Consider the following 142,265-nt stretch of genomic DNA (forward strand, 5'->3'; position numbering starts at 1 on the left):
GGCCTGTGTGTTTAAAGGTACACCACCAGTCTTTTTTAATGGCAATAAAATACTTGAATTAAAACAGATGGTGGGAGAATAAAGATGGGAATAAAGCAAACAAAGAAAAAAATATGGTAAGTTATTACACCGGGCCAGCTTCCAAAAGGAAAGCACGGGGCCCTTAAACTAGCTGTCAAAAACCTTTCTAATAAGTCCAACCAGAGGGAAAAAAAAGAACGTGCACAAGATTCTGACTAGATGCATGTAAATGTATGCACACAGATATGGATGCCTTGCAAAGACTCACAAAGAAACAACAAAGGCACACAGGAGAGAAAGGCCAGGGCAATCAAAAAAGGAGCAATGAAAAAGAAAACTAAAGGAGCGGGGGTAAAAAATGAACACTGTGTAATATGGATTTTGCCACCACGCTGTTGCTGGGGGAAGCATTGTACTGTCTCTCGACTGCAGGCACAGACAACAAGTTTGTTTCAAGCAGCACGAGCTGCGAGAATCCTTAAGAGAAAAAAAAAGGGGGGGGGGGGGGGGGGTGAACAAAAAATAAAGAGGCAGCGGGAAGGGTTGTATAATAAGCAGCAAAAGGCAATATTCCTCAATAGTTAAAAAAAAATAGTATGCCTAAAACTGGCTGCCATGGAATGTTGTTGTTGAAGTGCGCTTCGCTGCTACCTTCCCTCACAATAATATTGCTGGCAAAACACACACACACACGTGTGGCTTTACCGATGGCGCTCGAAGCAACCACACAGCAGCGAACAAAAGCGCCACATATGAAAAAATGTGGCAGCGAACTCTTGTTGCTGTTAATAATAACAAAGTATGGTAAGTATAACTGTGCACACATGCATATTGTGTGTGTGAGGACATCATTTTAGGCATGACCCAACAGAAGATGCAAACCCAGCACAGCAGAGAGAGACAGGTGTAAAGAGTACCCCCCACACACACAAAAAATAACTAAAAGAGAGAAAGCTTTGTATATGAAAAAAAAAAACTTCACCCTTTCAGTCTGTCACTATGTACATTCTGAACAAACAGATTAACGGAAAAATAAAAGTAAAGGGTATAGAAAATACCACACAAGTTTGATAAACATGCAATCACAAGCTAAGCTCACTCAAATGTAAAATCAGACAAGCAAACAAAAATCAAAAGAAACCTAGGCATTGCAACAACTTGTAAATGTGACGAAAATAATGGCAGGCTGCATGGGCATAAAAAGAAAAAAAAATGCTATTTCCGGCTGCTTTCAGATGCAGCTCTTCATGGCAGCAACTGCTGCAAAGCTGAGGTGTTGCAAAGTGAGGTACGTATGAAAGAACACTCACACACCTGATGATCCACTGTATACGTGTATAAGTTAGCACGCTGAACAACAAGCGTAGCTTGAATTATGAAGCTAACCGGAGGGAGGGGGAATAAACCTTCCAAAACTAAATTGGAGAAAAAGACTATGCCGAATGTACATATAGCTGTGAGGAATCAAGGCAGCAAAGCCCAGCCAGTCCAACCAAGGCTATGCATTAAAGCTTTCTAAGCATCCAAATGTGTACAAACGAAGAAAAAAACAAAAACACGAGAAGGTATTTGTGCCAACAATCCCGACAGCATCAGTTGTGCCCACGCTCCATACAGATTGTGCAAGTTGGTGCCCCCAAGAAAAAAAAAAGAAGAAATGCCTCTAAGATGGCGATAGGAACTGCCAAAGACCTTAAACCATCGCCAGCAGATGGGAGGCAAAATATCCAGACAGCAACTTATTCCACAAAGGAATAAGTCACTGCAGGGATGCTACAAAACCAGAACTTCTTTCTTGGCTAGAGGCATGGTTTTCCTCTCTACCTCCCAAAAGCCCAAGAGCCCCACCTCCGAAACAGAACGTGTGTACTTACTCCTCAACAAGTTCCAAAGCAGCAGCCACCACGGTCCCAGAGCAAGGCTCCTTCAGTGGAATCAATGTAAAACGCTGCCAATCTGAACAAATGCCTTGCATATACAGTACCAGCATGCACTTGCGAGGGACCTCTCTCAAAGCAAACACTAACAACAGGGGAAGAATGAATGACGTTAACGAAGGCTGAACAGAAAAAAAAAAGAAAATCATGACAGCTGCTCACTGTCAGTGTTCTGGGAATGCCCGACAGATGCAAATTATCATAGCAGTGGGGGGAGGTAAACAAGCCTGGACTGGGCGTGAGAAGACACAAGAGCCGCTTGAGCATCTGCATTCTTTCCATTTTTCTTGGCTCTCCACGTTTAAGAAGACAGGGATTAGGAAGTAGTCAGTGATAGTGAAGGGCCAGAGCAACGCTCATGCACGGTGAAAGATAGTTTGAGAACGGGAAGTCAGTGTGACAAATCTCCTGTGTTATGACGACGATGATGATGTATCTGCTGCTGCTGCTTGTGTGCAAGTGCACTGTCTGCCTTCTCACACACACTTTGTGATAACCTGTGAGTACTGGTACACTGCATAACACAGTCTTTTTTTTTTCCTTTTCCCTTTTTCTTTCACTTCAGAAGAGAGAACTGGGAGTGAACCCACATGGCACATTTTGTCTATGTATATATACTATATATATGTATAAAAAAAACACTAAAGCACAGTAAAAAGGACTAGGCACAAGGGTATATATATATATGTGTGTATACATATATATTATATATATATATATATTTATATGATCCTCCTAGTAGACGGTGTCTCTGCGCGGTTGATGCAAACCTGAGAACAACGTAGCAGGAATGGAAAAAAAAAGTCCAATCTAAAAATACCACAACTCAAGAGCTTTCTGCTGCAAACTTCAGGTAAAAAAAAAAGTCAGTAAACATGACACAAATGAAAGAAAATTAACCATAAAACTTCCCGACAAAGGCTTCTCGCTCTCTTCTTTTTCTTTTTAAAAGACTAAGCTCTGAAAATGACAATGCAGGACAAAGAAAAAAAAAAACCTTAAAGCCAGCAAGCAGCAAGAAATCTAGATGCTCAAATGGTGGTGCATGTGCGACCACCACTGCTACAGTATTGCAAAAAATGCGAGAATGCAAATGCAGAGCGCGCTTTTCTCTCTTCAATTCTTGCCTGTGCCGACAGACGAGACGTAGCTGCTACCTCCAAAACCAGACGTGACTGAGGCATCTTTCAATTTCTCAAGCTAAGTAGAGACTGCTATTCAGAAATACTAGCAGGAGCACAAAACGAGCTCCTATATAGCTAAGGCAGGGAATGTCGCGCCTAAACTTGGCGACATGCAATAAAAAATTAAACAAAAAGAAAACAATCTTTGTACTGGAATAGCTTACAAGACTGTACGCGTGCGAACTCTTGCAAGAACAACTGGCCAGAAATACTTCAAGTGAAATGATGTAAAAGACTCAATTTAAGGCTGAGATTACAGGCCAGACAGCAAGAAGACAGTTTGAGAGTATATATATATATATATGTGTGTCTGTGTGTAAAAAAAGAAAAACATGAAAAGTTAACAACACTAACTACACAGCAAAAAAACATTTCAAGAATATCACAGTTAGCAATTTGTGTGTCTTCTCAAGCTCGTGTGCAAACAGTGGTAGTAGTAGTAGTAGTAGATGGCCAGAAAGAAAGTTTAGGGTAAAAAGAAGTGAGCGAAAAACATGGCTGCTGCTGCGATGTAGAGCTAACAATCTAAGCCTGTGCAACGTCACATGCTTCGGGGACGTGAAGGAACGTTAAATTATCAGATGAGATGCAAAATGGCGTGTCAACACTAAGGCATTATTACTTTGTGTCTTTGGGGGGCCTAGCTATAACAAGTGGTGCCGAGAGGGGCAGAAAGAAAGAAGAGGAACCAAATGAGATAGTGAGGGGAAAATGAGGGCAATGCATTTAACTAGAGAACTGCACTCAAAGAGGATTTGCGGGGTGGGCAAGCTGCAGCTGACAGTGGCAGCCAAAATGTGCCTGAAGTAGCACGCAGTTGTGTTAAAAGGTCCTTTCACGCTATCGGCACTGCTTAAATGTTAAAGGAAATGGGTAAAAGCCCATACCTGCTTCACGCGCTGCAAGCACATGCAGGCCGTCCAGAGAGGAAAGAGCCGACTCTCTGGAACTCGACAATTATTTCTATGTAAATTGTGGGCAGCTGGCTGCTGTGAACAGCACTTGCACGTCTTCAAAACTTCTGCGCTTCCACATAACAAGAGTAACAATGCCCAGGAAAAGCTACAAGAAGAGTGCTGCTTCAACATTCTCCGTGAAAACTTAAAACCAGAGAACAAAGAACAAGGACCGACCACGAAACAGCTTAAAAAAAAATATACAGGCACAGAGGGGGCCACAAACAGGCAAAAAAGCAGCAAGCAAAGAATAACAAAACGACCGAAGTAACAAACTAGAGGCAAAAGAAAAGAGGAGGAGGAAGTCTTCGATTTGTCAAAGCAAGCTGGGCTTGGAATTGTTTCTGCTTGTCCTTCACACCACAAAACAGCAGACATGCGTGCATCAAAAGGATGCGGGACAGTGAAAGGGTCGAGGAAGAAATGATACTTAACGGCATGGCACAACGTGACGAAAAGCAAAAAGCCCACCACTGCTGCACGGTGTGCTAACAAGGAATAAAAAGTCGGAAGGAAAAGGCGTCGAGCCAAGAGGACATACTGCTTCGGAGGTGGGGCCCTCAAACGTGAAAAAAAAAAGACGAAAAAAAAAAAGGCAGTGGTAAGCACTGGTGATACCAGCTGCTGCCACTTCAAACAATGTACAGGGTGTTGAGCACAAGCACGTGGTGGTTGTTCTTTGCCAGTGTGACCACGTAGCCCTCGGAGGTAATCTTGAGGCCGCAGCAGCGGCTCACCTTCACATATGGGCACTCAAACTCAGACAGAAGCCCGCCATCACGAGAAAAGACCACCACGTGGAAACGGTTCCCATGGCTGTCTCCCACGAGCACATCGCCTGCGTCGCTGATGTCGATGCCATTGGGGAAGTTGGTCATGCCGTCATACCCAATCTTGCGGAGATACTGGCCCTCCTCACTGAACACTATGACGCAGTGGCCCTGGATGAGTGAAAGAGAGGTACGAGAGTTACATTCTTTCCGAGGCACACAGTAAGAATATGCACGAGGAGACACTCTGCTCTCAGGTGTCACACTCAAGACAGCATTACGGATGCAGTAAGCCAGTAAGTGGCCACAGCATTCTGCAGGCTAAACGACCATTGTCACCCGGCACCCTATCAAATTCTTTTGTTAGCAAAATCTGATAGTTCGGCATTTCATGGCTTTGTTGCCGCTTGTCCGGGAGCGAAAGATGCATTTATTTCAAAGAAATTTGGATTCCAAGTTGAAAAAGTTTTCTCTGCCGCTCCGATTCAAACTCGGGACACTCTTATGACGTCACGGCGTCCTCTTATGACGTCATAGGACGAAGTGACGTGAAACGTGATGTAAACGCAGACTCCATGATTTCTGGCGACTAGCGGCGCAGTCTAGCAGCAGCCGAAATGAAAGCTACCGCTGCCGCATGTTGAAGGCATCTATCGGGGGTCACGACCGTCGCTTTGTTTACGTTTGCACCGGCATCTTACCAGCGTTACGATGGATCCTGTTCCCGAACCCGACGATGAAGTTCTTGCAAAAACTCCTGCCTGCATTTCAGCGACCTCAGCCCCACAGAGCGTGCGATGCTTTTGAGGAAGCACGGTTAGGTTAGGCGCGCCGGCGGGTGGTTTCTCTTTTCCGCTGCGAGCAGCCGTTGCTAAATAAAAATCGTAAACCCAGTGCGGGGAGTCGCGAGGGGCGAGGGCAAGGTCAACGCATCGCGCCCATCGGAGGCTGGCCGGGGCTTTGGGGAGAATGGATTGCGATTCCTTGAACGGCGCTGTTGCACGGTGCAGCAGGCGGCATCGAGGAGGTTTCCCACGATTGCAAGGGCCAGGTTACTTATTTATTTTTTTTGCCACAAAAAACGGATGGGTGCTCAAGGGCGCTCGCGTTTAAGGTTGGCTGCTTGAAAGTAAAGCCGACGCGCGATGCTTCAACGGGTTCCACACATTTACGGAGGTACGGGGACCACTGGATCGGGCTCTCTCGCCCACTTGCATGTACCTTCAGATGTGTACTGCCTTGTACCTTGTCTCCCGTCTCTAATAAACGATTTCCGTTGAATAGTTTGAGGTTGACTGGCACAGCTAGGAATGTTTCGCCGGGCTAGCGTACGAAGACACAAGTGCTCTTTATACTGCTAACTGCCTTGTACGATCACCTACCATCGTGCCATCATTGTTTTTCATCGACCATGGCGATCATCTGACCAGCCTTAACAGGCTCCTTCAAATGTTAACACTTGAAGTGGCATTTGGAGTTCCTTTGCTGTTCGGCGCTTGTAAATCGAGGCGCGTAAAAAACAAAACCACGGGACACGCAAAGCTCATAGATGCGAAGCGCCGTAACAAATCGAAACTTTCCTGGCTGCCTACGGCACCACCAAGCATCGGTTTTCTTTGCTTCCAACATTCAGGTTGTCTTTTGTCTTCCTTGTGTGATGCAAGCGCACTATCGGTTTCAAAACAAAAGTTACTTCAATATTGAATTGCACAACCTTCTTTTGTCAGCCTCAGAGATTAGTGGCTTCCAAGTAGGAAGGAAAATTCCAAGGCGGCGTCTCTTGTCCTATGACGTCATCACGCTTGTACTTGCGAGATTGGCCTGTGGTGGCTATACCTGTATTTTGGTTCTTGCTATTTTCTACCTTACAAGAGCTTTGTTTTCAGTAAGAGTGGAAATTTTTGTGATCAAGAGCTGGTATTCTATCGATACAAGCCAACATCAATTTCTCCTGAGTGTCCCTTTAAAGGGGCTCTGAGAGGGGCTGTCATACAGTTGTTGTATTCCTGGGATGTTAAAAGCATGCTGCTTCACGAATATTGTCCAGCAAGAATTGTTTTAATGCGCTTTGTAGAAGCTGAGTTAGCTGTAGTCAAAATTTCAATTTCAGTGTCTCCACGCCTTTCCCTCTCCTCTTGTCACTTTTTGCACGCTGGAAGGTCAGTGCTTCTCCGCCGGCCCCACCTTTGGGAACGGAGCTTCCTCACCCGCCGGAGCTAAGCGGCTTAGTGGCCGCAGCCATGGTAGCTGCCTGACATCTGAAAGCATCGAGCCAATAGCCACCTCTCAATTTGTATACGCAGGTGCGAGTGACGGAGGAGGGTGCCATGAGAATGTCGCCGGGAAGGGCTCGCTAACTTTCGCGCGTGATTGTGGGTCCTCTGCTGCGTGTAGAAGTGTATTATTTGGCTCAGGTTTTCATGACAACCCAATGCAGTGATTGAGCGAGTTGATGTGCTTTTCTCAGAAGGTGTTTCAGGGCCCCTTTAAGGGGGGGACAAAGCTCTCTGCGGCGGAAAATCGGTAAAAAAAAATAGGGTTTCTATCTTTTCATTTCCGTGATCTTGAGGTCTTTCTGCAGCTATCTACGAAGTTTCACAGCAAACCAGCCTAATTCGTGCATTATAGCGGTTCAAAGATGTGAATCCGCAAGCGTGGCCCTTTAAATTGAGGTCACATTGTACTCTGATTGCTCGCAGCTCAAGAAAACCGCGCTCTGCCGGCATCACTTGGGCTTCGTTTCAAAGGAGCGATTCAGGCTATTAAGGCCTTTATAGGCTCATGACTCGCCAGCGGGGATGTTCACAGAAAAGTGTCACACTGTAGCTGTCAAACTGATGACGTCACCAGTGGTGTTGAAAGATAGTTACTTATCAATCAAACATGGTAAGTGAAGCCCTAGCACGGAACGCTTTGCAAACTTGCTCGCATATAAAAATGACATCATTCGAGAGTAGCGCTCCCCAGGCAATCTTGCCAGACTCCTGAACGCAGATCTGGAAGGATGCCACCTAAACACTCTCCTGTGTCTCCAGCAACCAAGCGTGCGTGTGCTAATGAACGACAGCAACAGAAGCAGCAACACCACGCTAAAGGCTTTCGCCTCACCGCACTATAGGCCAACAAAGTGCCCCCCTGAATTTTCGCCCACATTTTGGCTGGCAACCAAGAGCAAGCCCATGAAGCGGTAAACAAAGGAACAAAATTGTGCAAAATGTGCACTGCTATTGGCCTCCCAAATTACGTGACTAAAATGGCGATTTCTGGTTGGCTGACAACATTGACAGCTTGCACCCCGGCGCCATTTTGAGTTGGTCGCGCCATTCCACTGTCGCGGCCAAGAGAGGCTTGTTGGGCGCAAAGTACCGCATATTCCGATTTGCTCAGTCTTAGGCCTAAAAGGGAGCAAAAGGTAGAGATTCGAAGTGCGCAGGGTATGCTGCATCGTCACATGCTGTTATCTGCTATTGGCGACGAAGTGCCGACACTCCGTCATGGCCACATAACGGCGTAACCGGCGGTGCTTAGTGTGATAGGAGCGGCACGGATCTTCTCAGGGTGATTCCTGCCTCGTACAGGCAGCATAATTGTGAGGAAGCGATACCTAAGCAGCTTTCGTTCCTAGCCAGCAATGGGGCGACAGACCAAGCTTTTCGAAAAAGTTTGCGGCGCAGCGGTCGCACAACACGCAGAATCACAAACCTTGACGAGATAAACTTTCTTCTCTAAGTTTGCTAGTACTGTGACTTGCCTTGAAATCGCAGATGTAGTACTCCCGGCCACTGATGGCAATGTCAGATGGCTCTCGCATGTACTCGCTGCAGTCAAACCACAGCAGGAGTTCACCCGCCTCCGAAATGACAAAGACGGTAGGCGAGACACTGTCCACGGCGACAATCTTATTTTCAGCAGTGATGGCCAAGCCTGCCACAATGTCTATGTAGCGAATAGCTATCTTCTTGATGAAGTGGCCACCTTTTGTGAAGATCTGCATGCGTGACCGCTCGTTGCCCCGATCGCAGATGACGTACTTGCCACTGCTCTTGATTACTGCCACCTGTGATGGGAGGAAGGCCATTGGGAGCTCAGTACACATATAGTAGAGTGGGCCATAAAGAGAATTAAAAAATAATCGTGCCCAGCCAGCTCAGTACACAGCAAGAAAAACTGCGTTAAGAAAAGAGTCACGAGACCTTAGAATTTAAAAAAGGCTCGCCTCAAGTGTGACGAGTTCAAATGCCACCTAGTTGGCAATGCACACTGTGAATACAGTTCAAGTAAAAAGAAGAAACAAAAAGAGGACAGCACCTTTCGGGGATACCACAGTTGACCTTCGTCCTTTCCAGCCACACCAAAAGTATACTTAAACTCCCCAGACTTGTCAAACACCTGGATGCGATGATTGTTAGTGTCAGCCACTATGATCTCTTCTTCCAGGCCCAAGCAGAAGCCGTGGGGTGAGCTGAACTGGCCCTTGCTTGGGCCCAACTGGCCAAACTTGCACCTGTGCCAGTGACAAATAGTTTAACACTTTTTACCTGCAGTCAACCTAATACCCCTGTCACACGGGGACCGCAGAGGACTTTGAGAATCGGAGCCAGATTCTCACAGGCCGCACTTTTGGAGCCTAAAGGCTTAGGAACCTTCGAGAACTTGTGATCGCAGTACCGTCCAACGTCAAAAAGTAAAAGCAAAGATATATGCAGCTAACAAGGTTTGAAAACATAAATACACAAAAGGTTTGTCTGGTTTTACTTTTTGGACGGGTATTTATATTTTACGCTTAAATTTCAAGACAGCAAAATTGCTGCAGCAACATCGAGTGCCCCTCGTGGCCAAGGCAATACACAAAATGTGCCGCTGCTGATGAGAGTGGCAGTTGGTCGTTTTAAGGAAGCAATAATAATAATAAAAAATTTTTCTGAGCACAATGAATGAATAGCATACTGCACTTCAATTTTAAAACTCTCATTTCAGCTGCCTAATGCACAGCAGCAGGTTCTAAGCCTTAGCGGCTGTTTCACCTTTAGGCTGCACCATGTAGCTGCCTGTTCCCTTGAGCTTTCGCTCCTTTGGTGAAAAGAGGTGCCTTTGCTGGAAAGGCCTTTAAGGATTGCTGTATGACAGGGGTACAAGTCCTTTGTGTTGCAAGCAGCATGCACACTAAAACGTGACAAGTACAGGTACATGCAGAGAGTTGGGCTCAGCCGTTCAAACATAGAAGTTGGTAATTCTTAAGCTTACAGAAGTATTGCAATGAATACTAAAAACAAAGACCACTTCCCGCAGGACACACTAGGAATTCTACTTGGCTAAGCCTATTGATAATGAAAAGGCAAGACTAAGTAATGTTCTGCAGTGCCAATTTCTCACACTAGAGCTGCTATCGACAAAGCAAAGGGAAACAAGAAGTTTAAAACAGCGCTATTGGGGAAAAAAATCTCAGCAATGTTGTCCAAATGTAAAATAAATTACTTTGCAGAAAATGCCACTGTACTTGGTTGACAAGTCAAAAAAGTAGCTATAAACTTGCTTGTCAGACACGAACCGAGAGTATCTGTCAGAAGTGCTGGTGAAAATGGCTCTATTTACGTCGAAAATGCAGAACTGCCTCATCTGACAGAAAGTTATGAATGAACCATTTGCTACCTAATAAGAAGGTATTCCTAACAAAGTTTATGCTTTCTGCACGTGAAATGGGGATGCGAGTATGCATTGCTCGGGCGAATGAGTTGTGGTGAACTCGGTAGTTACTGTCTTGAATGGCATTAAGGCTTAGGCAATTAAATCTGAGTGCGTGGCACTGCAGCAATGGCATCAAACTAAGCACTTAATGGCATGAAATTTGTCTGTGGCAAGGGAATTACTGCCCTTGCGCTGCGTTCTCAAACAGGAGAGAGAGTCAAACAGCACAAAAGCTGTATTTACCTTATCTGCATTGTGTTCAACTTGTTGCTCGAGCCCCGTGGCGGTGGCACATACCCAGATTGCACAGAGAGCGATGGAGACACTGTAAACAAGAGCACCCATAAGTAATGGGGAGACGTAGCCCACAGCAGCCACTGCCAGCCAGAAAGCCATAACTAAACTGCAACAAACATCCACTGAAAAAGGAGCAAAGCAGCAGCGATTTAGTATGAATTTTCAAGCACAGTTGAGCCAACTTTAATGTCTAACTGCAACCATTTGCTGAGCCCAAATATTATCGCAAGCAGGTCACACATAAATAAGTCCATGTCAAAAAAAGGTAAAGTTTATTATATAAAAAAAGAAAATAAAACTGAAGCCCTTTGCCATATCTTGCAAACAAAGTGGATGGTGGCGGCTGGCGTGCAAGACAAACTCAAACCAGGTATTGCCCCAAATGTTCTCCTGCTAGGAAATCACTGCAGTAAAGGCATATCACAGACACAGGAAACCTGCCAGTCCTACAAGATTGTGGAGTGCAGAGGACTGGTGAGATTGCTGTTGCTTTTGAGGGGCTGCCAACGACACACTTTGCTAGAAAGTGTACCTAACAGATCTACTACTGGAAAAATATGAATGACGACGCTGGTAATCCACGTTCTAGTTCCCAGGATTTCCTAATCGGGAAAAAAATTGCTAGTATGTACGTTGTGACTATATCAGGCACTGGTAGGTGTAATCAGCTGACTGAATACCATGACACTTTTCGCAAAACTTTCTCTGCTGCAAACAAACGATGGGGCACGCAGTTGTTGAAGAATGAGTTTGCCACTGGAGATGAATGCAGTACAAATGGTGTGCTTTTATAGCAAAATTATACAGCACATCAATAACTGCAGTGTATGAGGGTAGCTTGGGAGTAATGGTGGAAAAAAAAAAAAAACGAAGTGATACGGGCATGAGAACCACAAAATGAAAATCGCAGCCTTACGATCAATGACTCTGGCCCTGCAACATAGAATGAAATGACAAACTGAACAATTAAGCTGCATGGGAGGAAATGAGTGAGCTTCTTTCAAAGTATTAACTGCATCATTTGGTTCATTAATAACATGATGTTTTTATTATGAGATATTGTAATAAAATTAGGAGTGTACACATATTTCTTCTTGTTTTGAGAAATATAATTAGTGTCAGTGTATCTCAATTAGGTCCCATATTATAAAAAAAAATAAGCCTAACTAGTTAATTTCTTATCAGTCACTAAGACATTTTTCCTCAACATTTTCCAATTCAGACTGAAATGGAGCTGCAGCCAAAGAGCTTGCCATGTGGAGCTATGCTATTTATACTGTAATTCAGGTATATGATCATATAAAAATGTTCAGTTTTGTCGAAGTACTGCAATTATCAAACAATAAGGTGACATTATTGTTCACAAAATTTGATAAGCTTGACTCAGCCACGAAAAAAAATAGCATAGTTCCATAGCTTACTTTCCGAGTTCAATGGTATAAGATTAATTAAAATTTCACCATATAAACACAGTCAGAACTTCTGTAAGGCTAGTCAGCTATAAGGCTTTTCAATTTTTGTGTGGAATAAATAAATAAAATGTTCAAATGTTGTCAAAAACAGAGTTGAGAAAAGCACATTCCAAGTGTGCGTGCCAGACATTCGGAGGTTGTTGTAGAGGCCTCAGAAAACGGCGAAATGCGGACGTTCCAAGAGAATTTCACTGCAGTGAGTGATGCTGCTTGGATATTAAGAAGAGCACCAGGTTTCGAACAAGACAAGATTGCGACCATGGGACGCAGTGGCGGAAGCAACAGGCACGGAGTATAGCCGCATTTTGCTATGAAATTGCCAATTCGACACTTTGGGGGAGTCAAATTATCGCTGTTTAGTAGCTGGAGGTCGATTAGACTTTGAAACTTTATAACAGAAAGGTACTTCAGAGTATCCTGAGCCTGAATATGCGGTTTTTGAAAAATCTAATTTTTTCCGTATTTTTTAACCATTTCAAGGCCCATCTTTATTTCTGAGCACTTCAAGCATGACAGCTTTAATTTGATTCAAATCTGCCTTTGCTGCCAACATTTGACAGTATTCAATGAGAGCTGAAGGTTCACTACTCACATCTGAAAATGATGTGGTTGCTTCAGTGCTTGTAGGCAAGAACTTTCAACAATAGCAATGTTCTTCGAGAAACTGTTTCTAACACTGTCATCAATACCGCTTTAACCGACTCAGACAAGCTCCTCTAACGAAGCAGGAGGCAATGGGGCCAACTGTTTTACAGGCTAAACCCTGCAAAGTTGAGGAAAATAGCAAAGCCCTTGCCTTTAAACATAAGCAACCCACATCTAGGAATGCTTTGCGCGCTGCACTGACAAACCAGAATGATGCGTCTGTGAAAGTCCTACATTCATGCCTCACTAAATGGACACACTGGTTCCTGAGCAAAAGTGCCCGTAAAGCGAGTCGCCTGTAATAACAGGGGGTTTTCAGTAAACATTTTCAAGGCGATTTCAGCTGCACTTATTTCTTATTTTGGTCTCTGTTCTGCATTGTCCTTTGGAGTCTTCTCGCGAAAACTGCGTTAAAGAAAACCTGCATGTAACGAAAAATCCCAGTCTTTTTTCAAATTCGTTATAACCAGGTTTAACTATAGTTAAAACCATGCTTATATGTATTTCAGCTTTCCATGTTTACGTGCCCTGGTCTTGATGACTGGTCGTGGTGCCGTTGCACTACCTGGCAATACTCTGCATCCCGAAACAGGATGATAGGCACTCTACACCTATAGCATGACATTTAAAGCAGTCAAATATGCGTTGCAAAGTGGCGTCTGTGGTAGTGAAATGCACTGGCACTCACAAGCTAGTGAGAGTGGTGGCACAAAATGCTGAAGCCTGCAAACAAAACGCTTGAGCCTTCCACATGCTGAAAAACCTGACCTGTAAGTTGAGGAGCCATTTCTTGAATAAACGACAACTCTAAGAAGAGAGCTGTGCTTTACCACCAACAATGACACAGAGTTAGGCTCACTTATGGGGGCTCTCAATAAAGCTGAGGTATGCCTGGGAAATTAAAGGACGCCGCTTCACGAATATCCTCCAGCAAGGATTTTTCAAATGCGCTTTGTAGAAGCCGAGTTATCTGTAGTCAAAATGTGATTTTCAGCATCTGCACGCCTTTCCCTGTCCTCTTGTCACTTTTTGCGAGCTTATGAGTCAATGGCAAGTGCTTGACGTCTGAAAGAATGTGACCAACAGCCATCTCTTGACCGCCATACACAGGAGCATGCGACGGAGGAGGGTGCAACATGAAGAAGCCGCCGAAAAGAGATCGCCAACTTTCACACGATTTTGGGCTCTCTGGTGCAGCACGCAAAGTGTATTATTTGGCTCAGGTGTTCATAACACAATGTAGTGATTAAACAAGTTGATGTGCTATCCTAAGAAGGCGCTTGAGAGCCCATTTATTTGTGAAAAACCGAGCATCCTGACAAAACGATTACCAAAGTAAGACTACGACTACAAGCTCATGTTAAGCAGATTAAAACCTGGTTAATTTGAAGTCATTGCACATAACACATTTCAACTAACCAGGTTTCAGAATTAAAAGAAGATGGTACTCGAAAAATTTTTTTTTAATAATTGACCCAGAACAACGAAACTTTGTGTGCTTATGCAATTTTTTCAGCTCTCTTCAGAAAAATAATGTCTTTTTGTAGCACACATACTTTTTGCTCAGTGTTGCTAACAAGCATAAAACAAAGGCCTTTTTACGCACATGCTTTTGCATAAAAATTTTTCACTGAGAACGAAGAGCAATAGCTCACTTTGCAGCTTGCTAACCATAGAATGCAGATAACTAACCAAAATTTGGTCATAGAATTTTGTAGTATGAAAAAAAAAAATCATGATCATTTGTACCGCTATTTTCCTGGGGCTCATTACTGTTGCGTCAAATCATTGTAAACTTGGATCAAAGATATTGAAATTCTGAATAGATACCTGCAAGCTACAGATTCTAAACAATATACGTGCCAAGTTTCATTGCAATATGAAAAGTGGAAAAAACCCTGTGCACAAACTTGAAAATTTGATCAAGATTGCAAAAGGAGAAAAACGCATTTCAAAGTTTGAAAACTCTGTATTCGACCAAAAAATGCTGAAACTGCAAGAAATTTGGCAGGGGGAGGCATGGGCTATACAGCAATCACATCCCATTACTAGAACTCCCCCCCACCATAGGTCACTCCCTCATGGGCCTTGTGAGTCCTCAACCCGAGCCTTCTTCGCCATGCTGCGGCGATGAGCTCATGCTTCAGCAGTCTGCCGTTCAGACATCTTTTGGATGCGCACCTTGTCTTTACACTCACTGAGCACAAGAAGCTCCTTAGGTGGAACTCCAAGCTCTTCCAATACTTGTTCGAAGCTTGTGTGTCCCCTATTGAACCACAAGACCGCAAAGGCTGCAGCTGTCTTGACAGCAGTCCGAGATGCAAACCTTGTCTTAGGGCCCAGCAACCAAATTTTGCTGTTCAGACTCTCTGCTGCATTTTGAGTTTTCCCTCGAAAGCAACAAGCCAGCAGCTTGTCCTCTGTAAGCCGCTTGTATATAGGGAGCAGCGCCTTCCCCTGAGCTTCCCAGACGTAGTGCACCAGTCCGTGATGATCGCATCTGATTCGCCATACATTCCTCAAAGGCGAAAGACTACACTGAGCACCGAGCATGTTTTTTCTTCTTTTTTTAAGAGCAGAATCGATGGGGAACGGTCAGATTTCAGTTCCGATAGTAGGACTTCAGCGCAGAGGACCAGGACATCGATGCGTGCTTGCACAAGTTTCGTTTTACCATTCAATTTGTATTTTATATAACGTACTCTATTTGTAAACTGTGAGAATCTTGGTGGTCTTCACAACATGCTGCTAAGATATTTTACCAAATGTGCAACCAGATTTTTGACTACAATTATAAGGCCACGCCCCCCTCTTCACCCACACAACCGATTTGGTACTAATTGAAAAGAAGGGGGGAACTGTAAGCTCTACTACAGAAAAAAAAAGGGACGGAATGCAGAGCAAATGTAATGTGCAGCACACTCCGGACCTACCTCCATTTTATGTCCTCACGCGATTGCTTTCTCTAGTGCAACAGCAGTCATAATGGCTAACTTTAATTGCTGCAGAAAGAAGTGCAGTGTGTTATGTGCACAGCTGAAGATGACAAAAATGGTAGCCAAGAACGTATGCAATGTTTTGTATATTTCAATTTTTTTGTAACATCTGGCTCAGAGCAGGAGCTCATTTTTAGTTTGCTTGTATTCTTTCTTTGTGTGTTACCAGCATATTTAACCAATGAACTATCGAAAAGTTTTGCACACACAACTCTGGCGTTCTTTTTGTTTGGAAATATAACCAATAAGCTACAGTTTGATATATTACAATGCGCAATTCTTCTAGCACTTCTTGAAGAAATAATCTGTATTTTAAAACAGTCAAAACCAATCAGTTTAGCAGGGAAGTTAATGTTGAGATAACAGTTGAGATAACAAAGGAAGCGAGAAGGAAGGCTTGAACATTTCGCACACATGGCAAATGTCGACTCCAGATGTGCATTTCATCTTCAGATTGGCTACTACAGTCAGGTCTAAAGGCAGCTAGCGATTCGTTAGCTTGAAAGTTTTACTATGCAGAATGATTGTGCTCGCAAAATGTGACACCAATTTTTAAAGAAAAAATTAAATCAAGTAAATATGCTAAGAAACTATACAAAGAGTTTCAAGTGGTGGATAATCTGATCAAGTTCCTTTTTCCGTTCCGTTATTCTATCTAGCATACATACCCTGTCTATTTCCGGAGTCATTTAAATATTAAGCAATGCATTTACTCGGATGCGGCACAACCATGGATGCAATGAGAGGGCAAAAAAAAAAAAAGCACACAGATGGTAACCCAAGTGACGAAACCGTAGCATAACGAATGTTGGCTAGAGGTCAGTCAACAAAAGTACCTCAAAACCAAACGTTCCCATGTCGTTTCATTATCATCACCGCCACCACCATAACGATGCGAAAGCCTTGTGGCAGTTTTTGCCAAGTATGGGGGCTTTTCACTGTTGCCACTACAGCGTGAAAGTTTTAGATGACCCTCCTTTTTCAAGACGGCAGGATAACATACAAACATAAGCAGTCCTGCTGCACTGTTACGACATTGACTGGAGGCCCTGTCTTAAGAACTTAACTTCTTCCAGCCACTCTACTATGTGGCAAGCCGCGCCTCCTGCATGGTGGCAACGATTCTCGGCAGCATTTAGAGATGAGCAGTCGTCTCACCTGCGGAGGACTGAAATTTCTTGGCAGCACGCCCAAGTTTAATAGTCAAAAAGCGCACCAGATAAAGAAGAAAAGCAGTGAGAGCGCCTTTTCGAGTGCAATAGCAATACCAAGCTTTCTCTGCGTACATGAAATATTACATCGGCACACTGAAAACGTTGAGGGTGTTTAATAAACGAAATGAAGGCCTTTACATCGTGTGTTTTCTATCATACCTTCTTCAGGAAGAGAGTTGGATCTGCGCTCAATGCAGAACTGCACTGTCTCTGGTGGCAAGACCTTCACTACGCAGGTTGCCTTAGTAGAATGTTAGTCGCTCGCAGCTTCCGCTGGCCAACCCGTGATGTTCCAACTCTCTCTTTTTCCTGTTCTGAAAGTAGGAGCTTTGAGCTATGTGATGTAGTATACAGGTGTCACAAAATTCGGCGCATCTGCGAAAAAACCCGGCGCTGCGCGTAAGCAATCGCGCCTGCGCGGTAAAATAAAATAACAAAAAAAAAACAGCGGGGAAAGAACCCCGGGGGTTGCGTAACACTCCACTCAGCTTGCCGGCGCGGCGCCGCGGGGGGCATGGCCGCGCACGGCGTCGATTTTTCTCGAATCTTAGAGAAGTTTTTGCTTGTTGTCGACGGAAAGGGGGTAACCTCGTGTGCACCAAAATGATACCCTCCGCCCCTTCGCTCCGGCGCCGATGACTCAGCGTGCCATGAATGACCTAGATTGTTCTAGAAGGTGGTTTCCGCGCTCGGACCAATGGGGTCGCGCGCCCGGCGCAAGGAGGAGGAGTTTGTGCAGTTGAAGCTGCGTGTATGTGCGCGCCTGCCCTGGCGCGAAGAACAAACAGACGCGGACTGCACCTATAAATGAGGGGCTTCAACCGCTGTCTGTTAGCCCGAGCTGCCGTTTAAGCTTCCGAGAAGCGCGCCCGCTCGACTCCCGGGAGAACACCACTCGACCAGCCAAGGACGGACCAGCGAGGCAACATGCGCCAGTCTGCGGATCGGCCCGTCGTTCCCGATGACTGTCGCAGTGCCCCGTGATTGTGTTTTCATTATTTGTCTCTCTCTATTGTGACTTTGCATGAGTTGCATTGTATTTGTGAATCACTTTGTATGTGCTCGTACGAGTGATTGCAACTTCCAATGTATCGTCTCTTAGCTGTATAACCTTTGTTTTGTTTTGTGAACCTTTGGCTCCGACCCATTCTCTGGCTTGCGACCGGAGAAAGCCGGGCACCAAACGACCAACCCCCAACCCCCTTGTCACTTGGTAGCTGGTCTCCGGCTGAGCTTGCCAGGCTGAGTCGAGGGCATCTCCTTTGTGATCGAGACCGCTACCCCCACACGCTCTAAGGGTGTCCCAGCTAAGGTGGACCAAAATTTAAAAAAACAAAAAACAAAGCTTTCTTACAAATTGAAATCAAGTGAATATTATTAGGAGTTATGTAAAGTACATTCCGGCTAGTTTAATAATTAGTAAATAATACATTATATAGTTCCTAATTATAGATTTAAATACCAAGGCTTGAATAAGTTGTTGAGCACCATATGAGTGGCCCGACTCAGATTCTCCCGAAGTAGTAGATTTAGCATAGCCTCTTTTATTCGGCAAGAACGAACGCCCACAAAATTTAACAAATACCATTTGACAGCGTGTTCCATGCGCCCGAAAGCGCCACATTTACAGCGTTCCCATCTGCAACTAGGTGAAGCACCCCGCTCTGTACCTTCCGAGCTGACCATGAAAGAGCTTTGCATTGCGCTTGGTTCCAAGATAAATGCCAGCGACAGCAGACAGTAGCGGAAAGAAAAGGCAACGCCCGTTTCTGTAGCAATGATTGCTTGCCCACACTGGCAGAACGCATGTGGAAGAACAAAGAAATATTCTGTTTGGTTTATAAGAGTGAGACAGTAAAGAGCAGTGATGCATATTAGCACGTGTGGGGACTCTCCCTGCTCTATACCCTTTGGTTTGCTTCTTTGTGATGCATCCTTCCTAGTTACAAGGGTACCACAGACTGCATGATTAGTGTGGGGGAGACAGCTCTCTCTTTTCGGCCCCAGGAACTTGTCAGGCGCAGATGTTTCCGCACGGTGCTCCTCTCTGCCAGCACGGCGAGGCCTCGTAGGTACATTTTCCCGAGACTTCCTCCCGTGCAGCCTCAGAGCTACTCCCCGGCCCCGCCGTAAGCAAACATTCCCTCATAACCTTGCTGGTGAGTCGGACAACCTCGATTCCCTAGCATATTTTGCTGCTAGCTGGTGTCATTGTCGTTGTAGTAATAAATGCCTTTCTGCGCCGGCCAAGGTTGTTCCTTTGTTCCCCAAGAGCTAGGCCCGCCATGGCCGGCGTGCGCTTGGTAGTGCTCATGATCACAGGGTGGGGTCGGCGGTTTTGAACTGTCAGCCGCAGAGAAACGGGGAGAATGCATTTATCCCCTATTTTAATCCCACATCTGGCACCCAACGTGCGGCCTGCTCTTGGAACAGTCGACGACTGTTCGGTTCGAGGAACGCTCTGTCTAGACTTGGCAAGTGCTAGGCCTAGCTAGGATCTGTGGCATGCTTTCTTGAGTGCGAAGTGGATTTCGCTGCAGCATGTACGACCTTTTTGACACGCACAGCACATTTTCTTCAGTTTTCCCTATTTTCTTCAGCGAAGAGAACCACGTGGTTCGCATCAAGGGAGCGCGAGACCTACCGTCCGCGGAGTTGCCAAAAAAACCAAGTGAGTACGGAAACCGCATGAGTGGTCAGAGCTTTTCTGTATTTTCTCTACCGCCTCTGTGAGCTGTGCCTCCGGGAACTGGGTCGCAGGGGGCCATGGATGCTGCTACCAGCTTGCTAGTATTGCAGCTCGGCACCGGACACTCCGACACCGTATGATATGATGGCCGCCAACTGCTCAGAAGCTGCTTCACGCAGAGAGTGGAATACGACAACTTCCAGAGTTGATGTCTCCTCGTGGCCGCACGCACGCAACCATTTTCAGGTCTTTTTTTTGTTGTTACTGTTGGCAGTCATCGTCAAAAGTCAAAGTGGTAGTCAGGCTTAAATCGTCCGAAACAGCCTCCGCCACGTCAGAAGAGACATGACCGAGAGGACCGTGGTGTTCAGAGGGGGCACTGATTGCTGGCCGCCAGTTTTGCAACCTCGCGCAAACTGAGAAGTCTCGTTCAAATCAAGAAAGGGCTTTTTTTACGTGAACTTTGCCAGCCGCCTGACATGTGCTAGCGCCCCATTTTTCCACCTGGTTTGTGAGAAAGCCCACTTAAGGAATTCTGCACGAGGCAGAAGCCTATGAATGTCTGACTAAATGTGACCGGTCTACGCACTTAATGCGAGAAGAAAGCCAAGAGGATGCTTTTGTACTGTTTTCTAGACATTTTAAACTATATCTTTAGATAATTTTCCCAGATAATGTGGTTTTGTTACAGGCATGTTTATGAACGTTGGTACAGTACTCAGTCGCTGTGGAATAATCAGGAATTGTCAAAACCTATTTCTCGAATACAGCAAGAACCAAATATCAAACATATTCGGGTCGTATTCCGAATTTCGAATGTCAAACACCCCGAATTATCAGCAAAAACTAGCCGTGTGTGAATATTCAATAATTTCAAATATTCGACCGAATAATAAAGCAATCGATATTCGATTAGATCCGAGTGCCTGGTATTCAAAACCTCAAAGTATTCATCTAGAGCAAATAGCGTTTTGCAACACTTGCTGTGTGTGGTACCGGTTCAGCGTACCTCCTCTGGGATGGCACTGTGACGCGTGTGCAACCAACACCCCGACTCCGCACTGCGTGCCTGCGCGTACACTGGGGCTCGTCTGCCAGGTGTCTGCGGCCATGCCACCTGCAGTGTGCATATGCCATAACCGGCATGTCAGCGTGCATCAATAGATTAGCATAGCGTGATCTGCTTCCCCACACCGCCAGTGTGCACACGCTGATTGGTCCCAACGGGGCAGGCATGCATGGCGCCTTGTGGTGTCCTCAGTGTGGTCGGCACATGCGCAGTATTCTCCCCGTGGAAGCGGATCGCATTATGCTAAATCTCTAATTCGAGGACGCGTGTCTCCTCCTACTTCCGTGGTACGAGTCTGAGCTGACTACAACTGTTGCAGCTGCTTTTCTCCACACGAAATTCGTTAAACAAGTGCGATGGCGCAACCGCGAAGGGGAGCTAGCACAAGACACATTAAGATTGGCGCCCCTTTCTGATGCATGACGTGGGGTGATGCCAGGCGCAGGGCGTTGTCTAGCATTGTCAAGGAGTCAGCACTTAAAAAAAAAAAAAAAACCCAGCAGCGCGACGCAGTCGCAATAAAGAGCAGCAGTTGGAGGCCCCACCCCCTACAGATACATCAGCATCGCATGTAGGTCGGCTCCCCAAATTTCCGATGGCCATTCTTGCAGAAAGCCAACCCAGCTTCAACGAGCGGCATTCCCTTTTTCTCATGCCTTCTGTGTTGTATTTTTGAAAATGCCTATTGTGCCATTCAACCTTATTTGTGAGCCAGAAGTATTGGAAATATTCGATTTTAAATTATTCAAAGAAAATTGCTATTTGCTTTCAAGAAAAAAACCACTATTCACATATGCCTAGTAAAAACAAAAATTGCTGGCAGTTTAGCAGTGCTAAGCACGAAATATAGTGCGAAAGCACAGTTTTTTGCACCACATACCTGAAAGTGATTGAGGTGTCCACTGACCCACAGAGCTCGATATGCACCTTCTATTTCCTCAAAATCAATGGAGTCTACAACACTGTCAGCGCGAACGCCAACTTATCCAATGAAACGCTGGTGACATATTTCACTATTGCTCTAGGCTTTCCGACGGGCTAGTTTAGTTGGTACATGTTCATTTTTGAAAGGCTGTGCGCTAAATAGATGTTCACAGGAAAAAAGCTGGACATCGTTGTCATGGCGATGCAACAGTCCAGTTGGCATTCACCCGACTGCTACGGGAGGAATTGGCGCTGAAGTCTGGATTTGCTGGACAATGATATATATATAGAAATTTCCTACCTCTAGCCAAATGCCCCAGCCACTGAGCCACATTCACATTACATTTGAGTAAATATAGTAGCTCAGCTGCTTCATGAAGAGCAAAACCGCAGAACAGGACGGGACTGAGGCAGGCGACAACACAGGGCGGCCTCATTCCCGTCCTGTTCTGCGGTTTTGCTCTTCATGATGTCATACCAACTGGCCTACACCAAAGTCCTTCTCAGCTGCTTCACTTCATCTGATCTTTGTTTTGTTTCAGTGTTTGTTCTTTGCCCCTCGCAGCTCACCCCATGACACGTTCAAAGCTTTACACAGTGCAAGGTCGCCAATTGTAACTTGCACTACTCCTGAATCGGATCATGCGAACATTCCCTGCAACTGAAACGACGCCTCACGGGTGCTCTTTGTGCATGTGACACAGCACTATTAAATGTACACAGCGGGTGTCATGTTGCGTGTGCTTGTAACAACCCCAAGAGTGTCCGTCATAAAATGGTCATAACTGGGCAGTCAAAACACCACACCTATGCCCCTGCTCCCCAATAATGCTAATAATGCTGTACAGCCTAAGACTTCCTCCATTAAAGGGGCTCTGAAACACCTTGCACTAAAGCTGCTGTTCCTTTCCTGCCTTTTTCACTGCTACTGTAGAGCATGCAGCACTCTTTTCACTCAGCTTTCTCTCATCATCATGCCAAATCTTTTTTAAGCTGCCACCTTTTCTCACTACATGCCGAAGAAAAAGAAAATGCCCTTCGCTACTCTAGTGCAAGGAAAATAACCAACGATGACATTTTGTATTCAGGGATGCAATGAAAGCCACCCGACACCACGAAGGATGACAAGCGATTGAAACAAACACAGGCGAGGGACGGTGAGAGTGTTTCAGGGCCCCTTTAATAGTGGCAGAAGTCAGCCCCGCAAACGTGCCACTCTAGATAGGATAGGGTACAGGGGGCGAAAGAGCGGTTAGGCCGAGGGCAACACTGACCGAGGCCGCTTCCAGCTGCCAGAATGGGCACCCTCTGTCCGAGGATGCCACTGCCATTCACCAGGCTGTCGAGCATGGGCGAGCCCCGAGAGGAGGAGCGGGGGGAGAGGGTGGAGCCGTTGAGCAGTGTGTCCAACAGCTGGTGGTGTGAGCCCAGGCTGCCGCTGCTGCCGCTGCTGGGACGCCCAGAGGGCAGCAGTGGAGGGGGCGAGGTCTGAGCATTAGGCTCCAACGTCAGTCCCGGCACCACCTGGCCGTTCAACATAATCTGGCCTGCATGCGGAAAGGAGGTGCAAACAATGTGGCTCAGCACACTGGCTACAGAATCCCTTACGACACCAGTTCCATGATTCATCCATGTGGGAAACCACGGCTGCCCAACAACATGGCAGTCAAACGCAAAGGCCTCACCTCACGGCCACAGGAGTTCCCCGGCATTATCCACGGTAAGGTCCTCCTACAGTACTGAGCAGATAGTCATCCTCTGCTACTGCCCACCTCATGCCTACACTCTCCCGCGCTTTCTCTACCTTCCATATCAGTGCTTGGTCAAGTGTGGCTGCACGGTGCATTACTCAGCTAGTGGTAATTCTTTTTACTTTGCTTCAGAAAGAGAGTAAAAACTTCAGCCCATGACCAAGTCACAGCTATGCCGACTGAATAGTTGCCCAATATGCAGGCCATAATTATATACGTGTATTAAATGTAAAGAAACTATTTAACTGAGGCACAAAAAAAATGGCAAAACTTTGTATTTATATATACAGTGTCGCCATTGTTGTTGTCATCCCTTGCAAATAGAAGCAACTCAATCTCTGCCTTGGAGAGAGGCTTGCCTCGCCGCCATATTCGAGTCGGGAAAAAAAAACGGGCTTGAAAACTATTTTTCTCCTTGTAAATATTTGAGAATCTAGTGGACAACCATTGCCATCTGGTGTAAAAACTACTAACCAAAAACAAGAAAAAAAATTGTATGTGGCGCTGGCGCTATCTCTTATTTATTGCCGAAAGCAAGCGATGTTTCACCGTTCGGCGATTCGTCGTCTTTTCCCACTTCAGCCCTTTTACCACTGGACGGTGAATCGCAGTCTTTTGACGCGAATGAGTTAAGGGGAAGGTTCCCTCATTGGCGCCCAAAGTGATTTTTACGAGCCTTGATTCGCTCCCGAGCTACCACCGCCACCTACGGCCGAGACATGCCTGGAACCTTCTTGCGCCTAGTCAGGCAGTCATGTGCAGGCCCGAGTAACCTCCTTCCCCAATACCTCGGGCTGTAGACCGAACAGCGTATGGTCCTCGGAGGGTCACGAAAACGCATATACCCCACACACCAACATCAACGCAGACAATGCACCAGGGAAGCAGTCCAAGTCCAGTCGACCTGCGCCAGGGTGCACCAAAGCAGCAGGCACACCAGCTCAACATGCCCACTCCCACTCAAGCTGTGGCGCAACTGGTGGGCGGCTGTCAGCATGAGAGACTGGATGTGGGGACATGGCCCCTCTGCTTCAACTGTGGAGGCAGAGTTCATTACAAAAACTATTGCCCAAGTCCTCAAGTACAGCAAATCCCCCAAGGCAATGCTTTGGGCCCCGTACGAGACGAGAGGGCATGTCCAAACACATGGGTACCACTTCTTCGAGGTGCAGCCTCTCCGCCCACCGTCGCAGAAGGTCCGTTCGATTTACCTGCACTCGCTGCATCAGTTCTGTATACAAGTTCTGGTGTAGTGCCACTTAGGTGCCGCGAGCATGCAGTGCCAGTTCCGGCAGTTCAAGCACAGCTTGGCACTGACTCCTTTCAAAACGAATGGTCGAGCACAGGCCTAGCCATCTACTAGTCTTGGCGTCGCCGACCTCTATGGCTGCCAACATCCTGAACCGCATGAAAAATTTCCGAACCCAACATCGCAGCAAAGCTATGAACCAGCCTCGATCGATGCATGTGCACCTCACAGCAGCTAGTGCGAAATGCACGTGTGTTCTTTTACTCAGCACAAAAGAGGTGTGCGCATGCCTAGTGACAGTGAAAAGCAGTGCGTCCGCTGCGATTGCGACAGCCGGCGGGCGGGTACTTTCGCACTGTGTGCGCACACCTGTCCACGAGTAATAGTTCGGAGTACGCGGGCACACCAAAGTATTCACTTCTCGAATAAAAAAACAAAAGTGTTTGTAATTCGCGCATGGGATGGCTGGACACGCATGCAGTTCACTGCGTACACACTGCACAGAAATTTCCGCAAGTAGTTACAGGCCTGATCTACAAGTCCCCTGTGACGCTCCGTACGAGTCGACGAGCGGATAAACCTAAATCCCTTCGCCGCGTTTTCCTGTCTTCTAGTACACCCAGGCACTAACCTAGTACAGGCACTGCTTGCGACGGTGGTTCTAGGTGCAGACTCGACACTGCCAGTTTGTTTGCACTGCGTGTCGCAAAATGTCTTCGAAGAATAGGAGCAATCCCCTTTCTGGCCCGCCGTCTAAAGCATCGATTTCAAGGTGCGTGTGACTGCTACTGAACTCGCAGTGCTGAGGGGTGCACGCATGCCTAGTCAACGCCAAAATGCCTCCAGGTAGTGCAGTCTCAGTACGGATTCTCGCAGAATGAAAGCAGGAATGCTTTTAATATGCGCGCGCAAAAAATTAGTTTTGACAGCAAATGTAGTGGGTGCATATCGAATGCGAACATATCCATTGTCCGAGATTTCCGGAGTACTAAGAAAATCAAACCGCGGTGCCGTTTCGAAAGACTGAAGCCGGCAGATTTTTGAAAAATAAATGTTGTTCGTGATCTATCTAGTCCAATCTGTATGTTCTGGCCCAATTTCCCGACAATGAAACTTAAGCTTCAACAAATTTTTTTCACAGGTCCCATGAATTTCATTGAAGCCGGATTCTACTTAGCTTAGTTTTCAGCACACAATGTGATGTTATTACGACCAGTTAGGGTTTCAATCTCAAAGTGGCAATTTTATGCCCACTATTCATGCCCACAGTGCAGAGTGTCCTTACCTCCAACACACTCCCTTCCTGGCAGAACACATACACACAAAATACTACAAAAAGAGAGAGTAAAGACAAAGCGGTGCCCCACCAGCATTGTTGAGTGACACTGATCCAAGCTTGGCCAGGGCTGTCAGGTTGTTTAGCACATTTTGCTCTGCAGTGGAGACGCCCAGCGTCGGGTCCAGCAGCAGGTCGGCCATTGTTACTGGAACGTCGGTGCCTTGCTCGGAGTCTTCAGGGCCTGTATCAGCCATGTTGGCCAGGCGTGCCAGGTTATACTGTGCAGCAGCGCTTGTCAACAGGCCAACGTCCAGGGGTGGTGCCGCTAGTGCTGCAAAGGGGTCTCCCGCACCACCCACTGCCGCGTCCTCCAATGAAGACGCAGCGGAGTGCAATGGTGGCGACAGGCTGCCACTGCCAGCAACAGCAACCGCAAGAGACGGGGCACTGGCGTGGATCGGAGACATGCTTGCACACGCAACAGACATGGACGTGCCATTCCCAGCACCGCCTCCGAGTGACGATGATGTGGAGTGCAGCGGGGACATGTTGCCCCCGCCCAGAGAGGAGGAGATGGAGTGGATGGGTGAAGTGTTGCCCACCAGGCCCCCACCGCCGCCTCCATTCACAGGAGAGGACGAAGGAGGGGTTGGCGATGCCGAGAGTGGGGCTGGCGGTGGGGGCGGTGATGGAGCGGCCCGGGGTCTTCGCAGTCGGCCACATACCGAACCCAGTGCCTTCTCGAAGCGTTCGAGATCAAACTCAAAGCCCATCTCACTAAGTGCTTCCAGCTTTGGTGTGCCCGCAATGAGGTTCCTCAGGCGTGTGGTCACCAACTGCAAGAAAGTGGATCACAAATGTCGGCCATCCAATTCATACCTTCGCTCACTATGCAGATATGCTGCCACAACTTAACTTACACTGCGATTTGTATATCAGCAACGAAACGCTTTCATATACAGCATTCTTACAGAACTCCCAAACAGGTAATGCGGACAAATGAAGAAATTTCAAGAGTCCGCTTTACCATTCCAGCAGCCAACTGCCAAGCCAACACCCCCACCACTAGGGTTCACATTAGAACAAAAAGCACTACTTTAATTCTATGTGGTATTTAAAGCAAGCCACCCCTTCAGTTCTTGTATGTCCACGGTTTAAAATGGCACTTCACTGATTCATACAGGCAACTTTTTGCAGAGAGCTTTGAAGAAATTTTGCTGTAGGGAACTTGCTGAAATGCACGCCATTGGTTGCTCTTGACATCAAGGAATACAATAAGGGTGAAATTATACTGCCTATCATACAGAAGTTCAGTAGTAGGGATTTGAATTTTCCACTTCAGAAACGAGAAGAAAAATTTGTATTTCTGTTTCTGAAGTGACTTCAGAACTCTACAACTCAACTTCCATGATAAGCAGAGTAATAATTATACCCTTATAGCATTCCTCGATGTCAAGAGAAACCAATGGCGTGCGTTTTATTTATCAAGTTCTAGGTGTCCATGCATACTGTATTTGTGTAATTTGCACACACCAAACTTTTTACCCGGGTTTTTTTTTAAAACTTTCATTCGCATATTTTGCGCTCTCTGCGGTGCCAGACCATCAACACGTACGGGGATGCGCACAAGGCAGGCATGGGAACATCTGCGCAGCCACGAAAGATGAGCCAGACCACCAACACGCACGCGGATGCACACAAGGTAGGCTTGGGAACATCTGTGCAGCCACGAAAGACGAGTGGTGAGGGGAAGAACTACATGACGTTTACCCGGTTCACCCGCGCTGGCGGTTGCTCTTCTGGACAAACCGTTGCGAAAGCGAACTTCCGGTAACCTCCATCACGCGCCGGAATCCGAAACTATTGAACTGTTTGCTGTTCAGAGTGTCACTAGTCTGCCTGGCCGCATGCGAGGGTGCCAGCTTATTGCCTCTTTATATTCATTTGCCTGTGACTGCAGCTTTATGATCGAATTGTTGAACGTTTATTGCCTTGAGCCGCGCACGCACCCCCATGCTGTCCCACAGGGAACTACCGTATTTACACGATTGTAAGTCAACCTTTTTTTTTTTTAATTTGAAAATCCGAACTGGGGGGTCGACTTACAATTGAAACGAAAACATCGCACAATAAGTGAAGGCGAGACAAATGAGATATCAGGCATGCTACAGCATGGTTGCATTTTTGCTGCATGGCTCCGTTGCAACGCTCTTGGTGCTGGCCTTGTGCAGCTGCTATGTCAACACGCAAAACTGGCATCGCCTCCCCGTGCGCGCGGGCGTTGGCCGATGACGGCTATCGATAAACAGCAAACTGGCACCCCACATGTGGCTGCTGACTGTGGTTGCTGATAAGCGGGCGCGGACCAATAACGCAATCGCGTTCTAAAAGAAGCTCATGCGTCCAACAAGTTTTCTTTTTACTTTCAAATGTGTGCTCGGCGCTCGAGGGAGTGTTGATAGTCGATGGAAGGGCCGCTGTTCCAATCGAGGCGGCACCCCCCCTCGGAACGGCAGCGGTGTTGGAGAGTGTCGGTAGCCGACGGAACAGCCGCGCCATTTACGCGTAGTTTCTCTTTGGCTCTGACACACTTCACTACTGCCGGCCACGTTTCACAAGTTTTTAATGTAGTGCTTCGTGTGTCATCATTTGTGCTCCAAGTCCGGCAAGCGACCAGCGCTCGTTCATGGTTACATTCAAGATGGCTGCCATTCTTTACGCCGAAGAAACGAACAGCTGCCCGCCGGGACGAAAGTTCGACGTTCGCAACGGGTGTGGCAGCTGCAGCGAGGAAAATTTTCAGTTGTTCCACGCAATGTCGTGATGCGGCTGTTTGCGAAGTGCGGGATTTCGCTAGACGACATCAGAATGACGTGCTGTGGCACCGCAGCAGCGATTACAACGGCAGCGCTAGTGAGGACAATGGCACAAGTGTGGACAGGTAGTCCAGTGACTAATACATTTTTGTTCTGAAATGTGCTCACGGGCACGCCCACGTGTGGCAGCCGATAGCGGCTGGCAATAAACGACGGCCGCTGGATAATGCTATCGTGTGAATTTTAGAAAATGTGATGTGTGGGGGGAGGGGGGGGGTCGACTTACAAATATGGTATATAATAAAATATGGTGCATATGGTACAAATATGTAAAAAATATGGTACATAATGTGGGGCAGGGTAGGAGGGGGTATGCGTTCTATATTTTGGGTCAACTTTTTTCTGGCCAGCGATGGTTACATGTTGGGGGGGGGGGGGTCGACTTACAAATATGGTACATAATAAAATATGGTACATATGGTACAAATATGTAAAAAATATGGTACATAATGTGGGGCAGGGTACGAGGGGGTATACGTTCTATATTTTGAGTCAACTTTTTTCTGGCCAGCAATGGTTACATGTTGGGGGGGGGGGGGGGGGGGGGGGGGGGGGGGGGGGGGGTCGACAAATGGGTGGTAACACACAGTGTATACATTGTGTGTTACGACCTTGCAAGTTCGTTTAGGACATGTTTGTGAAATCTCCGCATAATTTGCGCACGCCCTTTTTGAAGCCCTAATTTAAAAAAGTGCACAAATTATGCGAGTAAATATGGTAGTTAAGAGGCAAACGAGCAAGCGTGTACTGCTGCTAACATTAACTCGACAGACATGCTACAAAACCTAAACTGGCATCGATGAGTCTGAAGGTAACAAGTCAAAGGCTGTTTCCAGCATAAAGCCTTTTGAAGCCTCCAGAAACGATGCTTACCTGCTTGAGGGAGAGAAGTTCGACAGCATTCGCATGTTCCAACAGGCGATTCACAAAGCGACATGCTTCCTCGATGTGCTCTGTAGTCTTCTCTGCTATGTGCAGAGAGTCCATTATGTGCAGCTCTTCCTCAGAGTGCAGTTTTTCCAGCTCTTCTAAAAGTTCTTCTTGGCGCTTTTCAAGGAGCGACTTGTACTTCTCAAATGTTTCCTGCAGGGCAACGCAAGAAAAATCCTAAGACATGAAGAACACACACCAGTGCTGACTACTAGTCGCCACTCGCGTGTCTGTTCTCTTCTGTCCCGTTCTTTTTGCTCTGTGCTCCTTCATAATGTGACAAGCATTTACAGGTGATTGATGTGGCCTGGTTTCCTAGTGATGAAAACTTTACTAATTGTGAACAACTCTGGGATACCAAGCTGCCAATATGGACTGCCTGCTTTCTCTCACACATGAGGCCACAGTTTTGAGCCAATGACCTCTTTTCTGTGGACCCACATGCACCCCTTCACAAGGATAGGCTGATAGCATTAACAAGAAAAGAATTACTCAATCTTTTGTTTTGCCAGCAAAGTGACTGGTAAAAAACGTCTGATGTTTACCTAACTGTAGCCAAATAATTTTCTCAGTAAGAAGTGATCCTCTCGCTTTTGCCGAGTAAGCTGATGTTTGTCCAGCAGCAAGACTGAGAAAATGGAATTTAGAAATTTTATCACAATTCGATTCGAACTCGTGCCGTCCATACTGAGAAGGACTGGCTGTCATTGTTTTCAAGTGAATAGTGGTGTCACCTAGCCTCTGCGATCCACGCCCAGAAATTGGTGCCGACACACGTTTTGATTACGAAATTGGCTGGTGATGGAGACACCTGTATTTCAGGTTTTGACCTTTTTTAACATATAAATGCTCCGTTTTCAGTGTGAGTGATCTCTCTGTGATTAGAATGTGGTATTTTATCGATATAGGCCAACTTTAATTTATCCTCAGCTTCCCTTTAATACCCCTTTGGATTCCATGCAATCACTATAACAATGACAAACGTTCCAAACGTTCATGCGGCGCCTAAGCTGGTTTTGTGTTCAATAGGCAAGCACTGAACAATCTTCTGTTCCGTAATGGGGATCAACTATTCAATGGCAGAAATTGCTAACATAGCATTTAACTCAAAACAAGCAAAAAATTAAGAGGTAAACTATCACATCACAACTAAACTCATGTCATATGTCTAAGGAAATTTCAGAATGAGCTGACAAAGGTGTGTGAATACCAAATTTCTTCAGTACAAGGTGAATGAACCACAGGAGCCAAGTATGATATGCAGTAGTTTTTTGTTAAAATTTCACCAGTTCCAAAACATGAGGCCGATAAAGTTGACTGAAGAGCAGATAGTGTCCTTAAACAAAAATGTCTGCAAGAATGCAGCACAGCTGATATGCGCATTTTTCAGTCCGATCAGAATACAAGGCCTCCAAAGCTGATTTTTATGAGCATCATTACATGTTTCAGCTCACTCAACGCGCATAGCAAATATGCGAGAAAGGGCTGCAAGTGTCCCAATACACCATCTAATGCAGAGAGAATGTCCTGCATTGCCAGAAACACTCAATGCCGTTAGTGTTTGCAAAGAAAAAAGAGCAGTAGATAAGCAGACTAACATAAAGCACGGGGCTACTCCACAAGAGAACGAGCAATAAAAAAATGAAAAAGAAAAAAAGGAAAAGCGTTGGAACACTGCTTCCACACCTGAATGGAGGTCTTGGCCGTGTCTCGCTGCTGCTGCAGGTCCGTCAGGCCATTCTGCAGCTGCTCAACAGATTCTTCAAAAGACTGTACATGATTCCGGCTTTCTGTGAGCAGTGCTTGCAGCTCCTCTCGTTGCTTGGCACCAGCCTCAGTGGCCCGTTCACACTCGTGTTCAGGGGGCTTGTGCTCTCCTAACGTGCATTCATTGCAGATGGGCACCTGCAGCACACACACAGCAACATGCAATGGCTCAGCATTGTCAACAGCACGGAGCAGGCCCATTCAGGAAGAAAAAAGTTCAAGGCACACTCATGAAACCCGACAAAGTTTCAGCATCAGCTGTTATGCAGGCCTTGGCCATGGGTAAGAAGTTCAATGGGTAGCCATGGAACATCCATGCAATCCTTACTTCATATACCGAACACGGTAGACCATAAAACAGATACAGTAAGTAATCAACTGATTTTTTGGACTTCAAAAATTCGGACTTTGGTGAGCAACCATCACGCACCTCATAGGAACGTGTACCCTGTGGTGTACAAAAGTTCAATTTTTCAGACTAAAATAGACACCAGCAATGCTGTAGAGGTCCCTTCTTCAACTGCAAGTTTGGTATTTGACCCAACATAGATGCAAGCGGACGTCGCTGTCCCAAACAACTAGCCCTTCACTGCCATGAAAGGCGCACTTGAATATAACAGAATGGCTTGGAAAGGCTGGGCAATTTGTACCTCACTAGATCAGGTCAGGCTAGATTAGGTCACGGGTGGTATCTGCAGATATGTAGATGATTTTCTGGTGTTGGCTGAAAAAGACAACTTCAGTAGGAGAATAGCAGACATCTGGAAACTTTTCTGTGAATGCACAAAGGGACTGCCCTCCGATCATGCTCTCAAGTCTAAAGCTGTTTTTCAAAAAATGACCAATTACACAGGGTGTATTCCCCATGGTCACAGAAACCAATGTTTAACTATTCATTTGGGCACTCTAAAATTGTTAAAAATAAAAAAATGGAATTGCAGTGCCTTATATTCACTCAAGCCTACAAAACTTTTGTAACCACTGTATTCCTGATAGTGTGCTGTTACAGGCTCGCAGGCTCAAAAATGCGGAATTTCCTGATTGAGAAGCGGTTCTTCTGTTCGGTGGGAAAAATTTGTGTGCAAAGAGTGCAACTGTTTCTTTGGGAGAACACCTCCACTGCACTGCACGGGGATGGGGAAGGGGGGTTGCTTGCAAGAAGATTTTGCAATTGTAAGAGCGAGGCTTGTAAATCCTAAAGTAGATCAGGTGGATAAGGAAGTGGCTGTTATTCCATATATATACACAGAATAACACAATCTGAAAAATATGGCAGGCCTTTTGGGGTTGGCTCTGTTGCCCCATTAGGAACAGTCATGAGAAGGTTGTAAACTTCAGTCCATTCAAAGCGCCAATTTAACACAGGTGAAAGCTTATGGAGAGTATATATAGGCTGAACCGGCCAATACATTAAAAGTAGTCTGCTTGAGCACAACTGACTCTCGGACTCTAGCTATTCTCATTTGATAGATCACTGCCACAATAGCAGAAAAGAGAAAAGAAAAAGTGCCACCCTTTGGTTACTAACACAAAGATTTTGTTTCGCCACCAGGATAAAAGAACAAGAGAATTAATGGAGGCATATTTCATCCGAAAGAAGCAGCTACGATGTGCAACTTCATCACTTGTTCATAAAGATGTTGCGTTTCTTGACCATTCATGATGATGATGACTAGGGGTAAAATAAAGAAGGGGTGGTTTGCGAGGGGGGGAAGGGCTTGGTTTTCTGACAGGGGCTCACCACAAGGCAGATGAGTTGATAATGTTATATTCCTTGAAAGTGCTGTGCGCAAGTGCTCTAGGATCTTTTGTGCCACATGACTGATGAAAAGAAAGGATGATGATGAGGAAAGGGTCGGTTGTATTGCACACATTCTAAAGCTCCTCATGAATGAATTTCGTGCATGGACGACGCACGGCGACCACTTTCATGAGCTTGGCCTGGCTCTGCTGCCCTCGGCATGTCGCCAATGAACGCCGATGAAGTCTAGACGGGAAAGTGAACACGCCGCTGCGGGAACTGCGCTGCGCCCGGAGTACGATGGGCCCGGAACAAGAACACGAAGATGGTGAAACAATAAGACCCGAGAAACAGCCGAAGCAAGCATTCCACCGGCGTTGGCCTTCGTCATTGGGCCTAGCGATTAGAGCCAAATTCGGCACCGTACCCAGCGATATTGTCACCGACAATCGTAGCAGGACGTAGGAAGCACAGCCGTTTACTGGGGCGAGGCTCACCAAACTGCCGCGCTCATTCAAGACAAAGACGACGTTCGGCCACACGCTGGGAGACAGGTTCGGCTACCATATGGCGCCAGCAGAATGTCAGCAGTGCGGCAGTATGCACTCTGCAGTGGCTTGCGTATAATGAGAGGCATCTTGCCTGTCATCGAAACGCCAGTTGTTTACGGTTTTACGATAGAAAAGTCAGGGTTGCGGTACGTTTTGCCGCGGGTACGCTGATCTCGCTTTGAAATGCACCACCATTTCATCCCGCGCCCACAGTCTCCATGAAGCTTACACCTCCCATGCGCTTTTCTGCTACCTCTTTTCGTATTCGGGACGAAATACTCAGAACAGATGAGTTCCGCAAACTCTGACTACTGTTCAAGTTCGCACGGCAGAAGACATTCAAGGACAGTACGAACTCGAAACCACGCGGGTGCAATGTGCCCACTCGCGCAGAATTTCAGCATCGCAAGTTAAGAGGCTCCCTTTAAGCTTGAATTTCGCTTTGTTTGATCAAGTTTTCGATCCTCCTGCAGTTTGAATTAATGAGGTTAAACTGTACACATTACATGGCAGCTTGGGCATTGGCAGCGAGTGCGCAAGATGATGTGTTAAGAGGTTACCAGTCATGGTACCGCAGATCTGACGGAACGTAATATGCCTGTGTTCACTTTGGTTGTACAGCGAGTTACTTTTTGGTGCAAGGACTGAGCCTGCGTGACTGCAAGGTATGAAACAGAGTAGTCATTAGTAACGGTTAACATGACACCATTTGCAACAAAAATGTAACAAGGTGCCTCATCTGACTAAAAGGTATGAATAACACATATTCTACTTGATGGGTGGTTGTTTCTAACAGTTGCACACTTCCTTCATGAGGAATGGTGACGAGAGTACACATCTCCGGCAAATGAGTTGTGGTGAACTCATTAGGTTGCGAATGGTAGTGAAGCTACTGCCATTACATTTTTGAGTGTGGCAACCTGTCAATGCCATGAAAACTTAACGCAGTAAGCAAGTAATGGCATTAAATTTATGCGTGTGGCACAGATGTAATTTTGGCTCCGGAGCGTTAAGGCGATACTTCTACAGTGAAACACCGATGGGTGCTGTTTCTTCAGGTGTTTCAAATACGCATGTTTCTAGGCAAGAAAAATGATAGCGCCAAGAGGCTGAAACATTGGCATCCACATACAAGTGGAGTCAAAAGTAAACTGACACAGTCCTGACATAGCCTTAACAGCTGACCTAGGTTAGTGGCCGTATTGTGCCTGCGTACAAGTGTTTCACTGCCATGTCTGTGTGCCAAAATATTCCGCGCTCACATTTATACCCCAACTGCTTGCACGCCTTGAATATGCAAGTTCCCCTTCATATATGAAACAACAGAAGCCACCCCAAGACGACTGAAGCCAGCAGCTGGACAGACAGCGGAACAAATGCAGGAGTGGGCTGCCTAGTGAGCTGCCTTGTGCTTGGTAGCAGAATGCCACAACCAATGGGTCACGATGGTGGACATTTTTTTATGCCCAGCACAGGAGAAATCGCAGATTGGTTTTGACACGTCAAAGCTACACATGGAGCATGATTACTGGTTCGACTTTCTGGTTGAAACAGGGAAAAAACAAAAGAAATATGTACACCGAATTCAGTTTTAGAATGTCTGTTAACTGAAAAAGGTCAGTATGTCAGTATTCTAGATATGCAAGGCATAGCTACAGCTGGCTGTTGAGTACGAGTCACACTCAGTCAAAGTAGAAAATTTAGTAGGGAAGCCAGGAGCCTGATGAGAGGTTGTATTGCTGGATAAGTAGCACAGTTGTGTGATTTGAGTTGTTGCTCCTCTTGCTTACACGCCCCAGCTTAGAGCAATTAACTAGGTTTATCAACTGTGAAAAAGTACAGTGTTCTGTCTACCACAACAACTGAGCCGTAGTTCAGTGCTGCCATCAATATGCAGACCCTGTTATGCCCTGCCTTTTCCTCAACGATAACTTTAGCATCAACCTAGCTCTTAGAAGTAAAACTTCCACTTGCATTTTTTACTGCTGGCTGTCTCGTTTAACTTTCGTTGCCTTTTTAATGATGGTAGCAACTCCTCCGGCAAGCACAAGCCCCAAGAATTACCATTTGTAGATCAATTGCCGGTAAATAAACTGCACATATTAATAAAAAATGCAGCGACAGGCTCTAAGCAACTTTTGACCACGCAGGATTGCCACATTAAATCACCGAAAAAGTCAGTAATTTGTCACGAATAACATTAGTCGGGGAAAAAAAAAAGAGAAACTTGCATTCCACTCCTACTGAAATGCAGCCAGCTGGGATTTGATTCCATGACCTTGGGTACAGCAGTAGAACACTGCACCCACCGAGACATTGGGGTGGGCACAGAAATTCTGCAGAGTGGTTCCAATTTTGACGAGTGAAACCGTAATGCAACAGGCTGGAAAGCATTTGTGCAAAGGTGATAGCACGTGTGGTGCATCGGTTACTTTGAAGCACAAACTGCACAAAAAAAATCCCTAGAAAGGTCCGACATGTATTAACTTAGATATCAAGCCCAGCAGCACTTGCCTGGCAGGTGAGGCAGTAATGCTTGAGCAGCTCGCTGGCATGGGTGGGGCAGGCAAGCGGCCGATGCACCTCTCCTATCTGATTTGGGTCTGGAGCTCCCCCCAGCTCGTCAAAGGTCACCACCACATGGCTTTCGAAGCAACGCATGTAGCGGTGCGCAGTCACACAGTTGTTGCACAGAAATGACGCACAATCCGTGCAGCGTGCCACCGCTGTTTCCTTGGCCTTGCACGAGGTGCACACCATGCTCAGTGTCTCCAGTGCAGCCCGATCGAGCTCGTTCACCATCATGTGCTCCAATGGGCAGCTGTCCACCACACCCCGTCCCACCATCTGCGGCAAGGATGATGCCAGGCATGCTTCTTTCCATACCAGGACAAAAACTGGCATTTTTTCAAATTTTTGACTGAACAAACTGTTACATTAGCGTGCAGCACATCAAAATGAAGCTAAATAAATGCGCTATCTGATAGTATGCACTTCAAGCAAAAATATTGGGCAGTAATGTGAAATTTTATTTGCCTAATAAATTTTGGTGAAAATTATGGCAAACATTTTGACGCTAGGCTTATAACACCAAAAGAAAAAATATAACAGAAGTTCTGAAAGGTACAAAACACTGCTTGTTTTATTGCATAAAGCACCTTCCTGAAAGTTTCAATGTACGACTGACAAATACCTTGAGCTACAAAAATGCATTTGCTGCCCCATTAAAGCAGCCATTTTTAGGAGGTGTTACAAAATCTATTTTTTTCCATCAAATGTTTTGATTTGAAAAGGCTGAAAAGTATAAGCGCATCTACTAACATCAATGCTCTTCTGAATGATAGACCGAACTGACATCTGCTTCCAGTGTTTCGGCCAATAAGGTGAGGCCGAAACTGAAGCTTTTTATTATGACACAAACTCGGAATGCAGGCCCTTTTTCTGATGAGATATCAGATTTTTTTCGAGGCTGTTTGCCGAGGATTAGCACCCAGGAGTGGGGTCACGCAGGGACCCAGGGGGGCCTGTGGGCTTAGAATTCTCTTGCCGAATAAAGTTGTACCATTGCTACTATCCAGACTAGACATACTTGTTCATGTGGACGGAAATCTTACTGCAGCTGCTGAGAAAAAAGAGGCCTATAACATTACTACATCTCACCACCTGTCTGCTCCACAGCACAGGGTGGAAATGGCTTCGCTGGACAGCGCACAGTGGGCAGCAGGTTCTTTTTTCGGATACAATGGCTCTATCTGTAGAGATGGCAGTACCAAATCTTGGCCACAGTACTACAAACATCCCTATTAAATCTTACGTGGCACAAAAATTAGTACAGCGGTATCATGTTGAAAGCAACACTCCCGGATGGATAGTAGTTGATGATTTGGGCTGGTTTCTTGAGGTATCCATCGTCAACTAAATCAAGACTGTCTGACTATACAACAAAACTAACGACAAAACCAATTTCGTTTATAACATGGTCTGGATAGCAAGGAGTTTTCAATGCTCACTAAAATAAGTTGCGCACTGACACTTGCAGGTGACAGCTGCCTTTCCGAAAAGCCTTTTCTTCCCTGGCACGGCCCCTCTATCCCCTGCAGCCTGTAGTGTCAGTCCAGTCTTTAGCGGTTTGACCTACACTAGACAGGCACCTCACGGGGCTGGATGCAACAGCTAGGAATGGCTCTGCACACGTGCAAACTTGTTGCCGTCATTTTCAAAAAGTGAGCGCAATGGTCCATGAGAGGCAATTCTTGCAGGACATCATGGACTCTAGGCATCATCGGCACATGCTAAAAAATAGATCATTTGATCGTCATAGCGCGATACCACTCGAGAATAAAGCAGCTAATGATCCTCACAGGATACCCTCCAGCTAATGATGTCGACCAACTGTCATGATGACATGCTTCATCCCATGCTGTCACTGCCAATGTGAGGGCTTTCCAGGTGCAAAAGGAATTAACCACGGTTGAACTTGATTACAGTTGTCAATGTCTCAACAACCAGTCAATGCCACTGTATCGAGGGCCTCCTTTAAGCAGCATTCACTGCTTCGTTCACGAGTTGTAACTGACTATACTAAGTTAGGATCAAATTTCACAAATGAGCATGAGTTATGTGTCCTAGGGGTATCTTGAAAACTGACATTAAAAGGTTGTGTTGCATTGTTTTTTCAAAATTATTTGATGGGGCACATCTCGTGAACTATCGATTTGTACCACACTCATCAGAAGGCAAACTGTGTAGGTGCTGTTTTTGACGTCCCACGGTGGGCGGCAGTGGTTTTGCTGCCCACCAGTTCGGCTGGTAGCCCATGACGATGAGACTGCACACCTCCTGCCCATCACTCGATTATGTCACGGCTGGACAAGAAGGGGCCTAACTTGAAAACGTACAGTATGGTCCACTGTTAAAGGGAACATGCGGTCGCGTGTCGTTCGCTTTACGCGAGGCGCTGCTGCGGGAAGCCGGCAAGAATGCCACGCTGATTATGAACCAGTTTTTTTTCGGCATTCTGTCCCCTTGCATGGATCTCATTTTTCACACCCTGACTACCTCTTCTCGCTGCTGAATTGGCTTTTTCCATTCTGTGGTCGTGTTTTGTGCGAAATAAGCAACATTTTCTCCGGACTAGGTTATCCACGTGTACAGTACACGTTGAGTGGCATATGAACCAAGGCACTCACATGTGGATAATCTTTTTAAATTTTTGTTGGAACAAAGCAGTCTCCATGACAACAGCACAGAAGCACGTGTGTAGCAGCTTCGCTTCCTCCTCACTGCTGCCTTTCTATGGACAGCTGCTCTGGCAGACTTGGAGAGCCAGCACACGACGCTCCAAGGCATTTTGCGCACGCAGAAATACCACAACTGACTATCAGGGAAACCAAGGAACAAACACATGCACACTTGCAGACACTCACTTTTGTCCTGTAGCCGCAGTCGGGACATTCAAGTTGACTCTTTCCGATGGCCTTGTTGGCTGCCGCCTGCTTTTCTAAAGACGACTCAAGACACGACTCGCAGTAGATGTGCAGGCAGGCCAATATTCTGGGTTGCTTGTAGCCAGCGTTGCATATGGCACAGACCGGATCACGCTCCTCGGAACCGCCAAGGGGCGACAGATTTCCACTCTCCATCGCTGAAAAATACCGCAGCTCACCATCACAAAAATGTGTGCTACGAGAGTCCCTGCTAGTAGAAGTCAGAAACCAACCACACCTGTTTTAATTAACATGGGATGCAGAGCTTAAAATGTGAACTTTTCTCAAAACTACAGCAGCGAGCCGAAAAGCTAGTGCCATGAGTGGAAAAAAAAAATACTGAGTGAATTGAAGAGTGAATTTGAAGACTACAGGAAATGGCTGCAAAAGGCTGCGCACACAATTCCGATGCAAATGATGCCTGGCACGACTCCACTCACAGAAAGGCGTTTCCGCTGAATTACGAGGCCCAATTAACGGGCCTCTCGGTGTAGTTGATATATATATATCGTTATTGACGTTTAACATTTTGAGTGACCGAGGTTTTCCACCAACGCTTCCGCGAAAAAAAAAAAAAGTGGTTCGGCTCAGCTGGTTGCACTGACGACACATGCCTTTCGCATTAGCGTCAGGTCAGGCATTCAGCGGAAGCAAAGCAAACGCAACTAACGCAGAATAATTACTGCGCCTCCCAAGCAGTCTGTCTCACACAAACACAGCAATCTCTACATCGCGGTGCTTCGCCGTCTGGGTCTTCTCTGCTCCAGCCACAAAGGATAAACAAAAACCAGTCTTAACGGGAGTGTCAAAAAGCGCTAAATCAATCAGCAAGGCGTCCTGCTACTAATGAGCTCAGAATTTCAGCAACCAAACAATGTTAGCGTGTCAAAATCCCAGCCCAGAGCGGGGAACGATTTTTTCTTCACTATCCAAACAAAATTACGATATGTGGGACACCGTACTGCGACGCGAAAGGAAGTTCCGTTTAAACACCGCTTAGAGATTCTGGCGCTGCACAAATATCGCTGCACGCAATTAAATGTAGTTTCTACAAGATACGTGCATTTCCTGTGCCCTATGCATCCAAAAGTCAGCTTGCAATATTTTTTTGAAGTCACCTTCCCTTAAGCCTAACATGCGTTTAATGTCCACTGCCCAGGTTCATCAGATATCGGCACAAATTACAACGCTACAAGGCAACAGCCGCCGTTAAAATACACACTTCCTTTTCTATCTAGCACTAATTACCGTTAGCCGAGCGATAAGGAAAATGCAACTGTCCAAACCTTTTTCTTCCGTCATGGAGATCCTGCATAAAGTACAACCGCCATACTCAAGCAAGGTAACCGATGGGATACTGGGGGGCTCTTATTGGCTGCTGCCGAAGGAACTTCTGCCACTTCTGCTTCTGCTCGAAGCTAACGACGACAGCGCCTCCGCTGGTGCAGGCGTTTGCGAGCAGACGAAAATTAACACATTGACGACAGCGAAAAATCAAACCACTTTAATGCCAAAAATAAAAACTTTGGTCAAATAAATACGACACAAACATTACCAGGTCATAACCTAGCATTTCATTCAGATTTATAACACCGAGCGAAGAGGCAGTCCACACGTAACCACTGGTCGGAGGTCAAAGAAACGTTGCTAATTTCAGAAACTCGAAAAAGATTTAAAAGATTATTGTGCACGTTTCAAGTACGCGGTATTTACAAATGCAATCTGCCCCATGGGTCCTCAGTTCGGCAAAGTTGAGGTCGGCGGCTCGTGCAATCGGTTCAACGCCAAGTCAGTCCATTTTTGTTCCTGTTCCTTCAGGGTTTCATGGATATTGCTGTTGTCAGGCTCAGGGTCCGGTAGTTCCATGACGGGCACGGCGATGTCTTCGTCTGGCAGCTTATCTTCCCGCCACTTCGAATCGACGACGTCGATCATTCTCCCATCGCGAATCACGTCGCTGTCCATCATGCGAGACCTCCGTCTAAATGGCGGCCACAAGCGCTAAGCACAGTGCTCACACGAAGGGCTCGAACACCGTCCGCCGGAGAACAAACAGGCCGACGTACCGTTAACGCCGAAGCAAGCCAGCGTACGACGACAATGCGATAAGAACCAGCTGCATTCGCCGCACGATATTCAACACACAAGCACCATGACGGTGGGCCGGCCTCCGTACATAGTTGCTAACCGAGCTCCAACGCGCCAGCGCGAACCGCGGAACAGCAATTTTTTTTTTATGTTTCGTCTTTCACCAAAAATCGGCACGAAGGCTAAAACATGCTTCACAATGATATGTTTATAAAATTCCTTTGTAAAGCAAAAGGCGATCAACATGTGTAAAAAATATAACAAAAGGTTCATAAAACAAAGCAGAAATGCAGCATAAAAGGAAAATAACAAATAGCCCCCTCCTAAAACAGCAGACAGAGGTAGATCAGTCAGTGCTAAAACGCTAACAAGAAACAACATATGCGTAAGGTGCATTGGCTCACAATTCTTGCTGTACAGTGCAATATACTCCATGAAATGTTGCACCAATGGAGAACATGAGAAACATGACCTAAAATTTAACAAATAAATCAGTTCATATGCATGCAAGCTATTTCACGAGGATGTCTCTATTTCACATGCACTGTAAGAAATCACCTATACAAGCCCATAGCAACATGAGTACATTTCTGGGTGAATCATTTGGTGCACAGCCATTCCATCCAAAGCTTCCGTAAAAAGGTTATTTATAACCACATACCACCAAGACCAGTTGCAGAAACACTGCTCAGCAGTACAGTTCTACTAACTATGAACTACTGACAAACTATCTACATAGTAGTCCATGGAAAGCTGGTCCTGCACACATTTTGTAACGACCTTGCTCAAAAAAGCATGGTCGAGTTCTGTTACAGTGCGAATTATATGTACAGTACTCACGGATTGAAATAGGACATTCGGAGCGCTAGCCTTGCAGTGCCACGCAGGCATGTGGTAAACCACAGGCCGGCTGATTGGCTACTGGAAGGAACAATTCTGCTTTGTAGATGTTCTCCCTCTCACGCCATACCACAATGCACCACCTTGGTTCCATGAGCGTCTACGGGCGGCGCTCCATGAAGCGACGGCCACGCGCTCCGAATGTCCTATTTCAATCCGTGAGTACTGTACCTACAAAATATATGGTGAAACTGCACCTTGGAATGAAATAGCAAAGGATCATACTGTCTGTACCACAGGCATGATAAACACCGCTGCCTGCTTTGCAATAAGATGCAGCAAACAATACAGTACTGTATAACCACTGATACACAAAATACATTAAATGAAGGTGCAATGAAAGCAACAGAATATATAGAAACTAACTCACTGCCGAGCCTTGTACATGGATACTACAAAGTGCCACTGAAAAACAACTAAACATTAGCTAGGCCTACTGACTTTCCGCAAAACCTCAGGAAGTTCCGTTGGTCTCTTCTTCGCCTTGAGCTGACGATAAAGGTTTATGACAACCTTTTTCACAGCTTTCCCAATGTCTTCAGGACTAGAACAATTGTTCTTCAGGAGAGCCCACGTATTGCAGTCTACACCAGGAGGAGGATTCTGCACAAAAAATAAATAAAGGCTTCCTAAACTAAAATGAAATGTTGGTGACAAAAGTTATCTATACACATTGGCATACAATTGTCAGCACTTACACACACTTTTGCAGTGTCTTGCTTTTAACAAGCACACTCAATTTTTGAAAATGAAATTAAAGGGAACACAATGCCATGTTTGTCGGCATATTGCTAATAACTTTTTTTACTGAGCTTCCCGCAAACAGGGTATGAAGAGAAAACCTCAAGGAGCACATCCACACATCGCCAGTGATGAAAGTTTGTTGAAAGCTAGAGCTCTTCATGCAGAGAATCAACCAATGACATGCGTGCACATTATTTTGAGGATGACGGGCAATGCACACAAGATGTCCCAAAACAAATCACAATTGTGCCATGAATGTGACGTTTCCCACAATGGTAATGAGCTGATGTAAATCAATTATACCGTACATTTGAATGAAAGTCCACAAAATTTTAATGTTTTGCCCAAAACTAATAGTAATAACTGGCATTATTGAGAATATTTTGCGATTTCCAAAGGCAACACCAAAGTGTAAATCGTGTATTGTACACAAAGAGTTAACTGCCTCGTGAGTGCCTTCAAGCCAATTTTATGTGTTTCAGAAGTTCGAAAGCATGTAAACGATGAACGTAGTGTTCATAGCCCACGTTCCCAGTTAAGAGTAACACGGGCAGGTGATATACCAGACGTTTCAGAGAAATCAGCCACTAATTTCTAAAAATAGGCGTTTTGAGGTGTAAAGATGGCTTTTGTGGCACAGTAATAAGATAAGGTAGAGAGGCTTTTTGTTTTGGCAGACACCAGAAAAGAGGTGAATCATGTGAACCAAAACAGTGATTAATGAAATTTTAATATTTAACTATTAAAGTTAGGTGCCTGGTAGTAATTTGAGATTTGTAGCTAGCCGGTAGTAATAGCCACACCAGTTTTTAGAATTTTGAAAATGAGACTGCCTTTGGCACTGTAGCTCAAGAAATTTTGACCATTTCACACCAAAAAATGCACGCTTTCAAGAACCCCCCACACACTGCAACACCCCCAGCGCACATCACTTTGCGACGCATGTGTCATGTGATCAGTCTTGTACACAATACAGAAAAGAAGTTACCAATTACGACTATAACTACTTTATTTGAAATTAACTGATTTCAGCAGTCAGTTACAGCCCCCCGAAAGTAATTGAAGAATTAAAAAGAATAACTGATTACTATTATGCTATTTTCCTTCCCACATTTATTAACATAAGACAAATGCACACAGACTAAAATGAGCCAGTGTGGCTTCCTTGATCTGTTTGTTGCAATTCATATGCTGTTAGTTTTCACCAACAGCAGTCTGTGTTTTCGTTGATATTTTTCCAAAAACATGACCAGCAACCTTGAAGACACTCTTGGTGTACACACTAAAGGGACGGGATGGTTTCAACGTACTCAGACCTTGCACACTTGCTCATAGCTAAGCTAAGCGTCGCTCTTAGTTGTTTGCATTCCGAGGGGGAAAAAACACAGGTTCAAGAAACGACGCGTTTTCGAAATTCTAAAAAAGTGATAAGGCTATAACCCACGACCAGTTACAAACCTCTAATTGCAACCAATTGCCTAACCGTAATAGTTAGAGATAATTATCAGAAAATAGTTAACCAGCTTACTAGACAACATTTATTCGCCTGTTTTCCAATATTGCCAACATCCAGCAACACTGGCATTACAGTTAAGCCTCGATATAACAAAACTAAAAAAAACTCCGGGATTTTTCGTTACATCCAGGTTTTTGTTATATGCAGTTTTCCCAAGCTGACTTGAAAGAACAATGCAGAACAGAGACCGATATAATAAATAAATGTAGGTGAAATCACCTTGACAATGTTTACAGAAGACCCCATAATTCGAAGTCATTAACGCGGAGAAATGCTTCACGATCACGCTGATAGCGCGACTCCAACAGCAGCCACCACAACTTCCAATGCGGCTCGTGCAAAGCCACTACAAGTGGGGTAGGGAAAGTGGGGGATGATGACGATGATGAATTTTTATGGCACAAGGGAATCTGTGGCCAAAGAACGCCATGGCACAAGGTTCTTTTCTTCTAATCAAGCTGGTGTCACAGACCGACTTCCCAAGCATTTCACCCTAAAGAAGCTGAGCACCAAGCGGGGGAATGCATGTACCCATTGTATCACCGGTCGGTTCCTGGCTGCACTGGGGATCTAACCTTGCATCTCCCGCATGCGAACCGGATGCTTGAATGACTAGGCCACCGCTGCGGTGGGAAAGTGGGGGAGGGGGCACCGCGGTCGAGCTAGAGGAAGGCACGTGCTTCTTTCCCTTTCCCTGTATGCCCACTGCTGTTACCTTAAGAAACGAACTCTTCGCCTTGCGTCGCCGGTGCCGTGCCGTGTCTTTTTTGCCATTTCCTAATAGTTTTCACTGCTTTTGAGCATGAACTGTAGCAGTGCTATGTGGTACGGCATTCCAAAAGCGAACACAGCAGATATGCGCTGACAGCACCGGAGCACGGTGCAATGCGTCAACTGCGGTTGCTTGTTGTGATTGCAGACATTCCTTTCACATCACTGTGCTTTATCATCGTGAAACTTTTCTGTCAAATTTCATAATTCAGTACAAGCTAACAGATAGTTCGCGTATCAAGTTTGTTTCATCAAGGTCGACCGCAGCAACACCTTCGTTACATGAAGGTATCGAATACACGCGCTTCAATGGGGGCGGAGTTGGGGAATTCAGAAACTTCGTAATATCGACGACTTCGCTATATGGAAGTTCATTACATCCACGTACTGTACCATGCTGCAAAAGCCCTCTTCATACCTCAAAAAGCCACTTAAAAATTAAGAGCCAGGTTTCTCTGAAACACCCGATACCATATATGTCGTGTATTCGAACCTGCAAAGCTGTTCCAAATACAGCTAGCACTGTCTTTTTTCTCCTTTCTGTGATATATCTCCATAGGGCTGGCTTCGTCTGGCCCAGGCCAAAGAACGGATGCATTCTGACTGACTGTTTCAAAGATAAGCTGATGTGCCATAGAGATAACATAAAACCTAATTGTGCTAGCCAGATTCAGATTCAGTGAGCAAAAGAGTGAGGGCATCAAACAAGGTCACATTAGTTTACTTGAAAATAGTATTGCTAGATTTTTTTTATCACTTTTTTCTATCTTTTCCCTGCAGTGAGTACCATTTGTAATTTTCTTTGTGACTTTTGCTTTTCTCTGGCAGAACACATCGAAGGTGCTCAGTTGGATAGACATGTATCTCAATTATACCTCGCTTCTTCAGCAGCATAACTGTAACCAACTCTACAAGCAGGTGCAGCACGTGCCCTTTCCATCCGTTGCCAGCAATGTGCACGCAGCGCTAATATCCGGCCAACTCTGCATGTTGCAATGCCGCGTCAATTGAAATTTAAACCCCTAAGTGTTTAAGCCACCAAGTCAACGAGTAAGCGTACTGCACGCCTGCACACCTTTTAGTATCCTGAAGACAACCCGCAGCACCTAATGCATGTGCGACGCTGAGATCTGGCCATGCCAGATCTCTGCCCCAAGTGGAGGCACAACCTGTCTTTTTCTGCGCTGAGAAAGCTTCCCCACAGAAAACCATGCTCCCACAAGAGGGCTTCTCCGCAGTCTTGCGCGGGGGTGCATAGAAGCCATCTTGCAGGAGTGCACTTTCTTGCTCAGAAGGGTTTTATACATTTTTTCTTTCTTTCCTCGACAGTGACAAGGGGTTGCCGCAGTTCACAGCTGTTGCCAAAGTTCATCAAACAAAGTACAGATAAAACACTAGGTCTTATGCTGATTTTTTTCACTCTGAAGCCTATGTGAAACCAACAAAATGGTCTTGCATTGTTCATCTTAGAGAATTCGTTTGTCTTACTGTAGAGCAAAGTGCATAGATTTGAAAGATTCTTCACAACAATCTCACTCAGACGCACCTCAAGTACAGAAAGCAGTGCGTTGCTGTCAACCACAACATCGGTGTTGAAATTGCCAGCAGCGGCTCTCCCTGTACAAACGATTGGGATCACAGGTTTGTCGTTCCACACAAACTCCGCAACTCTTCTAGCCGTGTGCTGCCCCCCTGAAAAATCAACAGATGTTAAGTAAGTAAACAGCTCATATGCAGGAAGGAGACAATACAACAGTAACAGGATAGACTTGTAGGTAAGAGACAGTCTACAACACAACTGAAAATTATTCGCAAATGTTGTGGATCTGTTTCACTGCAACTACCGTTTACACCACTAACGTTTCAATCAGCAGAGAGATTGCCAGAAAGTAGTGCTCACCTTCAATAAGAATGCACACTTCAAACACACGTGCAATCACAGAATCTCTTTCAGCCATGGAACTGCCCACGACCTTCACCTGGCCATGAGGGATGCCGCCAAACGTGCCGTCAGATTTCTGGTAGGCTTTCTTGCTCCAGTCCTGGGACCAAGACAAGAAATGTGCTACATGCCAGATTTCTTGCCAGGCATTCAAAGCATTCTGCTGCAAACACACAAGACCATTCTACCGTCAGTGCCAAGGCAAGAAGTCAACGCTTATCAGCTGCCATACAGTGCATGTGTCGTCATGAAGCTGAGAGCTGCAATACTGGCCAATTACATTTCCTATGCCCAGCTTCTGCAGGTCGAGGAATTAGAGGCTGAACTGTGATGATGAGTATCTGATTCACTTTTGCCTGCACAAAGGTACATTTGCTAATTATGAGAAACAAGAAAGCAAAAATGCGCACAACCTTCTTGTCCCTCTCGGGTACTATGTGGAAAACCCTGTGGAAGGGCTTCTCGGTCAGAGAACGTTCTTCACAGAAACTCTTCGCCACCAGCTCTTCGACGCCAAAGAAGCCACATGTGCAAAGGCTGACAAACTTCAGCAAGGCCAGCTCTTGCCCAATAGCACTGCAAAGAGGCCAGAACATAACATCTATGATGATCATCCAAGAAAAATAGTATGTGACAAGCACAGTTGTGGGGCAACGCAATGCAAATATGCTGAAATCGATTCATACTACATTTTGCTGAACGTATTAAGAAACTGCACACCTGTGCAGGCTTGGCACAGAGTTTGCAAAGAATGCCACATGCAAAATGCACTCATGTAGATAACCATGCTGATGTTTTCTCTCTTACACAAATGATGATGATGATGCTAGGTTTTTATGGTGCAAGGGCACCTAAGGCCAAAGAGCGCCATACACGAGGTTTTTGGAAGACTCAGGCTAAAATATGTAGAAATGAAAAAATCAAAACCAAGTGTATAGGGCCTAAGAGTAGTGAGTATGTGCATCATTATAGAGTGTGAAGAGGGTGCCTAAATATCTGCTGGAATGGCTTAAAGTGATGTATAGCGCTTAAAACTTATTTTAAGAGGAGTTATATATAAAAAGACAAAGCCAGGCAGCCTCAACCACAGTCCTTGCTTGAGCAAGAGGGGCAGGGCATCTGCCAGCTATGGGTAATCTCACTTGCACAAATGCCCGGTTCTACTGTATTATTCACCCAAACAAATGTACGTACTAGGATATGTATAGACAAAATAATATTATTTTGAGTGCCAACAGGTATGAGTGTTACGCCATACGATTGTTTTGTCGTACTGAGTCCTCGCACTAGACAGTGAACGAGTCAGGCAGTGTTATATTCCTTCAACAGTAAACAGACTGCCTGATTCCACATTTTCTTTGAATACTAGAACACAGATTAGAGTTAGTATTTTTTATATATACAGTAAAACCTCGTTGATACGTTTTATTTTCTAATTGCGGGAAAAACGTACTATCCGGGAAAACATATGATCCAAACCGATTTTGAGAAATGTAACTGTTGAATGCAGTAAAAAGTCATTTATTGACAATTTCACTTTATAAAACTGTCGATTGGCATTCCTTGGCACAAGAGCTGAACAGATCCTATTCCAGTGCTCGCTGAATTCAGTCTGCGTTCGTGCTGTCTTTAGCGAGGAAGGAAATTCGTACCGCATCCGGTCCGTCGACGGCAGTGACGAAAGTAATCAAAATCTCTTCCTTGTCATTTTCGGATGCTTCGCCCCTTTGCTCCCAAGTACTGTGGAAAATCCACCGCGGCGGCTGATTGTCGCAGTGTTTCTGCTTTTTAAGCTGCGTTTCCCAGACCAGGCCCTTTCGTGTATAAGCACATCGCTGTAGATCGTAGAAACTTCGCCTACTTCCCCTTATGCACCGCAAAGAAACCCCAGCGTTTCTCCTCTTCATATCGATCCCCGCAGAAACAGCCATCTCGAATGCTAGCGCGCTGTTGTTTTTTTTTTGTTCTTGGTGGTGATAATGGTGGTGGTTCGCCTCATTTCATCGAGGCACTGCAGAGAAGCCACCACGATGGACGACTGCAGAAAAAAACATGTCGCATGCCCTCTCGTTCGGCCCACTTGTATGTTTGTACATGTGCAGTTGCTCAATAAACGTATTATAAGACCACAATTTGTCAAAATTTTAAACGTAGTAGCCGGCAAATCGTGTTTTCCGGAAACGTATTACCGGGAAAAATATAGTGTAACTTTATGGGACATTTTTAATGTCCGCGATTTTGAGTGTACGAACCGGGAAATCATATGAACCGGGAACGTATCAACGAGGTTTTACTGTACATATAGTTTTATTTTATGCTTTCTATCATGTACTTCTGTGTAGTTCCTGCAGGTTGCACCTCAACGATATCCTCCGCTGCTGGGCACTGCCTTACAAGCCTACCTGTGGATTCGGCAGGCCCGCATGCGTATGAAGAATGTGTGACAAATAAAAGCTTATTATTACTCTATTGTCATAAAATGAGGGTTCAACAGTGATACACACGAAGGAAGCAATCGAGGTAAGGTTTAAAACAATGTGCAACAATTCTAAGCACTCTCACTGACTTGATGCTGCTCGAGAAAAGCAACCTGAAAATTTGGCCACGCTATCTGTGCAGATTGCCAGCATGCTGCACATTTTCCTGTCCTTAAGTGAAACACACAACCAACCAGCAGATGCTTTCCGAGCGTTTGCTGGAGAGATGGGTTCCACCGGTGACATACACCTTGAAGTCTGCCAGTGGTAGCTGAGTCAGCAGCTTTTTCTCCTGCATAGAGTGTAAACAGGGCAATCTTAATCACCTGTACACATTACACGCAGACTTGGCACAAAGAGTGCACAGAATGTCGCACGCACAATGTACGCCTACATGAGAAGAAAAGGCAATGCAACAGTTCCATACCAAGTAGGTCGTCTCTTCCAACGTGGCGTCAAAAACCGGCTTTTCAGGCTGCTTCAGCAACTTGGAGATCCTCTCAAGCAGCTGACCTTCCCAGTCTTCGGATTCACGCTAAGTGCGAGGAAATGAACAAAGGCATTGACAGAGTTGTAAGTCTGTCCTTAGTTCACAGGCTCAGTCTAGAGCACACAGTGAGAACAAACAGGTAGGAAAATTCCACTAGCGCAGACTAGCGCAGTAGCGTCACAGACACTTTAAGCAACTCTGAGAAAAAAATACACTTTCTCCACGGAACTTGTGGCAACTTTTTGTACAGCTAGTATTTACCACAAAGAATTTATTTAACCCCTCAACTGGGGAGTTTGTTTTCTCATTGCTCACTGCGGCATGGGAAGTATTTTTACCAAAATTGAACCCACAAATGAAGTAAAACCCGATTCTTATTTCCTTAGAAGTAATCATGCGGCTGATGCTAACATGTTTTTCTTAGTGTGGCAGACCTTGAACCAGAGTGCAGCGTCCAAGCAAATATGACCTTGTTTGATAGCATCGAGTCTCCACTGCCAACATCATCAACATATGAGGTTTCACCATACGACCAGAAATACACAGCAGTATTAAAGTCATCATTTTCCATAAGCAAGGCTTAGATTTCCGCTCCTTTCCTGTGCCCATGCTCCAGCCTCAATGTTTCCTACCCAAAAGGGCTACCTGCCTGCCACCTAAGGAGATAATGAGAAGTATACTCATTAAGACATAGTTTGCATTAATCACAATAGGCGACAGCAGATGGAGAAATTGGCGAGCTCTATGTGCTCAGAAAAGGCAAGTAGAGCCCTTAGGTATGCTCCTCATGGCCCAATCGGCAGAAGCGCGCTACTAAAGACGCAGTACTGCCTAGTTAAGGGATTGATGTTGCCAGACATGCAGACACTTCGAAGTGTACTCAGTAGCCTGTTTTGCTGAAGCTGATGCCCCAACAGCAAAGCACAGAGAGGGAAACTTGTACTGTGTACCAGACCATGCACCTTCATCAGTACCTCTTCTTCCATGCGGCATCATACATGGCCATTTCCTTGTGCTCATTTCAAGGGCGGAAGTTCCACTCCCAGTAAATTTTTGCTCCATGACACAACGCACATGTAATGAGAATCAGTGCATTGACTATAATGTGGAAAATGTCACTTGCACACTCACTTTGTTCAGCAGAGATGCGAATTGCAAGCGTTTCTGAATCGACACAGGCACTTCCTTTTCTGTGCAAGCCACGACCACCACTTTCTTTCGCAGAAGACAGTAGCACGCCTGTACAGATGTGAAGAAAGTAGAAATGTAGTAACACAGAGAACACGATCAATCATAGAAAAAGATTTCAAAAACATTTCACATGAACAGTCTACTTTTCATTAGTCTTTGGCAGCATTAGGCATTTGTTGCTTTAAAAAAACTGTTAAAGATTTTGATCTATCTGCAAGTATACTAAACAGTAAGAAAAAACCACCACTTGATTACAGTAAAGAGATAAAGATAGTGCCACTTCGCATCTATGAAGAAGTTATTCAAATCTGAACAATGGCAAGGAGTGGGATGCCAACTGAGACTTCATCAACTGGTACCATGACAGCACCATGACAAGAGATAAAAGAATAACTCGCTGTCTGGCATTTGTAACCATCCGGAATGGAAGCAAAGCACTAGACAGACAACACGCTCTAGATAGCCTTCCAAATACATGACATCAGCGAAGAAAACTCTTGTGCAACAGCCAAATGACAAAACTAGAAGCACAATTTTTTGCGTAAAGCATTACAGCCAAGCAAGACCCAGTGACTATCTTGCTGCTTGCACAGAAAACAAGCTAGAAAAGTTTGTCAGTCATTGCCCCTTGAGTTTTTGCTGATAAAGCTGCGCATTTCTGCTCATCTTTATGAACAATGTACTGTTTTAAACCTAATCATAAATCTCAAATTGTATGTAGAAGTGAAAAACGAGACTACTGAGTCCGCCTTTCCCAACGTGCTCTTTCCAAGAAGCAAATAACCACAACTTGTGCTCTCAGTTTTTTGCCAAGGAATGGACGAACAGCGTGTAATGAATGTTGGGCCACTATAATACAATTCCATTCGATTCTTACCATCTGCTCGTGTGACTGACTGATTTGAGTGACAGCTAGAAAGGGCATGGGACGAAAATGAAATGTAAGAAAAAGAGCCAAATTCATAGAAGTCCGAACGAAATCATTAAATCACCCTTTGCTCCCAGTGCAGAACGAAGCACCATATCACCACACATGCATGCCACAATAAGGTCTGCTATCACAGACAGTCACACACAAATTTTTTGCTTGAAATGTGCCCATTAGTCTAGTGTGCTCAGTAATGTTAATAGCGCTTTGTATTTACATAGGCACTTCTAGTCAGAGGAAATCATCTTTTACAGGCTCAGTGCCTCATGTTAAGTGGTTTATGGTTTATTGGGGTTTAACGTCCCAAAGCGACTCAGGCTTTGAGGGATGACGTAGTGGAGGGCTCCGGAAATTTCGACCACCTGAGGTTTTTTAACGTGCACTGTGTGGGGACCTGCCCTGCAGCCCCCTGAGTTTGCTTTCCCGCGAGGCACCGTGCAGCAGCAGTCTCACCCCGAGGATGAACGCGTTCCCTTGCGAGTTACATTAACTGGCAAGAGAGGGCGCCAGCGTCGCTGCGCGGGAGACTGCTGAAGCCCGCCCGCGGTAGATGGGGTCTCTTCGGCCGGGATAATGAGCCTGAGCGGACGCGTCGCTCGGGGCGAAGAAGCGACGGGGAGACAGGCTCCCGTACTCGTCCCGTCCGGCCTGCGGAGTTTATATCCCTTGCCCTAGCGCGGGCGAACATTCGCTCGGAACCTTGCTGGTGAGTCGGACGCCCTCGATTCATTAGCGTACCTTGTTGCTAGCTGGCGTTATTGTTTCTGTAGCAATAAATGCCGGTTTGTGTCAGCCAATGTGTCGTTCCTTTGTTCCCCCAGAGCAAGGCCCGCCGTGGTCGGCGAGCGCTCGGTAGCGTACGCGATCACGGGGTGGGGTCCGGGCGGCTTTGAACTGTGTCAGCCGCGATTGAGTGGGGAGAAAGTACTTATCTCCCCATGTCAAACCCCACATCTGGCGCCCAACGTGGGGCCTGCTCTTGGAACATTGGACGACTGTCGGTTCGGTTCGAGGAACGCTCTTTGTCCGGACTTGACAAGTGCTAGGCCTAGAGTGAATTTTGATCGCTAGGACCTGCGGCATGCTTTCTTGAGTGCGAGGTGTATTGCGCTGCAGCATGTTTGAACTTTTTTTTCCCTGGAGTTTCTTCGTGAGAATGACTTGGTCCGCATCGAGGGAGTTCGAGGCCTAGCGCCCGCGGAGTCGCCGAGCCCGAAGCGAGTGAGTACGGAAGCCGCGTGGGTGGTCCGAGTTTCTGTATATATTTTCTCTACTATCTCTTTTTCGACTCTGGGAGTCGCGGCTCCGGGAGCCGGGTGGCCTGGGGCCACGGGTGCCTCTACGAGCTCGCTGGTATTGCAGCTCGGCACCGGGCGCTCCGACACCGTCCGATACGGTGGGCGCCGACCGCTCAGAAGCTGCTTTGTGCAGTGAGCGGGGTAGGACCACCCCACAAAGCTGATGTCTCCTCGCGGCTGCGCGCACAAAACCCGTTTCGGGTCTTTGTTGTGGTCACGGTCGTTGTAGGAGTGGTCGTTAGGCCTGAGGCTTTTCGGAGCTGCCTGCACCACATTAAAAGAGACATGACCACCGGACCGTGACGTTGAGAGGGGGCGCACTTTGCTGCCCGTCCGTTTTTTTGTAACCTCGCACGAACTGAGCAGTCTCGTTCAACTCAAGAAAGGGCTTTGTTCACTCGAACTTTGCGTTTGCACAGCCGCCGACACGTTTTGCTAGCGAGTTAGGCATTGTGCCACGAGGCCCTTGCGGATGCCGTTTCCCCTCCCGTGACCTACGTTAAAGGCACGCCGAGAGCGTTTCGACAATTTTGCAGATCCGGTGGAGCCACCCAGGCTTGCTGACCGGTGCACATCGTCTCGCTGCCACCTGCTGCGACGGAGCGGCCTGTATCCTGTTCGCCGCATCCATCCGGGGCAGCTGTGGCGAGACCAGTCAGCAGTCACCTCCGGCTGCTGCTGCCCTGGCGACTACTGCAGGATCCTGGCCTGCAGTTTTCCCACCGGCCTTCGATTCGCGGGCCTGCGGACACGGTAGTCCGCGGGCCATACGAGTCGTCCCAGCGGAGACCTTCACGCCGCCTTCGGAATACCGCGGAAGTCTGCGTGGACGCTGTCGGCGTGACCTCAGCTGCAAGACGTGCCTCAAGGACATGAAGACCAGGAGACTCCTCCATAGCATGTACTTTCAGGCGCGTGGGTCTATTTAAGGTTGGGGGGGATGTGGGGACCTGCCCTGCAGCCCCCTGAGTTTGCTTTCCCGCGAGGCACCGTGCAGCAGCAGTCTCACCCCGAGGATGAACGCGTTCCCTTGCGAGTTACATTAACTGGCAAGAGAGGGCGCCAGCGTCGCTGCGCGAGAGACTGCTGAAGCCCGCCCGCGGTAGATGGGGTCTCTTCGGCCGGGATAATGAGCCTGAGCGGACGCGTCGCTCGGGGCTCCGCTCTTCGCCGACGGGGCGAAGAAGCGACGGGGAGACAGGCTCCCGTACTCGTCCCGTCCGGCCTGCGGAGTTTATATCCCTTGCCCTAGCGCGGGCGAACATTCGCTCGGAACCTTGCTGGTGAGTCGGATGCCCTCGATTCATTAGCGTACCTTGTTGCTAGCTGGCGTTATTGTTTCTGTAGCAATAAATGCCGGTTTGTGTCAGCCAATGTGTCGTTCCTTTGTTCCCCCAGAGCAAGGCCCGCCGTGGTCGGCGAGCGCTCGGTAGCGTACGCGATCACGGGGTGGGGTCCGGGCGGCTTTGAACCGTGTCAGCCGCGATTGAGTGGGGAGAAAGTACTTATCTCCCCATGTCAAACCCCACAACTGACATCGCACAATACATGGCCCTCTAGCATTTTGCCTCCATTGAATTTCGACCACCGCAGCCAGGATCGAAATCTCATCTTTCCGGTCAGCAGCCGAGCGCCATAACCACTTTCAAAGTACAAAGAGGGGCCGTGTCGATGTCCAACTGGCACTACAAGTGATCGGAGTTGCCCCGTCGCCACAGTTGCATTTTTTGAGCTTCACCACCAACCCATGGCTACAGTGGCTATTAGCCACGCATCAGCGAGCCAACCCAGCTGCACTCCGTATCGGGCGCTGATATGTTTGCCACCGTTATTTCATCTTTTTAGAAGAAATCTCGCATTCTGGTGCAAATCTGCTTTCCCCTCATTTCTGTCTCTGATCCTGTGTGCCAAAAATGCGAGCTCATCACGGGGCTATTTGCTGTTTGTGTGGTGAAGCCTCCTTACATGGTCACCACCACTTATGAGAAGGCTCCAATGCTGCCACATCACACCTATGAAGAAGGCCACGCAAGGCCTTACTATTTTGAAGTAGTCCTGCTTTGATGTTCCGACAGTGAACATTCAGTGCAGTATGACGGAATTGTGAAAAATCGTCGCTGCCGCATACTTTTCATTCAAAACAGACAACCATTGCCCAATTTTTCATCAATGATATTTGTTATAGTGCCAAACTGCTTTTTGGAATTTTCTTTGCTGCTATTCAATAACTCAACCTTCGAATAATCCAAATGTTGTTCCAGTCCCTTGAGGTTCCAATTGAAATGGTTCTACACTGTTGGAAAACAGGTTCATTATTACGAGTAATAACTTGTTCTACTGCATGAGTTGGACCCTGCTGGTTAAGTAAGCGTACCAATGCCTTTCACCCATATTTTGTTGTACTAATGCTTTTAGCTATGTTTGCATAGATATATATAATTGAAAACTACTATGTATTTGTAGTATTTGATGATATAAATAAAACAAACTGCATTTAGTCTTGGATCATATTAAGATGCACTTCTGATATTTCATACTTCTGATAATTCAAACAAAAATCTCTGGTTCCTTGAAATTTGCAGTAATGATAGCCTACTGTAGAAGCAGCTGCATGCGGCTGCAATAATTTCAGATAAATCCGGTTGCATCTGGTGTAACAAACTAAGCAGTCAGCTGCATGTCAGCAGCTTTAAGCATAAACAAACAACCATTGCAAAGCTTCACACCAATATCAAGATGCACAGAGTTGCAATGTCACCTACTGTGTGCTTGTGAGATGCAACTGTATGAATGATCTCTGCAGAAAAAAAAAAAGGCACAATCTGGACACAATTATTGAATGTTGTCTACGCTGAGATTCATGAAGGCTGCCATAAAAAAAAAAGAAACAGTGATTAACAGTGAAATGCTGCGAGTCATTAAAAGAGTAAAGGCAACTGACCTGTTGCTGAGATGCCTTGGACTCGAGGTAGCTTTCAGACAGCACAATAACCACAACCTCCGCCCGCAATACCTGCTTTCGAAACTCGTTCTTTTTGTTGCACTCTTTGTTTGACAAGCTGTCACTATCTACAGGAAACAAATGAGGAGAAGAAAAATCGTCAAATTTTATTTTACCGATGCACAACATACATCGACAAAGCCAAAAGCTGTGCAATGCCTTTTCAATTCACTCCACTTAAGCCTCAACATACTAATGAGAAAAAAGTTGCACTAACACAAAACGAAGTCATAGTAAGACAATCTAGATGCTGAACTTTAAGAGGTGCATTTTACCTGAAAAGAAAAAATAATCCTAGCACTCATCCCTAGGAGATGTACTAAGTGCACTGGTTCCATATAGTACGTAATTCACCAAGGGGAACGAAAAGCTTTGAAAAACATTCAGAATTAAACTTTTTCTACACCAAAGCATTTTCTCTGAACTGTTTGCTCTGTAAAAAGTAGATTTATAAATTGCAGCAGTGCTGACATGCTCCCAGCCACTTCTTATTCGACACATTTCTGAATGCAGAGAGAGGAGCTGCATCAGAAGGGAGTGAAATGCCCAATTGGCAAAGCACACCATGAAAAAATGCTTCCCATCTCCTACCTTATTGCTGTGAACAGGTGTGCAAATAAATACTATGCAGATTGATGCAGTCTTGCGCTGCATGAAGAAACTTGGCCCTTGCATGCCTGCCGAAGCTCTACAACTTACTCCTCCATGGCTAGAGTGCCTAATAGTACACTACGTATTTAAGCAAGTTTCTGCTTCTGATCACATCTTCGGGGCCACCACTCATATCCTTTATTGGCACTACTTCGGCAGCCCATAGGCAAAACATGAGCCACACTGCAAAGCTAACTTTTCACTAAATTAGCTTCCGATAACTGACGAAACATTGAACCTTAGCATTCGAAACATTGAACCTTAGCATTCAATTTTTTACTAAATTCACTTCTGAAAACTGGTCCAACAATGCCCTTTAATATTCCACTTTTCGTTATATTAACTGTTGAAAATCAGTGAGACACTGCCCCCTAGTAATCCACATTTTACTAAATTCACCTCTGAAAATCAGTGCAACAGTGCCCTTCAGCACTGAGTGTGTCAAAAGAAACCCGTCAAAGAAGTATCCAGAATGAAGAAGCCCAAACTTGCCAACAGTGTCCATGCTGCACGAGAACTGGAAGGACGGGATTCGAAGCAATGGAGGCGGTCGCAGCTGGACATGGCCCTGAGAATCCGACGCGCCTCGGCTGTCTTGAGAGCCGAACGGCAGCACGGAAGATGGCAATGGTGTGCCAGGAGTGGTGGTGCCGGCACTGCTGGGACTAGATGCGCCACCGCCACATGCCATGTTGTGAGCTGTACCAAGACTGTCCAACGAGCACCAGGCCTCATAGCAATTGCGCTCAAGTAAACACTGCAGCCGGATGCACTGAAAAAAAAAAAAAAAATACAGATTCACTGTCAACTTTTGGCATTTCCCCCAATTTAAGATAGCATTTCTAGCCCAACCAATAGTGGTCTAACAAAGATTGCCATTTCACTGCTTTCATTCCTGCTTCTGTTCGCAATACAGGGCAGGCTTCAAGACTTTCAATTTCATTTTAAATTTAGCACATGTACACTTTTTCATCATTTTTCATTTTTCAGCCAACAAACGTCTTTCTGCTTTGCCTCCAACATTTGTCAGAAAATGAGACAAACCACTCGATACTGGCTGAAAGTGGCACATTTGTGCCCACTTTTTCTTCACATAGTTTGCTCATAGTGAAACCAAACGTTTTGACTGCAAAGCACTAGCTTCTGAGAACATGCTGACATCAGACTTTGTAACCAAGCATTATGTAGTAATGAGTATAAGGCATGCAAAAAATATGCTGCGAATTTGCGACACTGGGTAGTTAAGGGTTACGCACCTTTCCGGAACTACTTTCATGTGAAAAAAAAACACCTGACAAACCCACACCACAACTATGCTGCTTTACTGTTCTCAGTGTATCACAGAGCAGTGGTTCAGCTACTCTGGTACTACCAGTCACGCATGGCAAGATGCATACGCTGCAAGAGTGGGCCACATGAAGTGACAGAGAACTGCAGCTACTGACTTCAGAAAAATTTATGCACAGTAGAATCTCGTTCAAAGCCCATTGGACCATTCAAATTAGGCAGGCTTTTAATATATTTGAACCGAAGCATAATGAAAAAGGCAGGCAGGCAACCATGAAACACTGCTCACTTGCGTGCAGCTGACATTGCACTCAACATTTAACAGTTAACTCCTACACCAGGAGCTCGTTTTGACTTGTCATGGTTACTGCTGCGCTGCCGGTCGCCCGAAATTGGGTCGCTGATTTCGACGTCCACAGGTCGCGCACCTCTCTCAATGTAACTCAGCAATTGACAAAGGTCTTCACTCTTCATTGGTGCTTAATATGATGAAGCTGTCAGCACATGCGAGGGCAATGACCAAGGTTGGATACATCAGGGTAGTGGTATGGTGCAGCTCTAAGAAGCATGCGCAAATGGCCTGTGAGAGGAGCAGCTGCCGGTTGAAAAGACGCTACAAGAAGATGGAACACAGTCCAACCATCCAATCCAAGGTTGGTGCAATTTATCACGCATGAAATGCCTTTAGCTTCCATTCTCACTAAATTCAGTAGTATATCATCTGTAAACCGTAGTGAACCTGAGGCCGAACATTAAATTTTCTATTCGAATGGCGTCCAGCAGAAAAAACCTGCAGCAAACCGGAATCCAAACAAGTACTGGCACAAACAAGGTTGCTCCATTTCCCAGTGCCTTAGACCACTTGGCCATTGCCTTAACCTCTCGTGCTATGCATTCTCATTGCTAGCCTCTCGAACTGCAATAGTAAACCATTTTCCTCCTCTTTCATCCCTTAGCTGTTCACTTCCAAATGCTTGACAACGGTAGTGCTGCCACTGTGGTCATTTAATGGAGCCAGTTGAGCCAAGAGATAGAAAGCCTCACATGTATCGTGATGGCAACTTTATGTAGCCGCATAAAAAGATGAAAAGGTTTCCAAGACGTCCCTAAACCCGAAAAGGAGTGAACAGGCGCTAAGGTGCATCAAACAATGATAGCAGTGAGAGACACTGATCGCGCTGCATATTGTTGAAATGAACTCTGGTGCTCTGGAAAAAAACCCCATGTCTTTGAATTAATCGAGCCAGTGCAAGCTGTTTGCTCGAATTATCTGGCAAAATTTACATATTATGTGACTGCCGAAATATTATGAATTATCCAGGATTTTGAATTAACTGGTGGTGAATTGGTATTGACAATATTGAAAGGTGCTGACAATATCAAGGTTAAGCTGTAACTGTAGACAATAACCACATGGTGCAGCTACGTTCCACTCCCTCAATTCCTCTCCTTTTTATCTTCATTTATTTGCTTCCACATGAACCTCACAACTGTTCACACATCCCCTCAGCTCAAGGCAAAAAACAAAGTGGATTCTGCAACGTGCCCTTTCACTGTGCAGCATATTCATTTTGCAAAACTTTATTTTTATCCTGATCTTTCTTTGCATGCACCCACTAAGATTAAGCATGATATTATGTGAGTGGTTGGGTTTTTTGAGAGTTCCCTTTCGCCCTATTAGCTATCTTGACTGCCTTCAGTTGCTTTCAGGCAACTGCTGAGATGCACCATAGTGCTTCGGCAGTTCCGTCAAACAACCTGTGGGGTCTCGCAAGGCGCTTACTATTGTAGTCGAGCTTCCCCGCACAACCCTCCCACAACTCCTCCATCCTTCTTTGCTTAGCTGTGCTAGCTAGAAATGGAGGCTGTGCCATTTGCTGTGCAAGCACCATGCCGGCACAGGAGAAAGCTGATCTGGAGTCTGACTCGGGTAACTGGAAGCGTGTGTGGCTCCACTCTTTGTCGGTGGAATGCAGCCTAGAGGAAACAACTCTCACGAGTTCCCTCTGTCCGGCACCGGTGCGTCTGTGTCGCCCAGCCCTTGCCCATGTGAGCATTCGCCCGTAATTAAACTGGTGAGTCAATCATCCTTGACTCTCTACTGTAGCCCTTCAGAAGATCACCTCCTCGTTTGTTACTATCCGGTGTTTACTGCTTTTGTAGCAATAAACGCCGCTTGTGTCAGCCCACTGTTGCATCCCTTTCTTCTCAATGGCATGGCCCGCATTGTCTGCTTGTGCGCTGTAGTATGAGCGATTATGCAGTAACGTGGCGGCCTGACTGTCAGGCACAGACGAGCAGAGAATATACATATATATTCCCCCCTGCAATTTTAAAACCCCACAAACTCAAAGCATCGCCTTTTAGAACGAAAACCATGATGCATTTAAACAACGCCTAAGTTATGTTACCAATATGTGGCCACATGTTGGGACACGCCGATAGCAACGTTTCATAGCAGAACATACTCTAATCCAGTTTTACGCAGTTTTCAGTGCCAAATTAAGATTAGGAGTCTTCCATTAGCTGGCAACACCCCGCGTGACGTTTTTCATATAAGACAAGACCTTTCCACTCCGTTCGTAATCTCCTAACAAGTGCTGGTCAGTTATTGGCTCCTAAGACCTACGAAACTCAGGGAAGATGTCATCTGTGCAGAAAAAAAAATTTCCGTTGTGCTACAAATTCAGCGCTACAGATACTTAAGGTCCGTTCGATTCGCTTGCACTACGTGAACTGGTTCTCACGGTGCTGCACAGGAAAGTGCAGGAAAACTGTGCACCTCCTCAATGGTCGGTGCCGAAATGGTGCAGCTGCAGCCGCCATGGAAGCAGACAACGGCTTGCGCGACGATGGCTTGCGCTTTGCGATAAACGGCGAATATACTCAAATTATTCCATTCGTCGATGATAACAGTGCCTCACACGGGCCCGCCGACTCTCATGGAACGTGAGTGGCCACCCGAGAAGATGGCGACGGAGGTGGGGACGGCGGCCCTCGCCGGCACCTTGCATCTTTTGACCATCGTGCTCTCAATGGACCCGTAAACGGCGTCTTTCCTTTCTACTAATAAAGTTATATTAGTTATGTTAACTAAAAAGTAAACATGTGCATGCAGCGCATGATGCATGTTGTTGCAACAACCGCTTAGCATGCAAGTCGGCGCGTGCACACCTCAGTCGTGTTCAGTAAAAGCACACGTGTTTCGCTTAGCTGCCGCGAGGTTGCATCGAGGCTGATTCATGGCAACACTTCGCTGCGATGTGCTGTTTGAAAATTCTTCACGCGGTTCGGGATGTTGGTGGCCGTTGATTTGGGCGCCACGCTGCTGGCTGCAATTTGGTGGCGACGCCAAGGCGAGCAGACGACCAGGCCTGCACTCGACCATTCGTTTTGGAAGTAGGCAGCACTTGAACTGCTGGAACTGGCGCTGCACGCTGGCGGCACCGCCATGGCACCGCTGCGGAACTTTATAGAACTGGTGCAGGGAGTGCAGGCGAATCGAACGGACCTTTAGTGCATGATAGAAAACAGTGTGCATCATCTTTCCTGATAATGTTTGCTATTGAGAACAAGAACAGCACACCAAGAACTCAGTTTTCAGAGATTTCAATGATCACGTCTGTGGCCCATTCCAGTTTTTGAAAAGCCTCCAAGTAAGAGTTCCCATAACTTACAAATTCTTTGTCGTTAGGGTGAGCACTGATGACAATGAAAGGCCTATTGTCAGGGCACAGTAAGGGTGTAGCACTGTCCGCTGTTGCCAAGACCGAGTTCTGTAAGCAAGCAGAGGCAGAGTTACCCGATTTTGCAAATTACATTCCGCACAATTATATACACAGGAGGCTTCACAGCCTTTCTTACACGGCAGATAACAGCAGTTCAAACAGTTCTCATAACACGCCTTATCATCTAACGACACACATACACACAGAAAAGAGGGAAGAGAATCAGGCAGTGCTCAAGTAGAAATGAGCAAACATGAGCAAGAAAACCATGAGATTTATTCATGTTTCAGTCAAGGACCTGCCTTCACCAGTGAGCAAGGTTGATTGTACAATTAGTGTTAGAGACACTATAATCAAATTTCTTTGCATGTGGGTTCTTTCTTCTAACATGCAGCCAGAGCTTCAGAAAAGCGTTTTTACTCTACAACAATGAATACTGGAAGGGCCATGCGCAAACACAGTGCCTAAAAGTTCAAAGTTCACTTCGATGAAGTGTGGTCCCTGGCTGCAGGGTAATTAAACGATTCTGTACATGTGCACCCACTCGAACTTTATGCACAATAAAACCTCATTAAGGCATACTCGCTTAAGCGGTAGTTTCGCTTAGGACATAATCGCATGAAATCCCCACTCAGCTTCCATTAAACCTCAGGCATTTGGTGCCCGCTTACGACGCAGTAGTTTATCGTGAACGTCTCTGTTAGCACATATCTACCATCGCAAACGAGGCAGACAGAGTATCCTGTGAAGCACCCGCGAACGATGCTGCGCATTACAAGGAAACTTCACCGGTGCCTCCAACACACTGGTCGCTGCAAAATGTTGAGAAAGATGCCAGAGACACTGCGTACGTAGCACACAACGAGCATGCTTGGAGCTGCTGGCTCGCCTGAAACAAGGGACCAGACTCGCCTCCCGCTGCGTTGTCACATCATTGGTGTTATCATGGACTGCATGTTTCCCACATCTAGTGCTTCCTAACATCACTCCCTAACGTGTCTCGAGAAGGGGAGAACCTCCGAGTGTTGACCACAGCTGGCAACAACACCTGTGAAGGGCTCTTCGCAGGTGTTTTGCAGCCAGAAGGCGTTGTAGAAACTGCCCCTTCTGCACGTTTAGACAGAAGGGCAGTTGAGGCTCCAGCCTAGTCCTCTGGTAATAATAATGTTGCCTCACTGGTGAAACGTCACCCACAGCAAGCAACATCAACGATAAAGCTGAAGACAGCCGGGCCCTACTGTTGAAGAAACTGTTTGCCCGCAAGTCGCACTTCGCGTGCTCACCTAATTATGGGCTTAGCAGTCGGCACCCTGTTCAGCCGTGCTAGGAGCTGCAAGGCCACCTCGGCGGCAGACATAACAGAATTCTGTGGCCCTAGGCAAATAAAAGCTTCTGCATGTGCATCCTTTCATGTATCATGTATCATTCTTTATTGGGTCAGTGGATTAAGAGGCTGTTTACGGTTACAGCGCACTGCCGCTTTGCCCATAAATTTCCCACTGTCCCACAAGGCATGCCTTAACAAGGTTTCATTATATACGTGCTTTCACTTATTAAAAAAAGGCAATGTACTCACATTAACTGCATTTCTGAACACCACCTCATCCTTGCACTGCCTCAGGATGCTGTAGATATCATTGGCAACGCGTTCCACAGAACGGGTTTCCCAAATACGAACGCCTTCGTCATCTTCACCGTCGCTTTCACGAGAACCTAGTAGCATCGAAACATTATAAAGACTAAGCAAATACATGGAAAAAAGAAACTGAAGATCCCAAGTGTACGACACGTAAAAAAAAAAAATCTGTACAGTCCCGCCTCTTGTGGAGAGCATCACACTGCACCCCTATGGCATGCCCTACTGTCTGCAATAAAGATTTCTTTAATGAATGCCCTCAAAACATGTTATCTGTTCAAAAAGAAAAGTCAAAGGGGCAGGACCGTCACTCCCAAGTTCAGCCAGCAGTCAGTCATTTTAAATGTAACTAAGCACAACTGAACTGATAGTGTTTTATCATTAAATTTCATAACAGGGTGATGAATTTTTCAAGAAAAATAGCCTTCTACAGCAAATGATTCTACGTTACGACACTGTCTAGGATAGCGATTCAGGTAAAAAAAAAAAATGACAGGTCATGCTATGCAAGAGCATGGTTTGAATGTGTAAGCAAGCAGTTGACGACACTACGACTGCTTTACGATTTTTCAAACTGCTGAGAACACCTTTTGGTGGCCATTGCAAACACCTTTTATTCACTCAACTTCTGCTGAACCACTGCCACAACAGTCTTGTTCACACTGCATTAGTGTTGCTTTCATTTGAAACAGTAGCATTTTTAAGACAGTGTTTAAGACATGTCAAGGCATTGCCCATTTTGCCTGGTCCATGTTTGGCGGAGGAGAAGTTGTTTAAGTCAACCACCTTCTGTTTGCTCACACCACCTAGGAAGACGATATGTAAAGTTCCGCCGCCACTGCTGCTGCCTTGCCGCACACACTATGTTCACGTCTATCCATCATGTAACATGGCACGTCATGGCTATGAGGTTCCATACTTGCTTCCCAGGAGAAATTCCTCGGTTCGAATCTGACCCATAGAATTTTTTTTTTCTGAGATTTTTTTCTGTCTGTATGCCGCAGAAGGAACACACAGATCACTGAAATTGATCATCGCGGCCAGCAATGCTAGCGCATTGAATCATACTACCACGTGAAATTATGTGGTAGCAAGGATTAAGCCCACAAAGGCATTACATATAACAAGATGCAAAAAAGGAATTACCTATACATGATGTTTTACAACAACAAAATTTTCCACCAAAAATAAAATAGATGCATACCTTGTTGCACCTCATGAGCTTTTCTCCAGTCTATGTACTGTATAGAGGCAAACTGAATGGCGAGGTGGTTAGGAGGCCAGGATTTCATGAAGTTGACAGGAATGACAAACTTCCCTATGTAATCCGCAAGCTTCACCTGAATGGACAAGCATTACCGAAGTGTTAGACAAAAGGTCTTCAGAACAGCACCGAAGCAAAGCATGCTCATTTTGGCATTAGTATTTCAATTCAGCCTGCTCAGATGTCGGGCATTTACATGCTGCAAATTAATTCGTGATAAATGGGGAAAACACAGGAGTACAGAAAAATCTCGCTGATACGTTCCCGGTTCATACGGATTCCCGGTTCGTACGATCAAAATCGCCGACATTAAAAATGTCCCACAGAATTACACTATATTTTTCCCGGTAATACGTTTCCGGAAAACACGATTTGCCGGCTACTACGTTTAAAATTTTGACAAATTGTGGTCGTATAATACGTTTATTGACCAACCGCACATGTGCAAACATACAAGTGGGCCGAACGTGAGGGCACGCGACATGTTTTTTGCGGCACTAGCCCGCCGTAATGGCTTCTCTGCAGTGCCTTGGTGCAAGGAGGCGAAGCACCACAACCATGTCTAGGAACAAAAAAATTAAAAACTGCGCGCTAGAATTCACGAAAGCCGTTTATGCGGGGACGCGATATGAAGAGGAAAAACGCTGAGGTTTCTATGCGGTGCATAAGAGAAAGAAGGCGAAGCTTTTACGAACTACAGCGATGCGCATATATAGCAAAGGGCCGGGTGTGAGAAACGCAACTTAAAAGAGCAGAAACGCTGCGACAATCAGCCGCCGCGGTGGCTTTCCCACAGTACTTGGGAGCAAAGGGGGCGAAGCATCCAAAAATGACAAGGAAGAGATTTTAGTTACTATCGTCACTACCGTCGGCGGACCGGATGCGGTACGAATTTTCTTCCGCGCTAAAGAAAGCGCGAACGCGGACTGAATTCAGCGAGCACTGGAATAGGATCTGTTCAGCTCTTGTGCCAAGGAATGCCAATCGCGTTTTTATAAAGTGAAGTTGTCAATTTCTTTTTTGCCTCATTCAACAGCTCCATTTCTCAAAATCACGCGGTTTCGATCATACGTTTTCCGGGTAATACGTTTTTTCCCGCAATTAAAAAAAAAACGTATCAACGAGGTTTCACTGTTTTGCACAATGTGTAAATAGTTTACGTTACCCAACTAGAAATCTAGTGAATGTGAATAGCTACCCAGGCAGAACAACACAAATGAATTTTCACAAAGAGGGAGCAAGATTTATGCACGGATGTAAATCTCATGGAAAAAAAAAGGCAGTAAAATGAGAAAATATGGATCTGAGCAGGTAAGCCACATACCTCTTTGTTGGTATACGTAGTGTTCCCGTATCTTGCAGTTACTAACGGAACAAATATGGTGCAGTTTTGAATGGCGTCATTGAGTTTGTTTTGCCAGTCATCACCGGGAACGATGTCATCTTGGTCCTTGAAGAGAAAAACTAGTCAATGAATTTTTACATGCCACAAAAGCGGTGCAAACTTGAGATTGACAACGATGGTGAGCTCCATCCAGATTAACTGCGACCACCTGGAGCTCTTTAAACTATATGTCTGCACGCAGGCATTTTGCATTTCACCTTCCCCAAAATGCAGCTGCTGTGACCATCTGCGAAATGGAGCTGATCAGACTCAGAGCGTAGCTGCTGAAGAGGCAGTGTGAAAAATTAACAGAACTATAACTGTTTGTGTGTATAGCAACATACCACAAGAAATAATGTAGTCTGTTAAAGTTACGTGCGATGAAAATTTTTTTCGGAATGATGTGATAACTTTGCAACACCTAACACTAGCCGAAATATATAGCAGAGACTTAAAAAATCCGGCCCCGCAACATTATTCAGCCGGCCCTAATAAAAAAAGCATGACATACTACACTATCGAACAATTTTCTGCAGCTATTGAAGAGAAGCTACGAGTGAAAGGCAACTGCTTCCAGAAGTCTGCTACATTCACATGCTCGCAAACAAAAGACAGAGGTCTGGAAGATGAAAGCTCACACCTCCAACATCTAATGCAGTAATATAGAGGGGAGTGAAAAAGGAAAGTATGGAAATTAAACATCAGAAGTTTCAAAACATACCAAGAATACTTTTGCCCCCAGAACTTCCAGCTGTGCTTTTAGCTTTTTTGCATGCTCATCAGCTTCGCTACGTGCATAACTTATGACAATGTCTTTCTTTGAGTCCTGCTGAATTGTGAATCCAGTGCTGAAACACAAAAATATAAAAATGTCAGCACAGGCAGATTAGCAGAACAAAGGATGACAATCGATGTGTTTATTGGTGCAGGGTCATCTAAGGCCAAATAGCATCAGAAACTAACATGAAATGAAATTAAGCCTGCACACAGATTAAAAGTGCAATGAGTAATAATGGGTATTAAGCATTCATGAGTAAGAATGATAAAATACTAAAATGCAAATGTAAAGTGACTGCTAAATAAGCAACAACTAAAACTGCGCATGGTCAAGATAATATAAGAGGTACTGCAAATGTTACAAATGTTTGAATGGTTTTGAATGGAATGGGTAATTCAAGTACAAGAGAAAGCTTTGGATGCAATAGAATGCAATTCTACGATACTTAAGAAAATATGCTTTCCATTCATCTCTACGTTTATCACCCTATTGCAGCAAGCACAACGGACTCTGCATGCCAACATTTATCACACATAGGGTGTGGCTTCTGGATAGGCGGATAGGAGTGTATCCAGTACATGTGCCCCATTCTAAATCTTGTCCAAAAAAATTGAACAAAACTGTTTGTAAACTGTACTTTTCAAGATAGTCACACTGAATAAATGAGCACGAACCTATGCTTTTTACGCTTTCTGCAGTCCTTGTTTCCACGTAGGGCGAACGGGGCAGTAGGCTTGTTCTGAGGTAACTGTAAGGTCACGACACCTTGGGAAATAACATCCCAGGCGAAGAGTGCACTCTCTTGGGTATTGAGCACAGGCCAACCATTCCTATCGCAGAAGGCAAACTCTCCATCTAAAAGCTTTACATAAAAGAACAGAGTTCTCACATGAGCCAGATTGCTACAGGGCCACACAGCAATGAGAAAGCCACCAGAATGAACCACTTGCCTGTTCATTTATCTCTGAACGAAGATCTGTCACACTTAGATTTCGATCAGCAAAAATGAAACCAATGACAGGACCACCAGCCTTTTTAATTCCAATACGCCATCGATCTGAAAGCAAATGGTTAATACATAAGCTATGGCACAGCAGGTGTATTGCAGCATCATACTCACCAAAGTGCCTCGTAATAAATAGAGCGTTTGTGTTGCCCAAAACGTCAGTGGCGTTTATATGTTCTTCTTGGTGCTTCAACACTGGAATCCTGAGAAAAAGAAAAACTGGGAGTCAAGCAAGCTTGTTTACCGGCGGAACATGCGTGCAATAGTTTTCGGATTTAAAGAAGAAGAAAAGGCAGCTGGCGTACTGCTACAAACTTGAGCGCGTGCCTTTTCTTTGACACACTGCACTGGGAGCATGCCATACGCAGCAGGCGAGCTGAAAGTAAATGCCAACAAGCACGGATACGCACCTTTCTTGGGTTAGGAACAGAAAGTCGTGGGGAAATGTGGGCAACTCGTGGGCAATAAGTTCCCGCACACCTTGAAGACTGACGTTCTTATCCGGCAACCTTATCACTCCCAAGACATCGCTTTTTTGGCTAACCTGATTGATGTCAGCTTCCCCAATCACGTGAACTCCTACCAGAAGAGAGCACATAATCTGCAAGAAAAATTGCCCGTGATCAACATTTGAAGATAAGCTGTCTCGACTACGACGGATAGATAGCGTCTGCACGTGCGCGAAACCTAGCTACGACAGTGCAGCACTCAGGGCTGCATTACAGCAAGCAGCCAAAGTAAGGTCACTACTGTCCATTCAATTGCCACACGCCAAGTACATTCCGTTCTTGATAAGAGGCCGAATATTGCATTCCAGCGCGCAAACTTTCGGTAAGCGAGCTTTTAGTAGGCGGCAAAAAATCGTGCGCAGAGTCGATTAAGAAACTCCTCACCGGTTGCGGTAGCTGTCCGTGCCGTCCAGGTTGCTTGCAGCGTGCCTGGTGTGAGCACCAGCGTTCGCTACAAGCATGTAACGAGTCTGCTAGTTTCCAAGCAGCCCCGGCTGCCAAACACCGGCAGCATGCACGCTCGTCACACGCTCGTCTTGGTTGTAGGAAATGCTGTTGAGCTATGACGTCACGCCTGTAAACAAGCCAGCGTTGCCAGGCTTGAACTCACGTGTGCTGCCCACGGGCACGCGCCGCAACTTTGGCGCATTGTGCGAGCTATGGTGCGAACTCTCCACTGCTCTCCACCTCCAATCTAAACATAGGCGCGCGTCTATGAAAGAAAGGGCAAAGTTGCGTACTGCGTACTCATCCTTTCCTGACCTGCTAGCGCGTACAGGTTTTCCCGCCCGGATTTTCCCGCGCGCATGCGGCGGCGTTCCGCTTCGACCGGCACGGCAAATACCGCCCCGCTATCCTTGCAATCAGTTGAGCTGGCCGCTGGCAATGCGCGGCCAACGGCTAAGTGCAAGTCGCGAACAGAGCCACAAAGGAACGCCGCCGGGGCGAGAAGTTCAGAGGAATTTTTTTATTTTCTGCTACAGTCAAATTCAAAATACAAAATCAGGACGCACAACACATCACGCTGCATCAAATATAAACTGTACAAAACCGTAAAGCTTTAACCAAGCTTAGAAACACGAATGTGACTTGCTCCTGCGATAAGAATGAAGGTATCAACTTGCAACAAAAAGAAAAGCGGATCGTGTAACGAGCTGTTCACATGGCTGTATATAGCACCAAAGTGCACTGCTGCATGCTAACTAGCGGCTTCCTGTAAAAAGTGGCACCTTACTATGGCATAAAAACTGGTAAAAATGGCTTTACTTGAAGGCACATAGCAATAATCTCATCAAAGCTTAAAAGGCGATGGCAATAAAGGGCCATGCTTTGCAAAATTGCCTGCTGCTGAAAGGTTCGCACAACATAACTCTCGAGCATATCAAGCTTGTTGCCCTGCAAATTATCTCATCAATATGGTGTATTAGAGAGTGTGCTTAACAAAAAAGAAAATAAAATTCTGAAGGCAATTTCATCTTGTGCCTCCAATTTTCACTCCCAGAAAACCTTATGAAGACAAAAACCATGCTCTAAGGCTCTCTGAGAGCAAACATCTTACAAACAATAAGAAGTCAAAAGGAAAAGAAGGCAGGGCCATACAACATTCGTTTTCACCGCACCTGTGCGTAAAATGTATGCTACATGCATAATGTGTGTGTACAGCATGCACTACTTTGCACTATCCTTAGCACCTGTTGAATGAACGGTGGTTTATGCATACAACCGAATACCGACCACATTATGCCATCACAGCGGGTAACAAAGGACAGCATGCACCGACACTCACCTCACTAAGGTGTGAAGTTGCTACCACACACGGTCACAACATGAAAAATATGAAGTCAGCATCAACACACTATGATTAAAAAGTTAAAATGCTACACCGCAACGCAAAAAAAAAAAAACTGCAAATGCTCATGCGCTATATTACATGCATTACCTCCTCTTTCGTCAGATACGACCAAATGTAGATCTTGTTCTAACATATTGCAGCGAAAACAAACCTCGATGCAACTGTATATAATACAATGCTAATGCAGAATCAAGAGCAGTAAATAACAGTGGACTTATTGCATCAAACTATGCTCCAGAGAGCTAAAATCAACGCACAAAAAACCTAACACAATGTTCCGAGCAACTTGGTGGGGAGGAGAGAGAGAGAGGACAGCTAAATCCCAACATAACATGCTTTCAAATCGTGACTGCTGCTCCTGAATTGAGTCGAATGGCACTTTCAGACAACACACGCTAAAGCACACACCCAAAGTGCAACTCCAAGTGCTGATGTGAAACTGGGTGCCTTAAAAGAAACTCTGCAGCAGAAGTTCCTAATTAAGAAACCCACTGCTAAAGCTTTCACACACAAAATGTCCAGCCAAAAAATTTTCTTGGGCACGTGGCGTACTTGTGCAAAACACTAGCGAAAGCCCAAGATAATCGCCTTGTGAGCTAGCGAAGCAGGCAGGAATTCGGAAATCATGGCAAAATGCCCATCAGATCAGACACTTCCTAAAAACAAGACACAACTACTAAGGCAGCCAGACTCAACCTCTGATACCATTTAACGTTGGGAGCGGGTAATAGCAGGCAGAATCCTCACAGAATATGCTGCACCAGCCTACCGTGACTGTAAGCCCATCTAAATATGTACAGGCAAGAAAATCAACGTCTACAGGCTATTGAACATCACAGCACCACAAATCCAGTTTGCACCAGCTATGTGCACAGGTATATTGAGAAAAAAAAGAAGAAAACCCCACAAGTTTACAAGTTAAAACCTCACAAAGGAATTCAGGAACAAATACCGCCGCAAGACAATTGAGGAAAAGCTGGGCACAGTCGCTGCAAACAAACATTTGCTCCTGCTCAAACATATTGCTTGAAAATGCAGCAAATCTTCTATGAAACTGGTAAGAGCAGACAAGTATCACTTAAAACAAAAATGCGCTACCATCAAGTTCATGTGACTTGCAATGTATGAGTAGTGGCCATAGTAGACTCACGGGCAAGCAGACTGCACCAACCTAGGAGGAGGGTAGTGGGGGGTTTGCTAATCCAAAGGAGTGCACCCCCCTCCCCCCGCCCTTATATTCTGCAGCTTTCTTTTTGCTTGTAATTACGACGACTGCCTAAGTGATGAGGCACTGACATGCTTTCTTTTTGCTTGTAATTACGACGACTGCCTAAGTGCAGAAGGGTAGCGGATCGGGCTAGTTGGTGCAGATTTGACATTTTCAGAAGCGCTAAAACACCGAGGACGCAGAGGGAACAGACAGGGACGAGCGCTTGTCTGTCCCTGTCTGTTCCCTCTGCGTCCTCGGTGTTTTAGCGCTTCTGAAAATGTCAAATCTGCCTAAGTGATGAGGCACTGACATGGAGGTAAATGCAGTCTTGCGTCGATGATGCCTGTTGACATGTCACGACGGTTGACTTTCATTTTATAGAATATTTCATTGGTTCCATTTACTTGCTAATGCACCCCACCATTGCATGAGAGAAATAAGCACCAATTTGTCAGCGAATACGACGGAAAAAAAAAAAACACATTTTACGGACAAATGTTAAGGTGACAATTAACGTTTGGAATGGCAAAACCTTCTTAGCCATCTGGTGAGTTATACCCCTGTCACACGGCATTCCTCGAAGGCCTTTCCAGCAAAGGCACCTTTTTTCACTGAAGGAGCGAATGCTTAAAGGAGCAGCGACGCAGCTACACGGTGCAGCCCAAAGGCAATTTTTTTATTCTGATTGCTTCCTTAAAAGTACTGCAACAGCTACTCTCATCATCAGCAGCAGGTTTTGTGTATTGCCTTGGCCACCAGGGGCGCTTGGTGTTGCTGCAACACTTTCACTGTCTTGAAATCTGGGCATAAAATATAAACACCCGCACAAAAAGCAAAGCCAGACACAGCTTATTGCTTTTGCTTTTTGACGTTGGATGGCACTGCGATCGCAGGTTCTCTAAGGCCACGCCTTTGGGCTCCAAAGGTCTCTGACGCGCGCCTTCGCCTCAAAGGCCCTCAGCGGCAAAGGCATAGCATTTTTGCTGGGTAGCTGCACTCCTTACGCCTTTGGATATAAGGACCTGATTCTTAAAGGCCTTTGCGGTGCCCGTGTGACAGGGATATTAGTCACCTTGTGCGTAGTACGACAGCACCTCAACTTATCCCCGGTATGCTTTCTGGCAACAGCTCAAGCACTGCAAGTCGCACAAAGAGCAAGCTTATATGATATCAATAAATGAGCAGTTTTTTTCCCACCTTAATTTTCATATAGCATATTCCTGATTATAATCAATCCACTAAGGCGAGCATCAACATAACTGACTACTGTTTGAGCACAGTTGGTCATAATCCATCAAGGAGCAATCTCATTAAACTTTTACTAATCTAGTCACCCACACCTTCACTAGTAAACTGACAGCTGGAAGGCCAATCCATTCAGTACAAATGGTAGAAACCAAAGCGAGTGGCAATAACAGACATGTCACGTAACATTGCACACAACTAAAGCTCTCTACCATTGATACTGACATTATTAAAACAGCTTGAGAGAAGATCTCAATACCAGCCAACTCAAGGCCTTACAGATGCTCTTTTCACTAAGGGGACGATAGCCAACTGGTTGTCTTGTTTTCATAACGACAATACACTTCAGTGAGCCAGGTGGTATTTGCTTCAAAAGTTACTGAAGGATGCAAATAAGACATTGTGAAGTGATAAAATGCAGTGATGGGAATGGCCATTAGCATTTTAAAAAAGCAGGCTTTAATCTGGAGGTTACTATCAAGTAGTTTTGTCATGTTTTGCAGCAGATGCCAGAGGTTGAGAAACAACACAGAAGTTTGCGTTTCATACGATGATACCCATTGACTAGAACCATTAAATCCAGTGTCTCACAGAGCACCACCTGTTAAAAGCGAAACTGACAAGTATAGAAACTGCCTGGAAAAATGAGAACATAGGACCAAAGAAATTTGGCTCCTTGTGTTAATGCTATAGAAATGATTTTTTCCTTCTTTCCAGCAATCTGAAAGACAAATGAAAATGATTCTTTTTCCTTCTTTGCAGAAACCTGAAAGCCACTTGAAGCCACTCTACTTCCTTTGCTTGCGCCAATACCACTTAGCTGTTGTCAATGTCACTGATGTTTTTCAGCTTCATACATCCAAATGCACCACCGACTGTACATTACCGCACACACACTGCCTCAACCACCTTCTACTTAATCCCGCACTTTGTGTCCGGTTTAAGGCATGCAGGATTCGTCCAAAGCTTTATTTTTTCTTGGTTTCCCGACAGATGGCAATACCAAAATGGTCATTTTAGCAGCATTTCCGAACAAAGAAATGTGTCCGTCGGGGGAAGGGGGGTAAAGACAATAGCAATACAACACAGATTAGGAAGACTGTGCAGCTTTTCGTTTTTTGATGCACATGCAATGCAAAAGGCAATGGCAGACAGAGGTAACAGGGAAAGCTAAGAGGAGGAAATTGAACAAGCTAGATCATAGATCATGGCCAAGCCTGTGCCGCTCAAACCCAGTTGCTTGTTAAGTTTGGTTTGGTTTATGGGGGTTTAACGTCCCAAAGCAACACAGGCTATGGGGGATGCCGTAGTGAAGGGCTCCGGAAATTTCGACCACCTGCGGTTCTTTAACGTGCACTGACATCGCACAGTACATGGGCCTCGATGGTATGAAACCAAGTGGGATAGCTAAATGGTGATGCACGAGGGAAAAGGCATCAGTATTATGCTCTACGTGAAAATTTTGGAGGCGCCACAAGAGCCCGAGATCAAAGTGCCACAAGTCTGAGGCAGTAGCCAGAACACAGAAAAAACTAGAGACACTGGAGCTAGTAACCAAGAACAAAGAGCAGCTGTAGTAGCAAGAACGTAAAAAGGTGATGGAATGAAAAGCAGCATGCAATGATGTTGAATGGCAGGAGTGTGAAGTCTGAGGAAAGGCAGAGTGCCTGTAACCGGATGCTGCAAAAGAAACAAGAAAGTTAGGCAAAGCAATGAGAACAGGAAGCAGGAATGAAAATGCAGCCCTCTAAAGGCCAACCAGGAGTGGCAGCATGCAGCATCGACTTCTAGGCTGTTGTTGCATTATACTTCTATAAGACACAGTCAGATCAGCCCCTCATTTCTCTTGCTTGCGAGTTTGTTGTGTTTTGGATAACATTAGCTCAGTAATGGCTGTACCACTGAGGCAAGACCACAAATCACATGCAATAATTATCACTACACCAGCAAAAAGTGAAAAAGTATGGAAAATAATAATAATAATTGGTTTTTGGGGAAAGGAAATGGCGCAGTATCTGTCTCATATATCCTTGGACACCTGAACCCCGTAAGAGAAGGGATAAAGGAGGGAGTGAAAGAAGAAAGGAAGAAAGGGGCGCGGTAGTGGAGGGCTCCGGAATAATTTCGACCACCTGGGGATCTTTAACATGCACTGACATCGCACGGCACACGGGCGCCTTAGCGTTTTTCCTCCATAAAAACGCAGCCGCCGCGGTAGGGTTCGAACCCGGGAACTCCGGATCAGCAGTCGAGCGCCCTAACCACTGAGCCACCGCGGCAGGTAGTATGGAAAAGTGCAGGATTGGATTTCGATAATCACCATTTTTAAACTTTCCATCTAATAGGTGCACACGAGCATGACCCATATCCTTCTCATCACACTAGTCTCCATAGCCCAGAACTTCATGCTGCATCTGCTGCTTTTTGGAATTAAATTTAAGTCCAGTGCTAGAGCAGTGTCTTTAATGAATTTCCCCTTTTAGATATACATAGCAGATTTCACGCAAAAGTACAGTGTAGCGCAGTTAGCATGCCATTCCCACCACAGCATCATCTTTGCAATTGCCGATGATTCCTCGTTTTTGCACTGTGAAAATGCAGAACTAAGCAGGACATCACGGGTACCCACGAAAATGCTACAGAAATAACGGCATCTCTGCACAGTGTGGAAGTAGACGATGCAAGCGTAAAAGCCTACAAGTGGTAAGCTTTACAGGAAAGTCTAGAAGGCGCAAACAACCAATCTGATCTTGATTTAAAAGCTGCACCTACTGAGCAGCCATCAAATGTCTATAGTCAGTATCTACGCTTTCATGGATGTTTCACACCTTTAAAACCAATTTCACAGATCCCACATATCAAAGCAGAAAAGTAGAAAAATAAAAACAAACAACATGACACAGCAATGCAGTACGATATGTGTACACAGCACCAACAAATCATTACTGCAAATAGCATTTTAAAAATGAAGATCTGGACACCTTGGCAGGCAGCCCACCACAGTAACAAACTGTCTGCAAGCAGTACATGTGTGCTCAAAGGAAAAAGGTTGTCAAAGCGCGCGGTGGAAGTTTCCTTCGCACTTGACTTTCCTATGCATGCAATCGTTCTCCACATTTGAAATCTGCAACCACTATATTTAAAATCAAAAGCTAAAAAGGTAACACCGACAATGGAAGAGTAACGAAATTGTAGCAAGGCCATCAGGAAAAATAGTGCACCTTTCTTGGAATTTCCAAGCTCTTCTTACATGCGCAAGCCATACAACAGAATCTCGACTTTGTGTTCCTTGCATTATGTGCAGAGCCCTACTACGCCTTGAAGAAAGCTGGGTTAAAAAAAAAATGTGGTTGCACTACAGTTACTAAGCAGTCGCTCACAAACAGAAATTTTCCGGAATATTGTGGGAAAGGAAAAATAAACAGCGCCTGGTGGTGACAAAAAAAAAAAAAAGGTGTTGCGTAGCACCTCGTCCTGCGGATAGCAGATGAGCTGCACTCCTGCACAGTTGTTATGCAACCTCGTAATCACGACCTCATCACATCCAGCACAAGGCTGAAGACAAAATGCACTGCAAATGTGTTTCGTGTTTTGCGTGCACTCTACTGCACAGAAAGCAGAACATCCCTTTGAGGGTCTTCCATGCACGAAGAAGACAAAAGCCAAAGAATGAAAAAATTACTACACACGCACACGTGCTTAACCACCAGCGGAGGCAACACGAGTCCCCGCGCAGTACTGAGGCCCCACAACTGCGCCTGTAGCTCGCGTGTAGACGTTGTTGAGTGGCGATTGTGACGTGAGGAAGCATACAAAAAAAAAAAAGAAACTTAAAATGTCTCAGTCACAACAAAGCTGAGGGAACGAACCACACCGTGAAGAATGCACGCATCGTTCTGCACTCCCGACACCAGCGCCCAAGATGAGCAGAGCTGGCCCCTACTTGAGGCCAGGCGCACACGGAGAATAGTTTCCAACATGGAGCGTGCGTTGCGAGAGACGCACTAAGTGCGCCAGTAAGGGACGTCGTCAATGTTCGGCTGGCGTGGGCTGTGGATGTGGGACTCTGCTGCTGCTGGATGTTCGAAACGTGAAAGGGTTGTGAGAGGGGGAAGGGTGAAAGGGAGAGAGTACTGCTGGTAGTAGACAGGAGACCGTCTTGTCACGAAACAGAGGAGATGGGGTTATGTGGCGAGCCCATCTGCGTGAGCACCTTGTCAAGCCACTGCAGGGGCCCTGAAAGGTGCACTTCAATCCAGCAGGGTGTTGAGGTCACGTCCTGGCGATGATACTCGGCGCCCCAGCCTTTGACAAAGCTTATGCGGATTAAGCACATCTTCGTCAGCTCGTAGACCGCTTCAAAGCCATGGTTAACTGCCATCGTCAGCAGCTCTGCAAACTCCTGCGCACGTGCAAAAAGAAAAAAAACAAACACAGATCCATCTTTTATTGCACATTCATTTTGCCGAGCACTCAAACGACCATCTTTTTTAAGCCACTGTACAGCAAGGACCTCAATTCTAGAAGTCTAGGTGTCACAAGTAGCACAAGAGCGCACATATGTGGCAAGTAACACACCATGAGCACTTCATGGTGCAGGCTGCCAACTTCAGCCATTGTGGCAAGAGCCTCCCTCACTAGAGGTGAAGCTAGAAAGCTGCAAGAAAAACCAGTTGACCCTTTAATATTTCTGCTCACCCTCATCCCCAAGTGATGAAAGTGCATACAAGACTTCCCACTTCTTTGCCCCCCCCCCCTTTCCGAGCTGCAGAACTAGGTAACTGTGTTATGCCCCCAGGAGACAAGCATTCTGGTGCCACTCCTGCCTCTTCATGCATTCACATGCTTTTCTTTCTTGGAGAAAAAGATGTTGGCTTTCCACAAAGCTCAGTAGCCTGGTGGCCGAGTTTGCTGCATCTTGAAGTGCAAAAGCGAGGACAAAGAACATGCCTTCTAGTCCAGACGTGTCTCCTAATACAGAAAAACATTGTCGATACTTTCTTTTAATGCAAATAAAGAATGCAATATCCAGGAAACGTATGATCCAAAACGACTAAATTTCAGAAATGCAACTGTAAAATGAGGTATGCGGACATATATCAATAATATCACTTCATAAAAATGTTGATTAGCATTTCCGGCACAAGGACTGAACAGCTCCTTATCTAGTGATTGCAGAATTCGGTACGCATCTGCGTTCTCTTCAGCGCGTAATGAACTTCGTAATGAACACACCTGGTCCTTTGATGCCAATGGTGAAAGTACAAGGCGAAATCTTCGAAATTTTTCAGGTGCTTTGTCCCACTGCATCTAAGCCATGAGGGGAAGCCACTGCGGCAGCTGACTATTGCAACATTTTTGCTTTTCCTGCTGCGTTCCCCAGACACGGCCCACTCGTATGCAAGAGCGTCATTGTAGTTCTGAAATGCTTAAGCACCTAGCGCTTAGGCTCTGTGAAGAAGCTAGATCGTTTGTCCCCTTCATGTCATGTCCCCGCAGGAATGACTCACTTGTAGACTAGCGCACTAGTATTTTATTTTATTTTTTTGCGCTTCACCCCCTTGCACCAAAGAACTGCAGAGAAGTCACTATAGGTTCAGAAAGCACTGCCGAGTGGTGCTAGTGCTTCCGACGGGGAGCGTCATCTTTGGCAGAAAAATAGAAACTGGGAGTACCCACTGCGCGCTTTCTCATTTCGTCGCCGCACTTCCTCTCTCTTTTATTGCACAAACAGCTCTTGTGCTGCATCTACAGTGCGGATGTACAGTCTGCAGTGCAGCTTAAAAAAGACCTGCGAGTTTGACAGCTACTGGGAAAGCGAACTTGATTAAAAGTGAAAAGCTTGTTATAACGTGTACGCTGTGGAGCAAACGAATGACAATGACATAGCTTGATTCAGCGGGTAATGCACTTTACAAGTCAGCAATCACATCATTTACGACATGTATCTCGAGGTAAATCTGTCATTTTGTTACATGCTCAAAATACCGAACATTCTACAAGCACTGTGAAACAAAGCGGCACACTCAATCAATGTTCTCCGTTGTCAATATGGGGCATATGTTTAAGTTGTTTTGATATGGCATTCTTGCAGAAGTAATCGTGTACAGTCGGAGACTCAAGTTTTCGGCTTGCGAGAAAAAAAAAACACCGTCCACAGCCATGGCATATTATCCGCTAAAAACACTGGAAAGTACAAGACACGTGCGCTTCATCCTTTCGAAAATCACCTGCTAACTTGCCTGCTAGGCAGCTGAACTTTAAGCACTACGAGGCTAGGCTTACTGCTTGCCTCATTATATCAGTTCTCATGCCATGCTTGCACTTGAGTTCTCAGAATTTTGGCTTTACAGACGTAAAACTTGCTGCGGGAGCACGGTGTTCAGTGCGAGTAGTGCCGAACCACAGGTGCGCGCTGTGGTATCCTGCGCGTGACACGCTCGGGTAAATAGCGCGGGCGTAAACATACATTTCAAAGCAATGCACTCAATGTTTTGGTTTGGTTTATGAGGGCTTAACGCCCCAAAGCGACTAAGGCTATGAGAAACGCCGTAGTGAAGCGCTCCGGAAATTCCGGCCACCTGGGGTTCTTTAACATGCACTGATATCATGCAGCACACGGGCCACTAGGACTAGCGCTGGCAACGCTCTGCACTATTGTTGGGCAGCGGGACATCATTTTGAAGAATTCCCAGCACTTCGGTGTCAACGTCAAGCAAAGAGCACGAGGTGACTGCAGCCGGCGTCAATGTGGACGGCCAGGTGCTACGGGAGAAGGCCGACATTGCCCTTTCTCTTAGCACTGAAAATTTTCTAATGTCCGAAGAGTGGCATCACTTCAAATATTAATGAAAGGCACGGGCTTGTTTACAGAACTGTTAGCGAACAAGGTAAAAAAGTGGACGAGACAGCTGTTGCGACTGGACTGAGTCGCTGCCAGCGCCGACTTTGGGATACACGCCACGCAACATTTTCAATGCCAATGAGGCAGGCATCTTCTTCAACCTGCAACCGAGCAAGAGTTTGTGTGTGAAGGGCCAGGCTTGTCAGGACAGGCCAGAAAACTAAGGAAAGAGTGCCTGTACTTTTCGGTTCCAAGGCTGATGGTTCCGAAAAAATTACGCTCACAGTCACTGGCAAGACTAAGCAACCGAAATGCTTTCGGTTAACTGGGCATTTGCCTTGTTTGTACAAAGCTAGTAAGAAAATCTGGATGACCACAAATCTTTTTCGAAAGTTTCTTATCGGCAGAGCTCAGAAAAAATATCATTGAAGAAAAAAATTTATCGATCAGTGCTCCGCCCTTACTAGGCAAGTGACATCAAACAATGTCAGTCAGGCTCTTGCCTGCGGACACGAAAGGACCACCTGCAGCCGTTGGACGCTAAAAAAATCCGGAATGTAAACCATCACTTCAAGGGCCTTTTAGTGAGGCAATTACTCGCAAACACTGATCAGAAAGATGACACCTTGCGGATTAGTCTGCTGGACGCAATTTTCTGGCCATCGCCAGCATTAACGGCTGCCGCACTCTATCGCGGTCGCAACGCGCAATGATCCTCCGTGCGCGCATCGGCTGCGTGTGGCCTGGGGACAGACGAATGCGTCACAGACTTGCGACGAGTGAAGTGTGTGATGGATGCGGTGCAGTGGAGACACTAAAGCACCTGCTCCTTCGCTGTACCGCGTTCGCTGATGCTCGTCGCGATATGCTCGCGGCCTACAGAGAGCTGGGCCTACTCCCGGACTCGCTCAAGACACTACTGTGGCCGCAGGGTAGTGCACGCACCCGTGAGCGAACAATGGTGAGCCTCTGTGAATTTCTCGAACAGACGGGCTTGATGTCCCGTCTGTTCTGCGCCAGGTAGTGATGCGCTGTGACAGAACGCTCCCCGTGCACTACCTCGGACGCTTAACAGCTGGGCGTCCCACCCCAGCTGTTGTGTGCAAAGTGTTGTGCGCGTGTTTTTTATATGTATTATCATTTATTTTTATTTTATCACTTTCTGTACACGCGCACGACCTGGACAACTTTATTTTGACTTTTTGTAAACAGTGTATATATGTCCTCTCCCTATGTCCTTTCTTGCTGTCCCCTCACCTCTTTCATTTCCCTTCTTCATACTGCCTTCTATCCTTTCTTTCCGCTGCCCCAGCTCAGGTGCCGCCGATACAGTGATGGTTGATGCCGGGGTGAGCAAAAATCTTTTAACTTCTTTTTGTTATATTCTTGATTATACACTTACTACTACTACATGTCTTGGGACAGTGAGACTACGAAAACAATCGAGAACTGCTGCCTAAGTGTAGATTCACGACGGCAACGATGGCATAGCCAAATGCCGAAGAGTCTGACGATGATTTGCTACTATTGAAGGTTGGGAGACGTGTTGGATGTTCAAGCTTCTGCTTACGACTTTGTCACTGCAGATGACAAGCAACTTGCGGGTTGCGAACCACTAAGATTTAATTTATAAAAAAAATGAGCTGTCGCCATAAGACCGCGATGAAAAAGAGGGTGACCCACTACCATCGATAGCAGAAACCCTCAACAGCCTTGACGTTCTGTGCTGCACCGGCAGTGTGAGCGACGAAACTGCGGCATGGTTTTATTCTTTTCAATGAGCTGATTGGCGAAATTGAGCCCAAGAAAGTGCCAACCAGCATTACTGACTTTTTCAGCCAAAAGTAATTGCGCAAAATAAACTTTGTGTTTCATCTTCATGCTAAACTTGGCTTGTTTTGGCTCATACAAATCCGGGATGATGCGAATATTTTTCGGGGTCCTGCAGAATTCGTATCATCGAGAATCTACTGTAGCCGGGCCGCACGCGAGGGTGCCATTCTATCGGCTGTTATCTCCATTTGCCTGCGACTGCTAGCTTTACGGATGTATCGTTGAGTGTTTATTGTTTTGAGCTGCGCATGCGCTGTCATACCATGCGGCGGGGAACTACATACCATGGACTAGGGTGGAAGGGAGTATGTGTCCTACAATTGGAGTCGACATTTTTTTGGCCAGCGAGGGATGCGAGTTTGAGGGGTTGACATATAGGCGACAATATATGGTATGCACTGTGCGTTACAACCTTTGCAGAGTTTTTTAGGATGTGTTCACAAAATTTTCTCACCCCTTTTTCAAAGCCTTAATTTAAGGGGGGAGGTGGGGATCGGAGTCAATTTCCTTATTTTTTGTAGTAGAGCAATGAAATTTGACATGGCTATTGGAAAGTGTGCAGAATGACTAAATACAAAGTTTCATTGATATATCTTGAGTAGTTTTGATATTACAAATTTTTATTTGCACTCAACTTGCAGAAAGCCTGGCATGACAAAAAAACATGGTAGAAACCCACAGTTGCTTTTATGTTTTAGCAAAATGAATAGTTCATGCAGCGACATTCTCCAAATAATTTTATCACTCTTAATTTTTTTTACACAGGACAACATATCCATGTCTGAAAAATGAGGTCGTTATCAACGCGCTAATTTAGCTAAGCAGTAAAAAAATGAGATAGTTATTAAAAAATATAGGAATGTCACTGCACAGAGAATTTACTAAGAAATACAACGCAATAAACCTCATGCAAATCCGACAAGGCATAGTTGTTCTATGCTTTCTGCAAGCAGGACAGTCGGCTCAAAACTCACTTCTGAGAAAACTGGCTCTAAAGTTGCACAGCCGCCACATGTTCTTCAGAATGCCCCAGGGCTGTAATACTTGGTGTCTTTGCTTGCAGGGGTCTTCTTATGCCTTTGCTCTTTCGTTTTTTCTGCACTGCATGCTTTTCTTTTTCTTTGTTTGTCCTTCTCCTGAGCTCTCTCAAGGGCAAGGCTACCGGGTTTGATGCCCACAGACTTGCATACTTCAGTGTAGGCACGCAAGTTACCAAAGTTGTAGCGTGCAACTGCTTCATGGACTGCAGTCTCCACTGCAAACAATGAAGCATGCTGATCTTTGGAAATCATTGACCAGATGACAGAATGTAAGCTTTCTGCAGCATTCTGCGTCTTGTTGCCCTTGCAACGCTCCAGCAGTTGCGGGTCAGACAGGCGTTGGTAGACAGGTAGCAATGCCTCTGCTACACGTCTTGGTAGCTTGTACTTATGAGGCGGTGGTGGCTCCATTTTGGCCTGTGCTGACCTATGTCTGCACCAACTGTCAGGGCCAGGTGGGCACAGCTCATGATGAGGCTCGTCATCTGTAGATGTCACATGGTACAATGTGGCCATCACGGCCCTTTGCATGTCACTGACTTCGGTGTTTCTGCGCAAGGCTAAACCATAGTAATTGGTCAGTTTTTTAATTAGGTCCTGCGTGAGTCCACCTTTCCCACCCAATGGCTCCCCTTTCTTTGCTCTTGCAACCAGTGTGCGGAGTGCAGTGCCCATCCTCTTCTGCACATGGTTTATGCAGTCCTCCTTAGTCAGGGGTATGAAGCCGTATACCTCATCTTTGCAGAGTGCAAGATATGTTCGGCTGTCACCATCACATATGACATTCGTGTAGCGAAGGCCATAGCTGCTGAAAGAACGCCTGAAAAGTATTAGTGCAGCTTCCACCTCCATCTGACCTGAGGCAACATCTGTGTTTTTCTGGCACTGATGCTGCTCAATCCAAGTGCCATAGCTAGGGTCACTCTCCGCTGGTTGCTGACAGCACCCTAGGCAGAAATTTGACAGTACGGTGCAATCCAGCACAAGCCCGGTATAAAATTCGATAATACATCCTACACCAATGTGAGAGCTGTGGCCTCGTGTAAGCCAAGTGCCATCATACACAACTGTTATGTTACTTGGGCTGGATGGTTGCATCTTGCTGTAGACGTCTTTGACAGCAAGTACAGCATCTGCAAAAATGTTTTGTGCAGCTTCCTCTGCTCCAGGTTTAAACAATTTTTTTAGGTGGCCCTGATAGGTTTTTTGATGCAGCCCACGATGTGAGACGTTCATTGTGGCCCAGAAGTCGTTCAGGGCAGTGGGCCCTTTTCCAATGGTCTTGATGGCTTGCATAGCTCTTATATTGACCTCAAAAGTCCTTCCTTCAGACTTCCTTTTTGATGACCAATGTGAAGCAATAGGGCCGCAAGCACCACAGGAAAGCACCAATTTTACTGCTAGGCCCAGTTTAGTCTCGTGCTTCAATGACAACCTCTTCTTAGAGCATTTTGGGCACAGTAAAGACCCTATTATCGAATTCATTACACTAGCTTGAATTAATGTGAATTCATCTTCATCTGGGGCCGATTCTTCCTCTGTCTGCCGCGCGAACCCGAACTTGCGCTCTGTTGACGACACCGCGCGAAGTGTAGCACGGACGCTGCACGCTTGCTCCTCAGCTGCTTCCAAGGTCACAAAACGTGGTTCCAGGTTCACCTGAACGGTGCGCTTCTGTTTTGGAAAAAGCTCGCTGTCATCCCGTTGAGCTGGCATCGCATCGTCACTCGCCGCCGCAAAAACGGAACTTTGCCCGGGCCGGTGCTGCACTGCGATGTCACGGCTTGTGGACGGCGCCGGGTCCCCAGATTCACTGCCGGTCATTGATTCCGAGGGCAGGTGCACCGTTCGAACGGTGCGCTTCTGCTTAGGGAAAACTTCACCGTCATCCCGTTGAGCTGGCATCGCATCGTCACTCGCCGCCGCAAAAACGGAACTGAGTCCGGGTCGGTACTGCACTGCGATGTCACGGCTTGAGGACGGCACCGGGCCCACAGATTCACTGCCGGTCATTGATTCCGAGGGCAGGTGCACCGTTCGAACGGTGCGCTTCTGCTTAGGGAAAACTTCACCGTCATCCCGTTGAGCAGGCATCGCATCGTCACTCGCCGCCGCAAAAACGGAACTGAGTCCGGGTCGGTACTGCACTGCGATGTCACGGCTTGAGGACGGCGCCGGGCCCACAGATTCACTGCCAGTCATTGATTCCGAGGGCAGGTGCACCGTTCGAACGGTGCGCTTCTGCTTAGGGAAAACTTCGCCGTCATCCCGTTGAACCGGCACCGCACCGCCACTCGCCGCCGCAAAAACGGAACTGAGTCCGGGTCGGTACTGCACTGCGATGTCATGGCTAGCGGACGGCGCCAGGCCCCCAGATTCACTGCTGGTCGCTGATTCCAAGGGCAGGCTTGCTTCCGACGACACATCGGCGTGACTGGATATCGGAGCGGACCTCCGTTCGTGCGGTTCAGTTGCTGCTGGCCGCTTCTGTTTTGGAATAGGAGGCTTGCGCTTACGCTTCCCGTAAGCATACTTCGTCCTGTACTTCTGGCCCGTGCGACGCTCCATCGCGGGCTCACGTACGAAACCACACGCAGCAGATGAGTTGACGAAAATGCAGAACGGACAGCACGGACAGCACGAGTTGAATCGCAAACTATCGTTTTCACGAAGCACGCGCGCAGCAGACAACCGGAGAAGCGGCATGCCTTTCGGCAGCCAATCGCAGGGCGCGCTGAGCACCACGTGACTGGCGCGGCCAATCAGCGCCTAGCTGCGACTTCGCGGGTGCCCTCGTATTTTTCACGTCTGTGCATTTATTTTTTATCGTAGACACGTGGTTCCACTGGGAGAAGAACCGCGGTGAAGCAAGCTTTCCAGTGACACCAAACTTGCCATAGGCGGCGGTGAAGGTGCGGCGGTATCGCGCTCTGAAATCGGCCGTTTTTGCGCGGATTTTGGCCAGTTTTTTGCGACCCGCGGTCAGAAAAATATTTTTTAGGTACGCTTAGAGACTGTTTTCGGCGGAAATTTTTTTAGCTGTGATAGAAAAGGTAATGCAGAATCCGAATCTGCCATTTTCCAAAAATCGATTTTTTCTGCGATTTTCGCGATCTGATCCCCGCGTCCCCCCTTAAAGGAAAAAGTACGCATAATACGTGAATAAATACAATATACTGTTATCTCCCTTTGATCACCACCACAAAAAAAAAATAGAAAAGGGCAAAAACATTCCCCTATGTTTTCCCTGGGTACAGTAACTCATGGCTTCCTTCAATTGTTTTAGCACAAAAAGGTGGGATGCAGAAGAGAGCACACAGACGAAGCAACTTGCAACTGATGTCTACTGCGAACAGCCATTAAAAAACAAATACGTAACATGTGACTAGCAACACCTGCCCAGTAACACTGCACACGCCTGGCAGCATTTAGAAGACCCTTCAATTAATGTCAGTTGCAAATTGCAACTTTGCTCATCTGTTCTCTCCTTAGATCTGTCTTTTTGTCCTAAGAATTTTCCAAGACGAGCTCCAAAAACTGACAGCTGGCAGCACAACTCTTTCTCCAGGGCGGATTTTCTCCAGCGCGGAGTTTCTCCAACACGGAGTTTCTCCAGCACGGAGTTAACTCTCTAATGGGCTCTATGTTGCAAGCAAGCATCTTTCCACAAATAAGAGGGACACACAGAGCAGAAAAAGTAGTGCATGTCAAGCAACAAGTACTGATCTGCCACTGCCAGCAGAAAGCGAGAGCGTACACCATCTGAAACTCACTCGGTTGTTGAAAATCTTCAGGCTACAGCCCGACGGAATCTTGCAGACAGTGGTCGGGTGAAATTGATGCGAGTGGTTGCAGTTTCTGCTCTGCACGAAGATGGCACTGTCACTCAAACACTCAGCATACACTTCACCTCCAACATAGTACAGATGAACACCTGGAAAGAACAAGATTGCCACAGTAAACCAAAAGAGGCCATAGTAGACCAAAAAGATTGCCATAGTAAAGGAATATGCAAGGCAAAAGATGAAGCCATTCACTTGGACATCCTTAGCAAGGGCAAAACAAAAAACACCGAGTGAAAATGCACATCTGCTCCTTTCCTGTCTGACCAAGCGTTCATCAGCTGTGTTGCAATGAAGAGCATATACGCTCACGTTTCCACAACAAACTGCCCCAGCTCCATTCTCATTACAAATCAGGATAAAAAGTGCACTGCAACACCACTTTTCATGACTAGCCTATCATGCGTGGTTCCTTCAAACTTGAAAGATTTGCACATCTTGGCAAAATCCACTCAGCTAACGCAGGCAGGAACACAAGTCTCTCACCTTTGCCAATGTGCCGTCGCGTGTTCTCGATGGTCGAGTTGCGGTTTACGTTGGACAAGAGGCCAAGGCAAAAGCGGTTGTTGTTGTTGGAGGGGTCAGTGAAGCCGTCGATGACGATGCTGTGATTCTGGGCGTGGAAGATTTCGCCGACCCTCGAGTTCAGCTCATAGTACGCAATGGTGCACCAATACTGAGGCTCCTGGTAGGTGACCGGGGACACGTCTGCAAAACAAAGCCAAAAACAGTTATTAGCTGATGGTGATTGCCCCAAATAACCAGAGGGTTGTGAAATACCACGAAAAAAAAAAAAGAAATGTGAACGAACAGGATGCACATGAGCGTACTAACAAATAAAGTGAAATCGGGAGATACCTCTCTTCGCTGAACATGTGTGCACTTATTCAGCACATCAAAAACATAAAAACAAACAAAGACACAACAATACTGCATACTTAAGGTAAACTAAAAATCAGAAGACGGATGCTATGTACAGGATGTACAGGAGATAAAGGAGAAGACAGATTGAAGTACAAGACGACCATTCTTCCGTCTTTTACTTTATCTTAAATATACAGCATCATCATGTCCTGGCTTGTTTTCAGGTTTTTGACACGTGCTGAATAGATATGTGCATGCTCACTGAGAAGAGGTGTGATGTCTCCCAATTTCACTTCAGCTGTTAGTGTGCTCATATTCATCCTGTTCTTCCTTGTGTGCCATATTTTTATGCGCTGTATTGCACAACGTATTACCAAACTGGCCCAACGTTCTGCATTACTAACCAGAGGAAAAAGACACTCCCCACACTGAATGCACTGATGTTTTTATATCATGGTTAAACACCTGTTGAGTGCTTTACCCAACATCCTGCATTTTACGACAAGTTGATGTTGACATGATGATAGCACATCATGATAGTCACATTAATCACACCGTTTCATTAAAGCAAAAAGCTTGGTATCCATTACCTGAATCCCTCCCTTGCCAACGATGGCAAAAAAGTTAATGCATAAAAGAAAAAGGGCATGCGTATGAAATGAGCACACCAGCACCTAAACCACTGCAAATGAAGGCTTATCTGAAAATCCTACTCAGCGAGGCCTCTTGGAGGACACACACTACTTTGAATAGTGACACAAACCATGACTGAGGCCTCCAGTTTCCCGCAATTCCGCAAAAAATTCTGGACTTGAGCTTTTTTGCAAAATTGTGTTTCAGCAGCCACATTTTCTTTTTATGCTACTAGAGAGTTTTAGTTTCACATATGTAGAGACTTCACATACGTAGAGCTCTTACGGGTCACCAGTGCGCATGCGCAGAATGCAAAGGGTATGCAAGAGTCTCACGTACGTACGTGAGATTCGGATTTTTAAGTTGCGGTTTTTGCGATGCTTGCGTACGTAGCGTTAAACAAACATGGTGGCACCCTGCCCGCCGCTTCACAGCAATAACAGCTTTGTCGCTAATCCCTCGATGCGATATTGTGTTCTAAACTGTTGTATTCGCCATCGATTTGCCCATTCTTACCCTCGCATAAAGTTTCAAGCGACAAATAGCTTTTGTTTTTCAGATATAAAGGCGATTTCCCAGCTGTTAAGCCTAACAAAGCAGCGCTCCGACACAGTTCGACTAGCTTGGCTTTGACTCGCCTTGTCTTACAGTGGCTACAGCAGTGTCTCCATCTGGCAGTAGATGGCGCTAGGAAGAACGCGCGACGTCTGTCGCAAAAGTGCAACTAAAAGGGTTTGAAACGACATGCGTGTATGCTATGTAGACTTCTCATGTTTGTGTACGTGAACTCTATACGTAAACAAAACACAAAAAACTCTACTGTTCTTATGGATGTCAGTATAATAACAAAATGATGAGAAAATGGCTAATTTGCCTTATTTGCATGAATATAACATGGGGGAGGGAACTATTGAGGCTAATCATGGCTGACGGCGCAAAAAGAAAAGAGAAATGGCACGCTAAAATATGGAAGCAATGAAAACATCGAAGTTATTGGAGAGGCAATGCTTCAGATGTGCACTCCATGATCAAGTGCAGCAAAGCCTCTGATGAGTTAATGCAGCAGGCCTCCAACACAGTCGCCGTCATCGGTAGAAGTGCGCACACATTCAAGTTTTCAGCCTGTGTCAAACAATTACCAGCCTAATAAATTTTACATGCCCAGTATTTATAGTGACCAATTAATTCAGACTGAACAGTTCTCCACGTGCACATCGGCTCTGAGATTCACAGTAAACGAGCTGCAACTGACGGCAGTACGGCAGCTGAAATGTGAAGCATGCCTGTGCAATACAGTTTGTTAGAGGCACTGTGAGCCCACCAGGCGCCTCCATTATCAGACGGCAGTCAGCACTGCCACGTGACGAGTTCTGTGTCCTCGTCAGAAGGGCCCCCCCCCCCCGCCGCAGCACAGAGCCCAAAGGGAATGTCTGTCAGCAGCATTCTGCTGTTCAAAGCTATGGAGTATCAGCCCATAAAATGTGTTGAAGGGAAAACGCTGTGAAAAGACACAAGTTCTTGAAACGTTGCACAAACCAAATTCATGACTTGAGCTGATTGGAGTGAAGCTTCAGCCAGCTGTGTCACACAGGCACACATAAATGTGCTGTCAAAGAAAGCTTATGAAGGCCAATACTTCAGCACTTACACCTTAAGTTTATGTTCCATTACACCGCTATCCTTCTGCAGGCAGATTACTGCTGAAAACTGCAGCTGCACTGCATTTTCTTGTTCGGGGATTTTAATTACCCAGACATTGATTGGCTGAACCTATGTTCACATTCATCTGCCTCTAATGAGTTCATGCAGCTAACACTCGACTTTTCTTTTGTTCAACTAGTCAATGCTCCAACACGCGATGCTAATATTTTAGACCTTATTTTATCATCTGCTCCCGAGAGGGTTAGTGATATATCTTATAATGACGGGTTCAGTGATCATCAGCTTCTTCAGTTATCGATTAATGCCCCTTATTACTCACGCCGCACCCAACCAAAACAGATTCTAAATTACAGGAAGGCTGACTTTGATGCTATTAATCGTTGTCTCGAGCATTTCTCCGAAATTTTTGTGCGCAATTTTTCATCCCGGTCTGTTAACGAAAACTGGACTTTGTTCAAAGAAAAAATAGCGAAACTGGTGCGCAAACACATTCCGAGAATAACATTACGGGTCAACATATCTAAACCTTGGTATAACAATTCCTTACGAGCATTGAAAAACAAGAAAAAACGTCTTTTCAGAGCCGCGAAACGATTGCGCACTGATTCTGCGCATGCTGAGCACAGACTGTGTGAAGCATCATACTGCCATGCCATCCGGAAGGCCAAACATAAATTTTTATCACAGGACCTTCAATCGCTTATAAAAAATAACCCCGCAAAATTTTGGAAAACAATTTCCCCGTCACGCACGTCGGACACCATTTCATTGCTTGATGAAAACAAATGTCCAATACCCCAACAGAACTGTCCAGTCACGTTTAATGACTACTTCACATCAGTATTCACTACCGAAGACTATTCCAACCTACCTCAACCCCAAGAACTCAATTACCCATTCATGACTACAATAGATATAACAGCAAAAGGCGTAGCGTCTCTAATTAACAGTCTTAAGGTATCAACTTCCTCAGGGGTAGACGGAATAAATACAAAAATTCTCAAACACACCATACATCCATCTAGTATCATTCTGTGTCATATTTTCAGGCAATCTTTAGCAACCGGCGAAATTCCTTATGACTGGAAGATTGGCAAAATAATCCCCGTTTACAAATCTGGCGACAAAAACACAGTTAGAAACTACCGCCCCATACCACTAACGAGTATTCCATGTAAGTTACTTGAACACATCGTTGCATCTAACGTCGCGCGCCATCTCGAGAACAATGATTTCTTTTTCCCACGCCAGCACGGATTCAGAAAAGGGTTTTCCTGTGATACACAACTAATTGAACTTACCAGTGATTTATTCAAGAACATGGATGAAAACTACCAGACTGACTGCATATTCATTGACTTTTCCAGAGCGTTTGACCGTGTTGCCCATTGTCGCCTTATAGCTAAAATATCGTCGCTTAATTTAGACTCGCTAACTGTCTCCTGGATCCGGAACTTCATATCTTTTCGTAAGCAGTTCACGGTAACAAACAACTTTTCATCACCCCTTAGTGACGTCACTTCTGGCGTCCCTCAGGGAAGTGTTCTCGGTCCCTTATTATTTTCAATTTTCATAAATGACCTGCCATCGCATCTTACATCATCGGTCCGACTGTTCGCCGATGACTGCATAATTCATCGCCAAATCCGCTCAACCACTGACCATGCAATTCTTCAGCAGGACCTTGAATGTGTAACTAACTGGTGCACATCATGGCAAATGACACTTAATGCTGACAAATGTAAAATCATGACAGTTAGCCGGAAGCATTCAAACTCGCTATTCACTTATTCCCTTAACAGTGTCACACTATCCCGCACGTCTTCCTATAAATACCTTGGCGTTTATCTGACTTCAAATCTTTCTTGGGCGGAACATATTCAATGCATAACTGCTAAAGCATCGCGCACGCTTGGCTACCTGATAAGAAATCTTCATAGCGCACCTGTTTCTACCCGCAAGCTAGCATACTTAACATTTGTCCGTCCCCAACTCGAATATGCATCAGCAATCTGGTCACCACATCAGGCTTATTTAATTCATTCACTCGAAGCAATTCAGAACCGTGCAGCGCGTTTTATTTCTCACGACTACAACCGTCATTCCAGCGTAACAAGCATCAAGTTATCTTTATCGCTAACAAGTTTACAGACACGTAGGGATATCGCACTTCTTTGCTTACTACAGAAACTAATATACAGTCGTCACGCGTCCACACTGCCACTTACACGCCCAATGCGCACTTCACGTCGCCTACATAATAATCTTAGCTTCCAACGTCTATTCGGCCGAACACTCGTGTTTAATTCTTCTGCTTTGCCACGTGCTATCAAGTGTTGGAATGGCCTTCCGGATTGCATTGCTACCATACGTGACCCATTAATCTTCAAAAACGAATTGACCACCTTCATGCATCCATGATATTGTACATAAATTGTTTTCGTATGTGTTGTCAAATCCATGCAGTGCCACTATTTGTTTGCTGTTTTTCCTCTGTGTCAATATATTACGGTTTTTTTTTTCATGTACGGTGTAATCATTGTTTGCAGTCCAATGTATTTGATATTGTTTATTTTTTGTTCTTTCCACTTTGTACCATCTTTTGTCTGCTAAATATTGTAACCCCTCCCCTCACTCAATGTTCCAAGTGTGGAACCTGTGAGGTATTTGTATAAAAAATATAAAAAAATATTACCAGCCCATGTTAACATGACACCATTGTTGCTTTTGAGTGCAATGACTCTAAGGAGGCAATGCACTTTCCAGTAACAGCTATCCACAAGCAGCCTGCAGCATGCCATGATATGTACACCTATTCAAGCCACCACAAGCAGACAGGTTTGAGAATTACACACTTGCGGAAACCACTGCCTTGCACTTGTAGCTTCCACTTTGCTACATGAACTTGTGATACGGAGCATAAGTTTATCCGACGTTCTCAATGTCTGCACACTGACGAAATTCCAAAGTAATGATACAATCCTTGTATCTCAAGCGAGCCAGAAAATTTGGCCTGCACCACCATTATTCTGGTGGTTTCCACTGCTTCATTGAAAGACTGTGTTCAAGCTTTGCTTTGGACTTCTGTGGCAGTTGTATAGGATTCTGCAGTGGTTTTTCATCATCCTTGTGACTGTGTGTCCAGGGTCTTTGGCCTATGCTTGACCGATAGGCTCGGAGCTCGAAGCTTACAGCCTCAAATTTACTGCCCCAAAAACTTGTACCTGAGCATAGCCTACTATCATGCCCGGTCATTGCAGCTGAGATCAAGGGATGCCGACTGTCACACTCATAGTCTGGGATGCCAGCTCCTCATCGCTGCGAGCACCAAAACTAGTAAAAAAAATCTAGGCATTCGCCACATTGGATGAGGCGCTCGCATCGCAGACTACCCATTCTGCACGTCGCACTTGGTTTTACGAGGTGACCTCAGCTTTTCTCGGTTGTGCACGCTTTAGTGGTGCTGGAATGATACCTTAGGGAATAACACCTGAACAACAATTTACCCGACACCGCATACTGTCTTATTTCGGTTTTTGTTAATTGGTGCGCACCGCTCGACCACTCTACAAAAGGGTGATGCAGACCGTAAATGGTTCTTCCATATATGCTCCTTACCCGCAAACAACTTCCGTCATTTTACAATTTTCTGGATACTGTATGCTGGGGCACTACGAGGTCACTATCCTGCACCACAGGTCTGAAATGTGTGCTAACCAACAGCATCAATCACTTAGTGACACCAAGCAAGCGTCGTGTTACCATTCCGCTGTTGCCCAGCATACTGGCGACTGACTGGCACTGCAACGGTACCGTTAGGCCTAATGTGGTCCGCAATGAAGCCGCAGGGAAAGCACTTTGTAACTAGCCACCGCTTATCATAAAAGCTTAAAGTTGCTACCTGCTACTGCTGACAGGCACTTAAATCTCATTAAATAAGTCGAAAGGCTACAGCATTATAACAGCGTTAGCATTATAAGAGCGCTAGCTCTTATTCATCATGCTTCTCGATTTCTTCGGTGTGAAATTTTAAGTCCGAGGAAATCAAGACGGTGGCCCCCTAGTAAATCAATATAGCAACCCAATTGGTGATTGATTGGTGAGGTCACTGATTTTGTGACGTCATAATTAACTAGTCAGGTGACTGTGTTTAATCGCTTATATAACTCAGTAATTAATGAGGTCATCATAATATGAATTAAGATATTTGGAATCTTTTAATGAGTAGAATACATTAGACACCAATATTAACTAATGAAGTTAATATTTCGTTATGGTTATGCTTAGATTTAATTGCTTATAATAAACCGATGACGTCATGATCTAACTAATGCCATATTCGTAACGGGATCGATGAGTAGACAATGTTAGACACCAATATCGCCTAATAAGGTTAATATTCAGTTATGGTTAGGCTTAATATGGTGGCTGTGATGGCACTCGGCAGCTCACAATTTCATACCTCATGGCGACCGCGCACCTACCACCTTGAGGTAAGGAAAAATGGCCCTCCAAAGAGTCGCAAAACTTTTTCGGCCCAAAGTGGTCAAAAATATCCGGCCTCAAGGCGGTAGGCGGCCGCTCGCCGTGAGGTATGGAAAAGTATCCTAATCATGTGGTAATACATCGCATGGACGATAGATTACGCTACCAAACAGCTAACGCTCGTTACTTCAACGTCTTCCAGACAGTGGCAGCATATTTTTTTTTCGGTATAACCACTGACTAATTACTGTATGCGAGGGTGAACCTAGTACAGGTAATCCATTGCCCAGGTATCAGCTCCTGTCGGGGCCAACTAGCTGCGTCTGCAATAAAGTGCTAATCGTAAGCGAGAAACTGAAATTAACCACAAGTACCGCTTTTATTGAACTCTATGCTAGCCTTGGCGCCACCTGGCTATTCATGTTGGTGACGCGAAAGAATATGCGATGCTGTGCTCTTTCTTAACCAAAGCACGGCCTTCTCGGAACACAGAGTACGAGCTGTTCGAAAAACCGTTGCAGGCTGTCATGTGCTGGATAGCATCACTATGCGCACATGTCCTCGCATTAATTCCGTTTCTACTAGGAATGTCAGCGGTGCCACTGAAAGTGCAAAGTCACTTTGACAGCCGTTTTTGGTGAAATCACAGGAGATATTGAACTCTGAGGGCGTATTTGGACGCACATAAAAAAAAAAAATCCGCTGCTTATTTGCAAAAACTTTACTGATACGGAACCATGCACCGAGAATTGTCCATTGCAGGGCAGTGGGGGAATAAATAATCGCATTGCTTTATACGCTTTAATGACGGGGAATCAAAAATACTTCAATGTGGTGGAAATTTTGTTGTAACAGGGGTTGGACTAAATTTGGTGTACCCGAAATGACCTGCTCGCATACATGCACATGCACCAACTCTCTCAGTCAAGTGTTATATCTGCACAAAATATGTGTTTCAAACACCACACAAATTACATTTACCATTCATATTGCATACGCTTAACAGTATTCAACTCTCATTTGTTGCACATACCAGGAGGAACAGTCGACGTGTCCATCGACTGGGGCTGGTCATCAGTGGCAGATTGACTGTCGTCCTGAGCTGAGTAGGCAGGAGGTGGAGTATCTGCTGTGCACAGAATGAACAGAAACGGCTGATCAGTTATGCCCACAACAAGACAGAGACCGAGGCAGGCCTTTCATGCTTCCTAGCGTACTGAATGCCACTAAGGCAGGGACAATGCAGCATGTACAATCCTATAAATGTGCAGCCAATCACATACACACATGCTACTCCTTTTAACCTTCTTTTTGACAGCATGCTCTCCTCTCTCCTTAAGCAAGGAAACCAATAAATGTTGAATTTACAACTACCATGTTGTAGCAAAAGCTGTTCTAATGCAACAGGTGAAGGACTGGTGAGGGATTAAATAACTGCACACACATGCAGAGAGATGCAGACAGCCCACGGATTTTGTGGGGAAAGAGGCCTATACTGCTAACGCAGTGAAAGAAACGAGGTCCAGCAAATGGGAGCACTTTGGGACCTTTCTAAAGACCAGTCTAGAGTAACCCATTAACCCAGCCAACCAAGAGCAGTCCAACTGAACACTGAAATAGACAAGTTCAAAGTGGACAAGTATACAACCCAAGAACAAAAGGTACAGGTACACTAACCAGGCAGTCCAAAGGGGCTGTTAGGTGCAGAGCTGCCAATGCTGGGGCCTGGAGATGGAACACCCGCAGCAGATGTGGTTCCCGAAGCAGCAGATGTCCCTGTTGTGGCCGCAGCCACTGAAGTGGGCGAGCTGAACCCTTGTGCAGAGAAGCTGACGTTGTGCGGCATGGTGGGCTCGGGCACTTGCTGGTAGACAGACGGGATCATTGCATGGCCCCCTGGCGGGTACTCGCTGTGGCGTGGAACGAGGACTGGCGGAAGGACTGCGCAGCAGCAATGCATATTGTTGATCCATTACTAGGGCTCTGTTTGTCCGTACAAATCCGGTAAACTCTTTAAGAAACAGTCACGAGAGAATGGTAGCGTTGACATGTCCATTCAGCTTAGGAGAAAGGAGAAGGGATGATGGAAAATGGAAACCAGTTTAAGAAACAATCATTCAAAAGGAAAAAGGAAGAAACAAAATAAACAAAAAAATGGCTGAACAAAACAGCAAAAGCCCAAGATGATAAAAGGTTTCCTTGCCTAAAAACGCAGCTATGGGAGACACCTGCAATTTATACTGGCACACTATTTCTGAAGACAAGGAAAGCAAAAGCGGCTAAACGTAGTCAACCACGACCATACATCAAGAGTTCGTGTCCTTGGCTTTACGGTTCATAGTTCTTGCGAGCCGCCGCGGTGGCTCAGTGGTTATAGTGCTCAGCTGCTGACCCAAAAAATGCAGATTCGATCTCGGCCACGGCAGTTGCATTTCGATACAGACGAAATGCTAGAGGCCCGTGTAATGTGATATCTCAGTGTACAGGCATGTGAGATCTCAGTGAAGTGATGATGCCATAATACAATGAAAACATTCCAGAACAGCTTAAAGATGAATCACCTGGACTCTCCACCCTCTTGTAGTGATAAGGGTTGATGCACACTTCCTTTTGCTTTGCTGAAAACGGGTACTCGCAGCACTCGAGAGGTTTCAATTCATGGTGGCTCTGTAAATCCGGCCATCGCCAGACCCGGCAATATATGACGTGAGGCAGGCCTTTTCTGTGTGAAACCTATGGGGGGAAAAGAAAAAGGAAAAGACAAGGTTAACGTAAGAAATGAAATTTGTGCATCACACAAGAAAAAACACAAAAGATTCAGTCGCCAACATGCACCCATCACTGCTTGAGCAGAAAACAGCAGTTAAAGCAACCATAAGCTGGTGCAATACGAGGCAACTTGCATCATCCATGAAGTTTCAAAACCACCAATGACAAGGGCTATCATGCAAACATAACCAAGTACAGAGAAACATAAAGCTACTATCTGGCCCGTCTAAGATTCAACTAAGGCATTGCGAGTGATTAAATAAATATATAAATTGAAGAAATGAGCACAACAAACACTAGCACAGAAATTGGCTACACCAATTCAATATATGCTGCCCTAAGAAAATGAACATTTTTAGAAGAGGCAAATGTTTTAGGTACCACTGCCGTAAATTTCGGTTTTGAAAAAACTTTTGACCATCCAAACTAACAATATCCACTTGGTGCATCGAATAAACGCACAATGCCACAAAAGCCTGCACCCGATAATGCCCATTTACGTGACATCGCAAGCAGACAAGGTGAGCAACGAAAAAAGACAAATTCATGACACAGCAGAGAGTGAAGGAGCAGGCTAAAGATGTGACTGTTATGAAAGCAATGATCAGGAGGAAGAAGAATTCCTATGAAAAAGAATGACATGCCGTTGGACCTCCCAAGTGACTAAGACTATGTGAAAAACCTACAGAAGTAAAGCTTTTGCAGTAGGTGGATGAACTCTTCAGCAATATGTAAAATGGTGCTGAATTTAAAAGCTACAAAGATGAGTGGCAAAGCCAAGTTCAAGGAATACAGAAGCCCCCCCCATGTTTCCTAAAGAGGTTACTTTCACAGAAAATGCTGTTTTTATAAGCTAGAGAATGCCAAGAAATGAAATAGAGGCAATGCTGCCACACATCACCTTCAGCAACAAAGCATGGTCAAGGACATTTTTGTTAGCCAATCTCGAAACACAACACCATCAACTTCAAGGCGGCGATCACAGTGCCCCAATGTACTCAACACCATCAACAACACCAAAGTTCGAATTGAATAGTGAGAAGGAATTGCTGCATTCATAACTGCAACTTTCTCACCAGCAAATGTCAACAGAGGAACAGAAGTAAAAAAATCTAATTTCACCAAGAAGAATAACGAAACAGAAACTGAAAGAAGGAACATCACAGGCAACCTACCTGAAGCCGGCCGTCAAGGGACCTCGGGATGGTCACACACTTGGACGGCTGTCCTGGGCAGGAGAGGGCCTTCTCAAGGTCTTCGATGGCACCTTTTCTTTTCTTCAGCTTCTTGACAAGTGAGTCAACAGCCTTCTCAGCCCACTTCTCTTCTTCATCACCCTGCTTCCAGCCCAGTAGCTTCTTCACGGCGGGGCTCGTGAAGGAGAACAGGCTGTTCAGGGTTGACATGGCGTCCTCCAGCTTGTCAAAGGCCCCGCCCCCGCCACTGCTGGGGCCGCTGTACCCGTTGCTCACCATGCTCTGCAGAGAAGAATGAAAACTGTGAATGCGAAATCCATGCAATGGCATGTAACTACATTTCTGTCACCAGAACAAGACCATGACTGTTAGAGACATGCGAGCAACACTATGTAGATTTCCTAGTCTTGGTTCTCCTTTCCCAGAGTGAGACTTCCGAGCTCATCTTTCTGCACAGCGCTACGTCATTGTGCACACTTTATTTTGGTCCACTGAAGAATACGAGGGCTCATTAAATATCAATATCGTTCTCTCCTTCATTGACAACAGTAAGCATAAGCATATGTTAGCTTTTGGTGGCCCAACATCAATGACGCTAGGCAATGAAACTTTGTGAAGTTGTTAAAATGCTCTCAGCACAACATGGAGACACAGCGATATAACAGAACAAGCGCTGCTTTTTAACTTGTAGTCGATAGTTTTGCACTAATTGGTGCTACACAAAGCAAAACTTAGCTGTACCTGACCTGACTGATAAAAGGACTCCTGCACTTACATAAAAGGTCAACCATTCAACTCAGTCTTTAATGTCATCATTCAAAACCTTCTTCTGGACACTACGAAGTGCTTGCAACTTGCCAGTGCAAGTTGAAAATAGCAGCATGAAGAAAAAGAAACTAATTTGGTGCTATTTCAGTTCAGCAACATATACGCGCACTTCAATTCCTCGTGATACACGTTCTATTATGATCCAATTTTATCTCGTAGGCATACTTTAGGATGGGCGACTCTCCTACACAGAAAGAGAGCCTCTGCTGGAATGGAATGCTGGGACGAGTAAGAATTCTTGCTGACTGCAATCTATTATAAGGACACAGAGTACAACTCCATCTGATTATTGTTCTCAGTGGAAATTGATTCCCTGGCTTTTCCTGGGACTGCTGACATTTCTCCAACAGCAAGATACATTTATGGCTAAGAAAATTTAATTTCAAAATTTTTCCACCCCTACGTAAAGTCTACATCAAAAAGAGCTGGTTGCCAGAATTTTGAAATAACCAGTGGTGCAGCCCAGCCTCTGGGATCTGCGCTCCAAAAATCAGTGTCAATGAGTGTGATTTGCTTACGAAATCAGCCAGCGATGGTCTTTTCTAGCTGATAAAAACTCCAGTTTTGATGAGAGTGACCTCTTTTCGATTAAAACACAGTATACTATCAATAAAGGCCAACTTCCAATAAACGCTCAGTATCCCTTTAATATATGGTAGCATTATTAAATTTATCCATATCATCCCAATCCAGAAACAGCCTTGAAGTAAAAGGCACTAATTACTGGAAAAATGCTAAGAGGCAGGCTATCAGAAGATCGAGTACAAGGCAGTGCAGTTGTTGAAAAGGACTAAAAAGTCCACATCAAAACATTTTGCTTCTTCAGTGCAGCTGAATAATGGCCCCACTGCAATTAATTATTTCCCCATTTATTGGGTATGAAAAGTAGTCTTTTGAACAAATATGCAAATGAATGAATTCATATTTCACACAATAGCATTTTAATTAGCATTAGGCATGACAACACAAAACCACAAGCCATGACTGGGCTAGACTGACATGACACCATTCCAGCCTTTTTTTCCAGTTTTAATCATTTTTTTTCTTGTCACAGGCTCACACTGTTATTCAAAACTCTGCATACAGAAAGTACCTCATTTTATCCTGCTCCAAGTTATTTCTCAGATACAATTTATAACGTAGCGGCATCACTCACAAAGCAGAAAAAAGCATAGCAGGCTGCCCAAGGTACCAAAATTTATGCAAATTTCTCTAATAGGGCATGAGCCAAGGCAAATGCCGATGCATTAAGGCTTTTTTTACTATCAAGTTCTTTTAGTATTACCTGCTTCGCAGGAGTTCTTGCGTTTGCACCAGTAATGACATTTTTAATACACTCTGTTATAGGTGAAATTTACACGTCCGACATTTTTTTAAAAATAATGTAAACTAGTACTGGGGTTGAGAGTAACTTTCATATTACTGGCACATGCCAGGCATTCCTTCATGATCAACACACAAACAAACCCTCCTGACGATCATAGCCATGCTCCATCCACATGGACAATTACTGTAATTCTTGTTAAAATAGTCACAATGCACATGTATGAAAAGCGGTTATGTTGACAAAGCCATCACATTAAAGGTGATGAGCAATTCATAAACATGACACTGGATACACAAGCCATCAACAAAAAGTATTTCCTCAACTATAAACTGGCAGACTAAACAGCCACACACTTAATTTCTTCCAGAAATACTCCTTAAGGAATGAATGGCCTACTACCATCTACCAGACAGGTGGTACGTAGGCGATACCTAAAGCTAGATAACACTAAAAAAAAAAAAGCCAGGTGAGCACATGTTCGACATGGTGATAGAGAACTGCATGTATAAGCAAACAAGTGCTTTTTCCGGAGCTGAGAAGCACCCCGAAACTTTGAACATCAACACATTTGGCAATGAACACAATACGTCGCGCTACTTTCCGATTTGCGGTGTCAGCGCGTGATGCTCGCAAGCCGATCACAAGCTCACCGATGGTACGGCGTTCCAACACACGTGATCTTGTCTGACGCAAATGAGCTTTATACGCGGGCTGCTGATCAGTCCCCCGGGTATGACCGAGTCATGGGGTACGGTATTTCTCGCGAGCAAAGAAACACGTTACAGGCAGTCGTGTAACAGCTGCATTCGCGGATAGCAGGCGCGCCGTCATGTTCCGCTCTTCACAGGGGTCGATACTGGGGAGAGGTTGCGCAACCCTCATCATCGAACGCTCGCGGGAATTTCCCGCGAGTTATGACTCATGATGGCAAATGAGGGCTCGGCTGGGGCTAGGCAAGCTAAACATAGCGCGGCAAAGGTGTACCGAGAGTAAGTACGTCCGCGATCATTGCTAGAGCATTTCTGCCGCACGGTTCATTGGCGTTGAACTGAAGGACGCTCGAAATCACAACAGTTTCTCACAGGCCACTTGAATAAGAATGCTCGGAGAAGAAGAATACACGACTGCCGTTAACATCTGGAGAGGACCTGCTCGTCGACAGCGAGACAATTGCAGTGCGTTGCGACAGAGCCAATCATTCAGTCTTTCCCTTCGTAACGCGTGAAAACCGGCCAGTTAGGTCGCTCTTTCGACCTGGCAAATGGTCAAAAGCCGAGGGACTAACACCTTCGGAAGCACAGCAACAAACGAAACAGCAGCTGACGACGGCGATCTACGTCGTGTCCAAGTGGCATTGCAGCAATATAAGTAATTGACTATTTCTCTTAACACGTTACGGAAATAAGCCTATTTTCAAGCCAAGGCAAGTAACAGATGAGACTCACCTGGATACATAACAAGAACAGCCGAAATAAACAAGAGGTCTTACAGCGCTATTTCCATTCAGAACAAGTTAAAAGGCAACGAATTGGGGTCACAATGTCCGAATAACTGTAATACCAGTCACAACACATCAACAATTTGGCGTCAAGGAGGCGAGCATTTGTTGTCGTGCTACTCCGCGTGAAATGACGTTGATAACTTCACTGAAACGGCCAGTGTGGGATGCAAGATCGCTGATACACTCCTTGGCGAGTTACATATGGTCCGCAATGTTGACGCTGCACAACCAAACAGCCGACATAGCGCGACAGAAGCGCTGCATCTGAAACTACTTTTTTACGCGGAAGCGCCACCGACGACGAAACGGAGAAATGTGGCCTTGCTTGGCGTCAGCAAGTCTTCCCCGCGTCATACCAACCGCAATGTAACCTTTCTATCTCCGCGATTGGTGACCAGCCGTCATGACACTGTCGTAAGCACTGTGATGTTACATAGTCATGCAACCACGGCTGAATTTGTTTTTCGTCGCTTATGGCCTTCCTTTGTCATGAATAACGACCTCACCAGAACGTACGCTTTCCCGAGAGAATATAAATCTGGCAGCGGCGTTTGCTCCCGTGCCCTTTCGTATACGATCGCCTGTATGGAAGGGAGAAATTTTACGATTACAACGACTTCAAAGGAAACATTCATTAGCATTATTTGATGTTGCTCTTAACGTGTTCCAACAGTACCTTCGTTTGGCGCCAAAACCGAGCTTCGGTAACGTAATCTCGCGCTCGCTGAAATTTATCATGTTCGCGGAAAAGCCTGGAGTGGCAGATAATCCAAGTTACGCATTCTGGCGGCAGATGCGCGCTCAGTCTCCTTCGCCAATTCGAAGACGACGCTCACACAGCAGGGCCGTTCGCGATGTGAGCTGTGAGCGGTGGGGACGCCTCTCCGGACATACTCGCCCTTTCTTTTTATTTACATTTGGGCACCGCCGCGCTCTCTCCTGGAGTGTGCGGGACGCGACAAAAGTCCAACACCGTTGCAATCCAGCGTGGAACACAAACGAATGAACGTTACGCGGTCAACTGTCGCGTTTGAAAGGCTACGATAGCAACTGGCTGTGGATCCAGCGAAAACCTCGCCTGTCAAGTACAGCATGGTGGTAGTGGCTGTGGCTCCGGCAGGTTTAGCGAATCTCGCGAGCGTTCAAATTCTAAAAGGTGCTGGACGCCGCAGTCGAATGTGGACACTGCCTAGGTGTACCTCAACTAGTAATATCGCGGCGCAAATAGGTGAGAGCAACGAAATGCGACCGATGTTCAACGAAATAAAATAGAAACAAACTCGCCTGTGTCTCCATGGACGTCATGTCGGAGGGGACGCCGGCGGTGCCAGCGGAGCGACGGTCCGAGGAAGGGAGAGGGGTGCGAGAACGTAGTTCGACCGGCCCTCGGAGGAGGGTGGTGGTCCGAGAAGTAAAAAGCGCTTTTGTGCTCGCGGAGAGAGGGGGAATTCGAGAGGGGGAATTCGAGAAAGTGGTGGGTGTGCTGGGCTCGCTTGCGGGCGCTCTCCCTGCAACGGGGCTGCGGGAGCTGGGGTTTCCAAAGGTACGAGGGAAGCCAACCTATGACGCGATCTTTTTCCATTTTTTCCTTGCGTGTTTTCCTTACTTCCGCGCTCTAACTTATCTGCTCGTTTTATATTCATTTTTGGTGGAGTGTACGAATTGCTTTTAGCATCATTCAGGGGAAATTTCATTCTGAAGGGAAACAGTGATGGTTTCACCTCAGTTGTTTACGTGATAAACTCCTCCTTTTGTCGGCGTCAGGAGTATGCAGGGATTGTCTGAATTAGCTCCCTAGTGTGCCGAATAAACGAATAATAAAAAGCATCTTTGCCGTTCTGTACGGCTCTTAATTATCTTTATATCTGTTGTAACTTCCTCCGCTCTTCGTTTAACATCAAGGAGCTTCGCAAACACTAATAATATCGCACTTTTGCCAAGACGATATTATTGTGCACAGAGATTGAAACAAACAAAAATGTTTTTTTTTCTTGAATAAGCTTGGTGGGGGGGGGGGGGGGGGGGGGGGGTCATTTTAAGCCAACGTAGGATACCTTTGTTGCCGGCACAGTCTCTTATCTCAGGCTCTCCTCTCTAGGTACTGTTATCGCACAGCTAAAGTTTCTGCTTGTTTGTTTCGCTCTGCTGTGTGACGCACGATGAGCAAGTCAGTGACGACGACGACCTTTTCTTCGAACCATATATACTTGTAAGAACAGCGAATATGTAAGTTAAAACTTTTCGGTTTTCATTTCCGAGCACAGTTTCCTTTTTTTTTTCTTCATTTGGCGTGACGCATTCCTGTGCAGTCAAACGTCAGTTCGAGTTTATCTTAGCTTTATTTTCGGCTGAGCATTCAGCTTATGCCGTGTGTGTGTGTGTGTGTGTGTGTGTGTGTGTGTGTGTGTGTGTGTGTGTGTGTGTGTGTGTGTGTGTGTGTGTGTGTGTGTGTGTGTGTGTGTGTGTGTGTGTGTGTGTGTGTGTGTGTGTGTGTGTGTGTGTGTGTGTGTGTGTGTGTGTGTGTGTGTGTGTGTGTGTGTGTGTGTGTGTGTGTGTGTGTGTGTGTGTGTGTGTGTGTGTGTGTGTGTGTGTGTGTGTGTGTGTGTGTGTGTGTGTGTGTGTGTGTGTGTGTGTGTGTGTGTGTGTGTGTGTGTGTGTGTGTGTGCGTGTGTGCGTGTGTGAGTGTGTGTGTGTGTTCCTTCTTCAGGCAAATCACGTATAGCTGTGCTAGAGAAGGAAATGCTGTCGCCAATTTAAAAAGTAACGGAAGTTAAATGATGGAACCGTTTGACAGAAACGCAAGTACAAGTTGATTTCTAAAAGGCAGCTTGCCTCATCCAATCGCTGGGCTACTACGCAAAGTTGAGCAAGAGGGCGGGGCATCCCGCGGTCAGCGTGTTGACAGCGCTAGAACTGCCGCTAACCGTCCTGCATAGTAGTCGGAACATGCCACTGTCCTGAATCACTTGAGTACATTGTTGCGAGTGTCGTTACATGCAGTGGAGAAACCTACTTAACCAAAACTGAGCAGCTGATGCCAGGGAAGACCGCAACGCCAAGCAGATGACATTTGGCGACACGGGGTGGTAGAGCCTCTCAGTCTGTAGTGGCGTGGAAAGTAGCAGAGCAATACCTACACACACAACCGCGCTACTTACAACGGAACGCCGTCAAACTACGCTCATATGGCTGTGAATTTTCTCTTTTGACTGAGTAACTCCTACTCTATTATGGTCAGCTTGCCGGGGTGTGCATGTCAAGGATGCCGACCTTTTTTATTTAAACCGGAGGTCAGAAAATTAAATTCAGGGTACTTTTATCGGTTTAAACCCGCCGCGGTGGCTCAGTGGTTAGGGCGCTCGGCTACTGATCCGGAGTTCCCTGGTTCGAACCCGACCGCGGCGGCTGCGTTTTTATGGAGGCAAAACGCTAAGGCGCCCGTGTGCTGTGCGATGTCAGTGCACGTTAAAGATCCCCAGGTGGTCGAAATTATTCCGAAGCCATCCACTACGGCACCTCTTTCTTCCTTTCTTCTTTCACTCGATCCCTCCTTTATCCCTTCCCTTGCGGCGTGGTTCAGGTGTCCAACGATATATGAGACAGATACTGCGCCACTTCCCTTCCCCAAAAATCAATTATTATTATTATTATTATTATTATTATTATTATTATTATTATTATTATTATTATTATTATTATTATTATTATTATTATTATTTATCGGTTTAAACCGGAAAGTCCAACCCCTAAGTAATAGTTGTAGTACGGGACCTTTTTTTCAGCCATGATTTACAGGCCGAGCATTTCGACCGCCTGGAAGACTAGTCGACGCTGTTCTTCCCCTTCAGCGCCAAGCCAGTCCAGCCAGGTGCAGTGACTGATAAGAAAGGGGGATAGGAAAACGACTGCTGAGACGCCGACAATGAGCTGGCCCATCTAAAGCACCTCTGAGCCCATCAGCTCGCCCGCGACACTCGTTACCGGGTGCCGTTGATCCTCTGGCTCAAGCCCTCGGAGGACGGTGGAATACGCTCCCTGCGCCGCACCATCAAGGAGATCTACCTCGAACTCTGCCTCGACAAACGCCTTTACCCTCCTCTTCGTCCATCACTCACCGTGCCGGAGGCTCGCCTTCTTCGGCACATCCAAGTGAATGCAGTCATCACCCCCTCCCGCCTCTTTCATCGACCGGACCCCTCCTAACTGCCCGGTCGTCTACATATGCGAACCTAGCCCATTGCCTCTTCTATTACCCTAAGTATAATTAGGGTTCTTCGCTTTCGGGTTTTATATTTTTTTTCAAAATCGAGGGGCAAAAATCGGGCGCTATTTTTCAACTCGATAATAGGGGAGAAATCGGGTTTTTCGTGGAAACATTATTATTAATTAATTGGTTTTGGGGAAAAGGAAATGGCGCAGTATCTGTCTCGTATATCTTTGGACACCTGAACCGTGCCGTAAGGGAAGGGATAAACGAGGTAGTGAAAGAAGAAAGAAAGAAAGAGGTGCCGTAGTGGAGGGCTCCGGAATAATTTCGACCACCTGGGGATCTTTAACGTGCACTGACATCGCACAGCACACGGGCGCCTTAGCGTTTTGCCTCTATAAAAACGCAGCCGCAGCGAAATTCGTTTTTTTTAGGGGGGGGGGGGGGTGAAATTTACGAACTGTAATAATTTATTCGATTTTTTTTTTCAATCGAAGGGTAACAATTTGGGCTACGTTTCAGGCTGATAAGCGGGAAAAAATCGGAGTTCTCAAGAAAATATTTCGGAATTCGGCGTTTCTTGACTAATTGATAATTACTAGTAAAGAGCCTGGACCAGTTTTGGGACATGAACATTTCATTCACACAAGCTGGTCATCGACTTTTTACACGTCCTTGTTAGCATACCTAATCATCTGCATGCGCAGCATTTTGGTTTCAATATGAGACCTGTCCGGTCTTTGGAGGTATCTCGGCTGAGAGAACGCTCTCTCAACGTCACAGCTGCCATTAGCTATTTGCATGACATTGTCAACGCGATATTTTCTAGCCCGGGGTAGCGCACAGTTGCGTCGTGCGTGCCAATAGTCCACGAGTTCAACACCCAGCTGTGTTAGTCTGGCTGCTTTCAGCAAGTACTTGTTAAACTCGCGAAGTGGGTCTACATCGCCGATCACGGAAATCAAGAGAGGTCGATAGTCATCAAACGACTGACTCAGCAGCCCCTTCTGCAATGGATCCAATACGGCTCCCAATTTCTATAACGTCAACTGGTTTTCGTCTCTGTCCGTCGGTCACCTCTTGCCTGTGCACCAACTGGGGGCAGAGTAGTTCTGGAATAGTGCCAGAAATCGGGGGGAAATCGGGATTTATGCGATTTTTCAGGAATATGTTTGGGGTGCAAAAAGTATAACCTCGAGTCGTCGCAGAATGCCTTCCCCCTCTCCCATTGCCATGTTCCCTCGCTGTTGCCTTCAGTTGCGCGCCGTCGGTTCTCCCCCCTCCCCCCCTTCCCTTCGTGGCGGAACGGGCTGACGTCACAAAACAAAAAGTTTGCGGCATTTTGTGTCCAAGCTTGGGCTTCGACACGGCATGTCCTGACCCACCAAGCAACGCACCTCCCCATGTGCCTCCAAAAAGGGTGGAATGTCCCAGCCCCTGTTCTAGAGCGTAGAGGCAGGACATATACACAAGCAAAAAGGCGGTGCTCCCATTAATGGTCTAGAAACGTTCTTTCGGGAGTGTGAGGCAGCAACACAAAAAATGAGTCATACCATTTTCGTCCCGGAAAGGTAACTGGGTATACCTTTTTGGGATTTTCAACAAGAAATAAAAATCGGCTGCTCTTTCTCTTTTCTCTCTCCCTCGCGCCACAAGCTGCGAGGTGAGAAGGTTTTGCTCTAGCACTCGTCCTTTTGAGAGATCAAGCAGTTTTGTTCGAGCAGCCGAACGAAGCGGTTAATCGCGCATCTCTCTCGGCGCATGCGCTTCTTGCACGTGGGCCGACGGCTCCCTGCCGCGGGCAGGCGTCGGCGATCACCAGCGTGCTCGTCTTCTAGCGGTTCCCCTGCTGCCGCCCAATATCAGCATGGTGTGGCGGTCCCTGCAGGCATCTCCAACTATCGGCAATCCTCGCTGCGCCATTTTCCAGCAGAGGTGCAGGAATGGCCTCCATGTCGCTCGCCCGACTTCCTCGCTGGGCGGAGGCCATCTTGCCCCCCCCATGCGCGCAGCCCCCAGCCGTTCGCATGCACTGAAGCCCCAGCGCGCGGCAGCTGTTGCTCTCATCACTGGGCTGTCTTGGACTTCGTAGCTACGGATTCACGGCAGCTTTCCCGCCCACCTCGGCGTGCCCACACCATTCCTTTTGGAACTTGTGAGGCGGCGGTGCATCGCAAGTCCCTTGCGCAGCTTCACGGCTCTACTACATGATGCTACTGTTCCAGGTGGCGTTCGCGGCGTTGCAGTTCGTGGCAATGGGCGACTCGTAGCACGCACTCTGCATTCCTCAGCGCGTCCGATGACTGCAGCGTGCTGTTGGTGGAAGCGTGGCCGTCCACTGCGGTCATCGGTGGGAGGGGCTTTCGAAGACCCAACATCCTCTTGCTGCGAGTGCCAATGGATTAGCCCGTTCTACCTCCTTCGCCGTCGCCCAGCTATCCTGTCGCAGCGTTGAGACCGCGTTGCTAGTGACCCCCCATCCACACCGAGTTGTTTGTGCCCTGATATCGCCTCCCACACCAGACTCTGCCGCGCGCGCGGTATGCTGGGTGCGGCGCGCCACGGCTCCTACCTCAAGAGTTCTCATCCCCTCCACTTAGTCACAAGAAAATCAAACTCACAGGATCATTACGTGGGTGTAACGCGTGTGTCTGAGCTTTCGCTGTGCGGTGAGAACGCGCAGGACAGAAGGCTGCGGGGAATTCATGGTTGCAGGTGTTGCAGCCTTCTATTTCATTACTGGGTTTCGGTTGGCAACGTCGTAAAGGTGCGTTGGTTGGGTACTTTTTTTTATTTTCACCTAGCTGAGCTAAAATTATTTTTTTTCGTTTTGATAACACGACGCTGAAGTTTGCTCCGAGACTAGTGCGAGTGTCAAAGTGAGGGGTGGGGGGGATAGCCCACCGTATAATTAATATCCATGTCAGTTTTTAGAATTTCGAAAACGCGGTAATTACCTTGGCGCTGGGGCCCAACGAATTTTGACTCTTTCGATGAGTTACGTTCACTCTAGAGGTTGCTTCGCCTGCAAGCTTCTCGAAAGCGCTTGTATTTTGGCGTGGTGTAGCCAAAATTTGCTGGGCCACAGTGCTGAAGGTAACCGCGTTTCATGAATTCTAAAAAATGATATGCATATCTTCTTACGTTGAGCTACGCGCCTCTCAATAATTAAGGAGCATAACAGTAATAGTTAATGTTAGCTTTTCAGAATTAGTTAACCAGCCTCTAGTTAGCACGTATTATCGGTATTCTGATGCGCTACACCCCGTGACGATGCCACATGCTAAAAAAGCGCTCTTTTTACTCAGAAAGCCTATAATTAAAATTATGTATAATCTTAGGTGAAGTCCAACATTCAGCAGAGGTTCCAATGGGCCAGTTTACTAAACGTTCTACTCACTCACTGTATCAACTGTCACGGGTTCCGCTACCGGCATCTGCCATCGATACTTACGCACCTGAGTTATAGGGAAGCGGAAATAAAGGATAGCAGGCAGAATAGAGAAATGAAATGAAAGATGTGAGGGGACAGGAAGAGAGGAGAGGTAATATACACAAACTATTTGCACAATAATAAATATGTACAGGTTGCGCGTGTGATTTGTTCATCAATATACACATATGCCGCCGCGGTGGCTCAGTGGTTATGGCGCTCGGCTGCTGACCCGAAATGCGCGGGTTCGATCCCGGCTGTGGCGGTCGAATTTCGATGGAGGCGAAATTCTATAGAGGCTCGTGTACTGTGCGAGTCAGTGCACGTTAACGAAATCCATGTGGTCGAGATTTCCGCAACCCTTCACTACGACGTCCCTGACAGCCTGAGTAGCTTTGGGACGTTTAACCCCGATAAATCAAACCAAACCATATATATATATATATATATATATATATATATATATATATATATATATATATATATATATATATATATATATATATATATATATATATATATATATCGGTCCCCTAATCGAAACGTCGAGTCAAATAAAAATGTTTGATAACGAAGCGTATACTTCGCTATATACTTTGTTAAGCAGTCAAGCACATCTTGTTCTCGCACCCACCCCCCCCCCCCCCACATACACACACACACGCACGCTTTACCTCTAGAACAGTTTTCTGAACGTTACGTTCGATGTAGTATTTCTGTGTCCAAGCTCGCCATAAGCAGTTCCGCAACGCTCCGATAGCGTTCATTTTGTCGTCAACACGAACTTTCACAAGCGAGCACGAGCACCATCGTGCGGGCGCACGGTCAGTGCTGCTGGCTCGTTGCGTCTTGCTTCCGCAGGAGAATCAAGGAAGGAAGTAAAGCGAGACAGTCCGATTGGGAGGGGCAAGAGAAACGAACCCACCGAGGCGGAAAGCGAACGCGAAGAAAAACACTGTACAGAAAAAAGTGCGTCCGCTTCCCCGTGGCCGAGTGTCACCCGAAGCGTTCACGCCTCGCGGCCACGCGCCGTTACAGGGACTGCTTACACACAGCCTTCCTGTGGCTGCCGAAACGCCAACGCAGTGGAATGAACCATGGCGAGAAACGCACGGCACGGCGTGCCGACTCGCACGCATGCACTCGCCGCTCTTATTAAGGCGTGAGGCGGCGCGCGAAGGACCAGTCAATGGCTGACACCTGCTGGCCCGGTTTCGAACGAGCGTCGGGAGCGATCTTCTACTTAAGAGGCTAACCCCACCGCGCGCCCGCGTCTAGAAGCTGCTTAGGGCCCTCGCGAACCGTGCAACGGCAAGCATGAGCGCTGGACGCCGCGGGATAGGCCCGTGGTACTACTTGTTTAGGGTGAGTGTGCTTCGCCGCTGGGAGGCGTCTTCTACGTGTATAGCGCAAGGGACAACGTCGTAGGTGCACAGTTGCACCGCCCTAGGTAGGCTTTGCCGCCTGACGAGCAGGAGTTCCGCAAAGCCAACTTTACAGACATCAAAGAGGATCACGTTTAGCATAGACCCGATCGCTAAGTTCATCGGTGACAATGCTGAATAACAATGACTTTGTACAAGGATTCACGCACACGAGCACGCAGAGAAGTTTAGGTCCACTATTTGTACTGACCTAGAACAGTATACCGTGCAACGCCTTTATCATAAAGTTAGCACTTGCCACAAAAGACAATAAGTGTCTAGACATCATTTCGCCAAGCGAGCGGCGCATGATGTTTCTTGCACATATGCTTTCCCTTCGGCGGTTTTATATGGCAGAAAATAATTTTCAATGGGCATTTTCACATGCTCAGTTTAGGCACCGAGAACTGCAAGGCGAAGATTCTGGGATGCGTTTCCTAGCGCTAACTGTTGCAACGCGCGTTTCACAGGTTCTCGCTCTCTTGGTCGTGGCCGCAGAGTTCACCGCGAGGTCACTTGCGGACCAGGAGGCCAGCCAACGAAATGGTTTAAAAAAGGCTACCAGCGGCCAAGGACAAAGCGTACCGGGAACGTGGGACCTGGCGGCGACCCCCGGCGATGGCTTCGAATTCGCGCAGGCCGTCACCCACGAGGCCCCTCTCAGTGCCACAGGGAGCGAAGAGGTGCTCAAAGCCGCCTCCTCATCCCAGAAGATGTACAGGACAGAGAAGGCTGTCCCGTCTGATCGGAGCGGTGAACGTTACTACGCCTCGGCTACGGACCATTACAGTGGCGGCGGCGGCGGCCATGGTGGGAGTCCTGGCTTCGGCTTTCCACACGCCATGAGGTTGGTACAGCCTTGCAGACGATGGAGCGCGGCGGACGCGTCCTTCCCTCAATTCCTCGTTTGCATGACTGTTTTTATTGGGGTTTAGATACTTTGCGGGCTCTGAAATTGTAATCGGTCCAGCAGCAGAGCAAGTGCATTGCATAGCGCAGCTTGGATTCCCTCGACCATGCACTGTTCTGATTTGTTGATGCTGGAGTTAGGTAGCTGTCACCCTAGGCTAAATCTAGATGTAAACATAAGGTCACTAAGTATGATTTCGGCTAGCCACGTATAACACGTTGAAAGGAGCCCAACATTCTCAAGTAAATGCGGTAGCGAATAGAGACTGAGCCGGCAGCAGAGTAAGAATAGAAGTAGCTTATGTCGCAATGCACGGTATGACGGCCATTTCATCGGGCGCATCCAAGGGACACGGGTTCCTACTCCGCCTACAAGGCAGCTCGGACTTGAGCTCAAATATATATATTGATGCAAACGTCTATCGAAAAACATAACCCATTAATCTCTGCACTGGACTTAGCCACTTTTTTTGTCCTGAAGGAAGGGCACTCCTTATGATGAAACAGCGCTTATAACGTGAGCCTAAACAGAATTATGTTTTACAATGGTTCTATAGTGGACACACAAATAGCAGGTTGCGTGCAATTTGAGGGTTTTCTAAATTCGTTTTATGTTCATCTGAGGTCTAATACATGCATTTCCTCGCGCACCATGCTAAAATACATTGGCTCCTCATCAAAACTTTGCTCCCTTCGGTTTGGAGGAGCATACGTTCCGAATAGGTATACAGCCTTTACTTCAGTGGCTCTGCCACAAGCCTGACATTGCAGACCCCTGCTATGTTCTGCCGTTTGCCTCTCCACAGACACTTCCAGTACGGCTCGGGACCAAAGGGGTACAACACACAACGCGCGTACGCCTACGAAAAGGTCTACCCGGAGCGCACCTACAGCACCAACCACGCCACGTCCTACGAGAGACACTACAACGACGACGATAACCAGGGTCGGCCCAGGGGCCACGGCTACGAGACGCGCTACAGCAGCAGTTACCCCGTCAAACCGAGCGGATACGGATACCGCCACAGTGACAGCTACGGCTCGGACAAAGGAGGGAGAGGCGGTGGCGGCGGCGGCAGTTATGGGCCGAGTCACTACGGGCCCAGGGGAAGTGAGTACGAATCGCGACGCTACGATTACCGCCCGACGGCGTCGGCCACATCTTCGGGCAGGCGCGGAGGTGGCGGAGGTGCGGGTCCCAAGATCAGGCGCTACGTCTACAAGAACCCTCACGACCAGAGCACCACGCGCGTGGTGGAGATGCAGTCCGGCAGCGGATCTCCGCCATGGGCCGAGTCCAGCGTCAGCCAGCACATCTGGAAGCCCGGTGGAATGGAAGACTTCGTGGCAGGACTGATTCGCAATGGCTGATGCCGCCTTTGTTTTTGTCATGCCTGAGTGTGTACTACGTGGGCGAGGCAATATAGAGGGATGTATATAGCGGGGGCAGCTGTGTACTGAGCATAAAGACGTAATATCCGTGTCCGCTGAGGTCCGATGGCAAAAAGAAATATTTCACTGGAGGCAGACACGTTGCACGTCCTGTCGGACTAAAACCTCCTCATAGAGCCAGCTTGCGTCGAATACAGGGACGGCGCCAGGAAATTCGTAGTGGGGCGGCGCAGAGAGGGAGAAAGGGAGGGAGAAGGGGGAATGGCGTGTTAAAATTAGGTAAGTAGGATGCCTCAGTGCTCCTTGGAAAAGATAAATAATATGAACAAAATGCAGAGGCGAGAGCTTGAATAATAATAATAATAATTGGTTTCTTGGGGAAAGGAAATGGCGCAGTATCTGTCTCATATATCGTTGGACACCCGAACCGCGCCGTAAGGGAAGGGATATAGCAGGGAGTGAAAGAAGAAAGGAAGAGAGAGGTGCCGTAGTGGAGGGCTCCGGAATAGTTTCGACTACCTGGGGATCTTTAACGTGCACTGACATCGCATAGCACACGGGCGCCTTAGCGTTTTGCCTCCATAAAAACGCAGCCTCCGCGGTCGGGTTCGAACCCGGGAACTCCGGATCAGTAGCCGAGCGTGCTAACCACTGAGCCACCGCGGCGGGTACGCCAGAGCTTGATATTTCCGTTTATCAGCGAGGGGGCTTAACAGGAACCGCATTATTAAAAACGTCTTTGTCAGCGTCTCATGGCAGCAGTTGGCTAATTTTTGTGTGGAACGGCAATTTTTTTTTTTTTTTGGAGGGGGGGGGGGGGTCTCTTTGGCGCTGTCACTGGTCGAACAAGGTTGTGTTTTGCCGCTGAGAGGGAGAGATAAAACGTTTATTGAACAACCACTGAACAACACGCGCGTCGTCCTATAAGGGACCACCGCCGCTGGCTGTGGAAGAAGTAGCCATGGAACAGAGGACGGTTTGCATAGTGCGTTGTTTGAGGAGCACGTACTGAAGCCTCAGGCGTGCGGAGTTGCCCAATGTCTCCATCGAGTCTCGGCTTTATTTCTGCAAGTCGAACTCGATCATAGCTTAACTTTACCGTAAAAGGCGACAGTTATCCGCGGAGTTGCGCAGAGATTATGAAAATATGTACAGCCGGACAAATCTTTAGTTGGCTTGCGTGACGGCCGCGTTTTCCGTGCTCCTGCAGCTTATGACGGAGCAAACTTGCGACGATGTCAAATCTTAGCACAGGCTCAATAAGCCCGTGCGTAATATTGAGCTTTCATCAAGTGTGCTTCGTCGCAGAGTGCAGGAGCGCAGAAAAAGCGGCCGTCGCGCGCGCTAGCTAAATATTTATATAGCCGACTCTATACATTTGGTCCCTCGGTCACATGAGGCTTTGTGTTGCTTCATGAACTTCACCTGTATACCTAATTACTGTGGATTGAAACCCCCTTTTTATTTTCAGGTGCCTTTAAGAAAAGCGAGGGGCCGGATGTTGCATACAATTAAGTGCTCCTATAGGTTAAATTCATTGTATTCCGATTTAATTTTGTAATCGGGCAAGGCTTCTGCGGGGTGGTTGAGGTGTCCGAACTTAATCGCGCCATGCATTTTTTGGACATTTTTCGTCGAGAAAAATGTGGTTTAGCGTTTTTTTTGGAAAATTTTCTCTTTGTGAGGGGGCGGGAGTGCACCACCGACTCCCTTTAATTCCGTCCCTGCAGCTTCCCGCGTCCTAGCGGCATGCTGCTCTTGTTCACTGAATCAACCGCTGTTGTCGGCGAAGCTCTTCGTTATGTATATTTCTGTGCAGCTATTCTTTCCACCCATTCCCCTCAAGCGAGAATTTTTTTATGGGAAAACCCTGCGAAGCGCCCGATTTTTCGACGCACAGACTCCATGAGTCACCACTTAATCAGCCCACCAGATCGCAAACATGCAGCGTTCACATGATCTGGACATCTGCTCGCGGAAATGCACGCCTTAAAACTGAAAATTCAGCTTTCTTATTTGGTACACGTGAACTTCAAGACAAAATGCATAATATAACTCGCATTTACAGTTCACGCAGTGCTGTCCTATCGTTTCTGAGTGTTTTGATTTTTTGAAGCCAAGTAAATCCCCCCTCCCCCCCCCCCCTACCACCACCCCGCGTTTCCAGCTTTTCAGTATCCGTAGTTTTGGAAACCTGAACGAGGTACAAGCTCACAAAGCCACATATGTGAGCTGGGATTCACACGTTTTCAGAGAAATGTCGGGCAAAGGAACAGACCTCTCCCGGCTGCTACGTCATCGACGCATGTAAGGCTGGTGTGCAAAACATGCGGCTTGTGACAGCGTGGTACGTGCAGCAAGTGCAACACGTCGGGGCAACGAGCGATATGTGCAAAGCCGGTTCAGAGGCGGAAGCGGGCGACTTTGCCTACCAGGCCACTTACGTCCCATCGACGTCAAGACTTTGTACATCATTGTTCCGCGTAAGGAATTCGTTGGCTGCCTGATGTGAAATTTCGTTAATAAAACACAAGACTTAATCCAAAAGCTGTACGGCTGGTGCGCGAGTGCTGCATGGTCAGATCGTCGTATGATCGCAGGACAGACGATTGACGACAAGGGACTGGCCAATGGCAGACAACACTCGAGCAAATATTTCCTCCATTATCGTCCCTGCCCATTTCATTCGCAGGACGTACCAAATAGGTATTCACGGTTCACCGAGTGTTCACAAGAAGAAGGAAAACCCCGATATTGTATTCATGCAAAGGTTAGTATGCGTATTTGGGTGACCATGGAATGCCACTGTAAAGGAAGGAGGATGGCTTTATTTAAGGCCGTAATTACTAGGGGCTGGTGGAAAGCAGCTCTGTACAGGATATTTCAGCCAAGTCTATAGCTTTTAAAAATAGGCTTTTCGATTAAGAAGAGAGCTTTATTTGCTGCATAGCAATGTCAACGATGTAGTGTAACCGAATACAGCTGCTAACTAGCAAACTATAGTATTGAATAGTTAACTGCTACTCTCAGGCTCCTTATTTACTGAGAAGCTTGTAGCCCACCATAAGTATATATGATGACTAATATTGATATCAGTCTTTAGAATTTCTAAATTGCCTTCCTCGTCGCCTCTGCAGCGCAATGAATTTTCGGATCGCACACGGGCGAAAGCAAAATCGCGCAGCCCCGGTAGGGCGCCACGCATACGAACTTGCGGTTTGCGTGGGCCAGGAGTTTCGATGAAGGCGAAACGCAAAAATTGGAGGACGCTTAAGCTTCGCCTTTAAGAGTGGAACGCGACAGCGTGTTGCAGCACTGCCAGGGAGTCCACGGAACGCCATCGCCCATTCGGCGCGACGCTTTGCCCGTTAGACAAATCGCTCTGCTACGTACGGTGAAACACGCGCGGAGCGGCAAACCATGCAGAAGCGCTGCCAGGCGCCTTGCAGAAACGCGCGGGACTCGAGTTGCAGGCGTAGTTCGTCGGCACATCGTTCTCGACAAACCCGATGCCACGAACGCCAGCATATCTTCCGCGCCGGCCGAACGGGCAGCAAGCCGCAAGCTTCGTGGTGAACGCGCTTCGGTTCGGCGCTGTTCGCCGCTCACCGCGTGATTCCTGCGTGCCCGCACGGCCCCACTGCGCCCGAACGAGACGAGCGGGAGGCGCTGCCGTAGCGAGCAATCTGTTGGGGCAGCGGCGAGAAGGAGGAGGAGGGATTTTTCGCTCACGGCCGACGCCGACGACACCGGCTTTTCTGCGCCACGGGCCCCTTAAAGGGACTACGCAACAAATTAATTGAGATTACGTAAAGAAGACGAGAGATAGGCATTCGATCACTCGTCACCCCAGTGCAAGAATTTTTGAGCTAGCGTCAATAACAGCCAAGATGTAGCGATTAAAAATTACGCTCCTCCTCTCTCCTCAACTCGTGCACGAGGGGCACCAGAAAAAAATAAAGAGAAGAGCTCTGGGACTGTTCCCCGCCCACGAATACGTCATGCGCTGACGTTTATTTTGCAACTTCCGGTTATCGCACCGTCCTCAGCCGACGGCCTCTCCTCCTGATCGGGCTTAGGCTTCGGCCGAGCCTGAGAGGGGGTAGGGAGACCACCATCTGCCGGAAATAAAGTTTTTCTGAACTGATCTGAACTCCTAGCTCCCAGCAGCAGCGTCGGCGGCGTGACGGCATCTCTCCGGTCTCTTCGCCTTCCTGGATTGCGGCGCGCGTCGGGTGAAGTTCAGTACGGTGAGCTTAGCTATATTATGTATTCCTGGAAACAAGAAAATAAAAAATGTATATTTTTTAAACGCCAATAACGCGCGTTTTCATACCTGTGACATAGATATACACGATCGAGGGCCCAGAGCATTAATTTTGAAAAGAAAAGGCGCGTATGTCGGAAGCTGCGCATCTCGGCGAAACCGAGCCAGGAGGACGTCACGCTTCGGTATAAAGTGGTATATTGTTTATGGGGATTTAATGTTCTAAGGATAGTCAGGCTATGAGGGCCGCCGTAATGAAGGGCTCCGGAAATTTCGATCACCTGGGGTTCTTTAACGTTCACTGACTTTGCACAGTACACGGGCCCGCCGCGGCCGGGATCGAAACCGCGTCTTTCGGGTCAGCAGCCGAGCGCTATGACCACTGAGCCGCCGCGGCGGCTTCGATATAGATTGAACATTATTAAAATGGGTACATGAGCGCTGCAACCAGCTGCGCAACACACCCTTTGCACGCAGCAGAACACATATAAAATAAATTCATTTAACTGTTAAAACGATCAACCTGATTTCGCCCAAATTCGGGCAGAGGAATTGCTCCCCCCCTATTTTTAACAAGTGGACCGTTCACTGCACAGTACTGAGGAAAGATATTTACATACTCTTCAGTAGAATTATTGTATGGAAGCTATAAAGCAAAAATATTAAGATCACATAAATCGTACACAATCGCACCCGTTCACAGAATAAAGAAGCTGCTATATCAAAAACCTCTGTTGAGTTAAACAAGATCCCGCACTATATCTTTTCTTCTGCTCTCGTTTTTCTTCGTTTATTATTTATTACAAATATTTGCGTTACCAGCTACCACAGGGCCCAACCAGCCATGGTTTCGATAGAATTGGCGTATCCCCGTCATCTGTGCCATTGCCCTGTGCAGCGTTCCGCGTATTCCTCCGACCTACGACACTGGAATTACGCTATGATACTAGTTTTAAATGTGATTTTAACGCAGAAATTGTATATGCTTTAAGTGAAGGCTTCATATCAATCCATATACGTGTTAGTAAATTACTATTTAATGAACAAGTATGCACTATATTCTATAGCGTAGAGACAAACCCCTTACGACGGAAGGATTCTGTCATCCGCACGCACGCACGCACGCCTGCACGCGGAGCCGAAGGCGCCGGAGTATCGGGTTTGCTCTTGCCGGTCTCCGCGTGGTTTCTGTTTTAATCGAACCGGCGGGCGCAATTTGTGCACAGCTTTAGCGACAATAAAAGGACACAGGATCGGCAATGGTCGTAGGAATCCTTATGTCCCTCTTCGCATCCATGTCATCCGCCGTGCGGGCTTTCCGCGAACGGACGTTCATCATCGTGAAGCCGGACGGCGTGCAAAGAGGGCTGATCGGCAAAGTAGTGAGCCGATTTGAAAAGAATGGTTTCAAATTAGTGGCTATGAAGTTTCTTCAGGTCAGTATGCTGGCTGGTGCTTTCGTACTGCACTGAAACGATACGAAAGCTTTTCGTTTTCTTGTAGTGCTCGATTGGCTGCAGGAGCTGTGTGGCGTGCGGATGCACAATGTGCTACCGTGCATGCAGGTTACTAATTAGATAATGGACAGATTTTATTTTTATCGAATGCGCGAAGATTTCCTCTTGCAGTTTTGGTTCATGTTCTCTGTTTGGTGTTTTGCGCGTTGCGCTTTTGTGTTCACCTTGCATGTGACGATAGCTTATATGCAGTCTTAGCTTTAGCTATGCATTGATGTGTAGTGTTTCGCATTCTTGAGATGCTGCCACGACGGGCAGCTAAATGTGCCATTTCTTTTCTAGTGTACCAAATAAAGCGCTGTTCCGTGACTGCATACTGCACATAATATTGCGGCCGCTGCAAATGTGTTTGTGTCGTCTTTCTATGCTACAATCTACTTAAAGATGTTATATTGGTTTTGATTTTTTACCTGCGCAGGCAAGAGAAGAAACCTTAAAAAAGCATTATGAAGAGTTGTCTCAACGACCATTTTTTCCTGCCCTCATAAAATACATGCAAATGGGGCCCATCGTTATCATGGTAAGAGCTCGTCTTATTCGTTTATTCTAATTTGCACCTCACATTCATGGATTCAGGCGTTGACCTGTCTTCCTTTTCAGTTGGGGATTAAAGTTATGCTGTACCAAATCTGTGTGCAGTAATATGAAAAGTTGGGAATGTCTGCCTTAGTGCAAGCTAACGAACATTTTATTTTGGCCAGTTGTATGTTTGATGAGCAGTGATGAGCTTTCGATAGTTAGAGCTCAAGAGGACTAACAATTCGTTCAAATGATTTAGAGCTTGAGTCAAGGGGAATGATTTTCATGCTAGTGGGTTCAAAGCCGCAGTTTAAATTAGGGGGGGGGGGGTTCAGATATATGGATGAAAGTCTACTCCAGTGTGATTATTTCAAATCTAGATTAACTGCGCTTTTGGCATGGAACAGCTGTACAACTCATTAAAGAATCATATTTTGTAGAGAAGTAAAATTAGGCTTGAATCACTGGGCTCAATTCATCACTTCTGATTTGACTTGTGCTGCACACGTTGTCTCAGCAAAGTGCATTTCTCCATACAAGTGAACCGTGCACTCATAACTATTTTCCAAACCCGTGAAAACTGAACACTACCTAATATAATATTGGGGTTTACTTATGCGTAATAAAAAGGAAGAGTTGTTGCTCGTTGCCGAAACTGCCTTATACCCCACAGGTGCCTGAACAGTGGCTGATGGGAAATAAAAGGTTAGGGTAGAGGGTCATGCAGAAAGCGAAAAAAAAATAGGTGGGTAGTGAGACGATTGTGGAAGCGAGAAATAAAGACTACCTGCATACTGTATGCATCTAAAAGTACATGCATACAAACAGACGCGTACGAGTAAGAAAGTGACTTGTCACAGTGGCTCTGTAGCTTTGACGTTTGGTTGCTGATTAAAGGTTGCAGGGTAGAGCCCCAGTCTTTGTGACTGCATTTTGATAGAGGTGAAATGTGAGAACACCCGTGTGCAATGTCAGAGCATGTTAAAGAACCCCAGGTGGTCTAGATTAATTCAGAGCCCTCCACTGCGGCATCCTTCATAGCCCATGTGTCGCTTTGAGGTGTTAAACCCCCAATTTCCAATTCACAATAAAAAAAAGGGCAACTACACATGTACATCTGTTTTGTCAGCTTCTCTACATGCATGGCATGAATATAGTGCAACTAGGGAAACCACATATTTGTTCTGTAGAGGAAGGATGGTGAAGATGGCATTTAACAGAAAGTTTTTGATCTGATTTGCCTTGCTTGTTGCAATGTCATATGAGTACCGCCTACAGTCTCAGAACCAGAGGGAACATTTTGTTGGCTAACCAATTGATGACTGCTGGTAGCTGTGGAGGTTTAGTGATTTGTGGGTACAACTTTCCTAGATTTCCTTTTTTTTATTTATGAATGCCTGCAAAAGTGGACTTCAGTTCTTATTATTTTGCACTGAAATACTTCATGACCTCTTTCTCAGGTTTGGGAAGGTAAAGACATTGTCAAAAGAGCACGAGACATCATTGGTGCCACAGACCCTCTGAAGTCATGTCCTGGCACCATAAGAGGCGATTACGGAATTGCTACTGGCAGGTATGTTGCTGTCTTGTCTCTCAGAATGCAGTTCAGCTTTCCTTTTTTTTTTTAGCTTCTTGTTACAATGCATTCACTTGTTGGGCCTCTCTAATGACTGGAAGGAAAGGGGACTTTCTGTTCCAGATGTAAGCAGTTTCTCAAAGTTTCATGGTATCAATTTTTACTGAGAACAAATACTGGATGGAGTTGTGCTCAGTGTTTCTTCAAAGAAGGCAGAGAGAGTACATAAGCAGTGAAGCGTGCTGCGTGCACGTGGACTTCGTGAGATTATAGGCTGTTGTTGCTTCATCATGTGTTTTTCGGTGATTAGTCTGTGTGATCCATTTTCATGCTCAGAACTTGCGCACCATTCAATACAGCAGTTTTTCCGAGGAAGTTAGTTCATAAATTAAACCTCTGGATAAAAGTCGTTCTTTCTGAGGTCCTAGCATAGACTTCACGGAGTGTTGGATGTATGAACCAGCATTAATTTCCGCAGGTATACTAGTCAGTTAGTTTATGGGAGTTTAACGTCCCAAAGCGACTCAGGCTATGAGAGACTGAGAGACGCTGTATTGAAGGGCTCCGGACATTTCGACCACCTGGTGTTCTTTAATGTGCACTGACATCGCACAGTACACAGGCCTCTAGAATTTCTCCATCGAAATTCGACCGCCGCGGCCGGGATCGAACCTGTGCATTTCGGGCCAGCAGCCGGGCACCATAACCAGTTAGCCACCACGGCAGCTCTCTGTAGGCATACGTTGTCAAAGTGTGTAAAAATTCTAAAGCAGCTTTGCAAATGGCCTTAGTCCTTTTGCAAGACAGCCTCTGCCAACAGTGCATGTGTATCAGATCATTGCAACATTATTTGTTTTTCTTCTTACTTTGTGCACTACTTCTCACGGTCAACAAGAATTTTCTTAGAGTAAACCACTAAATGTTTACGATGAAACTATAGGCTTTTGCAACCTAGGTGTCTGCATATAGTTTGCTGGACTATTTTGTACACCTGGTGCTACCAGGCGCTCCCTGGGCAGCAGTGTTAGCGCTGGGTGCACAAGACAGCAAACCGAGCAGTATGGCGACACTGGAAAGGTCTCTCATGTTTAAATTTTAGGCTATCTTCTGCACCAGCTGGCTGTCAGGACATCTGCCTTTTGGGCAAATAATTGAAAATTGGTTTTGAGGAAAGCAAATGACGCAGTAACTGTCTCACATATCTCACATATCTCATTGGGAACCCACCATTCTAAGGGAAAGGATAAAGGAGGGAGTGAAAGAAGAAAGAAAAAAGAGGTGCTGTGGTGGAGGTCTGTGGATAATAATTTCGACCACCTGGGGGTCTTTAACATGCACTGACATGGTACAGCACACGGGCGCCTTTTGCGTTTTTGGGGACAACTGGTGACTTATACCCCTGTTACATGAGCATGGCTGAACTCCTTTCAACCAAGGCAATTTTTATCTCAGGGGAGATGCACATACATCGTGTCAAATGGCAGTTCTTAAACGAAGGAAGTTTAAGGAAGTTTCTAGCAAAGGGAGGTTGATCACTTCCCTTGAAAAGTGAAGGGAGTAATCTCATTTACAGTTTGCCTTACTTGTCGAGTAAATAAATGATATTTTTCTTCCATAGCTTTACTAGTAATTATACTAGTTGTTTACCTCATAAATAATATTCCAGCTCGGTTAGTTATGCTTAGTTCCAGCGTTTGCACTATACACAGATTAGGTGCTTGACGGCTTGCCTTGGCTGCCCATTTTTTTTTTTTTATGTGTTGCACGCATACTTGGGCCTGTAGCCATAGGGCACTACTCCATGCAGTGTAGTGCTATGATGAATGACGCGTTCGGGCAACTCACACAGTGTCCGCAAGCGAAGCATCAGAGCGGAGAATTCACTGATTTGCAATTCATTGCACAAGCATTGCACAGTGCCACACATGGTGTCCAGCAGAGCGGACAGAAGTGCTGTGCTGAGAACATGCTCGTTTGATTTTTGCAAAATGCTTTCTTTTTTAACAAAATAATCGCACTTTGAATGTTATGCATTTATGTGTTTGTACTTGGGGTGATTCGATGCCAGCAGCTTTGCTTTCAGGGTGGGGACACCTTTTGCACCACCCTGCAGCGCCGTTTTCGTCTTGTGACGGCATGTTGGGCCCATGCGCCGGTCGCGTACTGTGCATTTTGTTTTGCTCGTTGCAGTAATGTTGTGGCAGTTTTCAGTCTGTTTCGTGCGTGATGTGGTCGTTCCAGCAGCATGGCAACCGACGAGCTGTCATGAGTTGTGGTCCCCAGTGAGCTGGCTGCACTGAAAATTGGCCGCAGCTATTTCGTTTTCCTTTTTATTTGTAATATAAAGTGCGCAGGTAGCTGAATTGGTAAGTATTAGATGACTCTCGTTTGAATGTAAATACTGTTCACATTGACAGTTTTGCAGTAATATCAGCAATAACAATTTTTTCGCAGTTAATTTTCTCAATTTCTTCCTTTAGTGGCTCGATCAGCAACAAAATAATGCACATCGATGAGTTTTCTTCTAGATGATTTTGACAGCTAAAGGATGATTCGATGCGATGGGATCTTGCTGACTCATAGCTGGCAATTCATGTTACTTGCGGACCAGTGTCATCTTTTGTTCACAAGAGATAACGAAGCGAGGAAGGAGAAAATGATTAAAAGTGACTGATTCACTAAGAAACCTGTTGGTGAAATGAACGGCTGCGCAAATCAGGACACAGACAAGAAAGAGACACCATATGCGCACACTACCAACTGTTTATTCTAAGGAAAAGTGGCATATTTAAACAGCAAAAGCAAAAGCAGTCTGACTGCTTTTGCTTCTCCTGTATGACTCTGCTGTTGCTACGATTGTTTGACACTGCTTTTGCTAAGAGATGGCCCTTTTTTCCGTTTTTAATTCCTTTGATCTGTTAGTCCAATCTGCAGTATATAGTCTGTTAACCTGATGTAGCGGCTTTTCATACCATGTGCTGGGTTCGAAGTGATAATGGGATGAGTATCATGCTTGAGCGGAACTGTTTAAATATGCCACTTTTCCTTAGAATGAACAGTTGGTAGTGTGCGCATGTGGTGTCTCTTTCTTGTCTGTGTCCTGATTTGCGCAGCCGTTCATTTCATCATGCACCAACTCGCCCCTCAGGCCGCTATTCTGAAACCTGTTGGAATCAGCCTGTAACCAGCTCTTTTAAATCGAAGTATCCTTGCCATCAGCATAACCAACAACCATTAGCTCACTTTGATCTTTTAGAACTCAGCCGATCAGTGGTTGTGGAAAGGAAAGCACTTCCTGCAAACGAGTAAAGTACTAATATTTCTTCTTAAAATGATTGAAATCCCTGTCATATATTCCTTTCCGTGGAAACATGCTGTCAGTATTTCAAAATCACTTGCTATCACACGTGGCAAAAATAATTGAAGACGCAGCATATGTTTATAGTGTCTAAACTGAAACTGACTCAAAGAAAAGGCATTCCTAAGCCGTACTCAATTTCAACATCTCAGATGCTGTCGTGCGCAATGAACTTCTTGCACATGCTCATTTAGTGGCATATGTTGATGTATCCACATTCACGCCGCCGCACAAAGAACACTCTTAGCATGTAGAGCAAAAATCGGCACCGTAGCTTGCGTAATTGCCAGTGAACAGCCATTTATCCTAGCAGCAAGCACAGGAACGCAGAAACGCAAAATTGGTGCGGGCCAGGAAAGATATGCTACCCTATACCCCCTGCTTAATTCGGGCAGCATAACTGCAGAATTTGATCAAAAAGCCCAACAACCCTAGGCGGCTCATTATTTCACTTGTGCTGAGTCTGCAGACTCACTAGGTTAAGCTGTCAGAGGGAAGTTGGAGGAACAAAGGCTGCCTTCCTCGAACGCTTCTGCCAAACCATCTGCTCTGGTCGTTCAGAGTCGTCAATCACTTTAATAAATTCGTCATCCTCGCTGCTGTCAGCAAAAAAAAAAAAAAAAAGAAGCTCTGGTACATCCGGCACGAAAACACGCCAGACGAGTTTCACTCATGCTGTGGTCGCAGTGTCAATAGCAGGAGCCCTTTTGCACAACTTTCCACCTTTTCTTTTATACCACGGGGAAGGAGCGAGAGGAGTGGCTTTGCTGCAGCTGGAATTAACTTATCGTGATTATTGAAAAAGTGTTTGTAATTTTGAATATCCAGGTCAACGAATTGTGAAGAAATACGCTGCATTCATTGCTCGAAGGTACGGCTGTTCACAAGGCACCGAGTTTCTCAGAATATGAGCAGATAAATATTACCTCTTTTTGCGTGACTAACTGCAATTCACTGTTTCAACAATCTCTAGTATAAAGCACCAAGAACACAGAATTCCATGCAGTACCACAAATTTCTGTTACTAATGGTCCACCGCTACACTGCGGCTGAACGGGGGAGTGGGACTCGACATGTAGCCAGCAGGAGCAGTGCCTCTGCCCTGACAGTGGCGCTGGCCCACCGAGGCACCCTATTTGTACTGAACGAACAGCGCCTAATGGGCTCCTGGCTGATTCCCTGTGAAGCTCTTTACAGGCTGTGTGGCACAGCGATGACTCCTTTGAGGCAAAACTTCCTTATGCTCCTTTAGGTTAGGGAAGTTCAAGGGAGTTACAAGTAGGCAGTGTGACAGGTGTATAAATGTCAACACAAGCTGCATCATCCTCATGGCCTCCTTCGTCATAAGTGCTTCCCAAGCTTGTATCTCGAGGTTTTTTTAAGTGCAGTATAAGTTTTGAATAGTGAATGAAATGTGTACATGGTTTAAGACGGAAAACTGTTGTATGGAACACAGTGTTTGCTAAGTGGCCAAGGCTGTTAATCGGTCATGGACCTCTTAAGACGCCACATTTTAGAGGTGCAAAGTGCCAGGATTTAAAAGCGCTTCGTTGAAAAGTGTTTATTGAATGAACTTAAAGAGGTCGGAATATAATTCAGGGTCCATTATGGCACCCTTTTCGGCGTATGGTGCAGCTTTGAGATGTTATTTCGAGGGTCAGGCATTTGAAACCTAGTCACCTGAGTGTAAAATGGGCTGACTTGATTAGTTCCTTGAGGTTACTGCACTTATTGAGACAGCTATCTCATAGAAAGTGAAACCTTTAATGGCTTTGTTCAAGAATTTCATTTTTGTTGATTTATGAATTACTCTCTGGACGTTGTGGCCAAACATGAATTTTTCCTTGCGGGGGTGTTTCAAACACCAAACGCAGATGAAAATTATACAGATCTTATGGCTGCGTGCATACATGCGGAACAGAGAGTGTCCCACATGAATTTTCTCTTTGCCTTGCGAGTAAAGCAGATGTCCTGTAGTTGGAGACTGTGCAGTGGGATGCATACTGAGCATATGCTCTGTGGTGTGCATCGCTGATCAGTTTTTTGTCATGTGGCTTACTCTGTTGCAGACAAAGGTTGATATGTTACAAGGTCAATATACTTTATTCTCACAGAAAAAATCCCCAGGATGTTTTATATGTACACTACAGTCACATGCGTCTGCCTGCTCAGTTTTTGTTTAACCTGTGCTTATACATGAATCACAGGTTCGAAAACATTAATCTGGGTGTGGCAGCTATGCATGATGTATGGAGACATGTGGACAAAAGTAATACTGTCATGTGAATCGTGTATTTTGTGCAGGATTAGTGAAATTGTGGAAAGGACCTTACTTTCATTATTGACATTTACAGTCCATCCATGTTTCCATCAGTTTGCATGCAGTGCACTTGTGTACTTTACATTTGCAAATGCAGGTGTTCCTACAGTTGTATTAAGGGCTACAAACATTGCAGACTGGTGGGTACAGCAAAAAGTAGACTTTTCATGTCATGTTGGGGCATTGATTAATGTGTACCAGTCCTGACCTTAATCATGAGACAGAGTGACCTGGAAGAACAAAATATGTAGACTGCTGAACAACGGAGCATGGTTAGATTTCATTTTGAAACCGAACCATAAATGGGCCTTCCGGATTTCCAGGAAGAATTAAAATGGTAATTGTAACTGAAGTACAGTGTTCTAGAGAAGACACAGCTTTAGCACTACCTCAGTTTTGTCAAGCATTTCATTCATTGATACGCTACTTGTATTTTTGCGTTACAAAACAGGCAGTTTCGACTAGTTGCTTATGGCATCAGTAGAAGTGCTTGTACGTACTGCTGCACAGTTCTTTTCCTGAAATGCGACGCTAACAGTGTGATCTAATTCTTGATTCTATTTATTGTAGGAATGTTGTCCATGGCAGCGACTCCCTGGAAAGCTCGAAGAAGGAAATCAAACTGTGGTTCAGTAATGCCGAAGTTATTCCCTGGGATCAGCAATTAGATGACTGGCTGAACAAAGAGAACTGAGGGGTAATTGACTGCAAGGTACAGCAGTTGTTTTCAGGACTGAATAATTTTTAAGGAAAAGCATGCCAGTCTGGTTACGAAAAAAGGAGATGCAGACACAAAGCACCAACTACAGATTAAGCACATAGAACTACGAAATTCTCTGTTTTATCCCACACGTGTAGTGTGAGGTTGTTTTCTTCGGTGCTCAGTTTCTCATTTGTGGCTTTGAATATAAGTAGGGGTTGGACTTTGTGGTTTAAAAAAAATGATAAAAGTATGCCAAATCTAATTTTGAAAATTCTGTTTAACTGGAAATAATTTGTATCCATGGCATGCATGCCACAGCCAGCTAGCTGTTCAATAGGAGTCTCACTCAGTCAGAGAGGAAAATTAACGAAGTAATTAAACCAGCAGCCACGGGCCTAGTGAAATGGGGTACCTTTGGATGAAGTAGCACAATTGGGCATTTTGATAGCTCCGCTACCTTACATGCTGCTTCTGCATACCGGGGAGGTTCCACGTACCTCCTTGCCAGGCATCCTATTTGTTAGTGTATCACTGTTTACTGTTACCACCTGCCATATAAGGACACTGGTGCGAAACAACGTATATGTGTCAGGAAAAAGTGTCATTTTCCGGAAACTGCGACTGTTCAGCGGAAGTTCCATTGCTGCCGCCAACACGCAGACCACATGATGCCTCGTCCTCGCTCTAACCAACCTAACAATTCAACGACAGCATTACTACCCACCTTTTGGAAGTCAGCTTCCACTTGAGATTTTGTATGATATGGTTGCATCATTTAACTTCCGTTACTTTTGTTAATGACGATAGCATTTCCTTCTACAAGTACAGCTTTAATGATGATCATTTGTGTGCCAATTACTTTTAAACCGAATGCATGGGCTGGCAGAAAGACCACACTGGAATACCATATTATATCACTGATAAAAGCTGGAAATTCATCCTTAGAAAGTAATGTTCACTGAAAAGAACACTGCAAACTCGGCTCTGAAATATTTTCTGGGAAAAACTGAAAATTGGGCAGTGAAATTAACACCGAATAATAGTCAGCGAAATTTTCCAAAAATGTGAACTGAAAAGTTCAACATGTATATACAACGCAGCAATTCACATGCCTTTGGCTACTGGTAGGTAAATATAGCTCTCACACACTGTCTGCTACGAAGTGAACCACACCCAAGAGCAGTGTTGGTGTGCATATAGACGCATCACAAACTTAGGGCCGTTGTCCAAGGTAGACCCGGCCTTTGGTTGCCGCTTGATTCCTGATGGCTTGATATGACCATTTGCAGCCAGTCTGGTATGTTCTTCCTTAAAAATAAGTAACCAACTCGCATCTGATGTCATGCTAAATCATTTTTTCTTGCGAATTTTCTATTGTGTCATAGTGGCTGGATGTTTAGGGGCTATCCTTTCCTGCTCTTTTTACAATTTTTGATACTATGTTATTGCCTTAAAAAAGTTCAGTTAGTGTACTTTTCAACCAAGAAAGGGATTTCACAAAAAATATGTGCCAAACGTGGTCATGCAATAGTTTTTATTACACTATTTTTTGTGTGGTAATAAAGATTACTGTGCTGTCTTCTATCTTGTGCTTTCTTGGCCTTGTGATGTGCCATGAGGTTTGAGGTTGGATATACAGTATAACCGCTTTCATATGCTCAAAATTGCAGGCAAATAAAATGTCCTATAGAATTGCACTTCTTCTTCAGGTCAATACGCTCCTGGATAACACGATTTCCGGGCTTCTGTTTTAAAAATTTTGACAAACTCTGGTCGTATATTATGTCTAGCGACCAACCACACATATGCAAACCTCTGTTGGACCTAGCATGTTGACTATTGTTTCAGCAAACGCTCTCCGAAAGATTTTTTTTTCTTACGACGCTCGCTTATGTTAGCAACCCCTGGTACACGCCTCCTTCCCTACAACACTATTATTAGACCAATCTTAGAATATGCTGTAATTATCTGGGACCCTTTTACAAAAGTAAACATAACTAAACTTGAAAGAATCCAAAAAAAAAGTAGTAAGGTTTATATATAACACTTACGGGCGAGCATCAGTCTGTGACCTCCTCAAAAAAAGTGGCTTACCCTCTATTCCTAACAGAAATCGCATATGTCGCTGAAAGTTTTTCACACCTCCAATATCCTTACTTATTCCTCGGGGTACCAAACTAGAAATCGCCATTCTCTTTCCATAACACCATTAAATTTGCGAGTTAATTGTTTTAAATATTCCTTTTTTCCAAGGATCATCACTGATTGGAATAAGCTTACGGATGATGTTGTCAGGCAGACATCATTGCATTTCTTTGAAGAGCACTTGAAGTTATTTTTGTTTATGACCTTGCCGCGGTATTTTCTTGCTGACTTTCTATGTGCAATTCTGTTTTATTTGTATGTATCTCTATTTTTGTATCTGAACACATGTTTCCCACCTGCTATGATCTTGTGTACAAGATCGCAGGATCCATAAATAAAAAACAAAATAAAGCGGTCCGAGGGGGCCCGGGCACTTTTCCCGTTCAAAAATAAACTTTTTCTCGTTCAAAAATGCTTTTGTCCAGAATTGTTAGGTATGATAAAAAGTAAGACGTTATCATGAAAACACCTCACTGTTGGAAGCCAGCAGTATATTTTTTATCCTCAAAACCAGGCCGCCGTATCACTTACTTTCAATCCAGGTATCTGTCCTGGGACATTGTTAATCCACATCACATCCTACCAAGTCTTACAAATGACTCTCAAAACTTCTTGAGCCACTTGTGACAAGCATTTTGACAGAGACAGTACTCCTAAAAAACTGTCGCATGTTCACGAAAAAATGCAGTTGTTATAGAAAGGCATGAAATAAATGACAGAATTCAGAGCAATGAAGAGCATACAGTCAGCACAAAATGTACACTTCTTTCCTGCACATGCCTCTCAACAACAGCGTCAATAACACTCACGTAAAGCTATGGGTCACGCCAAGATATTCCCACGTACGAATCTGTGTCACTGTGTGCTCAAGTTGCAAACAGTAAGCTCGCAGAAATATAAAAGCTTCGCTGATCCTTGTCGCCTCAAAGCTGCATAGCAAAGCGCGAGCTCAAGTCTTTTCAGCTTGTCAGTGGTGTAACTAGGGTCAGCTGCACTCGGTGCAGTGGCTAGCACGTCACCCCCCCCATATTTCTCCTGCCTTTTAAAGTGCTTCAAGGGCACTGCTCTAACGCCGCGATCCTCAGGATTATGGAGCTGCAGATAATTGAATAAACAGCCACAACCTAGTTAGGGAAGATATTTGCATGCTCATATCAGAAGCAGAAAACCAAACTCGTGAAATTTTCTGTGTGAACAAAGGGGCACTAATGAAGAAATAGACGCAATAATGTTTCTTGACATGAATGGATGCGGCTATTGACAGTGAAAATTATCGGTTGAGGGTTTAAGAAGTTTAGACCAAAATGCGAAGAAATATTTAGGAAGAGCTAGAATGGCAACTAGCCAAAATTTATTTGAAAATGTATGGAAAAACTTAATTGATATCTGGAGACATGACTGCAAACAAGCTTATTATGAACTAATGCAAACACTGTCTTAGCATGTGATAATATATGTACAGATTGCGACAAATGGCCCTAGGCTCATTCGAAAAAGCCTAAAACTACTTATTTTCATATTAATGACCAAGAACGAATAAGCAACCCATCAAGACAAGTCCAGACAACCGCTACAATAGTTCACAACCAACTCTTCAAGATCCCATCAGATAACATTGTATAAATAGGAGCATCTATTTCTTTTTTTTTTGTACTACCACTTTTTCCATTGCCAGAATATCAAGAACCCAGGTAACATTGTATAGCCAGGATTCATCATTTCTGTATTACCAATTACTTTGCTGCACTATGCGTTTTTTTTTTTAAATTTATATAACCATTCCCCTCTATAATACCTCTGGCCTCGAGGGTACATGAAATAAATAAATAAATACAAATTTCGCAATACAGCTGAAGTACATTTTCAAAAACGACAAGGTGCAAATATTTATTAAGGCAAGACAAACTTTCAGAATGGTCCCTTGCTACATAAACGCAGCATGTGCAGTAAGTTGTCTACTCAAAGAGGTTCCACCAGTATTAAGAAACCAACCTTGTCTGTCAGATTAAGGAAAGTCCGGACCTAATACACAGAAGCAGTTCAGTCCAAATAAAGCACTGGAAGTGACATTATGGCAAGTGCAGTAAATTGTGGGCTAGAAAAAGCAAGAGATTTTGAACTTTGTTTTGCAATTAAATTCTCTGCGAAGAAAAAAAATTAAATCTTTGAAAGGATTATTGCTGTACATGGCCGTAACACGCCTTCCTGCCACCAAGTGAAGTTTAAGGTCAAAAATGGCTGTGGTTTAGCTCTGGTTAAACCTGGAGTGACGCAATAGCTACATCTGGCCGAGTGGAACTCGCTCAATCGAATTGCAAAGTCAGTCTTTCGCCGCTCCGTTTTGCTGGGCGTTCCTTCATCTTCGTCCCACTTCACCCACTTCACACGGCGCATGCGCACAGCTGTTGCGTGCCGCGCTGCCGACAGCAGCAGCTGCTCCGCACCTGTGACCAACGGCCGCACCATGTGATCAACCCAAGTGACCAACTGCACCGCCACAGAGCTCAAGTGGTGGCACGCTGAAAGGTCGAAGAGGTGGTGTAGTGTAGCTGTCGCTACAGAAGTTTCATAGCGGTAGGGAATAAATTAAGGATGACCGCCACGATGGGGAGGCAATTATTTTGTAAGATCGTCGTTGTTATAGCACATGAATAAGTCATCTTAGCAGGCACGGTTTTCAATATCATTTATGATGTTTAGATGGTATCAAAGGCAAATTAACAGTGTGAGCCACGAATTCTGACGTCCGTGCCGAAAGCATGTCACCGGCATTATGGCTAAAATAATTTTGGCATGCTTAGGAAAATTCTAGGAGACTTCTATTCCCATTTACGGGTGTTCAGACATAGATCAAACATCACGATACAAAATCAAAACTAGAGTCAATGCAATGGAACCACAAGGGTCACCAACTGCAAAGAAACTGCGCAAATGTCAACTATTTAACGCGATGGCAGGAGACACCTATTTTTCAATAATAGAGGCATTACGTGAGCAGTCAACGCAAGACGCCATGAGAAGTTGGCGCAAAGTGTGTTGTTGCTTCAGCACAACGCGCAAATTCACGTCTCTCAAATCATAAGCAGTTATCTGGGAATGCAGTCTCATGAAGCTTGACTAATCACCCTGCAGCTCAGACCTGGGTCCCTGGGATTATGTTGTCTTTCATAACCCAAACAAATTTCTGCATAGGCTAAGATTTCCTGATGCTAATTCAGTGAAAAGCGCTAACAGGGTTCTTGTAGCAGCAAGAAGTCTCCTTCTGGTGTGAAAGAAACCATCGAAATTAGTGTGTTAATGTGAAGAAAGATAACACTGATATCTAGTTCAATTTGATGAAAAAATTGTTCTGGTATTGAAGGAGGCAACTCACTGAATACCTCGTATTGCCCTGGATCAGGGATAATGTATGTACGAACTGTGGAGGCGCTTGGCGAACACACACTCACTCGGAGTCAGCATAGAGCGAAAAAGTTGTTTTATTATCTGACAAAGCCGCAAAGAGGCTTATCGTTTCTTCAACGTCGGATGTTTATTGCCAGTTCTCAACAGATAGCAATGCAAGTAATGATAACGTAACGGCGCCCCAACCTCATTCCAGATGCCACGCAGTTCTTGATAGGTTTCAAATAGAACAGCCCCCCCCCCCCCTCCTCTCATGACACCATATACAGATGTATTGTTCGAAATATTTGCAGGTCAGGTGAAATGTTTGTACGAGTCCAGTGGGGATGAATGCTTGGCCTTTTTGAGGCCAAGCCTGTCGCTTAGAAGTGCCTTCATAGTAAAGTTATTTTGACAAAATGGTCTCTCAGACAATTATAGCCATAGAAAACAAATTGAGTTTCGACACTGAAACATTTTATTTAAAAATCTCAGCGTCACCATCTATTTCATTGCGCTCCCCACCTTCTCTGCCGCAGCTGCACCCTCTTGAGCTCTGCTATAGCAGTGCAGACTGCATGCACTCCCCGAGCCCCCCTTGTGACGCCAACTACAGCTCGTAAAAGTCATTTGCTAAGGGTTCCTCTAATTCAATTCACTGAAAATATACGGCCAACTTGTGCCTGGTACCCCAGGAATGAAAGACAACTAGCCCAAGTTTGCTGAAAAGTCGGTCATATCCGAAAATACGCACACATCCTAGCTGCTAATAAAACCTGCAAAGAGAGCACTGGAAAAGCTTATTGCTTTTCTCAAGGGAAATCACATTGTTTTGTGGGGTTCATGGGGTCTCCAACATCGCAGTGGAAAGCGGCAGCGAACTGAGGCACATGCCGTAGCGGGAGATCACACCCCATGCTGCTGTTTCTACCTGCACTACCGCCTTTGCATGAAACGTAGCACAGCGAAATGAATAGCTGCTGTAGTCCGGTGTACTTTTCCAGGCCAATCACTGCCCTATCCAAAGCACGACCACCACTCTCGTAGGCGTCCACAAGAGCGCGATAGCCGACAACATTCGCAGGACCAACTAACCGCTCGTCGCCGTAAGCAGAAGGATCTCCTTGGAAGCACTTCATTATAGTTTCAAACTTTGTCGCATCTTTCGTTCTGTACGCATGAAGAAAGAGCAATCCCAGGGCTATGGCGTTCTCGGCACCGAAGCCGCCGTAGTTTACGGATGAGGGCAACTCGTAATCGAAGAATGGGAACGACAGAGCGTACGGCATCAACTCAAGGTCTGTCTTGGACAAACGCCAGTACCATAGCCGGTACATGAAATCTAGCAGCTCAATCAATTCAGCTTGATTTCTGACGAGCACCGAATGCTGCCAATTCCACACGAAGGAATCCGTCATTTCCGGAAGTTGTCCTCGGAACTCTGTCGCATCGACTTCCCTGTGCTCTATGTTGCGGAAGGACAACGTCAAGGAACTCCAGTTGCCCACCACGGTTATGTTGTCGTCAAATTGAGCCCAATTGGAAAGGCGCCGGAAGAAAGCGCTTCGCACGGACAGCGCCACATCTTTTGCGGCAGAAAGCGCATTGCCTTGAAGGACGTCGGCGTTGTACCTGGCGAAGGGGGCGTCTCTGGAGAAAAACATGGCTCTCGTGACGCAGAACATCCGGTGGAAGATTTGCGCAAAGGATCTGTCGTGGTCGTAGTAATTTAATACCAGGTCCCTGTTTGCGAACAGAGCTGCTACTTGAACCGTGCACCATGAGGCAAACATATGGAAGGAGTCAGAACCGTTCTGCCTCCACAGCCCCAACACCGAACGGAGATAATTGGGCATCGCGGTCTTAAGCGAGGCATTATCGGCTGTGCTGATGTTAAGCTTTGTAACTGTCTCCTGCCATTGAGCTTCAGTGAGACCCACGTCTGGCTCAGTGGGGAAGTTGACAACCTTAAGCGTGGAAGACGTCTCGAAGGTTACGTCCTGAAGTTTGCGCAGAGCTGGAATCCCGAAGTCGGAAGTCTCTTCGTATGTTACAGTCGGCCTGGAGTCAATTCGAAAGCTCTGCCTGAGAAATTCAAAGTAATTTTTATGCATGCGCTTCTCTAGCACGAACTGCAGGAGCTCCCCTCGACTCACAACCAGCTCAATCGTTTTCCCGTTAAAGAGAATCTCAAAGTCGAGCAGCACGTCCCAACCCAGCTTCAGAGCGCAGTAGAGGAGCGTGCGGAGCACGTTTGCGCCCACGGAGCGATGCGGCCACACGACGCCTGCGCTTGCTAGCGCGTCCTTGACGGCTGGCAGCTCGTCCCTGGTGCCTTCGAGAACGCTGACGCAACTGCGGTACACGATGGCGGCCCGCTGCTCCTGGTTTTGCGCCGACGCTGGAACGTCGATGTTCTTCAGCGTATTGGTCAACCTTTCCAGAACAGGACGGAACAGGTCCATCCACACTGAGTGGTGGTTTTTTCGGCGCCATCCGTCGCAGACGAAGTGCATGAAGCTCTCTCATGGGTTCAGCGATTCGTTGATGGACGAGAGGAGCTTGACGGAGTAGGCGAGGCAGGCGTGCGTCTTGCACACGTGTGATGAGGCCCTCGGTGAAGGCGATGCAGCTGTCACGATCGCCCATAGGGCCAAAGCCACGATGACAGCGGCCGCAAACGCACACGAGATTATCTTGAGACGAAGCTTCAGCTTCGAGGTGACCTGGAACGGAAGTTGCAGTCGTAAGCACAGAGTGCAGTTTGCCAGCTGATAGAAAGCGCATGCATCAGAGACTTGATATCACCAAGTGCTTCTTTGCTCGAGTTTAACGTTCATGGGGCTTTTTAAAGCACTTAGGCAACTTCTTCAGCCACGGAGAAAACACCAATGACCCTCGCACTCATTTCTGTTCAGTCATTTTTCTGTTTTAGTACTTGGGCAAGCACAATACATCAAAATCTTGCTAGAGACGGGCATCTGCGCCTTTTTAGAAGAGAAGGTTAAGAAAACCAGAGGAAGTTAGGAAGAGGACATTAAAAAAAATTAAATTACCTCCTTATGTAAAACAATTCTACCGACTGGTTGACTGCCACAGGGTGTTCAAACCGGTGATGATGATGGTGGTTTTAAGACCCAAGGGCATCTTTGGCCTAAGAGCGCCATGGCACAAGGCCTTTTCGTGTACTTAAGGCGGGGTCAAAGACCCATTTCCCAAGCAATTCACTGTAAAGAAGCTGTACCAAGCCAGGAGAAAGGTTAAGTTGTACACATTGTATCACCGGTGTAGACAGCGGCGTTGGGGATCAAACCCCTAACCTCTTGCAAGCGAGGCGGATGGAGCTCAAAGTGCGCGAGAACAAACGAGGACGAAAAGAGCAACATGTTCGTCACAGACACACACCATGTCCAAGTTGTGTGCGTCTCTTCTGTTCCTGTCTGTAGCCTTGCGCAGTTAGAACGCCCCGTTATGTTGCTCCAGCCGACAATTAAAAAGCTAACGACAGTAAGCGAGGTGCGGTGATAGCGAAGGCATTTCTATTGCTGCCGGGTATTCAAGTGGAAGGTCTAAAGAGTTTAAGCCTGCTCTAGAGGGGTTGTTTAAAAAGTGGCCCGCGACACCCCGGAGCAATTCCAACTTGATAGTGTTAAAATATTGTCACGTGACCAAGACAACTTTTTAGGTTGCACATCGACTGCAGGCTGACATTGAAGATAGCCATTGGATGCAGCTGGCAACCGCCACCAAACCATTCGAGAACGACGACGTGGCTGCACTGCCACGGGGCAGCCTGAACTCGCAAGGCAACGAGGACCAGCTGCGTCTGCTACACCGCGCCGGATATTGGCCTCCGAAAAGGAGAAAAAAAAGAACCGTAAAGCCTGGCGCCCAGCCATTGCCATTTCATCCGTACCACATGTGCATCCGAACTTGACCATGCAGCAGGACTCTGGCCTGCGCGCCACCGAAAGCTGCCTGGCACCACTCACTAGGCTTATGAATTTACTCTAACCGGATAAAAGCTTCTTCTCATTGATTGATCGATTGATCGATTGATCGATCGAACGCGTGCGGCTCCAGCGCACGCCCTCGCATATCAGCCTGAATGGCAAGGACGAGATTGAATTTTTGATCAGTATAGCAAACAACTCTTTAAAAGAATGGACAGACTTCGCCACCTTCTCCGAGGAAGTACGGATTCTGACCAAGAGTGAACTTGCACGAGAACACATGGACCATCCGGCAGTAGCTCGGGGCAAGGCCGTCGTAGAGAGCAGACCCAGCGCAACACTTGCTATACTGCTGAAACTTCACGTCCAGGGCGTACCATGGCGAATTGGGACTTGGGTGGACTCTCCCACAGAAACGTACAGGCCACCCTGAAGACGATACGCTCGAGCAACACTTGGGGAAGTCTCGCCTTCTTATCTGAGCGACTGTGCCTGTGGAGCGGGCTTTAATCTTACCACCTCACCCGCAGAAGCGACTGGCAAGCGAGCATGCAAGAAGAGACATCTGAAAATAAGGCCAAAATATAATAGCAGATCTAGTAAAACCATCTAAAATACAACTTGAATACCACTGAAAATTGTTGAAGGCGCTGACAGAAAATGCATGGCGTACGTAAATGTGCTGCGAGATCTCAGTATGAAATCCACGAACACCTCTAAAATATGCAAAAAAAAGCATGAACTCTAAAAATGACACAATCACAACGCCTAAGTTTTTTTGCGCCTTTCATTCCTATATATAGGCAGCATATATATCGTAAGCAGTCGTGACTGCTGCTGCGTCTCCGTCCAGACGTGAAACACCGTCATGTTTCTGGCCACCATCGAGGCGATGTACACGTCCAAGCGCACGATATTTTCTGAATAAAAACCTGTCAAAAATCAAATGGGACGCGTACCACGGCCGTCTTCGTGTTTTCATCAGCCCAAAGGTTGCTGCGTAATCGTTGCTGCTGGACCTCGTGCTCCTCCACGCTCGTCCTGCTGCTCGCACTTGACAGCGGTGACGCACGGCCGGGTGTGGTAGGGTGGACGTCCCGGGATGTCCATGACGGCAGCGGGTTGCTCTCGGCCGAGGTGCCGCTGGAAGCTTGTACGCGACCCTGGTGACCAAGATGCCCCGACGCCACGTCCACGGGACTGACTGGACTGGTGCTGTCGCGAGGGGCCCCTCCGGCGCCCTTGAGAGTCCCAGCTGACAGGGCAGCTTTGCCTTTAGCACCTGTCAACGAGTACAAGGCGGTTGTGAACATGGAACGCACTTGCCGGGCTTACATACGAGCCTTTTCGACGCAGACTTGAGCTGCGCGGGGCGCCTTTGCAGGTAACCATAGGGTGAGAGTAACATGGTGGTAACATGGTGGTAACATGGTGGTTGCGCCGTGTCGCGACTGATGGGTGGAGTAATTCGATTGTCCGGAAATTAACTTCATCCCTAGGCTGGAGGGAGAGGGAAAAGTTTAGCTCAGTAAGGCATGTTGCTAGGCAAGTTGGTTAAGCATCTTTGTGTGTGTGGTTTTACTTGCGCCAAGGTGGATTCTTTCCAAGTTTCAAAGGGAAAAGTTTATTTCAGCGCCCTCACCGGCCGTAGTAATTTATGCTTTATGGGGTTTAACGTCCCAAGTCGACTCAGGCTATGAGGGACGCCGTAGTGAAGGACTCCGGAAACTTCGACCACCTGGGGTTCTTTAAATTGCACTGACATCGCAAATCACACGGGCCTCTAGGATTTCGCCTCCATCGAAACTGGACCGTCGCGGCCGGGATCGAACCCGCGTCTTTCGGGTTAGCAGCCGAGCGCAATAACAACCACTGAACCATGCGGCGGGCCTGCGAAAGGGATTTTTTACCGCCGGAAATGGTTTGCGGTGGAGCTTTTCTTGCCATGACGTGCACTACATGACCATAGTGTCTTCTGGCACTGCAAAATTTCATGATTTCATCTTATCCCAAAGTAAACGAAGAGTACATTAAATAAGGCAAGTTTTTGGCAAGGGGGTTCCCGAAGAATTCATTCCTTTGGTAAGAGTTCATATTGGGACTTTTTCTTAGTGTGCGCTTCCTCAGGGGACCTTTTTTCTGGGGACGTATCTTTCGGGGACATCTTTCCTACACCCGCACGAAATATTGTGCGAAAGCATTCTTTTTTGCAGGTGGACAGCACCGTCATGTTCCTCAAACTGCGACAGAGGTGTTCACTTACCAAGTGACCAAGCTTTCAATAAATAAATAAATAAATAAATAAATAAATAAATAAATAAATAATCAGCCTGACTACACCCACTGCAGGCAAAAGCCTTTCCAATTAACCCTGTCATTTGCCAGCTGCGCCGGCCCTATGCCTGCAAACTTCTTAATTTCAACCGCCCACCTAACGTTCTCCGAGTCGCTCACAGTACACGCTAGCTGCGGTTCTTACCGGCAAAAGCGAGCTGCCGAAACTAGACATTACATGAAAATCCGAAACTTTGAAGTCGAGCGGTTCCGAGTGTTCCCGTTTCGGAATCACCGCCCTTTTTCAAGTCTCGGTTTGGAAAACGACAATTTCTGAGAGTGACAACAAGGATTTTAGTCTGGACTGGTTGGTTCCTTGTTTTCCTTCGACTGATTATGACAGCACTATGGAACATGGACACAAGAAGAATACGCGCAAGACGGGACGGGCACTGAGAGTGATTCCTCACGCACTTTAACAATGATTGCCATCTCCTGCTTTTAGCTCTCACTCTTGACATACTAATAAAAATAAATTCTGTTTTGTGGGGCAAGAATGTTCGTTTCCGTTGTCGTTTAATGCGCCTGCCCTATCCCCACTACGCTACCCGCTACTACGCGACATCCTTCAACGCCTGGTTCTATGCCCACGCCAGCCCTTAACGGTGACCCATCGATATACAGCGTTCGACTGCTAGTCGCTGCAGCTCAGTTTCGATATCGACGCGCAAAAGGTACTGGTGTAGTGTGCGACGTCATTTGCGTTAACAATACCAGTTGGTGAAATTTATTCCGTGCCCTCATGTACAGCAGCCTTCAATCCCTTCTTTATCCCATCCCTCACGATGCCGTTGAGGAGGCCTCCACCGACAGTGAGACGGTTGCTGCGCCCGTCCAGTGATGACGAATGCACGTGTAGGCCTAAGTCATCATGCTTGGCACCTCTGGCACGCTAGCGTCTAGCCTGCCACGGTTGTGTGTGCCTCCAAAAACTGCGCAGTATGACCAAACTAGGGAGGCTGAACGGTGAACGAGCACGTACGAATGTACAAAATAATCATTAATATACCGTTATATCAAAACTGTAGTGGGAACCCTTCATTCTTAGTGTGGGGCAAGAGCAAGACAAGGCAACACCAGAAATGCATCGCCGAGTGGCGTTTGTTAGCATAGCTCGAGCGAATTGTATACCTTGCGTACGTCTTTGCTTGTGGGCCGGCTGCACGTGCTCGGGGTCGCTGCCGCTGCCTGACGAGGCTAACCCAGCGCTATCCGGTGAATGGGTGCCGGTGCGGCTTCGGCCATGGACGTCGCCCCGCTTCTGGCGGTGACGTTCGGCCAAGGGAGACCTTCGACCCCTGCCATCCCTGTCCCTGCGCCTCACAGTCTTCGTCGGCCTCTGCTGCGCGCTGGCGGGCGGCGAAACTGCCTGTCCCGACTCCATGGGGAAAGCGGTGTGGGATTTATGAAGAGCAGCAGCACAGTACAAGGGCTCCTGAGCTGCCGTTCGATCGTCTTCTAGGCTCGTGCTCGATGCGTGCAGTCAGCTAGCATGCGCAAGGCAGCCGATGTCAAGGACAGTAGGCGCTCCCTCTTACGACAAAGGTGGCGATGCACTCAGCGCTGGCAGATATTCGGGGACTATCGCTGTCTTGTAGTTGGGATACCTTGCTACTTCACAAACTACTAGATTCCGGACCCCGGTATTCTTAATCGCGGAAAATAGTCGCAATGTGCCCGAAAGGAAGCTTCTAATTGACATCTACTCAAGCAATATTGCCACTACATCTTACAAAAAAGGTCATTATGCAATGGCGCCTCCTGAACTTTTTACCGCGATAGCATAGGTTGTCGTCTAAACAATTTCCTGCATCTCTATCACGAATTCACTGACTGGTCGAGACGAGGCCACATGGCCCACTATTACTGGTGGCATGGCAGTGGCAGGTGGAAATTGCCACGTGTCCACCGTGGCGCTGCGCATTTGTCTGGTGCATGGATTGCTTAAATGAATATATGGGGGGGGGGGGGGGAAGAGACGAGACGAGCATGGTGGCAACTGCCACCACACCGTTTCAAAGAAGACGCTCCTAATTTATCTCTCTTCGTCCTCGGAGCTCGGGAAAAGCAACCTGCTGAGTCTAATCAGCCCCACCGATGGCGCATCGCTTAACCACTGCACACTTCGCCGGTAGGCTATGAGGACTCCCCGCGACTTATGAATGCGATTGATGATGATGATGATGATGATGATGATGATACCAACTTTATTTTCCAGCAGGTGAGGAGGCCCCCTACTCCCCGTCACCCGGCACGCAGGCCTGGGTGACGGGGGCTGGGACCTCCGCGACTGACTGACTGATGTTGCTGGGAGGAAGAAGGAAAAGGAAAGAGCACGGGCCTGCTACTGGCTCAGCCCGAGCCACGCTCGCTGCCGCGTGCTGAAAGTAGGAGGGTAAAGGATAGGAGAGCAAAGAGTGAAAGAAAGGACGCGCTCGCGCTAATATGCCCCGGGCCGATCCCGGAGGGGACCTTCGCGATTAGAAGCAGCCAAAAAGTCTTGACTCTCGCGGCTTCTTCCGCAGGCGGATGGCCTAAGTGTTGCTGTGGAGCAGGGACTTTGCTCCACAGCAGGGCTTCCCAGGTTTCTCTACAATTTATATTTGCTTTAGCCC

The 142,265-nt window shown here is 46.2% G+C and overlaps 7 protein-coding genes across 15 annotated transcripts; 2 read left to right on the forward strand and 5 right to left on the reverse strand.

The window, feature by feature from the left end:
* Positions 1 to 2,515: 2,515 nt before the first annotated feature.
* mei-P26 (E3 ubiquitin-protein ligase meiotic P26) lies at positions 2,516 to 40,900 on the reverse strand. The gene is made up of 11 exons (XM_077663177.1): positions 40,776 to 40,900; positions 39,430 to 39,647; positions 36,518 to 36,850; positions 31,631 to 31,849; positions 29,888 to 30,097; positions 26,227 to 26,974; positions 23,134 to 23,406; positions 10,797 to 10,878; positions 9,177 to 9,372; positions 8,620 to 8,925; positions 2,516 to 5,039 (listed from the first exon to the last, which is right to left on the reverse strand). Exons 1-11 carry the CDS (start codon positions 40,789 to 40,791, stop codon positions 4,731 to 4,733), a joined length of 2,910 nt encoding a protein of 969 aa, XP_077519303.1. The 5' UTR covers positions 40,792 to 40,900; the 3' UTR covers positions 2,516 to 4,730.
* Positions 40,901 to 40,978: 78 nt separating this feature from the next.
* On the reverse strand, positions 40,979 to 69,844 carry LOC144129198 (uncharacterized). Its single transcript, XM_077663178.1, has 21 exons — positions 69,819 to 69,844; positions 69,463 to 69,652; positions 68,980 to 69,170; positions 68,684 to 68,772; positions 68,514 to 68,620; positions 68,238 to 68,425; positions 67,507 to 67,633; positions 66,726 to 66,851; positions 65,342 to 65,477; positions 64,078 to 64,214; positions 62,451 to 62,549; positions 57,979 to 58,258; positions 56,776 to 56,903; positions 51,549 to 51,656; positions 50,355 to 50,462; positions 50,122 to 50,219; positions 47,864 to 48,026; positions 47,409 to 47,550; positions 47,055 to 47,200; positions 42,649 to 43,080; positions 40,979 to 42,412 (listed from the first exon to the last, which is right to left on the reverse strand). The coding sequence occupies exons 1-20, from the start codon at positions 69,827 to 69,829 to the stop codon at positions 42,901 to 42,903; spliced, it is 2,754 nt and encodes a 917-aa protein (XP_077519304.1). The 5' UTR covers positions 69,830 to 69,844; the 3' UTR covers positions 40,979 to 42,412; positions 42,649 to 42,900.
* Positions 69,845 to 70,030: 186 nt separating this feature from the next.
* Positions 70,031 to 103,647, reverse strand: Mad (mothers against decapentaplegic homolog 1). Of its 9 annotated transcripts, none has more exons than XM_077663182.1 (9): positions 103,494 to 103,647; positions 98,533 to 98,835; positions 97,150 to 97,321; positions 96,266 to 96,529; positions 95,622 to 95,714; positions 87,431 to 87,652; positions 86,876 to 87,036; positions 72,447 to 77,787; positions 70,031 to 72,221 (listed from the first exon to the last, which is right to left on the reverse strand). In XM_077663182.1, exons 1-8 carry the CDS (start codon positions 103,512 to 103,514, stop codon positions 77,548 to 77,550), a joined length of 1,476 nt encoding a protein of 491 aa, XP_077519308.1. In that variant the 5' UTR covers positions 103,515 to 103,647; the 3' UTR covers positions 70,031 to 72,221; positions 72,447 to 77,547. The 9 variants fall into 9 exon arrangements, with proteins under 9 accessions (XP_077519308.1, XP_077519307.1, XP_077519306.1 ...); XM_077663181.1 differs by having other exon boundaries at positions 70,031 to 72,206; positions 72,431 to 77,787; XM_077663180.1 differs by having other exon boundaries at positions 95,622 to 95,717; positions 103,494 to 103,646.
* LOC144127703 (uncharacterized) lies at positions 82,815 to 85,725 on the reverse strand. The gene is made up of 3 exons (XM_077660622.1): positions 85,246 to 85,725; positions 85,098 to 85,104; positions 82,815 to 85,052 (listed from the first exon to the last, which is right to left on the reverse strand). Exons 1-3 carry the CDS (start codon positions 85,668 to 85,670, stop codon positions 83,082 to 83,084), a joined length of 2,403 nt encoding a protein of 800 aa, XP_077516748.1. The 5' UTR covers positions 85,671 to 85,725; the 3' UTR covers positions 82,815 to 83,081.
* LOC144129990 (uncharacterized) lies at positions 103,513 to 113,793 on the forward strand. The gene is made up of 4 exons (XM_077664039.1): positions 103,513 to 103,752; positions 106,170 to 106,358; positions 111,744 to 112,120; positions 112,989 to 113,793. The coding sequence occupies exons 1-4, from the start codon at positions 103,513 to 103,515 to the stop codon at positions 113,551 to 113,553; spliced, it is 1,371 nt and encodes a 456-aa protein (XP_077520165.1). The 3' UTR covers positions 113,554 to 113,793.
* Positions 113,794 to 118,728: 4,935 nt separating this feature from the next.
* On the forward strand, positions 118,729 to 129,416 carry LOC144129201 (nucleoside diphosphate kinase-like). The gene is made up of 4 exons (XM_077663189.1): positions 118,729 to 119,277; positions 119,777 to 119,878; positions 121,338 to 121,450; positions 127,702 to 129,416. The coding sequence occupies exons 1-4, from the start codon at positions 119,101 to 119,103 to the stop codon at positions 127,823 to 127,825; spliced, it is 516 nt and encodes a 171-aa protein (XP_077519315.1). The 5' UTR covers positions 118,729 to 119,100; the 3' UTR covers positions 127,826 to 129,416.
* Positions 129,417 to 135,877: 6,461 nt separating this feature from the next.
* Positions 135,878 to 141,442, reverse strand: LOC144127537 (uncharacterized). Its single transcript, XM_077660529.1, has 3 exons — positions 140,782 to 141,442; positions 138,276 to 138,598; positions 135,878 to 136,089 (listed from the first exon to the last, which is right to left on the reverse strand). Exons 1-3 carry the CDS (start codon positions 141,032 to 141,034, stop codon positions 135,889 to 135,891), a joined length of 777 nt encoding a protein of 258 aa, XP_077516655.1. The 5' UTR covers positions 141,035 to 141,442; the 3' UTR covers positions 135,878 to 135,888.
* Between the last annotated feature and the right edge of the window lie 823 nt (positions 141,443 to 142,265).

The sequence above is a fragment of the Amblyomma americanum genome, chromosome 4 (assembly GCF_052857255.1).
Source record: "Amblyomma americanum isolate KBUSLIRL-KWMA chromosome 4, ASM5285725v1, whole genome shotgun sequence".
Lineage (NCBI taxonomy): Eukaryota > Metazoa > Arthropoda > Arachnida > Ixodida > Ixodidae > Amblyomma > Amblyomma americanum.

What these genes read in the sequence shown, in the direction of transcription:
- Mad (XM_077663180.1), bottom strand. Translation starts at nt 103,514, where the DNA reads ATGACGTCCATGGAGACACAG. An exon ending in CCCTTGACGGCCGGCTTCAG is followed by an intron (nt 97,322 to 98,532) that starts GTAGGTTGCCTG and finishes TTCCCCCCATAG; the next exon opens with GTTTCACACAGAAAAGGCCT. An exon ending in CACGTCGACTGTTCCTCCTG is followed by an intron (nt 87,653 to 95,621) that starts GTATGTGCAACA and finishes TTTGTTTTGCAG; the next exon opens with ACGTGTCCCCGGTCACCTAC.
- LOC144127537 (XM_077660529.1), bottom strand. Translation starts at nt 141,034, where the DNA reads ATGGAGTCGGGACAGGCAGTTTCGCCGCCCGCCAGCGCGCAGCAGAGG. An exon ending in CAAGCAAAGACGTACGCAAG is followed by an intron (nt 138,599 to 140,781) that starts GTATACAATTCG and finishes ACTCGTTGACAG; the next exon opens with GTGCTAAAGGCAAAGCTGCC. An exon ending in AAAACACGAAGACGGCCGTG is followed by an intron (nt 136,090 to 138,275) that starts GTACGCGTCCCA and finishes CTTCCGTTCCAG; the next exon opens with GTCACCTCGAAGCTGAAGCT.
- LOC144129990 (XM_077664039.1), top strand. Translation starts at nt 103,513, where the DNA reads ATGTCGGAGGGGACGCCGGCGGTGCCAGCGGAGCGACGGTCCGAGGAA. An exon ending in GGGAGCTGGGGTTTCCAAAG is followed by an intron (nt 103,753 to 106,169) that starts GTACGAGGGAAG and finishes TGAGCCCATCAG; the next exon opens with CTCGCCCGCGACACTCGTTA. An exon ending in GGCTTTCCACACGCCATGAG is followed by an intron (nt 112,121 to 112,988) that starts GTTGGTACAGCC and finishes GCCTCTCCACAG; the next exon opens with ACACTTCCAGTACGGCTCGG.
- LOC144129201 (XM_077663189.1), top strand. Translation starts at nt 119,101, where the DNA reads ATGGTCGTAGGAATCCTTATGTCCCTCTTCGCATCCATGTCATCCGCC. An exon ending in TGGCTATGAAGTTTCTTCAG is followed by an intron (nt 119,278 to 119,776) that starts GTCAGTATGCTG and finishes TTACCTGCGCAG; the next exon opens with GCAAGAGAAGAAACCTTAAA. An exon ending in TACGGAATTGCTACTGGCAG is followed by an intron (nt 121,451 to 127,701) that starts GTATGTTGCTGT and finishes TATTTATTGTAG; the next exon opens with GAATGTTGTCCATGGCAGCG.
- LOC144127703 (XM_077660622.1), bottom strand. Translation starts at nt 85,670, where the DNA reads ATGGAGCGTCGCACGGGCCAGAAGTACAGGACGAAGTATGCTTACGGG.
- mei-P26 (XM_077663177.1), bottom strand. An exon ending in TTGAACACAATGCAGATAAG is followed by an intron (nt 9,373 to 10,796) that starts GTAAATACAGCT and finishes TCACTGGCACAG; the next exon opens with GTGCAAGTTTGGCCAGTTGG. An exon ending in AACTGTGGTATCCCCGAAAG is followed by an intron (nt 8,926 to 9,176) that starts GTGCTGTCCTCT and finishes CTCCCATCACAG; the next exon opens with GTGGCAGTAATCAAGAGCAG.
- LOC144129198 (XM_077663178.1), bottom strand. An exon ending in CTACGTATACCAACAAAGAG is followed by an intron (nt 65,478 to 66,725) that starts GTATGTGGCTTA and finishes TTGTCCATTCAG; the next exon opens with GTGAAGCTTGCGGATTACAT. An exon ending in ACCCTAACGACAAAGAATTT is followed by an intron (nt 58,259 to 62,450) that starts GTAAGTTATGGG and finishes TTTTTTTTTCAG; the next exon opens with TGCATCCGGCTGCAGTGTTT.